The sequence below is a fragment of the Heloderma suspectum genome, chromosome 10, assembly GCF_057233095.1.
Source record: "Heloderma suspectum isolate Gila_16-S chromosome 10, 16-S_ref, whole genome shotgun sequence".
NCBI lineage: Eukaryota > Metazoa > Chordata > Lepidosauria > Squamata > Helodermatidae > Heloderma > Heloderma suspectum.
Window position 1 is genome coordinate 28,329,574 of NC_139467.1, and position 115,896 is coordinate 28,445,469.

A 115,896-nucleotide genomic window follows, 5' to 3' on the forward strand; every position below is an offset into this window, starting at 1 on the left:
TCTCACACACACATTCCGGGGGGGGGGGAGGGCAGATGTGCTCTGTGTTGTGTGATACTAAAATTTACCATGGCAAGGTTATAGCAATTTTTTGGAAATAGCAATGGAACAGGCTGAGAGAGATGGAGGAGTGCAAGAGCATTTTTAACAGATTCAGGTCCCCAGACACTACACCGCAGCATGTTTGCAATGGAAAGGATAAATATAGTGTCTCACTCACTTCATCACACAATGATGGGAAGACTTGGGGTGGCCTGCTTTGGATTTCAAACATATTGGCTGAAAGGAGGGCGGGTTGAAATAACTTAAGTTTAATAGTTTAAGGTAAACATATGTAGGGCAGGTCCTGGTAGAGGAATCTGACAGGCAGGGGCAGGACACAGTCTGGCCTGGAAGGACTGGTAGAGCCAAGACAGAATCTGGACTCTCTGGCTTCTCAGACCCTGGTCCTGGTCACATGATGAAGCATGGTTCTTTTGGACTGAATTTCAATCAAAGGAATGGTGGGGGGGTTGGCCAGAAATATGCCTAAAGCCACCCCCTTCCAGTGCATGGGTACCCCAAAACTGGGCTCGGACACCCTTAGTTTCTGCAGTGCCCTTTGTGTGAAGCCCTTTCCAGTCACTGCACATTTTCTGCTGTGCTTGTTGTGTAAAGGCTGCACTACAAGCAAAAACAATGCTGGCTAGGGATGATGGGAAATTGTAGAATAACTCGTCTGGGAACACCAGGTTGGAAAAGATTGCGGGGGAGGAGGGGCATCTGCGTGCCCTTTTCAGCAGGAGTAGGCAACGTGGTGCCCTCAGATGTTTCAGACTACAATTCCATAAGATGGCCATTGGCCATTTCGGCTAGTGCTTATGGGAGCTATTGTCCAAAACTTCTGAAGGGCACTGAGTGGCCTACCCCTGTCCCACAGCAATGCATGCATTATTTTTTTTATTTATTTACAACATTTGTATACCGCTCCACATCTAAAACAGATTCTGGAGCAGTGAACATAAAAGGTAAACTAATAAAAAGAGAAAAAGAATTAAAACACCATATTAATGTTTTTCTTTTGAAAACAGAATACCAATAAAAACCATGGCTGGCCAGTTAAGGAATGCTTTGTTTTCAGGAGGCGCCGGAAGCAACACAGTGCCTGCTTGACTTCCAGGGGCAGGGAGTTCCAAAGAATGGGGGCCACCACACTGCACGTATGCCCACTACTACTATCTTAGAGGTATTTTCCCCCAGCCTGAAGGAGGTGACAACCAGACGTGGGGCAGGGCAAGGCTATGACTTAGGCTAGCCCTAGCTGAGTCATGATATTATTTCTTGGAGGAAGCAATCCTATGGCCACTAGTCAGCGGCTAGATGGCCATAGGATATGTGGTTTTCTGGGAACCGACCTTCCCCCCCTTCTGCACTGCCTCAGAAGAGGAGCACAGAGCAGCCAAAACGGGGCGTTACCGGGGGGTGGGGGGGCAGACATGCTGATACAACACATCCTATGTGTCATCCGGCAGCCTCCTCCCCCGCTCTGCCTTCCTGCGGCTAGACAGCCAAAATCGGCTGTCTAGCTGCAAATATAGAGAAGGAGAAGCACGAAGGGGATGATCCTCTCCATACTTCTCTTGCCCTACATTGGATAGGCAGTCGCCTCCAAGTTCGGAGGCGGCCGCCTATCCCCATAGGGTTGCACCCTAAAAGCTTTAATTATTATGGAACAGTCATTTACCAGCTGTGCTGTTTGGGTAGGGGCAAACACTTTGAATTCATACTCTGTCCTGTGTTTTTCCTGGTGAAACCAATGGTTTGGTTTCTTTTCCCCAACTGAGACTTCTCAGTCACTTGCTGTGTCTAAGCTTGCATGTTGGCCCATGCTGGGAAGGAGTGTGCCTTTAAAATGTTGCCCGCATCAAAGAAATGAATGAGGAACTGTTTGAAATAATGTGTTATCAAAAGCAACTAAGAGTCTTCCTGTTATCAAAGGCAGTTTCTTGCCCATGGACACAAGAATCCACATATTTGGGCAGGCCAATTGTAGATAGCACAGATTACATCCCTTGATGTAGTTGTGTTCCTTGGGTGTGGACTGAAGACAGTGAAAAAATACCTACTACACTATCCAGAAAAAAATGTGAAGAGGTTGATTCTAGGCTCTGCCTTCTGATCTGGACCTTGAGTGACCACCTAGAGTGGAAATCCAACAGGTGAGGCTGGTTTTCTGGTAGTGATGGGGAATACCTGTTGAATTGCTACTCATTGGCAACTGTAGCAATAATTCCCTGCATTGCTTTTAGCATACTGTGACCCAAGGTGAAAGCAAAGTCAGTGAAACCTGGTCAGGTCACATTTAGATCACATTCCTAGGTGTTGTTAAAAGCAAAAAGTGTTATAACTTGCGACCAAACACAAGCTTAGATTTTAACTTACAAGGCTCAACAGCAATTTAGGGAGGTGACAGAACCAGCCCTTACACGTGAAAGAAATGTTAGAGGAGGTCCAATATGCCATGTACCTCAGCAGATGCAAGGGTGATAACCTTTGTATCACTTCTGTTTTTGCTCCTATGTGAATGTTAATTAATGCTGAAAAAAAAATAAATTGTGAAAATGTGACACAGTGAAGTGACTTGACTGAAGGGCCAGTAAGGCTACAGTCCTGCCCATGCTGGGATTGACCACCAAACATAGTGGGATTTACTTCCAAGTAAATATGCTGCAAGTCACCCATTTGTTCTAATCCAAAGGTTTGGCTCTGTTCTTCCAGGAGCAGGTTTCCCTAACTTGGCACTCTCCAGATGTTTTATACCAACTCCCAGCATTACTGTTCATTGGCTATGCTGGCGGGGCTGATGGGAATTGAAGTCCCAAACATCTAGAGAGCATTTGAAGAAGGATGTCCTAGGAAGGGGGGGAAAAAAGGGCGTTCAGGTGGCCAAATGCAAAAGAGACAGGGCTCCTGCACCTTTAACTATTGCGTAGAAGTTCAGCTGCTGTGACGACACCTGCTCAAATTCTTTGTTCCACACAACTGTTAAAAGAGGCAAGAGCCCTCTCCCCTAATTCCCTCTTCTATGCCATAATTAAAAAGGCAGGAGGAGCCCTTCCTCTCTTGGCATTTGGCCACAATTTGATATGTTCTAGTGAAAGAAGGATGTTTCCCCATTAGAGCTCTCAGAAGGTTTTGCTTATTCTGATAAGCAAATATTTTGCCACAATAAAACAGAAACAGTGCTGCTGTGGAATGTAGGTGAAATGTGTTTTCTCGGAGGCTGGCTTCCCCTTCCATAAACACTGCACATTCTCTGGGTGGGGCAGAACAGGGTGAGTGTGCTCATGCAGCCTGGCTCAGTTGCTGCTTGCCCGAACTTGGAATGATACAGCACGCAGCCACGAGGGTGTCAGCGCAAACAGCCTGCATTCACTTTCAGCAAGCCTCGACCAGCTTTCTACTTCTGCTAGAACTCTAGCAGCTTCCTCTACTCGCTGCGGCTGGATGAACCTTGATTTGGGGAGGGGGGTTGTTTGCATCTGGTGCCACTGTGAGCTTCACCCCCCGCCTCCGAATGGCAGTGGATTCTCTCTGGCACTACCAGTTCCGGATTATCATGCTGGGTGACTCCACCGTGGGCAAATCCTCTCTCCTGAAACGCTATGCCGAGGGGGTCTTTCTTGAGTCCATGAACCAAACTGTGGGGGTGGATTTCTATGTTCACTTTATGGAGATTGGGCCTGACCTGCGAATCAAGCTGCAGTTTTGGGATACAGCTGGGCAAGAGCGATTCAGGTGAGTGCTGAACAGAAGTGAGATGAGCGGAGCGATCAGCAGCCCGGGGCCTCTTCAGACCCCCACTCCCACTGTTCTGGAGGGTGCAGAACTGAGGGGGTGAGGCTACAGGATGTGGTCTATTTTTTTTTTACTTTTACATTTTTACCCAGCCCTTTCTTTGACAAGTTCAAAGAAGTTCATTCAAAAGTAGTTTGGAATAACTACAAAGTACCTTCTTTCCCTCACAACAACAGACAGAGGGATACTGGCACTGGCCTGAGATTACCCAGTGAGTTTCATGGCTGAGGAGGGATTTGAACTCAGGGCCTCCCTGGCCTTAATTTTGACACTCTAACCCAGGGGTGGGGAATCTCTGTCAGCCAGAGGGCTGAATTCAGTTTTCCAAGGCGCTCCTGAGGGCTGCATTCCAGTGGTGGACAACTGCAAAGGAGGCTAAAAATACAAAAACAAATGAGCACCCCATAACATAAAGTGCTTACTGCCAGTACCTAAGCTTTAGGAGAGGTGTTTTAACCTTTTAGAATGGGGGAAAACCGCACAAAAGCCAGGAAACCACCAAACAATGGATGGCTGGGAGAAAAGGATGGGGCCAGGCCATCTGGGGAATCTCTGAGTGCTGCATTTGGCCTCAGGCCTGAGCTTCCCAACCCCTGTTCAAACCACTGCACCATATTGGGCTTTGACTTGCTGTGAACCTCCAACTTGTACTTTATTTCTGTATTGATAGGCTGCCTTTTAGGGTTTACCCCCTCAAGGGGGCTCAGAATCTATCTAAACAGTCTAGAATACTGCATTGTAAACCATACAATCATAATCTAAAACACACCAACACATCTAAAATAATTGCAGCAGCAGAAAATGAAACAATGTTGGCAGAGTAAAACAATATAAAAACATATAAACTGAGTTGGCAAAATAAGTTGGTAAACTAGCACCAGCAGTTAAAACCTAGAAACAATTAAATACCAAGCCTAAATATCATTTAAAAGTAGTTTGGAATAACTACATTTTCAAAACTCTTTAAAAAGTCAATCCAGGAGCCATACATACTTGTTTAGAGGGGGAATTCCAAAGGTATGGGGCCACCACTGAAAAGGCCTGTCTCTGATGCCTGTCAGTCTAATAATTCAGTTGTGTAAATAACTCCTGGAAAGGGCATGAGCGTTAGAGTCATGGACAGGAAGCCTAAGGCCTGTTCTACACACATGCAGCAGAATGAGGGCTTCATGGTATTGGCAGAATCTGTGATGCATTCAGGGTAGAGCTTTGGGGGGAGACGTCCAGGCTCCTACCTAGCAGAATGAGGGGGGACTCTAGAGCTGTGAAGGCCTAGAGAAAGACCAGAAAAATTTGGAAAACACCGTTTGTTCCCACAAGGATCTCCCCCCCCCTAATTGAACAGTTTAGGATTATGAAATGTTTTCTTTTAGAATTTAAGACAAGATGTTTATATACTGTTACCAAGTCTTCACTCCCCTCCAATGATTTCTAAAACTATGTAATAAGACTTTTACAGAAAGACTAGAGAAGTCAAATGTCTGGAAATAATGAAGCCATGGGGAAAACTGTTTTTAATCCCCTCTGTAAGATTCTCAGCATAGTTATTTCTTTCACTTCTTATTAAAATTATTGATCCAATATCTTTTACAGATAGACATTTGCAGATGCTCCAAGTCATGTTTAGTTTCCCAACATGTGAACAGAGTCACCATATCATAATATGGAAGCAAGTGTACATTCTTGATGGTTTGGGTTTTGTTCTACAGAGTCCTGGGTTTCTAGACTTATCTTCCTCTGCTTCCAGTTCTTCCTGTTTCTTCTGGCTTCCAGGATGATTCAGATGTTTCAGGGAGTACTTGCTGAAGTCCCCTCTGGCCAGACATAAACTAGGAATCTGCAATTTGGTTTGCTCATAAAATTAAGTATGTTTTGTATATTAAATTTTAAAAGTATAGTTTATTCAGACAATAATTACAAATTTACTGAGTTCAGTTTTTAAAGTTTTCAAATAAGATAATTTTATGACCACACCATGTTATACATAACTTTACAAACATAAAGGCTGCTTTACATTTTTAACGCAGCCGTCCTCAACTTGGTGCCCTACAGATGTTTTGGACCTCAATGGCCAGCATTCCTGACCACTGGCCATCCTGTCTGAGGCTGATAGGAGCTGAAGTCCAAAATATCTGGAGGGCACCAGGTTGGGGAAGGCTGTCCTAAAACAACAAAGTCTCTTCAGATCTGTAAAAAGTGCTTAAAAAATAAGTATTTTAAATTTTTCCAAAAATTTACTCCCCCCCCCCCAAAAAAAAAAAAAAAGAACAGGGAAAAAACATTTTTTTTCTCATGGCTTCAACATTTCCAGAAATCCTACATCTCTAAGGGCCCCTAAATGTAACAGGCTAGCTTACCACTTTTTGAAGAAAGTGAAGTAATACACATTTACCATCTAAAGGGATGGGGGTGGGGTCCTATAAAACTATTAATTCCAGAGTTTAAAATTACCTAATTGTGCTACTGAGCAGAATGGAGCAGGCAAACAAGGCAGGTTGGAGGCTAGAGAACTGGGATGCTGTGTATGCATCAGTGCTCAACTTATGGCGGAAAAGGTGAAAACCCACAAGAGTTGAATTTCAAGTATTGATTAGAACAGACTATGTAACTCTTTGGTTGCACTTGTCTAGCATCTTATATTAACAACTGTTTCTTCTAAAGGATAGGATAATTTACCTAAATTCTCACCGCTTTCTAGACAAGCCTGAAAGACTATAGCCTGCGTGCTTTGCAATCCTATGCAAATTTATTTGGAAGTAAGTCCCACTGTGTTAAAAATTAAGTGTTTCAGACTGCAGACTTTGAGTTCATGAGTTGCCATGAAAATTAATACCACCTCTCCCACCCCCTGCAGAATTGTTTTGAGGAAAAGCATGCTGGGAATGCTGGCTGGGAAGGCTGAGAGTTGCAGTCCAACACATCTAGAGAACAACAAGTTAGGGGAGGCTACTGTAAAGGCCTCTGTATACTCCCAGGACACAGAATACAGGAAAGTAGGTGGCTGGGTAGGATGAGTCGATTGCACAATGGTCCAGACATACATCTGTTGCTTGTATGAACAACTCATTCCATTGACTCAAAACTGATTAAACAGGAGGGGTTCCTCCCTCTTCAGGAGGTTAGCTGATAAGAACTTGGATCTGGGCTTTTCCAGTAAGGGCATCAACCTTGCCCAGAAAGGTCTGGCTAACTACATCTACATATTTCCTTCTGCTGCCTTGTAAAAGCTTGGCTGTTTGTTGAGAGCCTTTCCCATAATAATAGCTATTTATAATAGCTATTTATTTAGGCTGTAATCCTAAAATTTCTGGGAGGTTGTCCCAGGGGCCATAGGCTTCAGGGGAGAGTGAGGCCCACACTCACACGCCTCCCCAGTGCAGACACAAAAACCTCTTCTGTTCCTGCTGCTCTGGCAGTGGTAATGGGAAAAAGGGGTGTTCTGGGGATAGACAGTCTGTTCCCCTAACAATGGAATAAAAGTATGTGTATTGGCCCCAGGAGCGTAACCAAGTCACCTGTAGTGTTAGAGGGGCCTAGAGATCCATAATGCCTTGCTTAAATTCATTATGGGTGCAATTTACTTGCTAGGAAGCTTCTGAGCATGTGAAGATGAGTCAAAGGGCCGATAGCTCAGCCTAGCATATTCCATACTAATGAGTGAATCAAGATGTGCCTGGGAAGTGAAGGTTTTCTTAAAGCTGCAGGTGGCTGTGCTGAGAATCAAGCACAGCTAGTCTATGCTGGGAATGAACGCTAGGGGGAGCTTGCTGCTGTCATGCTGCCTCATTGCTAACATGTATGGTATAAAACCCATTGTACCCCATGGCTCTGGGTTCAGAGAAGCTCTCTGATCCAACCATTGGGTACGCCTGTGTGCTGTAAGTTACTCAATAAAGTATTCCTTGTAAGTAAACCTAGATCTGATTTATCACTATCTTGGCACCTCTAAATTAAGAGTTTGAAGCCTATGGCTGGGGCAATACAGTAGGCCAGACCTGCCACTGGTATACTTCTTTCCTCTCCAGCCCCCCGCCCTCCCCCATGCCAGCACAAGCCCAGCAGGGCTTTGGGTTTGGCAGTTCCTCTACCCAGGATTCTCCCTGTCCACAGTCAAAGGATTTCTGTTAAACAGTTTACAGCAGCATCCTGTATGTTTGCTCAGAAGTAAGTCCCACTGAGGTCAACGGAACTTACTTTCAAGAATACACAGGATTGCACTGCTAGTCCCATTTCCCACCAGCAAATCCAAAGCAACATACAACCATACCAATAAACGTTAATATTATACATTCATAAATGGATAGCTTTAATGCTTAGCTCAGCCTTCCCCGATCTACTGCCAACCAGATTGCATTCGAATCTGCATTCAATTTGCATTCAATTGGATTGAATTGGATTGCATTCAATTGGATTGCAGTCCAATCTGCCTGCAGCTCCCATCACCCCAATGGCTGGGAATGATGACAGTTGTAGTCCAACATCTCTGGAGGGTGCCAAGTGGGGAAGGCTGGCTTACATTAAGCCAGGCTTCTCCAACCTGGTGCCCACCGGAAGTTTTGGAGCTCACCTCCCAGCAGTCCTGCCAATTAGCCATGCTGGTTACGGTTGATGGGAGTTGGTCTGGAGGACGCCAGGCTAGGGCAGGCTGGCGTAATCCGTGTATGTATCTAGCTGCTTCTAATGCCTCCATGCTTCAGGATCATTGATTTTTATGAAGGTGACCCAAGGGAGAACGGATATCCTTCATCGGCTTTCCTTTCTTAGGTCAGTGACACGTTCCTATTACCGCAACTCAGCAGGGGGAGTGCTGATGTTTGACCTAACCAACCGCACATCCTTCGAGAGCATCAGGAATTGGCACCGGGAAGTGATCGACACGGTGAAACCTCACCACATGGTCTTTGTGCTAGTCGGGCACAAGAGTGACCTGGAGGCAGAACGGAAGGTTGGGCAAAAGGAGGCAGAGAAACTGGCTGCTTCACTAGAGGCAAAGTACATTGAAACATCAGCTAAGAGCAACAGTAACGTGGAGGAGGCTTTCCAGATGCTAACTTTAGGAATCTATGAGTCACTAAAAAGTGGGAAAATGAGATCCAGCGAACAATGGGATGGGGTGAAAAGCAAACTGCCGCCCATCGCGGAGCCTACAGTCCAGGCAGAGGAAAGAAAAAAGAAATGCTCATGTTAGCAAAAGACATGTTTCTCTGGGAAACTGTAGAGACCCTGTTGCGGAAGAACACTGTTGTGTAGTCCCACTCCAAATTCATAATAAAAGCAACGAAGGTTGTGGCAGCCTTTTAAAGGCTGTTGTATAAAACAGAGGTTCCCCTTTCTTTATTGCTAATCCAACATTCAGAAGGGCAAAACCCCTACGGGGTCCTTCCAACCGAGAATGAAAGCAGACTATTGACCTAAGGTTCAACAGCAAGTTCACTGACAATTGGTGCAATGTACATTTTTCATTTCTATGTATACCACACCTCTGGAAACTTTTGTTATATAAGGCAAGTCTGTGCCTGCTTCACATGACATTTCAACCCTGTACTAGTCATCCATTGCTTTTACTTCACTTACCAAAATCTTGTCATATCCTACCTCAGCTGCTTCTGCTACGGAGAGACTTGGCTTGAAACATGCAGAGCTGTTACAGGTATCTCTCTAGAAGCATATACCCTGCCCAACACTCTAAGCATGGGTTGGTCTCCATTAGCCTGCTACCAAATTTGTGAACATCTGACTTAATCCACCCTCATTGACTGAGAGATTTGAGAACTATAATGCACTCTATCATCTCAGTGTTTAGGAATAAATAATATTGGTTCTAATCTTCTACAGAAGATCTGCTGATAAAGATCAATATCATTTAATATTAACTCTCTACCTCTGTTGTTGTAAGTCTCCCCACATGCCTTGTTTCCCAGCAGAATCACTGCAAATGCAGCTGTGTGGTCACTTCTGGTTATGGTTAAGCAGGGGATGGGTGCAGTCCTCAGAAGGTTCCAGGGGATCCAATACAGCCCCCCAACCCTTGGAAGTTGTCCACCCCAAATTTAAGGAGATGTTCTTTTAATGCCAAACTGGGTGATGAATGAAAATGACAAGGATGATTAAGTAGCACTGCAAGCAACATACCCAGGGAATAAACGAGCTTTCGAGTTTGTCAGAACTTTTCTTCAGGCTGGAACAAACAAACAAAGAAGGCACAACCTGCAATTTATAACACTTTTGAGATAGAATGGAAGAAATGTTTTGTGTACTTAACTAAGTTAGATTATGCCAGGTGCAAAAACATGTTGTAGCAAATGCCATGATGGGGTAAAGACCAAAGACAGCAGTTATTCAGGTCTGTCTCAAGCATTAACTGGATCATGTAGGAGATCAGAAATAAAGAAAACACAGTATTACTTACATTAGCCAGGTTTTAGTGGTGCACTAGATAAAGCAGCCTTCTCCAACCTGATGCCCTCCAACTTTTGGATTACAACTCCTAGGATTCCTGCCCATTGGCCATGCTGGCTGGGGCTGACGGGAGTTTGAGTTCAAGAAATCTGGAGGGCATCAGGCTGGGGAAAGCTGAGGTAAAGCATAAAAAGAAGCAAGGTTGGTTAGTATTAACTAGTGGTTGCTGGGTATGTTCCTCATGAAGGCAAAAGGTAATCTTCTAGGATGCCCCTGCTGCACAGCAAAATTCAGCATTCTCCAGAGCAGAAAATAATAGCAGGTATGTTGGTTCATTAGAAAAAAAAATCTACAAGCAACAGAAATGTAATAGCTTTAATGGGCATTATTTAATATTTGTTATGCTACTTTTGCTTTTGGATTATTTTTCTAGTGGACCAATAGTTACTGTAATTTTTAAAAAACCATAATCAGGAACCACTTTTGCCTATTGCCTGCCAAGCTGATCTTAAAGATCTTTCTCACAGAATGACAAGAGAAGTGTCAAGCTTCTGGAGAGATCACCATCAATATTAAAATAACAGCTTCTAAACAAAGTCTTTAGAATTATAGGCTGGTACGTGCCTACTTTTAGAGCAGATATTTCCCCACCTGTTGTTTTTTTAAATTCCTAGGCTGTTGGGACACCTCATCCACAAGATAACTTAAAAACAGGGAATGAAAACTACCATTTCGGAACCATAGCAGCACTGTCAGATCAATAGTGCGGAAAAAAGTGGGGAGGAGATGACACCCAAAGCTGGAGAACAATCAGTTGCATGGAAATTATCTTTCTGAAACTAAGCTCACAGGCCTATTCATGCACACTTGGGAGTAGGCACCTCCAGACCTACATCTGAATAAACATGCATATACTCAGGTGCATGCCATATCAACTAGGCTTAGAGCTGCATTGTTGTTGTTCGGTCGTTAAGTCGTGTCTGACTCTTCGTGACCCCATGGACCATAGCACGCCAGGCTTTCCTGTCCTCCGCTCTTTCCTGGAGTGTGCTCAAATTCATATTCATTGCATCGGTGAAGCTATCTAGCCATCTCATCCTCTGCCGTCCCCTTCTCCTGTTGCCTTCAATCTTTCCCAGCATCAGGGTCTTTTCCAGGGAGTTTTCTCTTCGCATTAGGTGGTCAAAATATTTGAGCTTCAGCTTCAGTATCTGTCCTTCCAATGAGCAGTCAGGGTTGATTTCCTTTAGGATTGACTGATTTGACTTCCTTGCAGTCCAGGGGACTCGTAAGAGTCTTCACCAGCACCACAGTTCAAAGGCATCAATTCTTCGGCGCTCGGCCTTCCTTATAGTCCAGCTCTCACAGCCATACGGTGCTACTGGGAAAACCATTGCTTTGATGATACAAATCTTTGTCGGCAAGGTGATGTCTCTGCTTCTTACTATGCTGTCTAGGTTTGCCATAACTTTCCTCCCAAGGAGCAAGTGTCTTTTAATTTCATGGCTACAGTCACCGTCTGCGGTGATCTTGGAGCCCAAGAAAATAAAATCTGTCACTGCTTACATTTCTTCCCCTTCTATATGCCAGGAAGTGATGGGGCCAGATGCCATGATCTTCGTTTTTTTAATGTTGAGTTTCAGATCAGCTTTTGCACTCTCCACTTTCACCTTCAACAAGAGGCTCTTTAGATCCTCTTTGCTTTCTGCCATTAGGGTGGTATCATCTGCGTATCTGAGGTTGTTGATAATTCTCCCAGCAATCTTAATTCCGACCTGTGATTCATCCAACCCAGTGTTTCTCATGATGTACTCTGCATATAAATTAAATAAGCAGGGCGACAATACACAGCCTTGTCGTACTCCTTTCCCAATTTTGAACCAATCGCAGTTGTTCCATGTCTGGTTCTTACTGTTGCTTCTTGACCCTCGTACAGGTTTCTCAGGAGACAGGTAAGGTGGTCTGGTGCTCCCATCACCTTAAGAATTTGCCACAGTTTGTTGTGATCCACACAATCAAAGGCTTTAGCATAGTCAATGAAGCAGAAATAGACATTTTTCTGGAATTCTCTTGCTTTCTCCATGAATGTTGGCGATTTGATCTCTAGTTCCTCTGCCTCTTCGAAACCCAGCTTATACTTCCAGTAGTTCTCGGTCCACATACTGCTGAAGCCTAGCTTGTAGGATTTTGAGCATAACCTTGCTGGCATGTGAAATGAGCACAATTATACAGTAGCTTGAACACTCTTTGGCATTGCCCTTCTTTGGAATTGGAATGTAAACTGACCTTTTCCAGTCTTGTGGCCACTGCTGAGTGTTCCAAATTTGTTGGCATATTGAGTGCAGCACTTTAACAGCATCATCTTTTAGGATTTTAAATAGCTCAGCTGGAATACTGTCATCTCCGCCAGCTTTGTTGTTACTAATGCTTCCTAAGGCCCACTTGACTTCACTCTCTAGGATGTCCGGCTCAAGTTCAGTGACTGCACTATCATGGCTATCAGAGACATTCAGATCTTTCCTGTATAGTTCTTCTGTGTATTCTTGCCACCTCTTCTTAATCTCATCTGCTTCTGTTAGGTCCCTGCCTTCTTTGTCCTTTATCATGCCGGTCTTTGCACAAAACATTCCCTTGCGATCTTCGATTTTCTTGAAAAGATCTCTAGTCTTTCCCATTCTGTTGTTTTCCTCGATTTCTTTGCATTGTTCATTTAAGAAGGCCTTCTTGTCTCTCCTTACTATTCTCTGGAACTCTGCATTCAGTTGGATATATCTTCCCCTTTCTCCCTTGCTTTTTGCTTCCCTTCTTTCCTCAGCTACTTGTAAAGCCTCATCAGACAGCCACTTTGCTTTCTTGCATTTCTTTTTCTTTGGGATGGATTGAGTTGCTGCCTCCTGAACAATGTTACGGACCTCCGTCCATAGTTCATCAGGCATTCTGTCTATCAGGTCAAATCCCTTAAATCTATTTGTCACCTCCACTGTATATTCATAAGGGATATGATTTAGGTCATACCTGAATGGTTTAGTGGTTTTCCCTACGTTCTTCAATTTAAGCTGAAATTTTGCAAGCAGCAGCTCATGATCTGAGCCACAGTCAGCTCCAGGTCTTGTTTTTACTGACTGTATGGAGCTTCTCCATCTTTGGCTGCAAAGGACATAATCAATCTGATTTCAATATTGACCATCTGGTGATGTCCATGTGTAGAGTCGTCTCTTGTGCTGTTGGAAAAGAGTGTTTGCTATGATCAGCATGTTCTCTTGGCAAAACTCTATTAGCCTTTGTCCTGCTTAATTTTGTACACCAAGGCCATGCTTGCCTGTTATCCCGGTGATTTCTTGACTTCCTACTTTAGCATTCCAATCCCCTATGATGAAGAGGACATCTTTTTTTGGTGTTAATTCTAGAAGGTATTGCAGGTCTTCATAGAACCGATCAACCTCAGCTTCTTCAGCCTCAGTGGTTGGGGCATAGACTTGAATTACTGTGATGTTGAATGGTTTGCCTTGGATTCGTACCGAGATCATTCTGTCGTTTTTGAGATTGTACCCCAGTACTGCTTTTCCCACCCTTTTATTGATTATGAGTGCTACTCCATTTCTTCTAAGGGATTCTTGCCCACAGTAGTAGATATGATGGTCACCTGAATTAAATTCGCCCATGCTTGTCCATTTTAGTTCGCTGATTCCCAAGATGTCGATGTTCAGTCTTGCCATCTCATGTTTGACCACCTCCAGCTTACCTTGATTCATTGATCTTACATTCCAGGTTCCTAAACAATATTATTCTTTACAGCATCGGACTTTCTTTTCACCACCAGACACATCCACAGCTGAGTGTCGTTTCGGCTTTGGCCCAGCCGCTTCACTCTTTCTGGAGCTACTTGGAAATTCCCTCTGCTCTTCCCCAGTAGTATATTGGACACCTTCCGACCTGAGGGGCTCATCTTCCAGCGTCATATCTTTTAGCGCTGTGATACGTTCCATGGTGTTTTCTTGGCAAGAATACTGGAGTGGGTTGCTTATGGCTTCACTGAGTTACGCAAGCTCCATCGCCACAACAAGGCAGTGATCCATGAAGGGGTTAGAGCTGCATACATTCTGCTAAAAAATAAAAATTGTGCAACAGAAAGCGCTGAATTCTATAACCTGCACAAATCTCTATTAAATCCCCCTGTTTCTGCAATTCCTGAGTAACTGATAAAGACATACGCAAGGCACTGAAGCCTCAAATCTTCACCCACTGGAAATTGGGCCCTGAAATTTCACCACTGCCCACACACAAGCCTACGGTCACCTTCTTAAGGGCCAGTAACTTGATTTAAAACAAACAAAACAAAGCCAAGATTGCCGGGATGCTGTATTTTGCACTTGAATGTCACAGCTACAGAATATTTACAGGCTAGGCTAGGGCAAGTGTCATGTTCAATTTGGTAGGGGAAAAGCCTTTCAAGAAACCTTTAACACACATTACTCCAGGCTTTAACTACAAAATGGTGTGGGTGCTCGAGTGCTCAACACAATGCTCGTGGACACTAGTGTGCCCACAAAGACCTATCTGGATGCTCGCCAAGCCATGCACTCTTCTGTCGTATTAAAAATGGCAATGGTCATGAAATTTGTTTCTCTTCACTCTCCCTCAGGTTATCTGCTCAGGCCCTGCTGACTGGACAGGAGACTCAGAAAAGTGGGAGGAGCTTTAATTGCTCTCTCTCTGTTGGTGGCGTCCAAACAGAACTGTTGTCTCAGAAAACATGAGAACTGTTCTAATTAGACACTACCAGCAGAGAGAAAACAATTCTAATTGGATACTACCAGCAGGTAGATAACTGAACTCTGATGAGAGCAAACTCACAGCCCCACAGCAGCCATTTTGGGAGGGACTGCCCACAGCCCTTTTTCAAAATGCCAGATATGCCCACTGACTCAAAAGCTCTGGAGACCCACAAGACATTTCTAATTGTTGACAACATTCAAATCCTTAGTTCCAAATGTTTGTGGATCAACATTATATTGGGTGTGGCAATAGTTTGATATCGAGAAGGTTGGGCAGAATAAGCTCTGAAGCATCAGGTTTTGATTTGTCAATGCTATTTATGCCTTTAGCACACGCTACTGCATCCACAGGCCTGTATTTCTCATTTCCATCCCAAATAACATCGCAGGTGCATTCAACATGGTGGTATTTGGAGTAATTTTGACTCTGCCCCTTTTGCCTTTGGCCCTACCCAGCACTGGAAGCCCAGCAAGCTTCTCTGAACTTGAATTCAGCCCTTGGGTTCAACACCCACAATGTATGTCATATGAAGGCACCTTTACCAGTAAACAACTTGTAATCAGGGCAATGGGTGGGATTCAGTCTGGCTGCTGAACCCATCGTGAAACAGAAGGGCTGTTTCCCTAAATCGGATTTACTGCTTTAAAATGAGAATTTGGTAGAACAGAAGTTATATGGTGGAATATTCATAGTTGCGCACAAAGACAAGCATTGTGGTCTTATTGGTTCACTTATGGCAGCTTCTAAATTAAAGCATTAAGTTATCCTGGATGTTATCTTGGTAAAATTATTAAAAACAGATAGTACGTTAGTATGCTTATTTATTTCTGTAGTTTAAACCAATGGAGCACTTGGATAAAGAATGGGAGTATTTTTTAGCCACCACTGAATGGTTTAATGCAGCCTTCCCCAACTTGGTTCCCTCCAGATGTATTGGACTACAACTCCCATCATATCCAAGAATGGCCACTGTTAACTGGGGTTGCAGTCCCACACATCTGGAGGGCACCAGGTTGGGGAAGGCTGGCTTACATGTAAAGAGCACACACACACTGGCTCATTTGAACTTCAGATGCAGAACACAAGAGATAGAGAATGGGAAATCAATTAAGGGTGCAATCCTATACATCTTTAGACAGAAAAAAAACTCCTAGAATTCTCAGCATGCTGGGAATTGTAGAACATCTTTGTGTCTAAACATGTATAGGCTTGCACCCTAACTGGCTCTTTCATTACTTCAGATCATGGATAAAGTCAACCATTGCTACTACAGTTCATCCAACCAAGGCTGAAGAGGGAAAGAAAGGCAGTTTTTCAGCTACTGGGTGTTTGAAAAACAGGAAAAAGGTAAAAAAACAACAACCCTAAAGTAACAAACAGCTTTCATAACACATCAAGATCTGAGGCAACACTCAGTTTTGCACCAATTTAACCCTGATTTTAAGTTCAAGTGTGTTTTTGGATTGTAGAACACTCATGGAAGCAGATAGCTGGTGACTACTGCGAAGAATATTTTCCATCTGATTAAAGGAGAGATGAGCAAACCAGAAATTTTATAACTCCAGCCATATATATCAACCCTAGGTGCTGAGGGCTGGGCTCTCCCATCCCTTATCCATTAAGCAGCAGTTGCCAGTTTCTTAAAAAAAATCTTTCTGTGTTGGGAACTGCATCAATACTTTCAAGCTGAACCACCATCTTCACAGAACTTTTGCTCTGGCCCTAGCTCAAGTGGTTTTCTATTGCATTCACAGAGCAAAAATGGCCTGCAATATGAAAAGAATTCACTTTTTCCTGCTATATATTGACAACTGAAAAAGAAGAAAAAAAAAGATGTTTGCTTTGGGCATCTTGTAGCTCAGGATGCAAAAAGCCAAGAGCATCAGAGTGGAACCAGTGCCAATACTGTGATCAAGTTTTTCAGTCATAATTCTTTTACTCGTAAAACAAATCCAAATATCTATAAACAGCAACATTACAAATAGTAAAATGGAAATGAAAAACATCTACAGCCGTTTCTAATACTGTTCCCAAAAATACCAAAATATTCTGTCCCTTGGACAATCACGTACACCATAAATCACTTTGAAGGCAGAAAATAAAGTCTATGTTCCAAGATACATTGTGTTCTTTTGGAGAAATAGATGTGGGGGAGGGCAGGGGCTAATGACTTTTGGCAGATCTCCTCTGAAAGTCAGATACTGCTGCACTGTTGAAATATATGCTTCTCTGCAAAACATTAAAAAGCAATCCCATAGATGACATCATGGATACTTCGCAGCTTAAGAGGCAGATTTTTTTCCCCAGAAGAGCCATTTTTATTTCCCTGCCATTCCCAGGCATTATTTCTTGGTAGTTTTGCGGATCAGTGCCATCCTCTGAAAAAAGAGAGGGGGGACAGTCAGAGTCAAGAACAGTACGAGTCAGGAACATGGTCTTTCAGTAAGCTGTATGTTAATTATTGGGACCCAGAAAGGTACTTCCACAAACCTCAGCACCATAGTATCCTAAAATCTTGAAGGCCCTGACTCATCTCAAGGTCAAACTAGACAAGACATGCATGACTGCATTTCTATCTTGTACCAGGTTTTTGAAAAGAAAAAACCCAGTGGCCAGGGGGCTTCAGTCTGGATTGGGACCATGTTTCAGAATTTTTTTAATCCTTTCCCCTGCCATTTCCAAACAAATATCGCTCCCCCACTACAAAGCTGCCATTTGTCTCAGAAGGACAGATGTATGGGTATGTATGTTTGTTTCCTCCTTGTTTGTTTCAACTTTGGGGGAGGGAGCAGGGCAGGCCCTAGCATTAGACAGAGTGACTTGGTTCACACAACACGACAAGCCATGCCAGCAGGTGGGGAGCGTCAACACTGTGTTGAAGGGTACAGATCTGTATGCCACGAAGCATACAGATCTGCCTTTCATCCCCTAAGTTAGCCTGCTGTACTTGGGTAATGGAGGATGCTGTCCCATAACCAGCGCTGAAGTACAATTCAGCTGCCAGTCTGGTTGGCTTCTGTATGTGGAAGGAAGGGCGCCATCTTTTCCTTCACCTCAGGTAGCAAAATAACGTGGACTGGCCCTGGGATAGGGATCTATTTTTGCTGGGAAGATGTACAGGAAAAGGGTTAACCCCCATCCAACAGGGCACAGTCCTGACTTGGATCAGGGGCCTTCAAAACTGCTGTGTGTTTTTTTTGAAGTTGAGATGGAAATGCAATCATGCTTTGGACCCAAAGAGGACAGAAACAGTGTGGTATGGGAGGGATGCTGTTATTACCTATTTATATGCACACAGATTAGGGAAGGGGAGTGTGGAACATTAAACATTTTAGGGAATTAAGTTTGTTGCATCCTTGCCAGGATCAGGAACCCTCCTCTTGCACCCATGCAAGATTATACACAGTGGTAACTCAAAGCAGAAGACTAATGTCGGTGCAGAGACCCACAAGAAAACAGTACACACTCCCGTACATACACACACTAGTGGCAACACAAAAACCAGAAAACGTATCCCTGAAATGCCTGCTGAGATCATCTCACAGATTGAACCCCTCACACAGAGCTGCCCCCACCACACAAACTTATATTCCACAAACTTGCCCTCTGCCAAATACAGGAGGGGCCAGCCTGTGAGTCCTCATTAGGGAATCACAAAAGGATAGACCTGCATCAGTGCAAAGGGGCAATAGGATGACAAGATACCAACTAGCCTGCCACAGGAACAAAGAGCAGTGCTGTGGCTGCCATCCAGCCACAAATCTCCTAAAGCCCCTCTATAGCTGGTGCGGTATGAAAGTGCTACCGTGACCCCTTTACAAAGAGAAAATTTGGGGACACACCAGGGAAGGCTATCCCTTCTGTGCCCTGCTTCCCAGAGGCATTTGATTGGCTCCTAGTAGAAAGAGAATTTTGTTCCAGGTGGACCTCGGTCTGATCCAGCAAAGCAATTCTTATATTCACCACCCATCCTACTTACCCAGTAGCATATAATGAACTACTAAATGATGCATCAGTGGTGCTATTCACACCACATATTACAAATGGAGAAAGGAAGTAGTTCCTAAATTGCACCAAACTTCAAGCAATCGGAATGAACAAGAACTAGTCTGGCATACTGCTGATATAATGACCCAGTTCACACATCATGGTGGTAAATTGTGGGCTAACCAAACCCATGGTTTATTGTTGGTTAACCACTGGGTTGTTCAGCCTCTAAATAACCCATCGGTCTGGGTTCACAAGTCATGCTCACGACCCCCGATAGGTGGTTGTTTACAGAAAATAAAAGCAGCTTGGGCACAGCATGCATCCCAGCGAATTGTGGTTTAATTGACCCATTATTTGCCCCATCATGTGCAAACTGACCAACTTTGTCTAGATCATACGTTGCACCACAAAATATTCGAACTTTTATCATATAAGTCTTCATGAGTTTAAAGGCAGGGCTTTAAACAGGATTTCCCGCTGAGTGGCATAGTCACATGGTGACTTTATAAAAACCTCATATGTAATAAATGCAATAAATGGTTCAATCACATACTCAGATGTTTGTTTTTAATTGACCGATTCATTTGTTTATTTGCTAGTTTTTAATTGACCAATTCATTTGTTTATTTGCTAGTTGAATAGTTTTTATGCCTCTTGAAATTTTATTATATTGTACTTCTGAAATTTTATTATATTGTACTTCTTTGTATAATCTTATGTACACCATTCTGGGATACCTTGTGAATGAAGAGTGGGTTACCATTTAAATAAATGAATTAAGGGCCAATTGTGAAACTCACAAGTACTTGGGTACACTCCTTCTTCAGAACCAAACACTTTTAACAAAGGGGCTTTGAAACCAAATGTTTTCCCCTAATGTATGGATCTGTGACTGGCCCAAAGTCACCCAGTGAGCTTCCATGGCCAAGTGGAGACTAGAACCCGGATCTCCCAACTCCCAGTCCAACACTCTAGCCACTACACCACACTGGCTCTCAAGGTATCCCAGGATGGTGTACATATGATTTCTTGCATGTACCTATTCCAGAAAACCTTCAATCTGATTAGTTAGCAAACTTTGCTTTTCATCTGGTGCTCTCTCCTGTTGGCCATTTAAATATCTGAAGCCATCTGGTTTAAGTTTTAGATTGCATCACTTTTCTTAGGCAAGTTTGCTACTCTGCTGAAAGAAACCCATACCTGTTTGTGAGCTTCTGTAGTGCAAGCTTTTTTATAAGGCCTGATTTCTTCAGAGCCAAAACCTGGGATCCACATATTCCACTGACGCTCTATAGCAAAGAACAGGGTGTGGAGGGTGGGGGAAGAGACAAAAAGCAGCAGTAAACAGATGAAGAGTTAAGTTGGCAGTAAATGGGTAAGAAACATTCCAGAAGTCAGCTATGTAGAAAGGAATGAACAAAGCACATCCTGGTACCTGGTTTACAAGAACTGTATCAAAATGACAAACTGAAAAAAGATCTTGTTTTGGGTGGTGTTTCCCTGCATTTTAGGGAATTTTTTTTGCATTAGAACAAATTTCTAAGAAATCAAGGTTCTTAAGTCACTCGCAACAAATAGTAGTACCATCTGGGTTGGAGACTGGGCATCAGAAGGTGTGGTTACACATAAGCACAGGAAAGATGACTATGGTGACCTTTATATGCTTCAGCTACAATGTGGAAGCCACTTTTCTGTGGCTTCAGCCCACATGTTAAAGGCCTGGTATCACATGGGTTAGGACCAATCTTGCAGGTCACTCCCAGATGACTGCTGTTCAGCTGGGTCACACACTGACAGCAGAGAAATACAGTGAGCTACAGCAACCTTAATGACACAACCACAATTCATGCACTGGCGCTCACCAAGATGCAACTGGACATCTTTCACTTCCAAAGTGTTGGACTTGCGATGCCGTGCAAGCTGGCAGGCAGCCGTCACCACGCTTTCAATGAAGTCGTCAGCAATCTGCAACAGCATCTGTCAAAAACAGGGAAGCACCAACCGCATTCATGGTGAGTTTCAGCTTAAAGGTTGATGAAATGGAATTTAGCTTCACAAGCTTCTCATGTGCCCAACAAGTGAGACTCTCCCAGGCCATCCTTAGGAGCATCTCACTGATATCTCACCAAGCGAAGGATAGGGTACTGTGGATCCATTCATGTGTAGCCATCTTGTGTACCCCATCTGATCAGAATGAACCAATGGCACACTTCAGCCAAGGATGGGCTTGGGCAAATACCAAGGGGTATTTGCCTGATGCTACTCAGGATTGGATACTCATGCAGTTCGTTTTACTAAAGGCCTACCTCCTCCACATCTTCATCCAGTTGCTCGTTTGGATCTACCTCTCTGACAAGATCCTGCAGTTTCTTCTTGGTTAAGATCTGGGGGAGGGGTGGATGGGAAGAAATCAACCAACATTAGCATGGATGTATGAATTACATTACTCTGCATTCTGCACCACAAAACCAAAAAAAAGGCACAGCTTATGTATACCTCCAACAAAGAATGTGTGAGAATGCTCAGATATGCTCTTATAATCTTAGCATCTAAAGACATTTGCACAGTCAAGGAGAGAAATACATTTGTTTTATTTGAAATCATATTTGCAGCTGCGTATGCAAGTACGTTCTATTCATTAAGGCAGCAATGTACACACACAGAGGGAAAAAGAAATTACTGTTCAAGGACAGCAACATTTTCAGTAATAACATTATTGTACAATGGAACCACCAACAGAGACCCAAGAAACAGCACCTACCTCCACCAATTAACTCATTCCTTAATTCTTGAGGCTGGCAGCCCCTGGCTGATTGGTGCTTTCAGGCATCTTTAAGCTAGCAAGTTGAGACACTCACATTAATGAAGTGGGATTTGGGGGCACAAGGATCAGACTAGGGGACCAGAGGCATCACTCAAGGTCGTAACGGAAATGTATAAGTCATGATTACCATGCCACAACTAGAGAGTTAGATCCTTTACGTATTTCTCGTGCCACATTAGAAGAAGCAGTTCTTAAATAATTATCTCTCTCTCTCTGCAGTGTTCTAACTGGCAATCTATACTGACAGGATTTACTCACAAATATGTCAGACAGTTCTTCTATTTAGTATTTTCCTGTAAAACACAACATTCCAGCAGCCACTTGCTGGCATATAACATCTGCCATACAGCAGATCAATGAATGTAGTCTGTTGCTGGGCTTTACTATTCCCGGACAAAGGATCAGTTGATAACACTATCAGCCTTTAAAGTAAATAAAGATTTCATTTTCTTTAACACTTTTCCACATGAGACATGTCAACATCTTAAAACTAAAAGGAAGGTGAAGATCAACAGGAAAAAGGGCGAAGCACCTAGCTGCTGCCACTTCAGATCTACCTGGTAGCCAACCCAACACAACTATTACGAAAGCAGACAGTTGTCAGAGGGGGGCTTTTGGCTGTCACACTGCTCTGCCATCTACCCCCTCCATAGGCCAACTGATACCAGGGTGTAAGGATAAATGCTATGTTAGAGAGAGTCACTGGCCTATTCTGCCCATTCTCCAAACTGGTAAGCAGTGGATCTGGTGAAGGAATGCAGGTGGTGGGAAAATATTTACCGCTTATTGTATGTTATCATTATGGACAAACTCAGTGTTTCAGACATTAATACAAGAGACTAATATTTTATGTTTATGTTCTGGTAAAATCAGCACAGAGAAGTCTCCACAGACGCAGGGCCTTATGATTCAGTACATGCTGTACATCTGGTGCTATACAAAGACATACAAGATGTTGCTGAACCAAAGGCTCAGACTTTATTCATTTTCAGTTTCAAGACATAAAGGGCTGTGAGTGCAGGGGGAGAGGTTTGGCAGTAAGCATCAAGCACACGCAAAAGCAGCCAATGTTATTTTCAGCCCACACCCCACCAGCATTTCCAGCATCAAGTGGAATTACCTGGTTGCTTTCAGGACTGAGCCGTCCCCCACTGCTAGCGGTCCCTGGCATCTTTGCCACAGTGGTGTTGTTTGCCATGGAGCTATGAGGAGGAGTATTGGCTGGTTCTGGCTTGACCGAGGAGAAGTTGGATAGATTGATCAAGGTAGACGGGCCGAACTGGTTCATAATCTGCTGCGCTTTAGCCTTCAGGTCATAGAGCTTGTCAAGATCTTGCTTCTTTTTCGGATTATGTGGGCCCAAACCAATCAGCTGGAGGAAGAAGCAAACCCCAATATTAAAATAATAAGGAAGGAGGTATAGGTTTAGAAGATGAAGGGTTTGTGTTTTTTTTTTTAAGTTACCTATCCTACGATTGCCCCCAGCAGGTTGGACCCCAGATATTCCAATCTTTCAGTATGCATTTGGAGAAAGAAGCTTTCAGCAACCATTGGAAAAACACCTTACGTTACTACATCACTTTTATGCCATTTCATGAGAGGGTAGAGGTAAGCTTATCAAGGCCTGCTTTCTGTGAATGCTTTAATGCAGGGGTGGGCAACTTGTGGCCCTCCAGATGTTGACAGACCGTAACTGCCATCATCCCTCACCACTGGCTATGCTAGCTGGGGCTGACAGGAGTTGCAGTCCATCACCACTGGAGGGTCACAAGTCACCCACCACCATTTTAATTTGAGATTGCCAATTGGAAATATGAACATTTCTCCCAGGAACACATTTGTGGGTCTCGGAAGCACATCCTCAGCCACTCTCCAATACCCACAGAGCTGACCACTGGTAACACAGTTAACACAGACCTTTGTAATCTTTGGACAACTTTTGATTAAGTAAAGGGTCATCCCCCCATGCCCCCATATTACAGTTTTAAGAGAAGGGAGCTAAAGGGAAAGCTGCTCAGGTTACAGCCGGCTTTCCATGAACATCACTACTCTAGTTTAGGATGTTCTAAATTTGTTTCAAATTTGACCTTTGGCTGTCCTAGAGCATGACATCTTTCTGCAAAGGAAACAGATCACAACGGTTCTTACAGTGCTAAGTTGTATTTTCGTTACAGACCGTGCTACAGAAACACTACTCCAGAAATGGATCTGGTTTCCCAATTCACCCATTAACATTTAATGTTCACGTTCTTAAGCCCACCATTTCCCTCTCTTATGAATATACCCTTGACCCACAGTTCCACAGCAGGACATGTCTCTTTGGTTTCCTCAGCAGCAAAAAATAAAAAAACCTGTTCCCAATAGTTCCAACACACTCAATAAATATAGAATTTCAAAGAGCTGTTTCAAAAGCTTGTTACCAACCAAATCAATTCATCAGCGAAACTATACAAAGTATTTTAAAGTTCTCAGAAATTGCATCTCTTTTTCCTGAACCTTAATTTACAAGTGGGTCACATGTGATTTTACTATCTTAATACCTCTTATGTTACTGTCAGTTTTCCTTGAAATTCAATCCAACACACCCATAACATTACATTAAGACCCAAACCATGCTGAACATGTACTAGCCAAGTAGTAAAGAAGTGGATATGAAATTACTAAAAAAAGAAAAGAAAAAAGAGAGCAAGTTCTCTGTTAGTATCAATCCACACAAGAATGCTGCAATTTTAAGTGTTTCATTCCACCTCAGAATCATGCATTACTCTACTCAACACACTGTGGCATTAAGACAATGTAACTAAGCATGGGCCAGGGGGGCGAGGGGAGGGATTAGAATTGCTTTCAAACTGAGCCAAATTCTTAACCTTGTACAACACGTTTGCCATTAAAACTAGCATACTCTGAAGAAGAGAGGGGACATGTCTGGGTAAGGCAATGTTATGGAGCTCCCTGTGCTAACACTGGGTAAAGTTGCACCACCAGCTGCTACAGCATGTGGTCATAGATGGCAGCTGCTAAACCAGTGGTTCATTTGTAAGTACTCTGGCTGACATTGTTGTAGTTACTCTGTAGTGACAGAAAGAATCCAGACTTGGTTTGTCCTGCTTTAGTCCCATTGAAATCAATGGGACTTGAGTTAGTCATGACTATCTCACCCCACTCATTTCAATAAGAGTTGTGATTATCTTATGCTGGATACAGTCCACTATATACATGCTTAGCAGTAGTTTCCTCATCAAACAATTAGAAGGTGCAGATAAAGACAGTCCTAACAAATGCATGATACGGGAGACTCATGTCAAGCACTGAAGCAGATTCTTCTACTGTCCTAGCTACAGAAGAAACTTAGCATTTTGTTCTTACTCTCAACTGTCATTCTCTCCTACTTATCCTGTCTTATATCTTTCTTCATTCCTTCCCATTCCCTTAATAGTTCTGGCTCTAATCTTGACAAACTCTGTCTTCATTTTGATCTTTCCTAAACCCAGCAGTTCTCTACTGTAATGCTTTACTTCTCGAATTCTGTTCTGTGCTACTCCATCCATCTCCAGTTTCAAAAAAGTCACCCTTTCTTTCATGCTTTTGCTAATGAGATCCTCCCCATCTCACACACACTTTCTTCGCCACCCTCGTCTATGGTCAATTTCCCTCATGACCAAAAGAAGGCAAGCATAATAAATGAGGAAAAGTAAGCCTTCCAGCAGGGATTGTGCCTAGTTTACTTGTTCTGTGTACAGCACTGACCACTGTCTTAAAACCAGCTGAACGATGCACTACATTTATCTCGACAGGGGCCATCTGTAAGCCATTCGACATTCCTATGCATCTCTGTACAGTGGACTAGTACTGTCAGGTATAAGGTGCTAGAAAACTAGGCTTATATTTCCCAATAGAGGAGGAGAGCATGCCTAAATGCCAGGGCTAGCAGTGACTCCAAAGAGAGATTCCATGACTCACTTCTACTGATCACCGTCTTAAGCTTTAGGGAGACCATATTCCCCAACCAACCATGGAAGCCAGATGACCTTCTGCAGAATTTTCTTTACTATCGCCACCACACTTCAGTCTTGGCACATGATGAAACTTAACAAGACACAAGCCAGTATGCAGCTTCTCACCATGATGCCAGCATGCCATGTCATGGTGAGTTCAAGCCAACTTACTTACAGCTATCTGAGTGTCTAGATCTTTAATGACATCAGAAACTGCTGTGGGACCATTGAATGGAGTAGCCATTTTCCAAAAATGTTCCTGCAAGTAAACAGTCAGGGTTAACCTACATACCTGTTCTTCCCCCATTGCAAATGCTTCTAAAATTTCCCGCAAAGCATTTTGCATTATTGCCTCCACACAGGAAGATTAGATCAGCCTTCCCCACTCTGTAGTCCAACACATTTAGAGGGCATCAGTTATGTGGGTTATAGTCCAACACATCAACCAATCTGGGGAAGGCTGGATTAAAGGCTTTGACAGACAGAAAGCCAGTGCAACCCAGGACACCCTCTTATCTGTTTAAAAAGGATACGCGTAGGCAATTCTACATATATGTGTGTGGAGAGAGAGAGAATTAGGAGGTTGCCATTGCACATACTTGCCTTAAGAGAACATCTCCCCACCAAGGCCACACCATCTGCACCAGCAGAACATTCCAGGTATATTACTGCACTAGTGCAATACCTCAGTTAGCAACTTGAACCCTGGCACATAACCCCATCCACTTGTTTATGGTGAGGCCTAGTGGTTAAGGGCACAATCATATGCATGTTTACACAGGAAAAAAAGACCTACAACTGCCAGTGTTCCCCAGTCAGCCATACTGAGTTGTAGGACCTTTTCCTATCTAAACATGCATAGAATTGTGCCCTAAGGGGATAATCCTATGACTCATAATCATAGGATTATGATCATAGATGCTCATAAGCCCCCGAACCTGGAGGCTTACAAGCATCCAGGGCAGAGAGGGAGGAGCAGCAGAGACACTTGTTGTCGACCCACTCTGCAATTTCACTAGATGGGCTTTTCTGCCTGTCTAGCTGGGGCGCGTGAGAGGGGGAGGAAAGGAGGCTGGAGAGGCCTCAGTGCAGCTCATATCCTCGACTCTCCAGTCCCCTCCCTGCCCACCAGAACACCCCCTTGACCTGCTCTCTGAGTTTGAGTTCCCAACCTCAGAGGGGCAGCTGGTATGGTTCTTACCGTGCCAGCGGGAAGGGGGACTGGGAGTGGGTGGGGATGGAGCATCGACTCCTGTATCTGAGGTCAGAATACTATCTCCAACCTCGGATCGAGGAATCCGAAGTAACCTATGGCCCCCCAGTTGCTGTCTAGGGGCCATAGGATTGCTCCCTAAGAGTGTTAGCTATGGATAGTAGCCTCAGTTACAAACGGAGCCACTGTTCTCTCACCTCCCCCCCCCACATCTGCAATACCAGCTTTCTCTATGAGACTCCATAAGAATTGAGATCATATGTGAACCTCTTGGATAATGGTGTGCATTTTAATTACAAAAAGTTGCAGGAGAGACAGGTTATAAGATGGTGGTGGTGATGGGGCTACAGCAGAAACATGCCCCAGAGTAAATAATTAAAATACTGGGTGTAAGTATGGAAGCAGTGCATAAGAAATTAAAATTGTATTTTAAAATGTTTGAGAACCTGATGGCTAGAAACCCATTTTTGTGTGTTTTTCTACACATTGTCACTAATGGAAGCACTCTAAATGCTATAAGTGTTATTACTACTATTATTGCAGTGAATAATATTTTCAAAAATAGCAATGGTGGGTGTGTTCTCCAGAAAACTGCAGGAGAAAATAGGACCATGCCATGGGAAGAGAGAGGATCCAGAAGCAGGTTGAATCTGAGTTCTAGATCACTTGTCAAATCTTACTAAGCTGTCAGGTATACAGATCTTTTAGATAAACAGCAATAAGTATGCCATGCCATTCATGCAGATCCAACTCCTCTTCTCCCCATTTGAGCCCTGCCTGATTTTTAAGCTGAGCTTCATCGCAACAACTTCCCAGCCAACCTACCTGACATCGTTACTGAAGACCGCTCAGTTTCAGGGGGGGGAACACAAAACGCAACAAAATCAGTTTCAAAAATACAACATCACTGGTTCCTCCTTTCATGTATCGGTTGGCCCCATTCTGTATTTTCCCTGCCGCTTTTAAGGAACTGTTCCGGCATTACGCGGTATTGTTATTACTGGCCTTTCGTAGCCGTGATGTTATTGTTATCACTGCGCTGCATACGGTGCAGTATGTACTCTTTGAATACACACACACACACACACACACACAAAGAGACAGACGCGTCCACTTCGCTGACCACCTCGACGTGCTTCGTCGGGGCAGGAGGGGAAGACGAAACACGAGTGTTTTACGGCAGAGCAAATTACCAGCGAGATGTGACAAGCGTCGGGGGGCCCGTTGCCAGGCGGACAGGAGGGCGGAAAAGAGGCTTAGGCAGACTTTCGGTAGATAGGCGCCACGCAGGCAGCCCCCTCTCCGCTTCTCCTCCTCCGCGGGTGGCCCGAGCCTTGCCCTACGGTAAGCGGGGCTACGCCACAGCAACTGCTCGGCCACCCCAGCCCCGTCCCGTCCCCGCTCCCTCCTCCGCCAGCTCGAGCCACCGACTGACTCACTCACTCACCGGCGCCTCAGCCGCCTATCCCGCCATGTCTTCTGCGCTGCCTCCGCCTGACTGCCGCCTTTCCCCTCACTGGGTCTCCGCGACACAGCACTTCCGGGGGTCACGACCCTTGGAACGGCGGCGGGGCCCGGAAATACACGCGCCGGCCGCCCGCGCGCCGGCCAATCACGGCGCCTCTTTCTCCCAACGCTCCGTTCGCGCTCCTGGTTTTGACGGCGCAAGCGCGGAGGCGCGTTGTTTGGTCGTCCCGAGACTGGGTGGGGAAGCGAACCTCAGCGCGCCCGCCCGCCCGCCCTTAAATCTGCTCGGCGCCGCTCTGCGCAGGCGCAGTATGCCTAGGGAGGGTTGGACGCGAGGCGCGCCGATTTGGGGTTTATAACATAGTCGTAGCAAGTCCCTTGCTGGCATTTCCCCGAGCGATCAAGCCGGCCCTTCCGAACCCGGATGCCAGACGAATGGTTTAGAGACTACAGCCCCCATCAGCCCCAACCAGCGTATCTAATAACCCCGGTCGTGGGAGTTGTAGTCCGGGACATCGGGCGGGGTCTTGCATCCTGTTTCCTTTTTCTTGAGGATGGATGGAAAGACACAGGCCGCTGGGAAGCTTCCGGACTCGTACACCAATATCAGCTTGGTCCAGCCTAAAACAAGAAGGCGCCTGCCTCGCACCCCTGGAGCAGCGCGATCCTCTTGAGCAGCGCGGGGCAGTGGCTAAGGGCGCAATCCCACGCGCGTTTAGGCAGCGGAGGCCGGTGGCTCCGATTTCGGTGGGGCCGAGAATCCATTTTGGGGTTCCGTTAGAACCAGCCAGAGCTCTGAAGGAGCTCTCCAGAGTGCTGGACCCTCCCCCCCCCCCCAGGTTCAGGACCTCGGGTTGCTCCTTTAGGGTTCTGGCCGGCTCTGACTGAAACCTGGCATGGATCCACAGCTCCGCCGAAATCGGAGCTACCAGCCTCTGCTGATTGTCGTTGTTGTTATCACCTTGAGAGCCACCAACCGGTTGCTGTTGTTCAGTCGTGTCCGACTCTTCGTGACCCCACGGACCAGAGCACGCCAGGCCTCCCTGTCCTGCGCTCTCTCCCGGAGTGTGCTCAAGTCCATATTCATTGCATCGGTGATGCTATCCAGCCATCTCATCCTCTGCCGTCCCCTTCTCCTTTGGCCTTCAGTCTTTCCCAGCATCAGGGTCTTTTCCAGGGAGTTTTCTCTTCGCATTAGGTGGCCAAAATATTGGAGCTTCAGCTTCAGTATCTGTCCTTCCAATGAGCACTCAGGCTTGATTTCCTTTAGGATGGACTGATTTGACCTCCTTGCAGTCCAGGGCACTCGTAAGAGTCTTCTCCAGCACCACAGTTCGAAGGCATCAATTCTTCGGCGCTCAGCCTTCCTTATAGTCCAGCTCTCACAGCCATACATTACGGAGCCAGGTGCAAAATAGTGGCGCAGGCAGGCAGACATGTCCTATTATGGAGCAGGGTGCCTCTGAGGACGTATTCAAGGAATTCCTGATCGCCCACAAAGTCCTTTCACGCACAAAAACAATGGTGTGTGCGTGCCCCCCCCCCCCCGCCAGCAGCGAAGCTTTTTAAGGCTCAAGCCTATGCATGTTTAACATGCATACGATGGCACCCTTAGTGGTTGGTCTCTTTAGGAGTCAGAGATGCTTCCCGATTTACTGGCTACCGCAAATCATCCAGAGATTCACCGAGTAGATCCTGATCTATCTTCTGCTCTACCGGGCTGTTTCTCTCCTTCAGGGACTGCCCGAATTAATGACTCGAGAGTAAGCCCCGTGGAACTGACTCCCGCGTAAGGAAGCAGAGAGGTTCCTAATGCGCTATTGGGATTTCCCTTTGCACCGGCTAGGACATAAGAGTGTAACTTTTCGCGTGCTACTTCCTGACGGTGCAACCCTATACATGTCTACTCAGAAGTAAGTCCATCGAGTTCAATGCGCCTTAATCCCAGGGAAGTATATAAAAGGTTGCAGCCTTAGCGGCTCTTACGGACTGTCCGCACCCCGCCCTTCTCTTCTACGGAAAACTTGGTCTGCTACCCAGAATGCCATGCGCGTAATTTGCATGTCGGCTTGGGAAGGAGAAATGTGGAGATCTTTCTATAGAACGCTGCTGGGGGCAAAAAAAAATCCAAGCGAACTTTAGGCTGCGGTGGCATCAAGCTTGTTATACATTTTGCAAACGGTATTCACGGCCCCGCGGGCCTCTCGCCCTGACTTGCACGGGCGTCGCACGCAGTTTACCAAAGCGTCCGCCGCCTTTCTGGTTAAAAAGGGCTTCTGCTATGATTAGCACATGGAGAGAGGTGGCTGCGGCTCTGCCTTTTTTCCGTGCGGAATCGCTATCAAGAGATTTCGGAAGCATAATTTTTGCGCTCGGGGTAGCTGGTAATCGCTTGTTCCGGCTCCCCACTCAAAAGCTTGTGAATAGTAATGTTAATAAATGAGAAAGGCTAACTTTGTGTCGCTGTGATTCACAGCATATAGCCGTGCTTATGTTTTTGCTAATTTCAAAACTGCGATACGAGGAATGTGCCCCTGTCTAGCACAACCCGGTATGTTGACCACGACGATCAGTTTAAAATTTCCTGAATATACTTAGACCGCAATCCTATCCGTGTCTAGACAGCAAAAAATTCCTACGACTCCCAGCATCCACCATGGCTGGCTGGGGATTGATGGGATTTGGACTACTGTTTTCTGTCTAAACATGCATAGGGTTGTGCCCTAAAGCAGTTTTATGGAACGTTCTGTTGAAGAAGGAAACTGTATGATACAACAAGTATTCATGCTATTCCTCTTATTATATCTTGATCGTATTTGTTTTATTCATTTAGTTATTCAACTTGACTTTTCACTGTTTACTTATTTAGGGTACACTCCGATGCATGTTTAGACAGAAAAAAAGTCCTACAATTCACAGCATGCTCTGGTCAGCTTGGCTGGCTGGAAGAATGCTGGGAGTTGTAGGACTTTTTGCTGTCCTACATGCATAGGATTGCATCCTTAATGTGCTAATTAATATATGTTTAAAGATATTGTCAATCATTCTGGTTTGATATAATGTGGAATCTGTTAATGTAATTAATGCAATTCTGTTGCAGCTTAGTTAACTAAGGGCGCAATCTTATGGGAACTCTGAACTTGGAGGTGACCACCTATCCAGCGCAGGGCAGGAGAAGCACGGAGGGGATTGTTCCTCCGCGCTTCTCCTGCCCTGCATTTGCAGCCAGACAGCTGTTTTGGCCACTCCGCGCTCCTCTTCCAAGCGCAGAGCACGGGGCTGTTCCGTGCTGCCTGCGAGGCAGCACAGAAGGGGGGGAAGGTCGGTTCCCAGAAAACCACATATCCTATGGCTGTTTAGCCACTGACTAGCGGCCATAGGATTGCTCCCCCCAAGTGCAATCCTATCCAGGTTTAGACAGTCCTACAACTCCCAGCATTCTAGCTGGGGAATGCTGGGAGTTGCAGGACTTTTTCCTTTCTAAACCTGCATAGGATTGAACCCTAAATGTCAACTCTATTTAATGGGTTGGATCCCGATTTAGTCATACATAGTCATGAGTTACTTGTCTCATTGATTTCAATGGGCCTCTTCTAAGGATGATTAAATGCTGATCCAACCCATTTTATCTATGTATAGATACATTAATCTGATTATATGTTACTTAGATTCCTCTGATAAATTGCAGAAAAACAACATGAACCAACATGACCTCTCTATACACCTCTAACTGGAAAGGCGTGCTCACTGACCTCACCCCTGTCCATCATAGCTGAAGGTGAAAATGAGGCTTCTTTGTGCATTCAGCTGCATATAGGGTACCTACATGCATTGAACTATAGCCCATCCAATCTCCCAACCTGACTGCATGGGAGTCTATGTGCAAACAGCTGGATGGGGGAAGACACCTCATTCTCCAATGTGGCTGTTCTTGCAGGGGTTGGAGGAGAGGTGACGCTAGGGAGGCTGGAGAAATTTGCAATGGATTCAAATGAGTTTGGATTTCTATGAATTGGACCTGCAGATTCCACAGAGGACTGGATTTTTCCAAGTTGTGCAGACTTGCACAGCATTTTTTTTACTTCGGTTGGGGATTTGCACAAATCCGCACTTGTGCTAATGTGCATTTGCGCAAGTGCACATTAGCGCTGATGCGCATTAACAGAACAAAATCCTCAGACATCCCTACAAAAAACCGGATTCCATTAATGAATGGATGACAGAATGAGAGACACCTGACAATCCATGAAACACAGACTGAATGAATTTAATAAAATCCATACATCCCTAAGTGATGTCAGTGGGTACAACCCTGCTCTCCCTCTATGTGTTTAGTATATGCATGTAGAAGTAAGAACAGGGGTGAGGTGCTGAGGGCCACAGGTGGCCCTTGGCAAGCACCACCCATTTTGGCTCCCGCCTCGCCCACCTTTGGATCTGGCCACGTCCAATGCTGAAATGCAAACCCTGACAGGTTTCAACTGAGCTAATGCTGCCCCTGTTCTAGGGCAGGGGTGTAAAAGTGTTGACAGTGACAAGCTGGTGCCTAATGTTATTCTCTTTAAAGTCATCAACAAGATTTTATATTGTTTATAAAAAACACACACCAACATTTCCAAGAGATTCCAACATTCTAAAAGTGTTATTTCGATTTGGCGACATTGCTGAATTTAGAGTGTGGTCCTTCACTGGGCTTCTTCATATTGCATGGAGAGTTTCTGCACTAATGCTGTATGCTCCCTCAGTTCAAATCATCTTCATCATATATATGTATACTAATATCAGAGTCGTTGAGCACTGATCCTTATGTAGCCAAAGCAGCAGCATCTACACACAAGATGGAGGCATGTGCCTGTTTGGGGAAACCCCAAGGTTATCAGGTGATAATGATGATTAATTAATCATGCAAAACAACAACCCCAGAACAGTTCATCAGGAGTGAGTCTGCTCAGTGGACATGAAATACTGACTGGGGGAGAAACCGGAAAAGTGGTGGTGGTGGGGAATGGGATGGAGTGGCTGGAACTCTGAACAGAAGCAGTGTGCGCTGCAACATTCTATTCTAGTATGACCCAAAGGAGTATTGCAGGAAAGAGTGCTCCTCCCTCTGCCCCAAATGTTTCACATTTTGTGTTACAGCACATGTGGCCAACCCACAGTCTGGATGCCATAAGTGGCAGAGGCAGTGTGATTTTGTGTTACTCAACCCAGACTGGAACATGAGAGCTTCAGTCCTGGATGTGGGGCGAGGCCTCATTTCTAACTGCTTCTCCAATGCTATGCTGCTGTCCGCTCCTTGGCCTGGTAAACTAGAGGGAAACCCAAACTAAGACACAGGAACTGCTGCGGGTTGCGTGCTGCTGCCTCATATTCTGAGCTGCTGGGGTTACGGGCTGCTGCATCCCCTGGGCTCTGGAGTGACTCCACCCACTCAGGCTACCACTGGCTGCCCTTGACTGGGAAGGAGTATAAAGCCACCTAGGCCAAGCAAGTCAACGAATTCCTTGGTTTGTTCTCTAATAAGCTTTATAAAATTCATAACTTTGAACATATAATCCAGCCCAGGTGGCCCATATAAGCAAAGAAGTAAAGATCGATTTGTGCCAGTTTCATGCACATTCTTTTTTACACTCCTGGTAGAGCTAATCTGGCCATGGAAACTTTATTTCAGTACATAGGCAGCATAACGTTGGTGTTAACTTTGACAGTGGAGGCTGGTGGCTCCAATGTCAGTGGAGTGATGAATCCGCTCTGGCATTCAGCCAGAACTCTCAAGGAGCTATCCAAGGTGCTTCCACCCAGCACCTTGATCCTGCAGAGCCATGCTGGCAATACGGGCGGCCGCCATCACCATGCCGTATCGCTGTGCTAAGTCTGGATGCAAATGGAGTCCACTACGTCATTTGCGTCCCTGTTTTCATGTGATAGGCTACGCAAATTATATTTATGTAGATATTTGCGTAGCTTATTGCGTGAAAAAACATAGTGGATGCCATTTGCGTCTGGACGTAGCAGTGATACGGCATGGCAATGGCGGCTGGCCATATTGCCAGCACTGCAGAGCTGGTGGCCAGCTCTGCAGGATCACCACATGGAAGAGCTGGCCTGGATGGATTCTGGAGGGGCGCGGAGGTGACTGCTCTGTTCCACCACGGACCTCAGTGGGGCTGGATTCCACGAATCTGGCCTCACTGGGGTCCATGGTGGAATTCTCCAACATCCCTATCTTTGGGAAATATGAAGATCTTGAACCTAAACCCTTTTCTTTCCCCCCGTTCTGCACAGACAGTGTCTTGGCTCAGTCCTGTCCCCTTAGGTAATTGGCATCCCCAAAGTGGATGCACCAGCGCTGTGTTCAATTATCTCTCTCTCCCAGTCTTGTTCAAGTGTTGGCACCATGAACACAGCTCCAGGGACAGTTCCAGGCAGCGGTGTAGTTGTGCACTGTGCAGTGCAGGAGCTCATCACGATAGCCCCCACAGCCACACCAAAAGAAGCATCCCTAGCCATACCCCCGCAAAGAGTCCAAAAGGCTCAGGCAGCTGGGTTGATCCAAAGGCAGCTCTATGCATAGCTATATGGCTGAGGAGACCTGGGTGCACATCCCTGATCAGCCCTGAAGCTTATGTAAGCCAGAGCGGCTGACATGCAATCAGTAAAAAAAAGACCGTCCCTGCCCACAGGCTTACAATCTGAAAAAGACACGACACACAAGGAAAAAGGGAGGAGGAGGGAAGAGGAGAAAATTAAGTAGGCTTTCAGCAGGGCTAGTGGAACAACCCTGCTTCCCTTCTCATTGGGTGATCTTGGGCCAGTCACTGTCTGAGCCTAGCACACCTAACAAAAGGATCATGGACTAGACCGGACCTGTCCTCTAACCCTGCCCCCCAACTCCCAACAAAGCTTACAACACCAGCAACTACTGCTCGGGTAGATGACATCATCGGTCCTGCTGTGAAAAAAGCACCAGAGCTATGCATTCTCCCATGTTCCTGCTCCACTACACCACTGGTTCTAGTTCTGAGGCAGTCTGGGACAAAGTGTCCTCTGGTGGGCTTCTTTGGACACCGGTGGGTGCTCCTGGTAGGAATACCCGGTGGCAGCTGCAGGGGGCGCTCTGAGACTATGAGTGCCTGGTCAGGTCCCAGGGAGCTGCAACTTTGATTCCCACAACGTCTCTGACATACTGTCACCCCAGAGGATTGTGGGAAATGTAAAGTAGCAGCTGCCCTTTTGATTTCCCACAATGCCCCCAAAGGACGCTGTGTCTAGGATGGCCATGTGTTTTCTTCTACAGGGAATAGTCCTTTTTTGAAGGGCTGTCCTGTCCAATTCTGGTTTAAAGACAACAAACCCTAAGAATGGTTGCCCATCCAGAGTTAGCACCTGGACAGCAGACTAGACAGGCTGGCACACCAGTCGCGGTCTTCCACACTATGGTGAGACGTACTGCATTTAAATTCTAATAATAATAATAATAACTTCTAAGTTTGCACCCATACACATGTACATTTTATGCAAATCCCTGCCCTCTTTTCTGGCGATTCAGAAGTGGCCACCACCCTATGTCAGAGGCAGAGCTGGAACCAGTGGAGGCTGGTGGCTCTGATTTTGGTGGGGCTGAGAATCCATTCTGGATTTCAGAACTCTAAAGCAGCTATCCAAGGTGCCACACCTGTTTTTTGGGGGTGTTCAGCACCTTGGATAGCTTCTTTAGCGTTCTGGCTGGTTCTGACTGAACCCCAGACCCAGCTGCACATCCATTGTCACTGGAGCACCAGGGATAAATGCAGGGAGGGCTCCAGAGCAGGCAGACATCAGCACTGGGCTATACCGTGGAGCTCGGACTGATGCCCATTGGATAGCTCCCTCTGGCATGTTAAGTTCTTAATCCAGCAAGGGACGTACCTGCTTCTCCACACCCATCACCCTTCCTGGAACAGGGAGACTGTAGTTAAGTTCATGATGTATTCAAGAGCCCCAGCTACCCTAGCAGACTGGTATTGCCCCGATGCAAATGTGGGGAATTGTCTCGCTCGTGTCTCTGCCTCGCTTCCCATAACATTACCGTAACCTAACAGGAGCCAACAAAGAGTCTTGTGGCACCTTAAAGACGGACAAATTTATTATGGCATAAGCGTTCGTAGATCAGTCCACAAAAGGTTATTCCATAATAACGGTGTTGTCTTTCAGGTGCCGCAAAATTCTCTGTTGTTTCTTCCTGTAGCAGAAGGAGCAGTGCAGCCCCTCTGGAAATCCTAACTGAACAAAAGCATTCTGGAGAGCTTCTTTAATTACAGCAATCGTGTCGTATCCTTTTCGCTCCCACAAGGTTGAGGAAGGGCATGGGAGCAACCCTTTTTCTTTATGCGGTCGAGAAACCTTTTGACCCTTTGCAAGGTGGGAATGTTGTGCAGACAAGGAACAGTTACAGTAAGGAGGAGGAGGAGAAGCAGCAGCAGCAGGACCAAGTGGATTTGTCAGCAACGGATGGAGAGGGAAAGAAAGCAAAAGATTTTGGTTTGGTTTACAAAATGCTTTCAAGTTTTTAATAAAGGAATGTGTGTGGGGTTGGATTAGTGATCTCCACTGGATGAGGCCTGGCTCTTATTCCATCTAGAAATCTCATGACACAATATCTATTATGTATAATAGATACATTTGTTATTAATAAAAATAATTATTATGGCAATGTAGCGTGAAGAAATCATAGGATATCCAGCCTTCTCCAACCCGGTGCCTTCCAAATACATCAGACTGCAACTCCCATCATTCCCAGGCAGCATGACCATGCTGCCTGGGAATGATGGGAGTTGCAGTCCAACACATCTGGAATGTGTCAGCTTGGAGAAGGCGGAATGTATATGCATATACATATGCATGCAATTCCTTATCCCCATCACCATCTCACCATCTCATGGGTGCCTTCAAGTCCTAATGATGACCCAGAGATCATTGTTAAATTAGGGGGGGGAGGACACCCCGGTCAAACCTCTCTGGAGTGGAAAGGCTCCCCAGAAGGTGAACATGGACAAAATGAGCCCTTTCCCTCCTCTTGGTGGGAGAACCGCCTGCGTGCTTTTGGGGAAGGGACCATAGCTCAGGAGCCAAGCACCTGCATTGGATATTGGGGATCTCAGATTTAATCCTGGGCACCTCCAGTTTGAAAAGGATCAGGGAGCAGGTGATGGCAAAGAGACCCTGGTGGGTGGCTGCCAGTCAGGGCAGACAACTGTGGGCTAGATGAAAAGCTGGACTTGGTATAAGGCAGCTTTCTGTGCCCTTGAACTATGACCCTGACCCAAGCAACTTCTGTTCCTCAGCACAGTCCATCTTTTCCCGAGCAGCCTGGGCACGAGACCTTGTCCTGCAAGGCTCACAAGGGCTCATGATAGACATGTGCAAGGGGGCAGTCTCTGTGCTGGAAGCCGTGACCCTGCAGCGAGGTAGCTGGTTGCACGGCGGGGGATCCATTTCTCTGGCTCGGAGTCCGATCATCCCGAGGTTCCGTGTAGCTGGCCCCACCAGCTCGGATGGATTCTCCCCCCGGGCTGATGAGCTCGCCTGGGTTGCCATCCGGCTTCTCCATCAGCCGCTGAGCAGGGAAGTCGTACTGCATCTGGGCCTCCGGTGAAACCAGGGAGCTGGCCTGGCTTTGGGAAGAGGGGACCACTTTGATGATGCAGACGTTCTTCTGGCAGGCGCCTCCCTCCGGCTCTGCGGGCTGCTCTAGGAAGGGGGTGGCGTACTCGGGCTCCGGCGGCAAAGGCTCAGCATACTCGTGGTATTTGGCTGGCACGTCATAGTGGCTCATCACCAGGGGGAGCGTGTAGCCCTCATCCACAGCAGGCTTGAAGGTGGATGGGGCCGTTTGGCTACTGGGGCTGACCTGGACCACGTCTGGCTCTGCATATTCTGTGAAGGAGGGGAAAGGAGTCTCCAGAAAATGATATAACCATTTCCGGAGGGGTAGCTGCATTAGTCTGCATTGCGGCAAAAACAACAAAGAACCTTGTGGCACCTTCAAGGCTAAAGAAAACTAAGAAATCAGGGAAGAACTGCAAATTTTACACAGGAAATCAGTACCATACTATTAAAATAATTTAGGGTGCAATCTTATGCATGATTAGACATAAAAAGTCCTACAGCTCCCAGCATGTCCTAGTTGGCCATGCTGGTTGGAGAATTCTAGAGCTGTCAGACTTTTTTCTGTCTAAACATGCAAAGGATTTCACCTTTAGAAAACATAGCTAAAATTCAGAACAAAAGTACAAACACAGGTGAACTGGAGAACATAAAATTCACAATAATATATAAAAGGTGTTGAAAGACAGATGAAGCATATCATAACCCTGTTACAAATTTTCAGATATCAAGTTACAAGGGCAATCTATTAAAGTTAATATTGTTTGCCAAATGCATTTTGACTGCACAGACTTCTTCAGGAGCAGATTTACAAAACTTCAAATGACTGCTTCAGCATGGGTCCAGAGAACACAATATCTTAAATAATACCACTCAGGATATATGCTTTTTTGGGAATAAAGTAAAATAAAAATAATAATATTGATTTTACATCTTACTAGTCCTTCCCCATTATTTCCAGAGATCCTGTCAACTTTACTTCAAATACAGCTCACCATATAGTTTGCGTGGTTGCTGTGAAATACTCCAGATTTCTTATTTTTCTTCAGTTTTAATTGGCCAGGAAATTATCTCTTCTGTTTGACTTTGATCTTCAAGACTAACACATTTATGCTGGCATAAGCTGTCATGGACTATAGTCATGCATTGGCAACCTCTCGTCTGGATTACTGCAATGCATATATGTAGGTCTGCCTTTCAAAATGGTCTGGAAACTTCAGCTGGTCCAAAATAGGGCAGTGCGATTGTTAATGGGGGTGGTTGATATGAAAGCAAAAGCAAGAAGGAGGAGAGCCCTCAAGGAAGAGCACCGAACAAATCAACAGACCCTCAATATAACAAGGAAACTTGAGATGAGAATATATTTGATATATATAAAAAGTAGATGCAGGCACACCAAACAGGACTAGCTGAAGCAGGTAGAAATACAAGGTCTCAAAGAGATAATGGACCAACGTATCTGAAAAATACAGCCTGGTGTGGTAACAATACGATTAATTGCAAAAAAACCTCTGTGTAGCAAGAATGTAGATATGACAAAACTGCAAACACAGAGTCAAAATAGATGACGATAAATAAACTTGGGAAATAAACTTGGTGTGACATCTACCATGGAAAAATAAGTGATTTAAACAATTGGTGATAATGAATAATATACATTTACTTTGCAAGTAATTACAATTTGAAAATATCTCTTAGTATTAACAAAGGTAAATATACTCATACAAAAGTTAATCTACTTGTGCAGAAATGAATTTAGTACTTGAGTATTACTGTTAAACAAGTAGTAAACCTAGTAAACAGCGACGACAGCTCTGGAATTTGATGTCGTTTCTGTACTTCATCAGTTTCTGTACTTTTGTTAATGAGTAATCGCCATCAAATAAAGTGAGGCAGGTGGCTACTAAGGAGAGGGCCTTTTTGGTGGTAGCACCCCAGTTGTGGGATGAGCTTCCCAGAGAGGCTCACTTGGCACCTAAATTGTGGTCTTTTCGGTGCCAGGTTAAGACCTTCATATTCTCTCAGGCATTTTGGTCTTTCAGTTTTTGTTGTTTTTAAACCTGTTACTGTATTTTTAAATCTTTACACTCCTGCTGGTTTTTACTTTGGATTTATACTGTAGTTTCAAATTTTTAACAGTTTTATATTATGGTCTATCATGCTGTATTTTACAGTTTTAATTGTTGTGAACTGCCCAGAGAACTTCCTATAGAGGGAGGGAGAGAGGGAGAGGGAGAGAGACAGAGTCCACCTCATCAAATGCATGGAGTATTATGGGGAGTTTCAGGTTTATATACAGTACACCTCTGGGACACCACCTAAACTTGAATTTCCAGGTTTGCTAAAATAAAGACTACATGTTTTTCTTTACTTTTGACCTGAAATCTGAACATAAAGGCTGTCACATTCCTCCTACTCGCTGCCTCACAGAGGCATTTCAGCCAGTGTGGAAACAGATCCAAGAAACTGCTAGATTTTGTATTTTTAAAAAGTGTGTGTGTGGGCGGGGGGGGGGGGGAGAGATGTCATTATACTTTTTTCCTGCAGGTGGCAGCAGTCCTCGGTGCAACCTGAAATCTGCTTTGCAGACCTAGCAGAGAGGCTCGGTGGAAGCCTGGAAGGAAGTCTGCCTCTCAACTCTTGTGCTCCATCTTAAGGGCCAAACTGTGGCATGATGTGACATTCAATGCGTTGTTGCATTCAATGTGCTCTTAAAAAAAAAACGGAAACACCGCTGAGGAGGTGGGCCGAGCAAGATCCAGACCGTGGCAGTGAGGGGGGCAGTTCAACTCTCCACCTGCTGCAATCCGATGAAAACTGATCCCTCCTTCCTAGCGTTGGGATGTTCCCTGGATTCAGACCAGATACTGCCTGCGTGTAAAACATAAACTGATCTGCCAGACCGGGGGTTCGATCCACGATCTTCCTTCCACGAGAGGAAGATCCCTACGCCAGTTTCCTGCTGAAAATCACCCCCTCCCTGGCTGCTGCTTCCTCCAGGAGGGGCTGTTGGCAGGGAACTGGCTCTTTGCAGGGGATTTTCTGCAGGAAACAGGCCTGGGACCCACAATCCAGTCTGGGAATATCTCCCCACTTAGGGCCCTGTGGCTGATTTTTCTTCAAAGCAAAAGAGAGTAATGTAACGCAGGGGTGCAGAACTTCTGGCCCAGGGGGACAAATCCAGCCCACGTGGGGTCCCCATCCAGCACTCCAGGGTTCCCCAGGTGGTCCTGCCCCTCTCCCCCCAGCCCCACCCTCTTTCCCCCAACCACCAATCGTTTGGTGGTTCCCCAGCTTTTGTGCATTTTTTCCCCATTCTAAAAGGTTGAAATGCCTGTCCTAAGGCTTAGTTGGCCGCGGTGGCTTAGTGGTTAAGACGCTGAACTGCAGACCGGAAGGTCGACAGCAGTTCGAGACCCAAGTGCCGCATGACGTCTTCAGTCCCAGCTCCTGCCAACCTAGCAGTTCGAAAGCAAGAAATTGCAAGTAGATAAATAGGCACCGCCTCGGCGGGAAAGGTAACAGCGTTCCGTGTACCTCGGTGTTCAGTCATGCCGGCCACATGACCACGGAAGCGTCTTCGGACAGCGCTGGCTCTTCGGCTTAGAAACGGGGATGAGCACCGCACCCTAGAGTCGGACACGACTGGTTGGGGACACCTTTACCTTTTACCTTTAAGGCTTAGTTACTGGCAGTAGGAGCTTTAAACTAACATAGGCTGACATTTTTTGCCCCACCCCTTTGCCTTTGGCCCCGCCCCCCACTGGAATGCAGCCCCCAAGAGCTCCTCCAAAATGGAATGCAGCCCTTGGGTTGAAGGAGAGTCAACACCCCTGATGTAATGTGTAGTTTGGCCCTCACCGTTCGCAAGCCTAAACAGACATGCACATGCCCATGCCCGAGAGACAAGGCACCTCGACTCCTCACTCCACGGTTTAATTTCTAGAGCAGCCTCCCTCTCTAGAATGGGGTTGCAGTCCAACGTTACTCTAGCAACTCACATTAAGGGTGCAATCCTATGCATGTTTAGACAGAAACACCCCCCCCCCACAACTCCACAGAATAGCTGGCTGGGGAGTGCTAGGAGTTGTAGGACCTTTGTCTAAACATGCATAGGATTGCATCTTAAAACACTTTTAACATCTCCCCCAACCCTGATCCTGCCAAGACTTTACTTTTCTTGGCCCTGACCCTGCAAACACTGCTCAGCCCCCACGCACTTCTTGCGCACTTGTTCCAACAGGCGTTGTGCGCGAGTAACAGACAGGTTGGGCTCAGATGCACTCTTGTCCCCCACATGGGTTCAGCCCTTTGGATAGCTCCTTTAGAGTTCTGGCTGGTTCAGACTGAAACCCAGCATGGATTCTCGGCCCCACCGAAATCGGAGCCACCAGCCTCCACTGGTTGTGGTGCACATTCCCCTGTAGCCTCCCGTTTCCTGCTTCCTTGCTGCCGGCCTGCGTGTCACAGGAACGGCGCTGCTGCAGGAGGCAGAGGTTTGTGGATGGCCTCCAGCCCAATTTTCCCCCCATCCCAACCCCACCCCACCCTGCTCAGCCTCCTGGAAAAGGAGATCAGGGGACATCTCAATGGGCTGAATGTTCGGGCCCATCTGGGTAGGGTGAGTGGCGCAAAGCTGCAATTAAGATGGCAATTAAGAGACAACCAACCTCGCTAGTGTTGCTTCTGGACAATGGGCCGCACTGGCCTGGGGCTAATTTATGTGCAAACAAACCCGGTCCCTTCGAACTAAGCCTTTGTTTGCTCCATTCAAGAGGAACAAGCAAGTCATTCAGGAAAGGTATTCAGGGTCATAACTGCCCTTCCCCCCGCCACCACCAGTGTTTGGGGGAAAACGACGGGCAGAGGCAGAAAGACCACAGGAATGCCTATGGCTGCTCTCAGGACACGCTGTTCATACATAACGGGCTGGTTCACATGATCACCACAGCCCACCCTGGCTTATTTACACCATGCTGGGTTGTGGTATGTGCCGGCATATACCACTTTGAATATTTAACCCCCAGCGGGGGGTTGCCACGGTTTGCGATGTGCTCCAAATCTGGGGTTGGAGGGGGAAACATCTCTCAAATATGAGGTTATTTAAGGGTTGTTTCCCCCTCCAGCAACCCCTGCTGCCCAAGCTCGGAGGACACGGCAATCCATGGCAAGTGTCTGCCAGGGGTTGAATATTCAAAATGGCTGCCAGCATGCACCGTGGTGTAAATAAGCCATGGTGGGGTGCACTGGTCATGCGAACTGGTCAATTCACCCCACTTCTCCCCAGGGTGAGAAAGTCCAGGGGTGCAGCACTTACCCAGTTTTGGTTTCCTTCATAATGTCATCACCAGAGGCTAATTTGTATTTTGTAACATGTGAGTTTCAGGCTAGGCAAAGTAGGAGGCACAGCTTAAATATGCCAACAGCCAGCCAGAGACCACTGTGCCCACATCAGGTCTCCAGAGGGAGGCAGCCAGCACCCCATAACAATGTTAGATTACAGAGCCCAAACACAACCTTCTGTCTTAGTTTCATGTGACAACTACAGTCTATAGTTCTTTTCTTTTTTTTTCCCCACACACAGATTACATCATCCTTAGCCAGGAGTGTGTGTGTGTGTGAGAGAGAGACAGAGAGAGAGACAGAGAGACATAACTTTCCAGTATTTCCTAGATGTTCTGAAGGAAGATGGTCTAACAATTACAGATCCCTGGAATATTTGGGTTACTAACACACCTTTGTTCAATCCAAGTCACTGGCTAGGTATTGCCTCAAGGTGACCCACCTTGGACAGGACCAGCCCTGTCATGAGGCAGGGTGAACCCTCTGCCTCAGGTGGTGCAGTGGTGAACTGCGCCTCTCCCCACACTGCCCATGCCAGGAGGGCCCACTGCCTTCTCCAGCGGGTGCTCCAGAGAGCCTCGCAAGCTGTTCTCCCACTGTGGCATTTGCTGCAGTGGGAGAGCAGGGCTCTCTGGAGCAGCCGCCCACTTGGCAGCACTAGCAGGTGCTCCGGAGAGCCCTGCCAGTCCCACTCTCCTGCTGTGGCAAATGACGCAGTGACGGAGCGGCTGGTGGGGCTCTCCAGAGCATCCCCCTGCCCTCTGTTTCACTCAGAGCGAACCAGAGGCTCGACAGCTGTTCTCAGCCACCTGCCCTCTGGCTCGCACTGAGAATCCTCCCAGGTCAGCCAGAGGGTGGGCAGGCTTGCTGGAGAGCCACATCAGCTGGAGGAAGTGGCCAGTGCAGCTCTTCAGAGAGCTGGCCAGGTCTAACTGCCTGGCTCTGAGGGGGTCCTGGGACACCCCTCCCACACCTGGCTCTGAGCATGGACTCCCACAGAGCCAGGCATTTTGGCCAGCTCTTTGAAGAGCCAGGCATTTTAGCCAATCCTCCTGCCAATACAGCTCTCCTGAGAGCCTGCTTGCCCTCTGGCTCACATGGCGTGGTGGTGGTAAGGGGGTGAGAGTGATGGCGATGCAGCACTGCGTGTGCTCTCCCGCCTGAGGCAGCAGGAGGGCTTGTGCCAAGGCTGGTGAGGGGTGATGGGAGTTGTAGGCCAAAACATCTGGAGGGCCACAAGCTGCCCACCCCTGCAATAGAGGATGGCTCCTGATATCCCTTCAAATAAAAGACTGGAAAGTGCGACACATTTTCACCCCATGTACAAGGGGGTTTGCTGGGCTGACTGGACGGTTACACATCAGGGGTTCTGAGCAAAAGGGAAAAGGGGGTGGGCCAAATTCCCCAAATACCCGCAATTCCAGCACACTGTAGCTCAAAGCTCTTGCCGCCAGCATCTAAGCCAGGGGAGGCTGGTGGCTCTGACTTTGGTGGGGCTGTGAATCCATTCTGGGTTTTAGTCAGAACCAGCCAGAACTCTAAGAGAGCTGTCCAATGTGCTGAGCCAACTTGGGGGATGGGGTTCAGTGCCTTGGATAGTTCCTTTAGAGTTCTGGCTGGTTCTGACTAAAACCCAGAATGGATTTACAGCCCCACCGAAATCAGAGCCACCGCCCCGCACTGATCTAAGCCTTAGGAGAGAAATGTCAGCCTTTTAGAATGGGGACAAAAACATGCAAAAGTCAGGAAGCCACCAAATGATTGGTGAGCAGGGGAAAGCAGGTGGGGCCAGGTGAAGGGGGTGGGGCCATCTGGAGAACCCCAGAGGTCTGGATTTGGCCTACGGGCACGAGGATTAACATGACACGATGGTGGGCCATTCTCTCATCCTAAAACAGATGCAACATACCTAGTGTCTCAACAATTACAAAAACTTGAATGCGATTTGGAGCTGTTTGATATGAAATGAAAATAAGGACAAACTAAAACCACCGACAACACATGACATGTTGGGCTGAAAGAAATACAGCAACACGAGGAGGCATGTTTTCAAATAATAAGGAATTCACTCATTGTAGCACAGACTGAACACATTATCCATCTGATCAAATGTTGGATTTGTTGTTTTTTGTATGTTTTGATAAGTTTAAAAGAAATAAAAATATCTTTAAAAACATACCTGGCAATTGAACTCTGCTGAAATCTACTGGCATTCCTGCCCCGGTGAATGAGGTTATTTCAGAGGTGGACAGTTGCAGGGTTCCTCTGGAACACACCTGGCTGGCCTTAGGTGCTGGATAACCTAAAGGGAAAGTAAACACAAAAGCTCGAAGCAACTGTGCACACTGCAGTTGAACAGCCTATTTTTCTTCCAATTTGGTGAAAGAACTGAATGATTTGGCAGACATTGCTTTTTATTGCAATGTTCTTCCTGGTTTCAGGCTACTGGTAATCCTTTCTACTCATTATAAACTTATTCTCCAACAGCCTATCTTATCCTATCCTATCGTATGCACAAGATGGAGGGATCAGTATGCTCAGGGAAACCCCAAGGTTGCAGAAGTACTCCCCCCATAAAAAGTTAGGGGAAAGCAAAACCCTAAGGAGGGGAGAGACCCAAAAAAACAACTCAGAGGGGCATGGAATGCAGACTGACTGGTGGGGGAGGGGGGACCGGAGGGAAGGAGGAATGGAATGGAATATCCTGAAAGAAGGCATGGCAAGCTGGCCAGCAGGAATCCCGAGTAAGAGCACTGCATACTGCAACGTTTTGCTGCAGGTCCCATTTGTAAGTTTGACAGTCTTCCCCAAATGACAGAGGAAATGAGGGATAGTTAGTGGAGGCTGGTGCCTCTGATTTCAGTGGGGCTGTGAATCGATTCTGGGTTTCAGTCAGAACCAGCCAGAACTCTAAAGGAGCTATCAAAGGTGTTGAACCTGTTTTGTGGCTAATCCAAAACCAAGGAGTTATCCAAAGCATGGAACCTATTTTGGGGATAGGGTTCAGCACCTTGGATAGCTTCTTTAGAGTTCTGTCTGGTTCTGACTGAAACCCAGAATGGATTTACAGCCCCACTGAAGTCGGAGCCACCAGCCTCCACTGGGGATACTTTGACTCTGAGTGCAGAGCAGTATAGCGTCATCATCACAGAGAAATGCCATTAGTGTTAAGGGCCAAACTGGATGTGAGGCAGGAGACCCAGGATCAGGACCTTGTTTTGTCGTTTTGCTTGCATAGCTGTTTTGACATACAGACATCCATATGGTAAGAGAAATTGTTTCAAGGAGGACATCAAAGATGCTTTTAAGAAATGACTCCATCTCCCCCAAATTAACAATAAAACAACCTGAAACACAGGAACATCCAATAAGCCAGGATGAACCATAAAGCAGCAATTAAAATCAACGATTCAACGTGCTGAAATGCACATTGGACACATTAAAAAAAAGTCTGCCTGGCGCTGAAAAGAAACCAGAGTAGGTGCAAGATGAGCTTCTCTGGAAAGAGCATTCCAAATGTGAGGTGCCACAACTGTGATTTGATAATAACGCATATTCCGGTTGCTTCTAAAAAAGGGGGGGGGCTATTTTGAAACTGGTGAAAAGCAGAGGATGATCTAATCCTTCTGCCTAATGCCCCATATTCCCAGTAGGGATGTTCAAGAAATCCACAACGGAGCCAAATGGGTTCAGTTTTTCATGAATCCGACCCACGGATTCTGCAGTGGACTGGCTTTTCCCCATCAGGCAGATTCCATGGACTTGAACCAATGTTCTAACTTTCCTGAATGTTGCACAAATTTAATCATAGAAAAATATGTAAAATAAAAAAACCTGGCCAAAAATACACATGTCCCTCATAAGCAAAAGCTTGAAAATGCGCATTTCAGAGGAATTTGTGCATTTTCGCACCTGTGAAACTGTGCAAATGTGAATTTGCGCAAATTCAGAAAGAAAAAATATCTGTTTCCGTGGATGGGCGGAGGATGAAATGAAAAGAGCCTGACAATCCATGAAACACAGACGGAATGGATTTTATAGAATTCATACTTCCCTAATCCCCGATGTGTCAGATGGGTACGGTGATCTCACTAGCTCCCAAATATGACTAGTTTTTCTCTCATTTCTGCTACCTCTATGCACTGTTGGGCGGTTTACCTTTTATGAGGCCGCAACCATGATCCCCTGCTGTCTTCCTGCCAAAGGGAGAGAGTAGAGAAGATATCAGGTGGGCTTGACAACAATTTGTGCAGCTGGCACTAGAATCTCTGCATGTGCCACAAGAGCACTCTTTAGGGTGGCCAGGTGTCCTACTTTCATAGAATCATAGAATAGTAGGGTTGGAAGGGGCCTATTTTTTTTATTTATTTATTTATTTATTTATTTATTTATTTATTTATTTATTTATTTATTTATTTCATTTCTATACCGCCCAATAGCCGAAGCTCTCTGGGCGGTTCACAAAATTAAGTAAGACCTATAAGACCATTGCGTCCAACCCCCTGCTCAATGCAGGAATTTAAGTCAGAGCATCCCTGACAGATGGCTGTCTAGCTTTATCTTGAATGCCTCCAGTGTGGGAGAGCCCACCACCTCCCTAGGTAGTTGGTTCCATTCTTGTATTGCTCTAACAGTCAGGAAGTTTTTCCTGATGTTCAGCTGGAATCTGGCATCCTGTAACTTTACAGAGGACTGTCCTCTATTTTAAGGGCTGTTAGAGGACAATCCTCTATTTGAAGTCATCCACTATTTGAAGGACAGTCAGAGGACAGTCCTCTATTTAAAGATGCCTGAAGGGCTGTCCAATCCAAATACAGTTTAAAGTTAAACAACTATATGAATGGAAGGCAGGGGCCTTGAAGTTCCCCATCCAAGGTTACCACTGGACAGCACCCTGAGCAGCAGGCACACAACTCACCTGGTCACCGTCTTCCATACTAGGGTGAGATATATTGTATAATAGTAATTCTTTCTAAATTTTCAGCCCCACCTACAAATTAGCAGGTGCCAATTTTATGCAAATCGGTGCCCTCTTTTGTCCTCTGTTTTGGTGATGCATTTACTCTTTCCTTCTAAATGGCAAGCTCCAGAAGCACCCAGCGTAAGAGAATGACACCCAAACAGACTTTAGATCAGTGCTGTAACAATGCAAGCAACCCAACCCTCTGCACATCCTCTGCACTTTATCCTTTGGTTGTTGCCTGACAGTTGCGCACTTGTTAGAGTGTTGGAGTAGGAGTGGGGAGACCCAGGATCCAATCCCCACTCAGTCATGAGTGATCTTGGGCCAGTCACTGTCTCTCAACCTAACCTACCTTGTGGGGTTCTTGTGAGGATAAAAGTGGGGGAGGAGGGGAGGTCTGTGTAAGTCAGCTACTTGGAGGAATGGAGGAGTTCAACATTCAATTATTAATCATCACTGATCTCTAAAACAGCTACAAACCTCTCTCTAATCAGCATCTCAAGGCAATCCATTAGTGATAAGGTAGAGGGTAACTGTAGCCTCTTGCTAGTGTAACATGGTATCAGCAAGTAACCACCCCATATTGGTTTGTCTGGTGCCAACCTTGTATTCCTTCCAGCACCAGGTTAAGGTGTTTGTTTTTTCTCCCATCAGGACTTGTAAATCTTTCAGATCTTTCCTACTTTAATTTCATTGCCTGGGACATTTTCTGTGTAGTTTGCACTCCTGTATTTGTTAACTGGTTTAAGCTCTTCATTCTGTTTTGTATTTTATCCTGCTGGCTGTATCCTGTATCATTTATCCTGTATCAATTTTACTGTGCTGAATTGCACTTTACATTAGTTTCCTTTGATGTTTGTTGAATTTTAGATTTTCAGTTATGTTTTTCCATGATATTGCTTTGTTTCAAACTGCATGAAAACCTATTTGAGAGGTGCCTCATAAGTATAAATGAATGAAACAAACCATCCAATAAAACAGAAAGCCAGAAAATTATACTCCAAACTGTCTCCAACTGGCACCCTCCAGATGTGTTAGTCAGGGATGATGGGAGTTTGTAGTCCAACACCTCTGGAGGGTGTCAGGTTGGGGAAGGCTGCTATAACCCTGTGTTTCTGTCCAAGCTTGTAGCAAGGCTACACCACAACAGTTGCGACTGTGACATCTCCTGCCCTACCGGGGTTGGGTTCAGAGGAGCTCTCGCAATTGCAGGGCTAAGGGAAGAGAAGGAGTGAAGGCCTTACTCACCTCTTCTTACGACAGAAGAAAACCAGCAGCAAGAGAGTCGAGGAGATGAGGACAAACCCTCCAATCAGCAGCATCACCAGTAACGGGGGACCTAGGTCAAGAGGGAGTGAAGTCAGCCAAGAGTGGTTCTCCTCCAGCATTAACACCGTTCATGTCTCCAAAGTTACCAACAAAAGAGCAGTGGGTTGATAAAATTTGGGAGACTATGACTATGTATAAACTTACTCAGCAAGTGCAGCAAGCAAAGAATCCTAACTTTAAGAAAGATATCATGGCACCGTGGTTTCCATTTATTTCCTATACTGAAGCCCTTTAAACCTTTGATCAAATTCCAACCAAGTACAGTTGCCTAAATTATTTTTTCTGACTAATACACACATACACAGAAAATACTACACACTCACACACACTCCTTTTATATGCTGTATAAAGGCACAATCCTATGTATGTTTAGGCAGAAAAAAAGTCCTACAACTCCCAGCATTCTTCAGCCAGAATGGCTGGCTGGGGAATGCTGGGAGTGTAGGACTTTGTTATGTCTAAACATGCATAGGATTGCACCCTAAATTGTATTTTCATTCTTTCATTAGATACTGAGATCCTACTTAGGCTGTTCTACAGTAGATGTTCCATTAGCAAATTGGTTATAGATCAAGAATTATAATGAGTGAATTCCTTTGTTTCTTTAGTGATCTTGTTTTATTATTGTGCATGTTCTTCTTATTGTTGTTGCCTTTATTTTGTTAACTTTATTTAAAAATAAAATAAAATTTCATGATTAAAAAAAGAGAGAGTGGTGATTTCCTTCCAGCAGCACCCACTGATCACTGTGGATGGACTAACTATTGTGCTATGTAAGTCAGAATAGGACCCACTAGTGATACTACTACAGAGATAGACTGGGTTTGCACAACATGCTAACCCACACTCTGGTTGAGTGTGGGTTGTTGTTGAACTGTGGCTTGTTTGTTGAACCATGGGTTAGTGTGTTTTCTGAACCCAGGACATTTTCCACCAAGTGGCTTGTTGACTATGTACTATGGCTTATTTTTCTCAAATAAGCCACCTTGAACCAAGCCACCCTGCAGAAAATGTCCTGGGTTCAGACCACACTAACCCACGGTCCAACAAACAACCCATGGTTCAATAACAACCCACGCTCAACCACTGAGTGTGGATTAATATGTTGTGTGAACAGCCCCATAGTGTGATGTTCTGGCTCTATATCAAGATGATGAACAGGGCCACCTCACACGTAATTCCCTCCCTATCCTTTTGTATTGTGTCTATTCAGTTGTAAACCATCTCTGTAAACCCTCCTGATGCTGTTGGACTACAACTCCCATTATCCCTGAATGAGGCTGACAGTAATCCAATGACATCTGGAGGGCCATATCCCCACTACCTCAAATGGAGCTAATAACTGTTATTGGGGTGGTGGATACATCTTGGAAAAAATGCAAAGGGAAGTATTACAGGAAGCATTATACCACTCCTCCCATCAAAATCAGGGTCTCCCTCAGGTGCTTTTAATGTTTGGCGGGGGAGGGGGAAGCTGGATCACAGATCTCCAGTATCGCATTTTTTGACCCAGGGCCACCCACTGTACCCACAATCACAGCCAACAAAGGTCATCAAGGAACGAGGGGGGAGGAAGCTGTGAGAAACAGCAACTAGGCAGGAATGGGCAGGGCAAGCAAGCCAGCATAGCTGGCTACATTTCATCTTGTTCCTCCTAGACAGAGGAAACGGCTGATGGGAAACCTATGCAGGAACTGCCAAACAGGAAAGGCAAGTTCATTAGTGTGTTTGAGCGTGTGTGTTTGACTAGACAGAGGAGATTGGGCTGCCTTTCCAAGCAGGATGCTAGGAGTTGCTTCTGTGTCAGTTGCCAGCAGACAGCAGAAGCTGGTGGCTCCGATTTCGGTGGGGCTCTGCATTCATTCTGGGTTTCAGTCAGAACATCCAGAACTCTAAAGGAGCTATCCAAGGTGCCAAACCTATGTTGGAGATAGGGTTCAGTACCTTGGATAGCTCCTTTAGTGTTCTGGCTGGCTTTGACTGAAACCCAGGATGGCTTCACAGCCCCACTGAAATCGGAGCCACCAGCCTCCACTGCCAGCAGAGTAGCTTTGTCTAAAATGTGACCGTGAACTCTTGGCAACTTGCTGACACGACGCTTTCATACAGGAACACAGGAAGCCGCCATATACTGAGTCCGACCATTGGTCTGTCTAGCCACTGTTGTCTACACCAGCCTTCCCAACCTGGTGCCCTCCAGACGTAGTGTTGTATGAACCCCCCACTTTCCAGTCCGGGGGGGGGGGTTCGCAGAGGGGCCATTCGTTCCACTCACAGCCCCTTGAAACCCTCTGGAGTGGCTCTGTGTCCAGAGGATTCGCAGAGCAGAACTCCGGTTCCCTATACCAGGCAATACGGTAATGGCGGCTGCCATTACCCTATCACTGGCTGTCGCCGTCCCTCTTCCATGCGCTGGCTGTCAAAGGCCGGCGCAGGGAAGAGGGGCCTCGGTGCAGCCATGCCCCAGCACTCTTGCCTGGCCTAGGGAGCACTACTCCCTAGACCAGGCGATACGGTAATGACAGCTGCCGTTAGCCTATCGCTGGGAGAAATACGGACGCAAATGGCGTATTGTATGCCACTTGTGGCTATAAAGCACTGTTTTTGACCTAAATACAGCCATAACGGCTGCAATTAGGTCAAAGTCTGGGCTTTACGGCTGCAAGTAGCATCCAATACGCTATTTACTTCTGTATTTCTCCCAGCGATAGGCTAATGGCAGCCGCCATTAGTGTATCGCCTGGTCTAGGGAGCCGGGGAGCCACTCCGTGTGAAATCCTCTGGAGCTGGAGGTAAGTGGAGCCATTCCGCTGCGGATTCTGGAGGTCGGATTCTTTGGAATCCAGCTTCATTGGAGTCCATGGAGGATTTCTCTGCCATCCCTATCCAGATGTGTTGGACTTCAATGATCACCATCCCTAGATAGCATGCTTGGGATGATGACAGTGGTAGTTGCATGCAAATCATGTGCCCTGCCATTGAGCTATGGCCCTTTCCCATATATGTGTGCATGGGTGGGCAGACAGGTGAACATGCAGGCAAGGCAGGCACATGTAGGCAATGCAGCAAGCACACTCACAACCCCTCCAGTGGCAGAGGTGAAGGTGAAAACCCCTTCTGCACCCTGACCACTAAGCCAAGTCATTCCTTGAAGTTCAAAGCCGGTAAGTGCTTACCCGTTTTTTCGGAATGGATCACTATTCCTGGGATGGTGGTGAAAACGGCAGGGCTGCTACTCGTCAGGATGGGGAGCACCTTGGGGCCACGGTGGACTACAAAAGAGAGAGTTTCAGGGGGATCCTTAACACATCAGGCCTCGGGCACTGCCCACAAATTGCATTTGTCACCCCAAAGGGTAAAGAGCAGGGGTGCGGAACCTCTTTTAGCCTGAGGGCCGAATTCTGCTTCAGAGAAGCTCTTGGGGGCCGCATTCCAAGAGTGGGCAGGGCCAAAGGCAAAAGGTGTGGGGCCAAATGTACCAGCATATTGTAGCATAAAGCTCTCACTGCAAGTAATTCGGACTTAGGAGAGGCATTTCAACCTTTTGGAATGAGGAAGGAAACATACAAAAGACAGGCAACCATCAAACGATTGGCAGTTGGGGGGAAAGGAGTGGGGCCAGGGCAAGGGGGTGTGGCCATATGGAGACCCTGGGTGGGCTGGATTGGGACCCCGGGGGGGCCAGAATGGGACCCCGGGTGGGCCAGATCTGGCCTGTGGGCCTGAGGTTCCACACCCCTGATACAGAGAGCACCCACTGCCCCCAGTTAGCCCAGTACTGTCTACCTTGATGGGCTGTAGCTCTCGAAGGTCTCAGACAGCAGGAGTCTTTCCCACCACCTGCTACCTGGTCCTTTTAACTGGAAATGCCAAGGATTGAACCTGCGGCCTTCTGCGTGCAATGCAGGTGCTGAGCCATGGAGCTCGGGGCTGTCCCCACCAGGCTGAGGCTGCCTCTACCAGCTGCTCAGGCTACATTCGGGAATGCAGCCTCATGAAAGGTTTCAACTGAAGGGGAGGAGCAAGCGTCCATAAACCCATGCAGCCCACCTGGCCCCGTACTTTCGCCGTTGCTGTAGGGGCGCAGAGTCTTCAGGCGAGGGGCTTGGCATCCCAACAGCGCCACTTTCAGAGCGGCCCTCTGGTTCCAGCTCTGGGGTACGATGCGCAGGTAGCGGGCCAGGATGGGTGGGATGAAGGCGTTGGAGACTTCTTGATGGCTGTCACTGTTTCCTTCAAAGATCTGGGAGGAGGGTTACGGAGTGGGGAGGAGGGAAAGAGGTCAGCCTGGAGAGGGTCACGGGTTCAAACAAGGCATGATTTAACGTCTTTCTTTGGTTTCTTGTCATTGCTTACAGACCGTGCAGGAGTCAGTCTGAAGATGCTCTCCTTAGCAACCGATGCTGAACTCAGCTATATTGATCACACCAGACTAACCCTGCTGAAACCATGTTTCGCACCAGTGGGATACAGGAGGATGCAGGTCATCATCTCAGTCCATCTTCACAGGCAGTTTTCCCCAACTTGGCACCAGCCAAATGAATGGGACTGCAATTCCCATCATCCCCAGCCAGCACGCCCAACAAGGCAAGGGGCTCAAGTGGCAGTACCTGACAGCAGCAATGTAAAGCAGGGGCCTGATGGTGGTGGGGGCCCCAGGTTGGCACCGGGGGGGGCATCAGCAGCACCATATTGAGGGCGCACTCAAGCCTGGTGCCTGCCCTGCGCTGTCCTGCTTCAACACCAAACCAGTCCCACCCGCTTGCACATAGAAAACCAGAATTTCAGTGAGAATATTAGGTAAGGTGAGAAGTCTTCTTTCTTAGGTGCTAGCGTTCTAGAGGAAAGGACGTGGTGACATAACGGAGCCTTCGAGCATTTGATCCCCAACCTGATGCTCTATAGCAGGTGTGGGCAACCTGGTGCCCTCTAGATGTTTTGGATTACAACTCCCATAATCCCTGATCATTGGCCTGTTGACTCGGGATTATGGGGATCATAGTTCAAAACATCTGGACAGTAATCAGGTTGCCTACCCCTATTGTACAGTCTCAGGTGGTCTGTGCCATGTGATTTTTTAAAAAGTGAACTTTGATTCTTAGAGGTGGGTCTCCAGTTATCAAGGGTGATGCTTCGTCTCTTTGGTCAATGCCTGATTTGTTAGGAGCCCCCGGAAACTGAATGTTCAGTTTCAAATGCTCTTTTGGCACGTCACTTGGCACTTTGATTAAGTGTTCCACACTTGAGCTCTCATGGGCCTAAATGTACTGTTTAACAACCGGATATTTACTCTCGGTTGTCCTGGATTTCAACTCTACTCTGCTTCTAACACTGTTCCAGAGCTGTGTGTTTTGAGATGCCTGCAATATGGCCTTGTTTTCATTCAGATTCAGCTTTCTCTAAACTTGACAGTGCATTATTTTATAGAATCGTAGAGTTGGAAGGGACCTTAAAGATCATCTAGTCCAATCCCCTGCTCAATACAGCCTCTGCACTGTAGAGTACAGCTCCCAACATCCCTGAAAAATGATCATCCAGGCTCTGCTGAAATATCTCCAGTGACAGAGAACCCATCACCTCCAGTGGCAGTTTATCCCACTGCTGAACAGCTCTCACTGCTAGGAAGTAGGGATGTCGGAGAAATCTTCAACAGAATCAAATGAATTTGGATTTCTATGAATCCAGCCTGTAGATTCCTCAGTGGACCGGCTTTTCATAAGAACATAACAAGAGCCATACTGGATCAGACCAAGAGTCCATCTAGTCCAGCATTCTGTTCACACAGTGGCCAACCAGCTGTTGACTGGGAACCCACAAACAGGGCATGAGTGCAACAGCACCCTCCCACCCATGTTCCCCAGCAACTGGTGTACATAGGTTCAGTGCTTTGTGTGTTTTTTTTTACTTTCTGGAATTGTATGCAAATTTAGTCATAGAAAAATATGTAAAATAAAAAAACACCAGCCAAAAATGTGCATTTTCCCCATAGCCTATTGCAAGACAAAATACATCTTGCGGGGATTTGTGCATTTCCACAAGTGCAAATTTACACAAATGTGAATTTCCACAAATTCGGGAAATGGGAAAAAATCTGATTCTGTCAATGAGCGGACAATGGAATGAAAAGCTCTTGACATTCCACAAAATGCAGACGGAATGGATTTTACAAAATCCATACATCTCTATTAGGAAGTTACTTCTAATGTTAATCCAGAATCTGCTTCTCTGCAATTTCCACCCATTGGTTCTAGTCCTGCCCTTGGGAGCCACATGGAACAACACTGTCCCACCTTCTGCAGGACAGCTCTAGATGGACTCTTAAATTTGATTCCCCATTGTGTATTTGGCTTTTGTTGTCCCTGGAGTTTTACTAACGTCCGCATGTCCCTTGCCTGGGTCTTAGATCACATGTTTCCGATCTCACAGATCTAGGCAGCCTTCAACCACATTGAAATGGTGGAAGCTTGGCTGCCACTGATCTCCGTCCCAGCAATAACCACTCCCTGGTTCCAGTCAGTCTCACCTTATCCTCATTGCCACTGTTGGATTTGTAAACCTTCCAGTTCTTGCCATTTTTGCTGGAGAGAACCTGGTAGGATTTCACATAGTAGTTGTGTTTCTGAGAAGATCCCTTGGTTATAATGCCTGAAACAGATATGGTTAAAACTGGTACCCAAAATTTGGCCATGCATTATTTAAGCTCTAGGTGGCCTCCTGAAATTGACTCCCTATTTTGTGAACAGGGTCAAGCACTCAACGAGAACCACAGAGCTGTAGTGGCCTTGAGAAAATGGAAGGAAGAATCACAAGGTAGATTATACCTGTCCAGATCAGGAGTTGGGTGAGGTCAAAAGAATCCCATTTTGACACAACCCCAGCATGGTGCAGGCAACATCACAGGGAGTACTCCTATTTGCAGAGAGTGTATCTTGGGCTAATGCACATTATGCTTTTCTCTACCCTCCTCTGCTTGACGCAAATGTGTTATTTGAATCTTTCACTGTGAGTCGAACTTGCTATTCTGGACACCTTCTCAACAGAAGTTGCTCAAGCAGCAGATGAGCATAAGAATGGGTAAAATCCAACATAAGTCCTACTTAGAGTAGGCCCAATGAAATGAATGAGACTTACATTAGTCATGACTAATTTAAGGCTCATTCATTTCTATAGGTCTACTCTAAATAGGACTGATGTTGGATTTTATCCAAGAAGAGCCTGATTGAATCAGACCAATGGTCTACCTAATTCAGCATCCCTGTTTCCCCACAGTGGTCAACCAGATGCCTCTGAAATGCCCACAAACAGGATATGAGGGCAAACTAGCACTCTCTCATTGGTGCTCCCAAAAAAGAGATCTTAACAGAGGGGATCATGATTCATGGCAGGGTTCGAAGGACAGCTCCGCCAACATAGATAGCTGCCTTATGTCAGGTGAGATCATTTGTCTATCTTGCCCAGTATTGTCCACTCTGTCTGGCAGCAGCTCTCCAGCAATTCAGGCAAAGGCCTTCCCCATCACTTGCTACCTGGTCCTTTCAGCTGGAGATGCTGGGATTGAACCTGCGATCTTCTGTATGCAAAACATGCGCTCTACCATAAAGCTACGGTCTGTCCCCAAAATAATAATGATGATGCCATCTGTGAAAGGTTGAGGCCTACAGAGGCAAGGAAAAGAAAAATGTCAGGCCTAGAGGCCTGGAGGTTTTTTTTTTGTTGGGAGGGCATAACCTTGAGAGGAGTAGTTTCATTTCCCCAGTTAAGTTTCAGTTTCATTTCCCCAGTTAAGTTTCATTTTCATTTCCCCAATTAAGTTTCATTTCTTCAGGTTTGAAATAGTGCTTTTGGTTTTGAGGGAGGAGGCTATATAAAGAGAGTGAGAGAGCCAGGAAGGGTGGAATCAGGGAGACCAGAGCCTGAAGAGGGAGCCGGAAGAAGCAGCCTGGAGAAGTCTAAGTACAGCTAGGGTAAAGGAACTTGTGTTTTGCAACTTTTATTTTTTCTTAATACCTTTTGTATCACTCATCTCTATTGTGTAAATACCTTTAGTTGTGATTTGCTTGCTTTAATTTACCAATAAACTGTCGTGATTAAACCCTGTGTCTACAGTGTCAATCATCCCACGCCTACAGCCTAAACCCTACGTTACTGGAAAGGGGAAGGTAAAAGAAGGAAGGTAGGACTCTGAAGGAGGCAGAAGTTCTTTAAGGAGTTGCTCTGGGGGTCCAGGTCATAAGGGTGGAACCCTGACACCATCATAGGGACATGGGAAGAGTCCTTATTCCAAGCTAGACTATTCGCCCATGTGGACCTAAATTGTCTACTCCAGTGGTGGGCAGAAGGTAGATCTCCAGATATTTTGGACTTCAACTCCCAGAAGCCCCTGCCAGCATGGCCAATGGTCAGGATGCTGGGAGTTGAAGTCCCCATAATCTGGAGATCTACTTTTGGCCCACCCCAGTCTACCTCAGCCAGTAGTGCCTGGCACTCACCTCTGTCTTTCCTATCCATCTGTTCTCTGATCCATTTTCAAAACTGGAGATGCTAGGGATTGAACCTCAGACCTTCTGCATGCAAAGCAGGTGCTGTATCACTGAGCTACAGCCCTCTCTCCCATTTGCAAAGAAGATGCTCCAAGACTTAAAAGAATCATTAGTTGCTTCTTTGAGATGTTTGGCCAGCAGGAATTTAGCAAGAACTTTTCAGGAGCCCACAAAAAGAGCCCTGCTGGATCAGAACAACAGTCCATATAATGCAGCCTCCTGTTACCCCACAGTGGCCAACCAGATGCCTCCAGGAAGCCCACAAGTAGGACATGGAGGCAACAGTCTTTCACCTTAATCTTGCTCTCTAGAAACTGATATTCAGAAGTAAACTGCCCCCAAACATGGAGGTTCTATTTAGCCATCTTGGCTAATAGTCATAGATAGATCTGTCTTCCAAGAATCTGTTTTCAGGCCAATCAGCTTGAATGTTTAGCCCTATTGTAGCCTTCCCCAAACCTGGCACCACTGGCTGTGCTGGCTGGGGATGATGGAAGTTGTAGTCCAACACATTTGCAGGGGGGAAGGCTGCCCTCTCTCCTTGTTCTGCCAACCACCAGTCGGAGAGGCAATCGAATAACCCCAGTCTCTTCCGCTCCTTCGTTCCTTTCCTGCATTCCTCTCGGCCTCCAGCTCCCTCAGCCTCACAATGCCTCTTTTTTTCCCCCCCTAACAGGCGTCATTCTGGGTTTGCAGCACAAAAACCTCCATTTGTTCTCAGGGCTTTGGGAAACAGAGTGAATTTGCCGGGACATAATGTGAAACTTGTTCAGTGCAAGGGTGCCCTGGCCTGGCCCTATGCCTGAGGTAACAGGGACACAGAGAGGAAGGAATGAGGGAAGGCGAAAGGAAAAGGAAGGAAGGATTCAGGGATGAAAGAGATACAAGTAGAAGGGGGGAGGGGAAGTACAAGTAGGAGGGGGGGAAGAGCAGTCTTCCCCAACTGGTGCCCTCCAGATGTGTTGGACTACATCTCCCACAATCCTTAGCCAGCATGGTCCAACACATCTGGAGGGCACTGGATTGAGGAAGGCTTGATGCACAGGAACATTATGAGCTTTGACTCTGTCATGCACAGGATAGAAATTCTCAACAACGTAGGCTAAAGTTCTGCAAGATGGGTTGAAGTGTGTCTGGGGTATGTGAAACTCAGCAATGCAATCCTATGCAACTTTACTCAGAAATAAGTCTCATTGTGTTTGGGAGGCTTTATTTACTCAACTAGTGTTTAGGATGGCTGCCTTATTGTGTTGCAGACATGTGTAACAAATTATCCGTGGGCTGTGTCCCCTGGAGTCTGGTTTGTCTCCACAATCTGCCTCCAGCCTCCCACGGCTTAGGAGAAGACCTGCTGCAGGCCCATGCTCAGAGCCCTGCCACAGAGCTGTAAAGAGCCCCACTGAATACACTGGTTGCATTAATGATGCTTACATGGAGTTCTGAATTCCACAGCCACACTTCAACAGACGACGTAAGTCACCACACTGGAAACATCTACCGCTCTAATGCCCCTTGGATTGGGGAGGATCAGCTAGTGTTGGTTTCCCCCTACCACTGATTCCCCAGCTGAGTCTCTTCCTTGAAAAGAAGGACCTGAACACTGCATTGCATACTCAGGTAATCTGTCATCTGGACTACTGTAATGTGAGGCTGACCTTGAAGGCTGTCTGGAAACAATGACTAATCCCAAATGCGGCAGCCAGATTATTACTTGGCATTAGCCACAGAGACTGTATACCACCTGCTCTTTCTGAGTTCCACCACATGCCAATTTGTTTCCCAGCTAAATTCAAGGGGATGACGTTCACCTTTATATAGCCCTTAACAGTCTGGGTCTAGGATACTTGAGGCAGTTCATAAGAGTACAAGAAAAGCTTTCCAGGATCAGAGACCAAAGACCTGTTTAGTCTATCATCCCGCTTGCCACAACGGCCATCCTGATACCTCCAGGAAGCCCTCAATCACAGCATGAAGCCAATCACCCTTCCCCACTGCGGCCTTCCCCAGCAAACTGGTAATTCATTGGCATACTGCCTGAGCTTTAATGTTCCATTGTGCCACCCATTGATAGATCTATCCAGGTCCAGCATCAAAGGTAGGCATGGTTGGGCACCTGCCAGGGGCCCACAGCCTAGGAGGGGCAGACTGTCAAGAGCCTGTTGGACTTGCTCCTCCTCTTCACCATTGCAACCTGCTTGTTCAAACTGCATCTCGCTCTGTCCTGGACAATGGTGAGGGTGAGGAGGAGCAGTAGATGCCAATGCCTACTTGCTCACTGACTCTCTGCCTGTCAAGCAAGCAAGTAGTAGCAATGATGAGAAAGAGGATAAGGAGCAATAACAGCTAGTTGCAATGGTGGTTAGAAAGTAGAGGGGGCCCATTGTGGGTGTCTTGCCCAAGGGCACTCAAAAAAACTAGAATCAGCATTGGTCTATCCTCCTTGAATTTGTCTCATCCCCATTTAAAGTCATCTAAGCCAGTGGCCATCCTAAACTCTTGTGGCAGTGAGTGCCACAGAAGAATTATGTGTTGTGTGAATACGTACTTTGTTTGGTCTGTCCTGTATCTACTATCAATCAAATTCATGGGGTGACTCAAAATTCTAGTACGTCTCTCCCCACTTTTCTCACACTGTACGTGATGTTATAAGCCTCTGTCATAACCCTCCCCACCCACCCATCTGGTCCCTTTTAGGCAAAGAAAAAGGCTGCTGATACTTACTGACCTGTGATGTTCCTCCTTCCACCCAAGTCTATTTCCAGCCACTCATCCGCAGAGCTTTGATCCGCCGCCCAGGAGGTACTATCAGCATTGAAAGAGGCTTGCTCGGCTGTCCAGGTTTTCTTCTCTCCCATGACATTCTGTTCATGCCAGTAGGATGAAGCGTTGAAGCTGGCTACTTCCAAGGCACCAGCACAAGCTGCAATATGTATGTACATATGTATGTGTGTATGTATGTATGTACTACATTTCTATACTTCTCAATAGCCAAAGCTCTCTGAGAGGGTCACAAAAGTTAACCCCCCCAAATGCATCATAATGAAATATAAAGCCTTAAAAAGATTAAAACAGAATGAAAGCAAAGTAAAAACCAGAGTACAGTCCAGCAGCAGTGTAACAATATAAAAACATAGTAACAATTTTAAAAACAAAATTGAAGAACTCAATTGGGAAAATAAAAAAAGGGTTTCATTAATAAAACCATTAAAAGGGTAACACACCACAGGCTCGGTTAAAGAGAAGTGTAACACCCTTCAACACCCTTACAGAAAGCCCAAGAGAGTGGGGGCTAGTCATAATTGTGAAGGGAGTAGGTCTTACAGTTTGGGAGTCTCACAGAAGATGGAGAGAAAAGTGGGGTACAGAGTCCCCCAAAGAAACAAACAAATGGGTACTGTGGATGACATACCTTTGTGAAAGATGAGGCGTTTTTCAGATAGAGATCCCCTATTTAAAATGAAACAAACAAAAGAGGAAGAGGATTAAGGTCCTTGGGACTCAGTCATTCTCTTGGTGCTAAAACAGAAGTGACACAGGCTGCACTCCTTTACACTCTGACATAGGAGTAAGTCCCATTGAACTCACTAGGTCTTACTTCTGAGTAGACATATATAGGGTTGTGCTGTTAGCCTAGGATTTAGCGCTGCGTTGCCATTATGGATGGTCTAGCCATTACATTAAGCTTATCAGTGAGGGACATGGGATATTTATTTGTTTATTACATTTCTATATTGCCCAATAGCAGAACCTCTTGAGGCACTTCAGAACAATTAAAAGGGGCTTACAGCGATACCAAAGGGAGTTATTGCGACTAAGAATGGGTATCTACAATTTGTCACCTTAATGTAGGGATTGTGTAACACCTATTCCATCTGTGTTTTGTGGATTGTCAGGCGCCTTTCTTCCCATTGTCCACCCATGGATGGAATCAGATTTTTTGTTTCCAAATTTGTGCAAATTCGCATGTGCACAAATGTGCAAATTCCCCCCAAATGTGATTTTTACACTTCAGCCTATGGGAGCAAATGCTCATTATTGGCCAGGGCTTTTTTTGTGTCTGCGTATGTTCTACTAATTGTGCAAAATTCAGGAAAGTTGGAAAACCAGTCCACAAATCTGCAGAATCTGCCCAACAGGGGAGAAGCCGGTCTGCTGCGGAATCCGCAGGTCGGATTCATGAACATCTGAGCTCACGGGGTTCCATTGCAGATTTCTCCAACATCCCTACTTTAATTATTATATATGGAGCTGGAATACAGGTCGTCAATGCTGAGCTGTCTTTATAGACCTTTTCCCCCTTTCAGCTACCTCTGCATGGAAGGGATGTGACGATATTGTCAATGCAGGTTGTGCTATGTCAATAGAGGGCATGGATTAATTCAATCTATCAGAGGGGTGAGTACTATGGGTTGGATCCAGACTTAATTCATACTTAGAGTAGACTCACTGAAAGCAATGGGACTTAAGGCAGTCATGATCAACTTAAATCCTATTGATTTCAATGGCTCTGCTCGAAGTATGACTAAGTCTTGGCCCATCCCATTAGCTGTAGTTCATAATTCATGCAGAATTTACTGTGCTGTTGACTGGGATTTTCTTTCTTATTTTAAAGAACTGAAGACAACATCTACTCATCAGAGGCAGAGTTCCCAAACGACAGAAATGATGATCAGGTTGCTATCCTAGTTTAGCTGGATCCAGAGGTTGCTTAAACAACCGGGTTGGCTACTCACCTTTTTGAGTAGAGTCCATTGGCAAAGGCTGACTCATAGAGCGTGACCCCCTTTTCTCGCAACACCATCACCTCTCCCCCCTGCTCATCTAAGATCACACCAGCATGGACAGCAGCTTTGCAGAGCACGGATGTCTGCAGGGAACATATATGAGACAGCAAATAAAAGGAGACAGTTGTGACAAATCTCCAGGCAACAGAAATTCAATGAGAAGAGTCTGGACAGCAGATACAAGAAAACTCTTATCTTCATTTCAGTTTCTTAGGCTCAATTAGTTTAACACGTATGAAGTAGCTGAAGGGTTGATCATATCTCACTAACTGTATAAGGGTGCAATCCTATGCATGTTTAGACAGAAAAAAGTCCTAGAACTCCCAGCATTCCCCAGCCTGGCTGGGGAATGCTGGGAATTGTAGGATTTTTTCCATCTAAACATGCATAGGATTGCACCCTAAATGACCAGTCTCCTTTGGTTCCAATATGTGGGCAATGGGTACCCAGAATAGGGACTTTGGGGGAAATGTAAAAAATTATTTAAGCATGCTTTTATAGGATCCTGATTTTATTTATTTATTATTTTAATTTATTAATCAGATGTATATACCACTTTCCACAAAGTTTCAAAGTGGTGAACATGCAAAATCATACCATCAAAAGAGTAAAATATAACAATAAAACTACACAATAATAAAAATACTAATCAAGCATAAAACTGCACACTTGATTTTATCACACGTTCTGCTGCTATTTTAACATTCTCTGCGCTATAATTTATTGTGGTTTTAGGTGGCATTTACCTTGTTTTGTATTGTGCTTGTAGTTGTGTAAGCTGCCCTGTTTGCTCTGGCAAAAGGGTGGGTGGGTATAATAACAATAATTTATTTTATTTAAGGCCGGGGTACAGAACCTCTTTCAGCCAGAGGGTCAAATTCCATTTCAGAGATGCTATGGGGGGCCACATTCCAGTGGTGGGCAAGGCTGAAGGCAAAACAGGCAGTGCCACCCCCACCCCCCGAATGCCAGCATATTTTATCTTAAAGTTCTTACTTCTGGTAACTAAGCTTAGAAGAGGCATTTCAACTTTTTAGAATAGGGGAAAAACTGCATGAAAGCTGGGAAACCACCGAACTATCAGTGGAGATAGTTTGGACAAAGTGGGTGGAGCCTGAGGAAGGGGGCGTGGCCTTCTGGGGAACACCAGAGGGCCAGTTTAGGACCCCAGGCCTGAAGTTTTGCACCCCTTATTTAAGGAACTTGTTTTTTAGATCATTGTTAAGGGCCATACCTTCACAAGGCAGCTTCCAATATATAAGCAGCTTCCATCATGCAGTATCGAAATCAAAAACATGGTAAAATGTCATAAAATATCATTACACCATCAAACAGCGTCTGAGAACAAAAAATGATCTCTAACATAGCAACACAGCACAATAACCTTAAAAGTAGTTAAAACTATCTGCAGGTAATTTAAAATCAGTGTAAAACATCAGTGCCCGATATCTGTTTTAGTGGAAAACTATATAAAACAAATGAGTTCCCAGAACATCTTGTGGGCACCAGTTTGCCCACCCTTGGCTTACACAGATGTAAAGCAGGATAGCTTCACAGAAGCAAAAAGGAATTAGGAAATTGACTTTTTCCCCCCACAAAAGGGACCACCCCATGTCACACTTGAAAAACATCTATATAAAAACCCTCCCTCATGTCACAGTTTGCAACCTTTTAATCAATACCCCTCTCTCTTTTATCACACAGTATCCTGTTTGAGGTTGGGGGCTACAGGAGAAGCTGCTGAAGGTCAGGACCACGGGAAGCTCCCCGTGGGGCTAGTTACAAAGAGGCAAATAGCTTCTGCAGTATTGCTTCAGCAACAGCTTGTAGCCAACTGCGAACTTCAGTAGGCCTGCCGTAAAGCAAGTGTTCCAAATTTTTAAGGACTCTATCTGCTGTATTAGTAATTTAAAATTTTGTCTCATTCTGCCCTGAAATCCAGATGGGATGGAAGGAGGGTATATCAATGTTTTAATAAATAATAATAATAATAATAATAATAAGGCGTGCCCTCCTTTCTAAAGCCACCACATAGTGAGCAAGGACCCACTTGAAAGCACAATTTGACACTGTGGACTCACATCTCGGTAGCCTTGGTTCACGTTGCCCCAGATGTCTCCTGTTACTCCCTTGCAGCCTGCAGGACAATATGCTCTACCACAGAATAAAAGAGAACATAGTGTTAGGGCTAGGGATGCTGGAGAAATTTGAGACAGAATAAAATGAGCTCAGATTTCTAAGGATTTGACTTGCAGAATCCACTGTGGAACAACCCCCTCAGGCTGCGTGGAGTCTGTGGACTTATGGGTGATTTTTTTATTTTCCCAAAATTTACACATATAAATTCGTAGGAAAATACATACGTTTCTGGTGAGGAACTGTTGAACAGAATAAGGGACAATATGCTAAATGTTACGTACTAATGTAAATTAAGTAAATACTTACGTAAATACTTACATAATTATTTGCGTATTTTTCCATATGACGAAAAAAGAATATTCACACCTGTCTGTGGGCGGATGACAGAACAAAAGGCACCTGACAATCCGCAAAACACAGACAGAGCAGATTTCACACAGTCCGTACATCCCTAATTGGGTCCTTATCTCTCTATGAAATAGAAACAGGCCTGTATGCTAAGCAGAAGAGTTATCTCAATATTTACAGGCAACTAGGGCAGATTCTCATAGGAAACACTCACCGGATTAGTTCCTTGCGATAATGGGTTCCCTTCTGCAAACATGAGATCAAATCTAAAAGACAGAAAGGGAGAGTCCAACTGGATAAGAGACTGTAGTTTAAACCTGGATCCCAGGAACATAGGAACCTGCATATACTGAGTCAGATCACTGGCCTATCTACTCCAGTATTGTCAACAAAATGCCTAATCAGTGGGTCACCACTTTGGGGTCTGCCTTTCATGTCTATGGATCTTAGGTTGTGCCTTATTCAGCAAAAACTTGTTTTGTGTGTATTGGACACTGTAACGTCTCTTTAATAAGGGATTGTCTAATTTGGCTAATTGCTGGTGGTGCAATACAGCTAATGCTTCTTTGAAACATATGTTTTGGCAGTGTCCAGCAGTTCCTTCTTTTTGTGGGGAGGTTATTACAATTTTTGTACTGGAACAGCCTTTAATACTCACTGATGTACATGTTCTTTTAAATTATTTACCTGCTTCATGGAAATTAACAAATGGTCAGTGTCAATGGATTCTCTGCACCCTTTTGACAGCTAAAAGCCCAATATTACAATATTGGAAGGATAAACACTCCCCTCCTATAATGCCATGGATTGAGGACCTTGCAACACTTTCAATATTTGAACGGGTGGCATATAGATGCTGCCTTCAAATGGATACCTATTTGGATATTTGGTCCCCTTTTGTTGCAGCCGATGTATAATTGCTAGAAAGTTGTACGCAGTTCAAACAAATCCATGTATGCATATTTAAAAATAAATAAAAAATAAAACAATATTTTCGGGTGCCCACAGGTACCACGTTGGGGACCTCGGTACTAGGTCAATGGCCATACTGGATGGGAACAGTGGGAGTTATAGTACAATATCCCCTTCATGGATCACTGCCCTGTTGTGGCGAAGGGGCTTGCATAACTCAGTGAAGCCATAAGCTATGCCGTGCAGGGCCACCCAAGATGGACAGGTCATGGCGGAGAGTTCTGACAAAATGTGGTCCACTGGAGAAGGAAATGGCAACCCACTCCAGTATTCCTGCCAAGAAAACCCCGTGGAACATATCACAAGGCTAAAAGAGATGACGCCGGAATATGAGCCCCTCAGGTTGGAAGGTGTCCAATATATTACTGGGGAAGAGCAGAGGGAATTTCCAAGTAGCGCCAGAAAGAGTGAAGCGGCTGGGCCAAAGCCGAAAGGACTCTCAGCTGTAGATGTGTCTGGTGGTGAAAAGAAAATCCGATGCTGTGAAGAACAATATTGTTTAGGAACCTGGAATGTAAGATCAATGAATCAAGGTAAGCTGGAGGTGGTCAAACATGAGATGGCAAGATTGAACATTGACATCTTGGGAATCAGCGAACTAAAATGGACAAGCATGGGCGAATTTAATTCAGGTGACCATTGTATCTACTACTGTGGGCAAGAATCCCTTAGAAGAAATGGAGTAGCACTCATAATCAATAAAAGGGTGAGAAAAGCAGTACTGGGGTACAATCTCAAAAATGATAGAATGATCTCAGTACGAATCCAAGGCAAACCATTCAACATCACAGTAATTCAAGTCTATGCCCCACAACACCTTCTAGAACTAACAACAAAAAAAGATGTCCTCTTCATCATAGGGGATTGGAATGCTAAAGTAGGAAGTCAAGAAATCACCGGGATAACAGGCAAGCATGGCCTTGGTGTACAAAATGAAGCAGGACAAAGGCTAATAGAGTTTTGCCAAGAGAACATGCTGATCATAGCAAACACTCTTTTCCAACAGCACAAGAGGTGACTCTACACGTGGACATCACCAGATGTTCAATATCGAAATCAGATTGATTATGTCCTTTGCAGCCAAAGATGGAGAAGCTCTATTTGTCAGTAAAAACAAGACCTGGAGTTGACTGTGGCTCAGATCATGACTTCTTATCGCAAAATTTCAGCTTAAATTGAAGAACGTAGGGAAAACCACTAAACCATTCAGGTATGACCTCAATCATATCCCTTATGAATATACAGTGGAGGTGACAAATAGATTTAAGGGATTAGACCTGATAGACAGAGCGCCTGAGGAACTATGGACGGAGGTCCGTAACATTGTTCAGGAGGCAGCAACTCAATCTATCCCAAAGAAAAAGAAATGCAAGAAAGCAAAGTGGCTGTCTGATGAGGCTTTACAAGTAGCTGAGGAAAGAAGGGAAGTGAAAAGCAAGGGAGAAAGGGGAAGATATATCCAACTGAATGCAGAGTTCCAGAGAACAGCAAGGAGAGACAAGAAGGCCTTCTTAAATAAACAATGCAAAGAAATCGAGGGAAACAATAGAATGGGAAAGACTAGAGATCTCTTCAAGAAAATTGGAGATCTCAAGGGAACGTTTTGTGCAAAGACGGGCATGATAAAGGACAAAGAAGGCAGGGACCTAACAGAAGCAGATGAGATTAAGAAGAGGTGGAAAGAATACACAGAAGAACTATACAGGAAAGATCTGAATGCCCCTGATAGCCATGATAGTGCGGTCACTGAACTTGAGCCGGACATCCTCGAGAGTGAAGTCAAGTGGGCCTTAGGAAGCATTACTAACAACAAAGCTGGCGGAGATGACAGTATTCCAGCTGAGCTATTTAAGATCCTAAAGACGATGGAAATTTGGAACACTCGACAGTGGTCACAAGGCTGGAAAAGGTCAGTTTACATTCCAATTCCAAAGAAGGGCAATGCCACAAGAGTGTTCGAACTACCATACAATTGCGCTCATTTCACATGCCAGCAAGGTGATGCTCAAAATCCTACAAGCTAGGCTTCAGCAGTATGTGAACCAAGAACTACCAGAAGTACAAGCTGGGTTTCGAAGAGGCAGAGGAACTAGAGATCAAATTGCCAACTTTCGCTGCATCATGGAGAAAGCAAGAGAATTCCAGAAAAACGTCTATTTCTGCTTCATTGACTACACTAAAGCCTTTGATTGTGTGGATCACAACAAACTCTGGCAAATTCTTAAAGAGATGGGAGTACCAGACCACTTTACCTGTCTCCTGAGAAACCTGTATGAGGGTCAATAAGCAACAGTAAGAACCGGACATGGAATAACTGATTGGTTCAAAATTAGGAAAGGAGTACGACAAGGCTGTATATTGTCGCCCTGCTTATTTAACTTATATGCAGAGTACATCATGAGAAACGCCGGGTTAGATGAATCACAGGTCGGAATTAAGATTGCCGGGAGAATTATCAACAATCTCAGATATGCAGACGATACCACCCTAGTGGCAGAAAGCGAAGAGGATCTCAAGAGCCTCTTGTTGAGGGTGAAAGCAGAGAGTGCAAAAGCTGGTCTGAAACTCAACATTAAAAAAACTAAGATCATGGCATCTGGCCCCACCACTTCCTGGCATATAGAAGGGGAAGAAATGGAAGCAGTGACAGATTTTATTTTATTGGGCTCCAAGATCACCGCAGACGGTGACTTTAGCCATGAAATTAAAAGACACTTGCTCCTTGGGAGGAAAGTTATGGCAAACCTAGACAGCATAGTAAGAAGCAGAGACATCACCTTGCCGACAAAGGTCCGTCTAATCAAAGCTATGGTTTTCCCAGTAGTAACGTATGGCTGTGAGAGCTGGACTATAAGGAAGACTGAGTGCCGAAGAATTGATGCGATCCAACTGTGGTGCTGGAGAAGACTCTTACGAGTCCCCTGGACTGCAAGTAGGTCAAATCAGTCAATCCTAAAGGAAATCAACCCTGACTGTTCATTGGAAGGACAGATACTGAAGCTGAAGCGCAAATATTTTGGCCACCTAATGTGAAGAGAAAACTCTCTGGAAAAGACCCTGATGCTGGGAAAGACTGAAGGCAAAAGGAGAAGGGTATGGCAGAGGATGAGATGGCTAGATAGCATCACCGATGCAATGAATATGAACTTGAGCAAACTCTGGGAGAGATCGGAGGACAGGAAGGCCTGGTGTCCATGGGGTCACGAAGAGTCAGACGCGACTTAACGACTGAACAACAACAACAATAGTCCAATATATCTGGAGTGCACCAAATTGGGGGAGGCTGTCATGAGAGAAAGCGCACCAAGCGATCTGATGTCCAACCTTCTCATCAGCGCTGGCCAGACTACCCCCTCTCACGATTCCTCCCAACAAACCACAAAGTGTGGAGAAAATGGTGACTTATAAACGTTTGTGGAATATAAATCCCCAATGACTGTCTACTGTGTGAACCCTTCAAAGGGAAATCCCCAGCTGCAGATGTTCCCCTTGGAACTCTGCCTTCCAGCCTCTGTGTACAAGGACCAATTCTCATGCACACAATGGCTCATTTACACCTCTTCGAGCCTGTGTAGCTCTTGTCCCTTCAGCATGCCATTCAATGGGCAAAGGTGCAGAGAGGGGCGACTGACATGATCGGTGGGTGAAGCATCTTCCTTATGAGGAAGGTTGACAGCCCTTGGGGGCTTTTTGGTTTGGAGGGGGAAGGCAACGAAGTGGAGGGGAGGGGAGGGGAGGGGGAAGGCATGGCAGCTGTTTATAAAATGATGCATGGAATGGAGAAAATAGATCACTATTTTTCTCCCTCTCTCATTCTAGAACCTCATTTATGAAAGATAACAATTCTCCTGGTTTAGCTGTTCTCACTGGGTGCAATGTGGACATTTTCCATACCTGGCTGGTTGCCGCTGGCATAAGAAAGGAGGAAGCCACGCCCCGAGCGATGTGTCATGCTGTTGAACAAGACAGTTACTGAGGTGGAGTTCAGCACCAAGACTGTGCGTGATGGATTTGAGTTGCTACAGTATGGGCCTGGATTGAGAAAGAGAGAATTTAGATGCTCATTATGTCAAGAAACACATTGGTCAAATTAACTTCAGCAGCAGATCAGCACAGTCCGGCCTGCTCCCTGCTGTGCCAGTCTTCTACTTGAAGGGAACTCTGAAAGTAGAGGAACAGTCAAAATGGTGCCTCCCCCCATCTGCAGTTTGAAGTGGCACATTCCTTTCCGCATCCTTAGGATGTTTTCAACTCACTCTGTTGTCTGTGTCAATCCAGCTTAAGTCTATGGCCCTATGCACTCTTACTTGGGAGTAAACTCTTGCAGGATTCACGAGGATTTATTTCTGAGTCAGCTTGTTTAGGTTTGTGCTGTAAAGTCTCACCTAAAGATAGATAGCCATTTCGCCTGGAAGAGCGGGTATACTGGAGCAGTGGTCTCCAAAGTGGGGTGCACAAGCCGCCTGATAATTGAGCAACCTCCTGCTGCCCTGAGCTGCTGTTGTCAATGATGGTGGTGGCAGAGGCAGCAGGACGGGATGGGACTTCCTCATCAGTCTGCTCATGTGCTGAGATGATCACCTGAGGCCCTCTTACATGTGCCCTCGCCAGTAAAAGTGAGGGTCTTCTCAGTAGTGGCATCCTCTTTATGGAATTCTCCCCACAGGGAGGCTTGCCTGGCACTTACATTGCTACCCTATCATTATCATCCTCATGATTTATTACATTTCTAATCCACTCAAGCTGAGAGGGAAGCTCCACGGCATTTCTCTCTTGGCTCCAGTCCTATCCTGCCTGTGCCACGGCCACTGAGAGCAACTGTGCCAGTCTCTGCCAGGCATGGCAGAGGAAGGTGCAGTTGCTTGCTCAGCCACGGCACCGAAGCAGCTGCTATCCTGCCAAAGGAGAGCAAATCTGTCCCAAATTTGCTGACCTTTTCTGTGATGACAAGCGGCTGTGAGTAGTATGCTACCTAGCAGACATTTTTGAAAAAATAAACACACTTAATCTGTCCCTTCAAGGTAAAGGTGACGTTTTAACAACAAGTGACAAAGTAACCGCTTTTCTAAAGAAACCTGTGCTATGGAGAGAACATTTTGAAAATGGCTGTTTGGAAATGTTTCCATTGGTAGGTGACTTTGTTGCCGAAAATGATGTAAGTGCGTCACCTATAAAAACGCTCATGTCTGCATACTTTAAAAACTTGGAAAGGGGATTTTCTAACCTGTTTAAAAACCTCCCAAATGAAGATTTTCAGTGAGTTTTGAACCCATTTGTTAAAAATATAAAAATGCAGCACCTTCTGATTAGTTTGCAAGAACAACTGATTGACAACAGTGAAAATGGAAGTTTACTAACTGAACTTCAACAAAAATCTTTGATAATTGGTGGACTGGACTGAAAAATGCATATCACAATTTAGTAAGCACAGCCAACAACGCATTTCTTCCATTTGGGTCGACGTATCTTTGGGAAGTGTCTTTTTCAGCTATGACAGCCATTTAACCACGTATCGAAATAAACTGAACTTAGAACCAGACCTTCAAATCGCTGTATCACGAAGTGTTAAACCAAGATTTTCAAAAATAATGAAGCATATTCAATCACATTGCTCTTACTAAAAATATAATTATTAATAATTATTTTAGTGAGAGCAAAAAGTTTTTTTATACCATTAATAAAATAATTAATTTTTAAATATCATTTATTTCATCTTTATCTCATCCTTTTTTAATTTTTATTTTGTGTATGTTGGATAATGTACATAACATATTAGTACACTAGTACATGTCTATCATTTATAAATAAATATACATCTATTGGGGGGTGCTCAATTTTGTTTTTACTAATAGTGGTGCGCGATCAAAAAAGTTTGGAGACCGCTGTTTTAGACAACAAAATGCACTCAAGAACATTTTCTGTCTCAAGTGACCCGGACTTCAGCCGTCAGTCAGAACAAAGTGGAAACGTTTGCACTATAAGCTACCTTCAAGTTCCTATTTTCTCTCTGCTCCAAACTACTCAGAAAATAAATACCTCATGCTTTCAGTTGTTTAATCCAAATTAATTTTGCAATCTCCCTCTGCCTATTAAGACCCCAGCTTAACAAACCGCCAGTTTGCTTGGCACTTTCTGGGGAGGGTCTGATCAGTAAGCTCTTTAAAAAAAAATAGGGGACAAATTTGCACACTGAAGTCTCCCCTTCCCCCAAGCCCCAGCTGTCATTTCAGCAGAGAGGCCAAGAACAGCAGGGCCTGTTTTAATCTATGCCATTTCTTTCATGGCTTTGACTTCACTTTTCTACATCCTTTCAGTCTGTGATGTATTGAAGCAGGGCTGGCATCAAAGGTTGGCATCTTTGGGCCTTTGCCAAGGCTCCTGCCCAGTAAGTGCCAGGCGCTCTGGAGCCGTCCTCCTTGCTGTTGCTGCAAGCTCACCTGTGCTCTCCAAGGAAATTCTGATGATGAGTTCTTTAAACTGTCTGCACCAAATCACCCTTTAATAATATTGTACTTGGAATGGATTCCTATCATTTTTCTGATCCACAATTACACAAACTATATTAACTGGTTCAGCTGGCCCTGTATCAACTTTAGGAACAGAGTGGAGCACACAATCATGTTTGCAAAACTTTACTCTAGGTTAGAGGCTAGAGCAGCCTTCCCCAAACTGAGGCCCTCCAGGTGTTTTGGACTTCAACTCCCATCAGCCCCAGTCAGCACGACCAATAGTGAGGAATGCTGGGAGCTGTCAACCAAAACATCTGGAGAGCACCAAGTTGGGGAAGACTGGGCTATTGGAACTAGTTCCAGCAAAACATAGGAGAATCAAGGTCATCATAGTTGCACATGTGGCAATGAAGCATTTGCAGCCTGTTCACGCAGCTTATGTCATTAGGTTTTGTGGGCAATTTGCATGAACCTGACATAAAAGCATAGAGGTGCCACTCAGTAAGTTTTCTGTAACTCTTCAGAAGAATAGGTGCAGTGGTTGGTGTGTTACGATGACTTAAAAATAGTATTTGAGACTTTGTGTTGGACTGCAACTCCCATCACCCTCAGCCAGCATGGCCCATCACCAACAACTTCACAAGCAAAACACAACCACCAACAACTTCACTAATCCCTTCAGTGTTGTTGCTCCCAAGACAGGCGACTTGCACTGCTCTCTGAAAACGTTGGAATGTCTGATGTGTTGCTTTGACATCCTGCCCAAAAGCGCTGGGATTGGAGAGCCCTGCTAATGTCATTCCCTGATTGGAAGCCAGAGATGTTGGTCACTAAATTAGATCTGCCCCACATCTCTCCTCTCCTCCTCCACCCCCCACCCCTGGCATGGCCTATGGAGACTTTGCATATGGGAGGTGAAAACTGTATCAACATTGGGCTTACACCAAACTGAAACCAACCACCCTCTCAAGTGGGTCCGAAGCAGCCTGTGGGTCCGAAGCAGTCGGGCAAGAGCTCCCTTGCTTCAGAGGTGGTCCGAACACCTTCAGTGTGGACCACTTTGGTCTAGTAAGTGGTATTCAGGTTTTGCCTGAAGCAGATGTATGCTGTTCCCTCAATGGCGAATGGTATTCAGTTGCTGGTAGACACATACATTGAAAGAAATAAAGAAAGGTTGCTGGTGGGGCAGAAAGGGGGCATTCCAGAACAAGCCAGTTCTTTGATGCTCTTGGTCTTTCATGCTCCCAATGAATCATCACAGATGGATCATTAATGACTGCATGGATGAGCTTCCTTCCAGTAAACACTTGAATTTGGCAAGGGGATGTACTGGGGGAGGGGCGGAGAGAGTGCACTCATGCACACAGGAGAACATGCATTTGGAGACGCTCCTTGCTCGGCCTTCCATTCTTTGTCTGGTCTTGCTTTATAGGCGGCTGGTGGCCTATGACACATCTTGCTTGCACACCAGATGTTACACAAGCGTTACTGACAATTCTGGTATGTGCCATTCCAAGCCAGGCTGTGGGAGGATGGGTGGAAATCTGGTGTCCCAGAGCCAAAACTCTGCACTCAGTCAAGGCAACAAAATAAGCAAAGTACCCCTGGAGATAATATATTATTCCATCCTGCTGTAGTGTGTATGTGTGTGTATTACAGATAAGGTCCCTGTTAGGATTTGGTAAGCTGGAGCTACAACACTTAACTCAGCCTTCCCCAATCTAATGCCCTCCAGATGTTTTGGACGACAGCTTCCATCATCCCCTTCAGCATATAATTTAAAAATCCTGTATCCTTTTTCATATAATATGCAAGTTCTCTAAGTTCTTTCTAATACCGAACTTTAAAAATGCATTTATATTGGATGCACCATGGGATGGAATGCAAACAGATGGATTGAAAGGGAGGCATGTAGTCCGAGCAATGGCAGATTAATTATTTCGGTGACAGCAGAATTCTGCAGAAACATGAGAGAACGGAGGCATTGCAAGGGACGGACACAAAGAAGAATGTTTGCAGAAGTCAAGACTGACCAGAGCATGAATAACAGTTTAGCTAAGGAACTGAGTGTGCTTGTGGGGGCAAATCTGCAGACCAGTTTTTCACTTTGGGGAGGGATTGGCGCTGATGTGCATTAACTAATGTGTTAGGGGCCATAGCTCAGTGTGACAGAGCACATGCTTTGTATGCAGAAGGTCCCAGGTTCAATCCCAGGCTTCTCCAGCTACAGCAAGGAAAGAATCCTGCCTGAAATCCACTGCCAGTCAGTGTTGACAGTACAGGGCTAGAAGGGCCGATGGCCTGATTCAGCGTAAGGCAGCTTCCGATGTTCCTAGCATGGATGCACATTTTGTGCATCTTTTTTACCAGAACAAAATTCTGGTAAAAAAGATGCAGTTCTGTCAATGAGGGGACAACGGAAGACCCTTTTAAAAAAGGAAATTCTCAAGGCACAGTTACAAACAATTCCAACAAGAAGAAAAGGTGGAAGGCAACAGAAGAAGCCAATGTGGCTTCACAAAAAGCTTAGGGATGACCTGAAAACAAAAAAGGACACATAGAGGAAGTGGAGAGAAGGCCAAGTAACAAAGGAAGAGTACAGGCAGGTAGCATAGAATTGCAGGGATGGTATCAGGAAGGCTAAAGCTGAGAACGAGCTGAGGTTAGTGAGGGATGCTAAAAACAACAGAAAGGCTTTCTTCAGCTACGTGCATAGTAAAAGGCAGAGGAAAGAAATGGTTGTTCAGCTATTCAATAAGGATGGCAAAATGATAACAGATGACAAAGAAAAGGCAGAGGTGCTCAATTCCTACTTTGGCTCAGTCTTCTCCCAAAAGAGGGTCTATGACCCCCCTGGCAAAGGCGAAGTGCAGGCTGAAGGGGCAGGATTGCAGCTTGAGATCGACAGGCATATGGTCAAGGAACACCTAATTACTTTGAATGAGTTCAAATCTCCAGGGCCAGATGAACTGCACCCTAGAGTAATAAAGGAACTGGCAGAAGAACTCTCAGAACCGCTGTCTATTTTCTTTGAGAAATCATGGAGGAGGGGTGAAGTGCCAGATGACTGGAGGAGGGCTAATGTTGTCCCTATCTTCAAAAAGGGTAAAAAGGAGGAACCTGGGAACTACAGACCAGTCAGTCTGACATCAGTCCCTGGGAAAATTCTGGAGCAGTTGATAAAGCAATCCATCCGGAAGCACCTTGAAAACAATGCAGTGATGACTCGAAGCCAACATGGATTTGTCAAGAACAAATCCTGCCAGACGAATCTGATCTCATTTTTTGAACAGGTAACCTCGCTAGTGGACCGTGGGAATGCTGTGGACATCATATACCTCGACTTCAGCAAAGCTTTCGACAAAGTGCCCCATGATCTCCTGATGAGCAAACTAGCTCAAAGTGGGCTAGATGAAACAACGATCTGGTGGATCCACAGTTGGCTACAGAATCAGACTCAAAGAGTGCTCATCAATGGGACCTTCTCCAACTGGGGAGAGGTAACGAGTGGGGTACCGCAGGGCTCAGTCCTGGGCCCAGTGCTCTTCAACATTTTTATTAATGTCTTGGAGGAGGAGGTGCAGGGAATGCTGATCAAATTTGCAGATGACACAAAATTGGGTGGGATAGCTAATACTTTGGAAGACAGAAACAAAATTCAAAGTGATCTGGATAGACTGGAGCGCTGGGCAGAAAACAACAGAATGACATTTAACAGGGATAAATGCCAAGTTCTGCACCTAGGAAAAAGAAACCAAATGCACAGTTACAAGATGGGGGATACGTGGTTCAACAACACTACAAGCGAGAAGGATCTTGGAATTGTTGTCAATCACAAGCTGAATATGAGTCAACAATGTGATGTGGCTGCAAAAAAGGCTAATGCTATTTTGGGCTGCATTAATAGAAGTATAGCTTCCAAATCCTGGGAAGTACTAGTTCCCCTCTACTCAGCACTGGTTAGGCCTCATCTAGAGTACTGTGTCCAGTTCTGGGCACCACACTTTAAGGATGCAGACAAACTGGAGAGGGTTCAGACACAGAGGAGGGCAACAAAGATGATCAGGGGACTGGAAACAAAGCCCTATGAAGAGAGACTGAAAGAACTGGGCATGTTTAGCCTTGAGAAGAGAAGACTGAGGGGAGATATGATAGCGCTCTTCAAGCACCTGAAAGGTTGCCACAGAGAGGAAGGCCAGGATCTCTTCTCGATCATCCCAGAGTGCAGGACACGGAATAATGGGCTCAAGTTACAGGAAGCCAGATTCTGGCTGAACATCAGGAAAAACTTCCTGTTAGAGCAATATGACAATGGAACCAATTCCCTAGGGAGATGGTGGGCTCTCCCACACTGGAGTCATTCAAGACGAGGCTGGACAGCCATCTGTCAGGGATGCTCTGTCTTGGATTCCTGCATTGAGCAAGGGGTTGGACTCGATGGCCTTGTAGGCCCCTTCCAACCCTACCATTCTATGATTCTATGACACCTAATAGTCCACGAAACGCAGATGGAATGAGGGCAAATATAAAGAACCTCTGTGATTTGATCACACACTAATTATGGGAAGCTAAGGAGAGAGCGGAACCAAAAATGAAATCAAAGCTGTGTGCCTAATCATAAGGATGGATCGCAATGCTGCTGGCAGTGGTTATGCAAAGTAACTGAGAAGTGGCTGATGGGAGTTGTAGTCCAAAACATCTGGAGTGTACCAGGTTGGGAAAGGCTGACTTAACCCTTCATCTGCCAGACAAGCTAATAGCTGTAGTATATGCCCATCATGGGCCTGATTCTCCACTATTTGGGTGAAATATGTTGCTGAAATATTCCAGGTTCAGAGCCTAGTTGAGTTCCAGGAGGGCAGCAGGGAGAGTAGAACAGGGTTAGCACCAGCCTTGGGACTTGGCAGTAGGGAAGCCATGTGTCCTCTTTTGCAGAGGACAGTCCTCTATTTGAGTGCTCTCAAAGTCCAGTTAAAAAATTAAGAATCCTAGGAACTGTTGCCCATCAACTGTAAGCACCTGAGCAGCAGACTGAACAGGCAGGCACACATGCCACCTAGTCACAGTCAGGGATGTTCAGATTTTGTTAAATCCATTCCCTCTGCATTTTGTGGACTGTTGGGTGTCTTTCGTTCCATTGTCCGCTCATTGGTGGAATTGGATCTTTTAAAATCAGAATTTCATTCTACTTGCGCAAAATTCGCATCAGTGCTAATGCGCATCACTGGATCGTCACCTTGCTGTGGTGAGTGGGCTTGTGTGTTCCAATGAACCTTGTGAGCGAAGCCATCGGGAGTTATGTACTCCCAGCAGGGTTACCCATGGCAGCAAGGTCAAGGGGGAGGAACCAGGCAAAGAACGATCCAAGAAAGTCCTCAACGGCAGAACAGGTGGAAGATAACAAGGTGAATGTTAGAACGGCTGAGAAGGCAGATGAAGGCTGCAGCAGATAAAAGACCACCAATTTTCATGATATTCACGCCATTGGATTAGAGCCTTTTCTGTGAAGACTGTGTGTTGATCATTGTGCACTGATCTCCACAGATAAAACAAATTAATGCACAGGCATCTTCCAATCTAAATAGACTCTGTCTTTGGAAGACAATCTTACTCGGTCATGAGTGATCGCCATGATGATGCACAATAGCACTAACCCTGACCAAAATGAAGAACTTGTCCACAAGTCCACAGAATCTGTGTGACTCAGGGAAAGCCAGTTCGCTACAGAATCCATAGGTCGGATTCATAGAAATCTTTGGAATCCATAGCAGATTTCTCTGACATCCCTAGGCACAGTCTCCCGCACCATGGCTCCCTGAGTATGTTCAATCCTTATTATACAGAGTGGCCCAAAAGTAGGTATACAGTTGTTTAGAACGTTGATGGGAGGGGGAGAGAATGTGTGAGTAGAAGATGTGTGGGTGGTGTCAGAATGACAGCTGGGAAGAGTGAGTGACAGGGAGTGACAGTTAAATCAGTTAATGGAATACATTTCGAGCACTTACGAGATTAAACAGTGTTAAACAAATGTAAATGTAATAAACAATGTAATAAAATGCAAATAAACTATACTGTATACCTACTTTGGGACCACTCTGTATTGTTCTTTTTGGGCAGGGTGCCTTCTTTTGGTACTTGCTTTGTTTTTAAAAACGTTTTAAAAAAACCTCTTCAAACCATGCTGCTTCCCTCTTGTTTCTTCGTGGCTCAGTTCTGGCCCCCTTTCTGTCAGCATGGGAGCACTGTGTTTGATATTAGAGGGAGTGATGACTAAGTGGGACTGTTCAGAGGTGGCATGCTGCCAAGTGCCAGTGGACGGGGGGAAACAAACAAAAGGGGAGGGCTTTTGCCTTCATGCTCTGCCTGGCATCCTGGAAGCATGTGGGTAGTCGTTATGGGAAACAGGATGCTGGCCCAGATGGACCATTGGGTTGATCCAGGAGGGCTCTTCTTACATTCTTACAAGCCTGCCCAATTAAGTTCTCAGTCTGGAAATACTAGAGCGGCCCCCAGGGAATGTACTTTCTTTGTTTATATATCACATCTTTCCTTCAAGGAACTCAGAGCAGTACATACATCCATTCCCCCCCCCTTTATCTTCACAACAACCTTGGGAGGCAGGTTAGGCTACGAGGTGGCCATTGACCCAAGTCAATGAAGCCATACCATTCACTCCAAAACCTTAAATTCTGCACTGGCAGTGCCATTTCCTTACATCCTTGCTTTCAGTGATTACCTGCAGGTCCACAGGCTAATTCAAGCCAACAGAGGGCACCTGGCCCGCCCCCCGTAACCACTTGAGGCATAAACCAAACCTCCTGTGCCGGAATGTGTAATGTAGACACATCACTCTGATTAAGCAGCCACAAAATACAGCTGAGTCTGAGTGAGCGTTTCCCACATCCTCATCTTACTCAAACACAGCACGGCGAAGGGCTTCAGCTTCCTGTCACCCGCCCGGCCACCCAGGATGATTGCTGGAGGATCCCTTCCCTGTGCCAAAAAGGGCCACTCCTGTCCACAGACAAACACGCACATACCCTCCTTAAGCTGACCTGGGTGTCTCCATGCTCCTCAGCCATTTGACATGGCCCAGCAAACTGTTTATACCAGTAGCCAATGCACAGGAGCAATGAGCTGGTCTGATCCTGAAGATTAAGCACAATGAGTCTGAAATAGAGTGGGGAGGGACCAGCAGTGAGGCTGCCCCCCTCTGCCCTTCCTAAATTCTACTTTTATTATTAAGTAGTAGTTTAAGTAGCTGGTTCATAAGCTGATGGTCACTGGTGTACTTTCAGACCATGATGAAAATAATAGCAAGTTCCAAAGAGCCAAAGGTTTCTGTCTTGCCAATGCCAAGGGTTCTTTTTGGATTCAGGCGGCATGTAGCACTCAAGAGATTAAGGTATAAAAAAGCCTGGCAGTTCTGCCCAAGGGGAGCTTCGATGCAGCCCTGACCGGGAAGGTGCTGCATATCGGCTGCAGACTGGGGTCTTCTCGTTGTTGTCCACTGGGGCTTCTGATAACTGACTGAGGAAAGCTCACTTGGTATTGTATTTTCTTCATATCCTTTTGCCTGTTTTAAATCAAATCCTTTGACTTCAACTCACTTGTGTGCTTATTGCTCCTGAATCAAAAAAGAACCCTTGCTATTGGCAAGACAGTTTCTTAGACTTTTCTGCTCTGCATTGAAGAGGTAAGCCACTTTTCCATTAGGCAAGAAGTATTTCGAGCATCCTTCCATGCAGCTATGTGCTGAAGACGCAAGCCACTGTTATGTTGGGCAAGGAATCTTTCAAGCATCCTCACATGCTTATGGCAAATTCCAAAGGGCCAGGGGTTCTTAGACACTTCTGCTATGTGTTGAAGAGGCAGGCCTCTCAAGCATCTTCCTTGCTTATAGCCACAAGGTAATAAAATACAGTGGTACACAATGAACACGCAAATCAAAATAGTGGTTCTCAATGCAACAAAGCTTAAGAACCACTGTGCTAAGTAAACACCCCATCTATATGCCAGTGTTAAGTTGTATATTGAACAATACTGAGGCAAAAGAAAGAAAGAAAGAAAGAAAGAAAGAAAGAAAGAAAGAAAGACAGACCCCGGCAAGGGAACCGAATGGCTAACCAACATTGAAACCAATCAGATAATAAGCATAGGCTGCAGATGTGACCAAGGTGAAATGTTTCCCAGGTCTCTTTGTTTGTAGGCCTCGTAGGCCTCTTTGCCACAGCACTGTGGCGTGAAATCCTTCATTCCACACTGCTCATCTCAGCCCTGAGGCATCTGCCAGCAGCTGTATCATTTCCCACAGCAAGCGGAACAAAACAGCCAGCAAGAGCTGCAGCCAGAAGCTTCTCTCTCCCTTTCCTGCCGTATGCACAGTGCGCTGCTCCAAGGTCATGCTTGTTCAGGACTTCCGTTCGAGAGAACTTCCCAAAACCACCAGCTTTAATAAAGGCTGTATCGGACAGGAAGGCCTCCACTTTGGAGAGAGAATATGCTGTCAGGACCCCTGCCAGAAGCAGGAACAGGCCAATTGCAGGGAAGTGGAGGGGATGGGAAGGAAAAATTCCAGCAAATGCTCACGTTCCTGTAACTGGAAATGTGCTTTCACTATCAGCATATAACCTCCCACGTTACAGAAGCCTTCTCCAACCCAGTGCTCTCCAGATGTGTTGGACTGCGACTCCTATAATTCCCCCAGCCAGCATGGCCAATGGCCGCACTAGCTGGGGATGATGGGAATTGTAGTCCAACACATCTGGAGGGTGCCAGGTTGGAGACGCCTGCATTACAGATAGTTAAACCTATGTAGAAAATGTAGATAGTCAAATCTATGTCGAAAATACGAAGCTGCCTTATACTGAGTCAAACTATCTGTCCATCTGGCTCAGTATTATTTACACTGACTGGCAGCCACTCTCTGGGGCTTTATGTAGGGTTTTTCCCCCCACCTCCAGCCCTGCCTGCAGATGCCAGGGACTGAACCAGGGATCTGTGCTCCTCCACCACCAAGCTACAGCCCATCCTGGGTTTGCCATCGAGTTCTCCATCAGCAGGGACCTGCAACCGATCCCTTCACCCGGGCACGTGTACTTGCATGATACACCGGTTTACAGACATGTATTTGTTGCACTTCACTCTATCTGTTGCTACTATGTTGTATAAAAAGGAACAGCCACAATAAATGATCTTAAAAATACATGGCTTCTTATTGCAATTTTATCACAAGTAGATCTAAAAGTGGGCCTTTGAAGCTCACCATAGCTCCCTCTCTGTTGTCCTTCCATCAGCAGGCAAAGACATTTTTATTCAGTCTGTTACTGAATGGTGTCTTTAATTGGTTGGATGCTGTTTATTTCTTCTTTAGGGTTGTGTTTTTAATTGTGCCTCTAATTTATTTGTTTCTAAGGTCGTTTTAATTACTTTCTGTTTTCATCTTGGTCTTATTATGGTTAGCTGCCTTGAGTGCCGTTTTTGGGTACAAAAATAAATTATTTATTTGGGTACATCAAATAAATAAATAAATGGCCATCCCACACCGAAATCTGAAATTATGAACCTGAGAACCTCACTGCGCTCCTATTTAGGCTGATAAATTCCCGCTCAGAGTACATCTGCTGCAGAATTGCAGGTAGGGCCACCCCCTCCCCACAGTTTCTTTCCTTACCTAAAGCAGTAATCTGAGCTACAATGTTTAATGGGAGACTACTGGGGGTGAGGGAAGGTGGAGGTTCTTAACACCCTCTCCTCTCTGCCAGTTTCCGAGCAGCAAAGTATCTCTCCTCCCCTACCCCTGTCACAACCCCCTGCTTTAGCTCCATAGGAGGGAGAAGAAATTTTACTCATTGGGTTCCCTGGCCCCATGGAGCTAAAAGCAGCTTGTGAAGGGCAATCTGGAAGTGAAAAAGTTGCAAAGAGGGAAAGCTTAAGGTGCTCCAGTCTCCACACTGATTGATTACGGACTGCAGCTGGGGCAGCTGGTTGAATTTTTTTTAAAAAATATACAATATGGTGCATAGGATGGAAGACCACATGTGACTAACATCAAGTATGACTATCATCAAGGGTGACTAAAATCATGTGTAGTTTGAGCCTTACTGACAATATTCCAAAAGAGAAAGGGCTCCCCTCCCTTTAAGAATTCTGAAGGAAGGCAACATTTAGGGATGGGTGAACAAGCAATATGCATGTTCACTCAGATTGTCTGAGCATCAGCTTGATGCTCATCTCTCCTTCCATTTCGGCAAGCGCTTGTGATAGCTGTTCGATCTGTGCAAATATGAAAATTGTGCACATTGAACAAGAACAGGAAAATTGTGCAAACATTTCAGTATTTTCAAGGTTGTGCAACTTTCCCCTATAGACTAAAGCATGACATTGAGCATTTTGAAGAACTGTGCAATTCTGAACTGCTTTGTCTCTGAAATTTGTGCAATTCTTGAACACAAGCGCATGTTTGTGAATTTGCAAACATTTTCGGAGAACACGTTCTCCTGCTCATGCTCACATTCGAGGTTGCGAATGGGGCATGCTCAACTGTTTTGTGAGCACAAACTTCTCATGAATCCCTACTAAGCACGTGCAGTCTTCCCATTATGGTGTAGCATTGTGATGTGAGAAGCTGCACCTGTGGAATTTGTTTTCCTCAATGCTCTGAAAGGAGAGAACTCTGCCTATTTGGGGCTGTGGTCACTTTTAGGTGATTAAAGGTGCAATCCTACACTTGTTTAGACAGAAAAAAGTCCTACAACTCCCAGCATGCCCCAGCCAGTATGGCTGGCTGGAGAATGCTGGAAATTGTAGGACTTTTTTCTGTCTAAACAGGCATAGGATTGCACCCTAATTTTTTTTTTTTTTAAGTCTAAGGGTGCAATCTTTTTGGGATAGGTGGCCACCTCTGAACTTGGAGGTGACTGCCTATCCAATGCAGGGCAGGACAAGCCCTGATCATCCCCTCCATGGGCAGGAGAAGCCCTGATCATCCCCTCAGATGATGCCCCTCCATGATCAGGCATGGATGGAGGGGATGATCATGCAGGGCAGGAGAGGATCATCCCCTCCATGCTTCAGCTGCCCTGCATTCATGGCTAGACAGCTGATTTAGGCTGTATAGCCGTGGGAAGGCGGAGCAGGGGTGGGGGCGGATGCCGGCCCATGCATAGGAAGCATCAGAACAGCTCTTCCACCCTCCCCACCCTGGCATGCCCCCAGGAACGCCCTGTTTTCTCTGCTCTGTACTCCTCCTCCAAGTGAGGAGCGTGGGGTCGTTCCCCGTTGCTTACAAGGCAGCATGGGAGGGGGTGGAGGTTGGTCACCAGGAACTGACCTATCCTATGGCTGTCTAGCCGCTGACTAGCGGCCATAGGATTGCACCCTTAGTAGCTCAATTCTAAGCTGTATACCAGCTCTCCATAATACATTCTTCACATACAACAACAATAATGTGGGACCTGCAACAAAATGTTGCAGTGTGGAGTGCTGCTCTTCAGGATTCCAGCAATTGTGTTCCACCCTGCCTCCCTCCAGTTCCACCCCCTGCCCCCCACCAGTCTTTCAGGATTCTGTGGCTACTTCTTATTGGGCTATTTTGGGGGTCTTTCCCCAACTTAATTTTTTTTCCTAAAGACTTTTTGTACTACTGAAGACCTTGGAGCTTCCCATGCCTGCTGATACGATACCTTCCTCTTGTGGATGGTTGGTGCTTTTTGGCTACGTAAGGAACAGCATACACAGGAACAGCACACACAGCTTGAACATCAGAAATAGAGGGAATCATCAACAACATCAATTTACATTTATATCCCACCCCTCCTCCAACGAGCTAAAGATGGCTTAAAAAGTTCAGGTTAGTGTTCCCCACAAACTGAAATGGGGTGGTGGGAGTGTTTGAATTTCCAGAGGGATAAAGGTGGATTCAGTGATGAAAAAGAACACTGAAATGTAGTTGTTGTGTTTGGAAGTAGCCAGAGATGAATTCCAACTTGTTTCATTCCATGAATTGTAGCACCAAGTTCGGTTCAAAATAATTTGGTTTTCTCAAACTAGAAAATGACAGCATTGCACCTGGCAAGCTGATCTCAGATGGCTGTGTGGGGATGTTCAAAGAAATCAGGGCAGGGGGTTGTAGGGAATTCCCTGGTAGGAATTCAAAATCCATGTCTACTTTAAAAACAGCCATAATTGCAAGGCTTCTTCTCACACATATATGCGCATCTTTGTAGCCTGGGGAATTGCAATGCAATGTCCTAGATAATGACAGGATCAAGAAAAATCTGGCACTTTGTTGTTGTTGTTTCTGCCTGGGAAATGGGCCACATGGAGGGAACTTACACAAGGAGCAGATGTGTGTGTGCCAGTTCATTAAAGTCCCATCCCCCCTGCCTGTGGAGCAGTGCCCCAAACATTTTCAGGATTTCCAGGGAGAGATTGAATGGATTTAAGAGAGATTTGACAGACCTAAACAGACTGTCAGCAGCCGGGGGGGGGGGGGGGCTCAAAGAGGAAGCAAGCAAGCAAGCAAGCAAGCAAGCAAGCAAGGAAGAAAGAAAGAAAGAAAGAAAGAAAGAAAGAAAGAAAGAGAGATGACCTTTGGAAATGTCTGCCAAAAAGAGTCTTCCAGAGAATCATGAATCAGACTGTGCCAGGAATGGGAAGTGATGTAGGCGGAGAAGAAAGGGGGTGATGAGCCCCCCATGCCAAGAGAAAACAGACTAAATATAGGATACAGGCAGGAAAAGAACTTCAAGCCAAGGAACCAGTGAAGAGTCCAGGATCCAAGAACGCCAGAGTACTGCAAAAAGAAGGACCCTTTGTGCTCTGGCAAAGCAATACATGAAAGGGCTTGCAGGGAGATTGTTTATCTCTTTTCCATCTGAACAGCCACAGAAATCAGAGGTGATACAGAGCCATGTGTTCATTGACCACCTGTCTTTCCATTTCAAAAATAATGAGGAAAGGCGGTGGGATCCTACAGTCAACTCTAGAGCAGGGTTGAGAATGTGATTTGGTTCCTTTTTTTAAAAGCACTTACCTAAATTCATAAAGTTCTTCATAAAATGGGACAGAAAGAACTAGAGATTTAAAAAAAAAATGGTGGGAGAAAGCAAAACTGACAGATCTGCCCATCCTGGCAGAGGACTTTGCGTGCTTCACTCTCAAAATTCTCGCTTTGAATCCCTGTGTATTCAACCACATTTGTGGAACTGAATTAGGGTAGCTACGTCTTTTTTTCCTGACAGGCTCCTGATCTTTTAACAGCTACATGGCAGGCAGGTACAACATGGTTCTCTCTGTGCTGGGATTAGCTCTACTTAAAGAATTTAGCTGGTGCAGACGGATGAGAATTTCTTGTGGTTTGTTTTTTTTTTAATAACTTTTATTGCTTTTATGTTTTTAACATTTTTAATATTTTAACTGTTTTTGTCATTTTCATTATTCTAAGCCACCTTGGGAGGACTTCTGCTCTGAAAGGCGGCCAAGAAATAGTTTAAATTAAATAAATAAATAAATAAATAAATAAGAACTTGAGTGTCATTTTCTGGTAGAATGATGGGGTACAAGTCAAATCAATCAATAAATAACAACATAACAAAATTTGCAAATTTCTTCATAAACAGGAGAGAAAGAACTTGAGATTTCAAAAAGTAAAAATAAAAATAAAATGTAGGAGAAAACCAAACTGACAGATTTGCTCATCTGTACTCTAGAGAAGTTGTTCCCTTGGCCGACTTTCACAGGGTGTGTGCATCTTGTTTGACAGCCATAGGGAGTCTAGAGGAGTAGGCCACCTTTTAGGGATTGTGGGCATGTTGGGCAATTTGAGAAACTGTCATGGTCACCACTACAAAACAGCTGCCAGGGGAGCTTGCCCCAAAGACTGAGTATAAGGTCGAGAGGAGATCTGAGTCCCAATGACTGGAGGTTGGTGGCTCCTATTTTGGTGGGGCAGTGAATCCACTCTGGGTTTCAGTCAGAACTCTAAAAAAAGCTATCCAAAGTGCTGAACCCTATCCCCAAAATGGGTTCAGCATCATGGATAGCTCCTTTAGAGTTCTGACTGGTTCTGACTGAAACCCAGAGCAGGTTCCCCGTCCCTCTGAAATAGGAGCCACCAGCCTCCACTGGCCCCAACACACTAAACAACACCTTTGAATGTACACTTTTCAGCACCAAGAGAATTAATTTAATTTGTTAAAGAAAGTGGGAGGGATAGGGCACCTTGCCAAGAAAGATGTACGGGGGCACCTTTGTGCCCATGGGCTTCACGTTGCCAAGCCCTGGTTTAGAGCAGCCTTGCCCAACCTGGCACCTTCCCTGTGTGGTGGACTACAAGACCCATAATCCCCAGCCAGCATGGCCACTGTCCAATGCATCTGGAGGCCATCAGCTTGGTGAAGGTTGGTCCAGAGTGTTAGGATCCATATTTAACAGTCGGTCAGCTGGACTCTTGAAAAAAAATTGATGGTTGACATAAAAAGCAACATAGTTCCACAGCTGGAGCTGACACCAGACAAACTAAAGGCTAAATGCTACATTATGTTAAACATGTAGTGTGAAGCTGATGTGAACTTTTTTACTTTAGTGTAAGTGCACAGGTCCCTGATCTGGATCGGGACAACACATGCAGATAGAGTGGGTTAAAAATTTCCACCCAGCTTCTTCCCCCCACCTACATTTGCCACCCCCCCACACACATATATGGGGGCTAAAGAAAGACAAAAAATCTCAGCTGGCGCTAGTGGAGTTAGGGTGAGGCAGGAACCCCATCAAACAAAGGAAAGACGTATCCAGCTTTTGCTTGACTATTTTCTTCATTCTGACTTTCTCTATACTAATCTGTCCCAAACAACAGAAAAACTTGAAATCCTCATTAGCATCTGCAGGAAAGGGCAACTAAAATGATCAAGGGACTGGAGCTCAGCCTTCCTTAGAGTCCAGCTCTCACAGCCATATGTTGCTACTGGGAAAACTACAGCTTTGCTTATACGAATCTTTGTCAGCAAGGTGATGTCTCTGCTTCTTACTATGCTGTCTAGGTTTGCCATAGCTTTCCTCCCAAGGAGCAAGCGTCTTTTAATTTCATGGCTAAAGTCACCATCTGCGGTGATCTTGGAGTCCAAGAAAATAAAATCTGTCACTGCTTCCATTTCTTCCCCTTCTATATGCCAGGGAGTGATGGGGCCAGATGCCATGATCTTCGTTTTTTTAATGTTGAGTTTCAAACCAGCTTTTGCACTCTCCACTTTCACCCTCAACAAGAGGCTCTTTAGATCCTCTTCACTTTCTGCCATTAGGATAGTATCTTCTTTCACCTTCATCATGAGGTTCCTCAGCTCCTCCTCACTTTCAGCCATCAAAGTGGTATCATCTGCATATTGGAGATTGTTAATGTTTCTTCCAGCGATTTTAACTCCAGCCTTGGCTTCATCAAGCCCAGCACGTCGCATGATGTGTTCTGTGTACAGGTTGAATAGGTAGGGTGAGAGTATATAGCTCTGCCGTACTCCTTTCCCAATCTTAAACCAGTCCATTGATCCGTGGTCTGTTCTTACCGTTGCTACTTGGTCATTATACAGATTCCTCAGGAGGCAGACAAGATGACTTGGTATCTCCATACCACCAAGAACTTGCCACAATTTGTGATGATCCACACAGTCAAAGGCTTTAGAATAGTCAATAAAACAGAAATAGATGTTTTTCTGAAACTCCCTGGTTTTCTCCATTATCCAGCGGATATTGGCAATTTGGTCTCTAGTTCCTCTGCCTTTTCTAAACCCAGCTTGTACATCTGGCAATTGTCGTTCCATGAATTGCTGGAGTCTACCTTGCAAGATCTTGAGCATTACCTTACTGGCATGTGAAATAAGTGCCACTGTTCGATAGTTTGAACATTCTATTAGGGTCATCCAATTTAAGCTGATTGGTGGGAGATTAAGAACAGATAAAAGGAAGGACTTCTTCACACAGCACATAGTCAAACTATGGAATTCACTACCGCAAGATGTGGTGATGGCCACCAATTTGGATGGCTTTAAAAGGGGATTGGACAAATTGAGAAGGCTATCAATGGCTACTAGTCCTGATGGCTATACACTACCTCCAGTCTCAAAGACACAATGCCTATGTACACCAGTTGCTGTGAAACATGGGTGGGAGGGTGCCGTTGCATTTGTGTCCTGCTTGTGGGTTTCCTGGTTGACAGCTGGTTGGCCACTGTGTGAACAGAATGCTGGACTAGATGGAGCCTTGGTCTGATCCAGCAGGGCTCTTATGTTCTTAATGTTTTAAAATAATATAAGGGTTTCAACCTGATGGGGCAGAGATGTGGCAACACAAATACAGTGGGGAAAGAAGGCCACAAAACAGCAATGGGGGGTGCACACAGCCTATGGGCCACATGTTGCCCATTCCTGGGCTGGATGGACCAATGATCTGACTATGTATCAGGTGGGGGATGCAGGAGAACTCAGCACTAAGACTCCTTTCAGAGCCTGGGCAAGGATATCATCTGCTGGCTTTCCCACAGGCAGCTGGCTGGCCACTGTGTTGACAAAATGCTGGACTGGATGGATCCTTGAGCTGATCCAGCAGGGCTCGTGTTATGTTCTTATCACCTCATTCACTTGCCAGAACAAGCAGAGCCCATCGATTATCCTGGTGCTCCAGCAGGTGACATCTTCACTCAACCTCTGAAAAGAGTCTGGAAAGAGTCTCCTGCATCCCCCCACCCTCGCCACTTCATTACACCACTGATGCATGGTTAGACCACTGGTCTATCTTAGCCTGGGGGTGGGCAACACATTGCATGCCTTTTTTGCAGGTGGATTCGCACTCCTGGAAGCCTCCCGCACCCCTTCTTTTCTTTTAGAACTGCTGCTTTTTTGCCATGGTGGCTAATTCAGCAACAATTTTAACAGCTGCAGGGGTGGAGTGTGTTGCCCCTGGTGGGTTCAAAGGGGACCATGTGGCCCCCTGACCCACAGAAGTTGCCCACTCCTTATCTAGTCCATCCAGTCCATCAGTGCCTGTACTGACTGACAGCAGCTCTCTAGAACTGCAGGCAGGAGACTTTCCCAGCCCTACCTGGAATCAAGGGTTTCTTGATTTCTGGCTGGATTCATGTTGCCATGTCTCTGCCCCAGCAGTTTGAAACCCATACATTACAAAATATTAAAACGGACAGGCTGCTGTTTTGCCAAAAGGGCCCTCAAAGGTGCATCCAGAACCATGCCCCCGCCCCCCTCAAATATAAGATAATCAGAGCAACAACAACCCAAACTGTAGCCATTACTTTGTCCTAATACAGCTTTCCCCAAGCTGGTGTCCTCCAGATGTTTTGAACTACAACTCTCATTATCCCCAATCTGCACAGCCATTAATCAGTGGAGGCTGATGGCTCCGATGTCAGTGGGGCAGTGAATCCGCTCCAGGTTTCAGTCAGAACCAGTCAGAACTCTAAAGGAGCTACCCAGGTGCTGACTGGCTCTGACTGAAACCCAGAGCGGATTCACCACCCCACTGACATTGGAGCCACCAGTCTCCACTGCCATTAATTCATTCACTTCATCCCACTTTGCCATGCTTGCCTCCAGCTCACGTTGCTCCAGCCCTGCCTGGATTGGCACTCAAGGTTACATGACTTCAGAACCTTCTGACCCAGAACCTTCTGAGCCAGATGCCCTCAGCTTCAGCACCTTGGATAGCTCCTTAGAGTTCTGACTGGTTCTGTCAGAAATGGATCGTCCTTCCTCCTTTGCAATCAACACTACAAAGAGACAAAGCTTCAGGCTAATACTACTTAATTTTGCTAGAGACTAGCTTCTTTACAAATGCAGATTCCAGGAAACTCTCAGACTGCCTCAGGCCCCTAATTAGAAGAGACGGACAAGAGGGTAGTGAAGTTGCCACCAGTTCGGGTGTGAACCTCATGGCCAGACTGGCTTTGCAGTGAATGCCCCCCCCCTTAGGGTGGCTCCTTCCTATGTTAGTTTCCAAGAGTGGCTATCCTGGAGGAGTGTCTGAGCCCTGCCCCTAACTTTTCCCACTTTGCTTTGTGACATGCCCTAGTGTCTCTCAAGTCACATACCCTTTTCCTCTTCCTCCTTGGAAACTTGAGCTCTAACGGCAGAGGAAGGCGGCAGGGACCCAGCCTGGGCTATCTGTTTGTCAAGGTCTTCGGAAGGACCTCTCTCGGCATCTTGGCTCACTAGAGAGGGTCCCTCCCCTGGCCTGTGATCTAGCTACTCCAACTCTGATTCAGAATCAGAGCTGTCAGACATCTCAAGGTGCTTGGACTCATTCTTGACAGGTTCTGACTGAAAACCTGGAGTGGATTCACTGCCCCATTGACATCAGAGCCACCAGCCTCCACTGTCAGGGCTTCTAAGAAATCAAGGGTGCCCTTACCAGAGCTGGAACCATCTGATGGAGAAGAAAGCAACAAGAAGCCAGATTTGCACCGTTCCGAGGCTTCAATGTCCATGTCTCCAAAAGCCAGGCTGAGGTGGCTCCCTGTAGCCCCATGAATCCTCCACGTGCAGGAGGTGAAGTTTGGGTATGTGCCAGGATAGTTCTTGGAGGCCAACGTCCCGCTGTAAGGCGTCAGCAGCGAGTGACCACAACCATCTCCTGGAAGGCAAGACGATAAGATGAGGTGATTGAGCCACACTTAGGACTGAGCAGTATGAAAGAAGCTCCCTTCTGCAGGTCAGGTTATTCATCTATCGAGCCCAATATTGTCTTCTTTGATTGGCAGTGACTCTCCAGGGTCACCTGCTACCTGATTCTGTTCAGCAGAGTTGGCAAGGACTCAACTGGGACCTTCTTGGTGCAAACCATGTATGCTGCACCCTTCCCATCTCAAGAAGGAGAAAGGAAGTCCATTGACATGAGATAAAGGCAATGTTAAAATATCTGATTTTCATACAACATGCCACATTTTATTTCATATAGAAATCAATGACATCTGCAGTAATATCTGAGGAAAAAGCTTTTCCTCAGATTATGGAAAAGAGACTAAATATAATTTTGGTATTATGAAGAACCATAAAGAAAACCTGCAAGCAGCCAATGGATTCCACCCATATGTTTGCTTGTAAAATGAAAGGAGAAAAATATGTTAAATGTACTGTCCCTTGTCAACATCAAGACGTAAACTTCATGTAATTTTCTACTCTTTTCTTCTTGTTTGTTTGTCTTCTGTACTTGGAAACTTAATAAATTTGGGGCAGAGATGGGGGTGGGGAGAAAGGAAGCAGAAATGAGCAAGGTGCAGATCAAAACCGGGTCTACACAGTCATGCAGCTAGATAACTTTAGAATCTTGATATAATGGTCCAATGGGGGGTGGAGAAGGCCTTTAGACCACCATGTGTATGACTTCAGAAACATTTCTCTTCTCCTCCCACTCCCACACTGCCATTCCGTTCCATTCCATTCCGTTCCATTCCATTCCATGCTTTGCAACTGCTTCTATATTCCTGATATGTTAGAGCACCCCACCCCCCAATTCAGACCCTTCAGTCATCCTCAGGGGCCCTCCTCTGGGTGCCCCCGCCAAAGAAAGCTGGCAGGTGACTACAAGAGAGAGGGCCCTTCCAGTAATGGCACCCCATTTATGGAATAAGCTGCCCAAAGAGGTTTGCCTGGCACCTATATTGTTATCTTTTCGGCACTAGGCAAAGACCTTTCTTTTCTGCCAGGCATTTTAGAGACCTAGTTCTAGGTTATTATGGCTGTTTTATCAATTCCTGTGCTGTTTATTGTCTATTATATTGCATTTTATTCTTTTCAGTATTTGTGTTGTATTTTATACGTTGAACTATGTTTTAAACTGGCATTTTAGTTTTTTAACTGGCTGTAATCTGCCCAGTGAGCATCAGTTATTGAGCGGATTAGAAATGTACTAAATAAACAAATAAAATGTAAAGCAGAAATAATGAAATGAGCACCTCTAACCATGTGCATGCCCAGCCAACTTCCCCTGACTATAACATAAATGTCTTAAAAAATAAGAAGAAAGGATGCTGCAGCAACCAGTGGCAGCCCATGCTGGATCAGGTGCTGACACCAAATGTGATTACCACTGCCCCTGTCACCAGCTGTTCTTTGGCTGGTCATTTGGGGGCCTCCTGGGACCCATGTGTTACCCAGCCCTGTGTTAAATAAATACTCCCCCCTACACACACACACACAGCCCTGCAGTCTGAAGTGGTACAGTCCACCCAGCCAGCTCATTTTGCTGCATGGCTGGACCAGGCCTCCCCCGTCAACTTGATCAAAGATCTGGAAAAGATTAATTTCTATGCAGAAATTCCATCAAATCCAATGGGGTTTATTCCCAAATGAAGTGTGCTATGGTCTGCAGCTTTGGAAACCACCTCATCATTCTCCCACGTTGGGTGGTTTATAAAAAGTGGATAATGGTTGTGTGTGTGTGTGTGTGTGTGTGTGTGTGTATGTATGTAGGTTTCCCTTTCAATTACCATTCTTTTAACTGTGTTAGTGGTAGGGTATCCACTTACACATCACCAAAAAAGAAGACAAGAGAGGACACATATTTGCATAACATTTGCATGTGCTCATTTATAGGTAGGGTTGCAGAGTTAGAAATAAGTACTATAATTTAAACAGAAATACAATACATGTCACCATAGTGAGTAGGGAAAACTGGGACCAGGTGACCTGTGTGAATGCTCTATCTGCTGGCCAGGTGCTAAGAACTGATGGGCAATTCCAAGGTCCCTATTGCTCTCTCTTCTTCTGGTTCTTTATCTCTGAAACTTGACATCAGCCCTTCAAATAGAGGACTGTCCTCTGCCATGTAAGAAGTATGGCCACCCTAGTCAGTGGTTGTGAATATGGAACAAAGCAGTAGCAATTATTCTGGGTTAGTTAATATGACCCTGTATATGAAGCATCAGATTCTATGAATAATACACAGGTGTGATGCAGCGGAGGCCCACTCCAATATCAGTGGGGTGGTGAATCTGCTCCAGGTTTCAGTCAGAACTGCCAAGCACCTTGGATCACTCCTGTAGAGTTCTGACTGAAACCCGGAGCGGATTAACTGCCCCACTGACATCAGAGCCACCAGCCTCCTCTGGTGTGATGTGCTACACTTTGGCCTTTATGAATCAAAGGCATCTTTTTATGCTGCCTCAGCTTTCAGTTTTCAAGAAAATATATTCTTTTAATGTGGGACTGTAATGTTAGCATGTTTGGGGATACAAAAGATTGAATTAATGAGGATGCCTTTGACAGAGAAGAGCCTTTGGTTTACTCTCAGTTCTCTAAGCTATCTGGTCAGTCCATCTATTTCATTTTTAGCAAAAGGCGGCAGGGTGGGGGAATCAGTGTAAGTTTCTTTGGTTGGGGAGTAGGGTATTTATGGGATTTGGTTTTAGACTATGAGCCGCTCTCCTGATTGAAGATGCAGATGAATGCGATTATGTCCCAGGGTTAGAGTTTAATCAGGTGTCTGGGAGAGGGAAAGTGTAATCTGCTTGGCCAAAGTGGTACCCAGAGATTGCCAATGACTCTACAAGTTGCAGGCTTTCCTGGTTTATCTGCTTCCTTCTTAATACAGCACGTGGGCTATCTGGTTGGTTCCACTCTGCCAGTGAGTCTGATATAGAGGTTAAAGTGCTGGACTAGGGCTGGAAAGGGAGAGATGCAGATTTGAATGCTCAGCCATGAAGCTCATCAGTTGACCCTGGGCCAGTAACACACTCTCAGCCAAACCTACCTTACTGGGTTGTTGTGAGGATAAAATGTGGAGACTATGTATGTGAAATTCACCTCACCCCACTCCCCCGTACATGCACAAACCTTCCTTAAATTCCCAGTACCAAAGATAGCTTTTTCTGTATTATGCATCATCATCGTTTAGAAAAAAATCAACATTTCTGCTAAGATAGATAAGATACTGTGTCCTGCATAAACGATGCAAATTAGGCAAAGTGACATATTTATCTCCGCTGATGTGATTGCTTTTGTTAGCACTTAAGAGGGGCAACTGGCTATGCAGGGCAGAGAAGTCCCTAGAAATCCTACTGAGCCTAGCTTTGGGGATTTCACCATTTTATGAGTCGTCCTGAAAAGTGAAGTCCAGTTTTATTCTATCACAGGTAGATCCTGCAACAAAGTGTTGCAGCATGAAGTGCTCCTGTTCAGGTTTCTAGCCAGCCAGCTGCGTCCTTTTCCAGGATAATATTCCATTCCATTCCCTCCTCTTCTGCTCCAGTTTTCCACCCCACCCCCAACTGACTCGGCATTATGGGATCACTGAGCATACTCAGTACTCGTTAGACTGTTTTGGGGGTCCCCCCCTTAGGGTTTTTTTTAGTGTGTACTTCTGCAAACCTTAGCATTCCCCCAAGCCTGCTGCTAACACCCTCTTATGCATGGATGGTACACTTTTGGCTACATATGGATTAGCACTCAGATAATAAGTTCGCTATTGGTATACAAGAGAGGGTAGGCAAGCTGTGGTCTTCCAGATGCTGTTGGATTCCATCTGCCATCAGCCCCTGGCAGCATGGCCAATGGTTGAGGGTAATGGGAGTTGTAGTGCAGCAACATCTGGAGGCTCCAAGGTTCCCCACCCCAATATAGGATATAATTGAAGACACTTGGGCCTCACTTGCTCAGGTATCAAATTTATCAAAGTACGTTGACAACAAAATTTATGAGAACCTTCTCATTCAAACACTGCTCCAACCTGATGCCCTCCAGATGTGCTGCACTACAGCTCCCGTCATCCCCAGCCAGCATAGCCAAGGGGCCCTGTGACTGGGAATCATCCTGACCTAGCCTTTGTCCCTGATGTCTTCTGCAGTGGTCCCGAGTTGGATGCGGTTCCCACCCCCACAGCTCTGCTAGGTCTGCTTCTATATAAGGCTGCCCAAATCCTCAGTCTGATACTGAAAGCACTTTTTAAAAATAAAAATCCAAACTACATTATGGAGGGCTGGTGGTTAGCAGTGGGAAATGTCCCAGTTAGTATATGAAACCACATTTCCCAAGGCTTAGCAATGGCTACATCTACCCACCTACCCGTCCTTTCAAAGAAATTACATACAACTCAGTTTAAATGTTTCCAGAGGACAAGTCATTGCATTTTTTCTGGGCTCATTCAGCAGGAAGACACTGCCAGGTTGGTCAGCAAATCCTAGCCGATATATTTTTCAACAGGATGTGGAAAAGACAAAACAGAACAGATGCTACGGAAGAAACACTCCCTTTTGGTCTTTAAGACCTAAAACCTCAAAACTATTTTTTTTTTAAAAGGGAGAATAATTTCCCTTAGGCCACTATGTTTGTTACTTCTGTAGATTTGAGTATGGATGAGTTCATTGGTAGTTTATTTATTTCACTTCCCAGAAATGATGTTTGAAGCCCTGTTTGCAGATCACCTCTGTACTGGTTCAAGGTGGGGAACGAGGACTGGACAGATGTACCTATTTGCAGTGTCTATTTTCTTCCTATGTGTGCAGACTGCTGTTGTCTACTGAAGGTATGATTTAGTAACTAATCATTATAATCTATTTCTAGTAACCATTGGAGAAACACAAACATCAATATAAAATAGTCGTATTTGCATTAACATCAACTCCAGCACAATCCAGAATTTTCAGGGATCAATCCCACCCGCCTCCTCACTGGGTTCAATAGGGCTTAGCATTTGATTGCAACTGTACCCATTTTATGGCACTAGCAGATAGGGTGGCCACTTATGAATCACAAAAAAAGAGAGGCAATGCATTATCCAAGAACAAAAGAGGATGTAGATTTGCATAAAATGTGCATATGCTAATATATACATATAGATGCAAATTTAAAAATAATTATTATAATTTAAATGGAAATGCAGTGCATCTCACCATAGTGTGGAAGACTGTGACCAGGTGACCTGTGTACCTGCCCGCTCAGTCTGCTGCCCAGGTGCTCCCCAGGTTGATGGGCAACTTCAAAGTCCAGCTCTTCCTTCAGATGTGCTTTATCTTTAAACAGTAAAGGCTGGGGGCTCCGATTTCGGTGGAGCTGTAATTTCATTCTGGGTTTTAGTCAGAATCAGCCAGAACTAAAAGCTCTAAAGGAGCTATCCAAGGAGCTGAACCCTGTCCTAAAACTGGGTTCAGCACCTTGGATAGTTTCTTTAGAGTTTTGGCTGGTTCTGACTGAAACCCATAAAGGAATTACAGCCCCACTGAAATCGTAGCCACCAGCCTCCACTGTCTTTAAATCAGACTTGGACTGGACGGCCTTTTAAATACAGGACGGCTTCAAAATAGAGGACACTCCTCTGTAAAGGAGGGCACATGGCCAGCCTACGCAGAGCAATCGTGTGTGTGTGTGTGTGTGTGTGTGTGTGTATGTGTGAGCGGGGAGTCTGTGGGGGTGGTGGAAAACCTGCACCTTACCAAGCCTTGTTGGCACACTCCCACCAGGGCAGGAGGAGAGGGTCTTTTTCATTTTTTTTCCCTGGACAATTTTATTTATTTATTTATTTATTTTATTTCATTTCATTTCTATACCGCCCAATAGCCGAAGCTCTCTGGGCGGTTCACAAAAACTAAAACCAAACAACACACAATAAAACAATTTAAAATATATAGAACATTAAAACCACAATATAACAATACAACCACAATAAAACCTAGCAGCAGTACAGGAGTTTAAAATACAGATTTAAAACAGCAAAGATAAAAATTTAGAAAGCTAAAATGCCTGGGAAAATAAAAAGGTCTTCACCTGGCGCCGAAAGGAGTACAATGTAGGCGCCAGGCGAACCTCACTAGGGAGCTCATTCCAGAGCCGGGGTGCCACAGCAGAAAAAGCCCTTATTACTATTACTACTACTACTACTACTACTACTACTACTACTACTATTACCCATTCTATTGAAATCAGTGGGAGGGAAGATACTTCCAATAGTTCAGGCTGGCATAGATGAGAGGCCAGGGGAAAGAGGGAGGGGTAGCAAGTTTCACAGCAAGTTCCAAAAGCTTGCTTTTCATTGGATTCAACATTACATTGCAGGAAAACAGTGTACTTATTCGAGTGGGTTATTTCAAAAGCCAGAAAACGTATGTGTTTCTGAAGAATAATCACATGCAACCAGAAACATACAAAGGGTATGACTACATGCCAGATAGTGTGATGTTAAATGCCTTAATCATACCTGTGTCATTTAATTTACTTTCTTCCTATGTATTTCTTAAAAAAAAAATCCTATATTGCTTTTTAGTAAAAAAAAAAAATCAAAGTGGAATTTTACAACAAAACAAAATCTATTAAATGTTTCAGATAGGAGACCAAAACAGTTGTCAGAATCATATGCATTTCAATTTCATTAATTTGTAAGTTAGTTCTCTAGTTCTCATGATTTTGGAGATTTTGCTGTTGCTGAGGTTGGTGCCCCAACGAGTGACATTTTTTAAAGAGAGCTACTGTACTTTCATGTGACCACTAGGAGATGCTCCGGTGATAATAGTGCGATGTGCCAGTACCGCAGGTATGTTAGAGTAGATCTCAGAGGTAAATCACATCCACATTTAGGCCTGCTTCTGACTAAACAAACATGCACTGCATTGTGCAGTTTTCTGCATTATAAAATCATGCTAATAGCAAACTCATTCTCTGAGTGTGGATCCTTATGTAGCCAAAACCAGTGGTGTAGTGGAGGCAGGGCTCGCAGGGACGCAGCCCTGGCACTTTTTCATTAGAAGGGACTCTGATGTCATCTGCCACCCCTCTCAGAATTCCCTGTTCCCTCTGAGCTTAGCTGCAATCCTCACTATAGCTGTGAGGGGAATGAATTCTACAAGCAACAATATATTGTTCCATGTTGGAATGCAAAGTATTTGGGATGCCTTGGTCTGGAATGGGCAATTAAGACCCATTCGCTTTACCAAAGATGTGCTCCTGGTGGAGATGAAAACTCCTAAACCTGGTTTGTTGATATGAATTGACACAGCGGGCTTAAATTTTTGGACTGCCCTTGGAGACTGTCACAATGAGCTTCCGCATTTCCAAATTTACCACTACACCACTGTGTGTGTGTGTGTGTGTGTGTGTGTGTGTGTGTGTAGTTCAATCCAACTGGGTGTATAGACATTTCTGTTGGAGGGGGAGAGGTGAGTTATAATGAAGGAGCTTAGGGAAGGCTAATGGGTAATGTTGGGACGCTATGGGAGAGTGCAAGGGGGCTGTTTAAATGAGAAGGGATCTGTCCATGAGGGCTGAGTTGAGAGGGTGAAGCTTCCATAGAGTATCATATTTTGAAAACCTAAAATGTTTGTGTTTGAGTGAGTGGGTGAAAAAGATTTTAATACCCCTGCATTTTTTCTCAGACATCCAATTGAAATACCATTCCCGTACTCTCAGCTATGCTGTTTTTGGATCCCAGTTGAAGGCTGTGTATCTTACAAGGTAGAAGAGGGCATGGCTGTGACTGGCATGAAGGGACCCTGCACTTCTGAATTTGCCACTACATTACCAGCCAAAATAGCACCATCCACATAAAAGAGGGAGAGTTCAGGAGGCTTGTGGGGTCCCAAAGGTTTGCAAAAGTGGGCAAAATCCCTAAAAAACATGCTTGGTGACCACAGAGTGCTGATTCTCTAAATCAAATCACAATCTTTAAAAATGTCAGAAAGCAGGCAGGTGACAGCAGATAACATAAAATCAAGCAATCATTAAAAATGTCCCCAAGAACTTAGGAAGCTGCATTATATCGATATTTATTTGTGTATTGTAACTGGCAGCAGCTCTTTGACAGAGGCCTTTCCACTTACCTGCTACCTAATCCCTTTTAATTGGAAATGCCAGGAATTGAACCCGGGACCTTCTGCTTGCAAAGTGCATGGTCTACCACTGAGCTATGGCCCACTTTCAGCTCAATGGCCCAAAAGGCCACCAGAAGAGAAACAACTTAATGAAAGGGATGGCCATGGGTTCTACTTTGCAGAGGATAGACCTCTTATCTGGGCTGTCAGAAGAAGGCATCCTTTATTTGAGGGGCTGTCCAATCCAAGTCAGTTTAAAGCTAAAGACCCATAAGAAAGGAGAGCAGCAGGGCCTTTAAAGTTGCCCATCAACAATTAGCATCTGGGCAGCAGGCTGAGCAGGCAGAAAGGTTGCCTGGTCACACACTTCTCCACTATGGTGAGAACTATTGGATCGCTATTTAGCTTATCGTAATTATTTCTAAGTTTGTGTGTGTGTGATTAGAATATGCAAATTGTATGCAAATCAGTCCTCTTTTCGGAAGGGTGATGCCTAAGTAGCCACATCAGAACCTAAGTAGAGCCCTGCTGGATCAGACCAAGGGTCCATCTAGTCCAGCATTCTGTTCACACAGTGACCAACCAGTTGCCCAAGGAAAACCCACAAGCAGGACATGAGGGCAACAGCACCCTCCCACCCATGTTCCCCAGCAACTGGTGAATATAGGCATAATGCCTGTGATACTGAAGGTAGCACATAGTTAACAGGACTAGTAGCCATTGATAGCCTTCTCCTCCATGAATCTGTCCAATCTAAACAATCCGAAAGGGGACAAGGCAACCCTCCCTAGGTAGGGTGTTCCACATCGATCCTATCATGTGAGATGTGATTATACCTGAGAAAATTATCTGGGTTGTATCCAATGTTAGTGTAACTTATGTTCCATTCATTTAAATGGGTCTGCTCTGAGTAGGACTAACACTGGATTCAACCCAGTGTCATTAGCTGATCTGTACAGCCCTGTAAATGAGCCTACTTGCTCCAAAGCAGACAGGAACAAGGAAAGCTACAAATGCAGACCTCTAAAATCTGGCCAGCTGTTAACCCAAAGTTCTATAGACTCTCTTAGTGCTGCCATCCAGAAGGAGAGCCTAGGAGATTATCATGCCATGCTCATGGCTCCGCATCAAGAGCTGCAAGGTCCACATCATACACTTTCCCATGGTGGTTATGGGGGTGGTTTGCTCAGGGATGCTAAAACTTTAATGTGGGATATTCATGTGCCATGCTGCAAAACACAGATCTGAGGCCAGGGTGGAGATGGGAACACTGTTGAACATTTGCAAACCGGGGTATAGTGCTCAAATTGCAAAGGGGTTCTAGCCCCCTTACCTATTTTGATGGCTCCCTTAGCTACTGTTTTGAGGAGGCTACAGGAGGACACAATTCAACTAAAACTGGGGTGGGGGAGCAGAGTTAGGGTAGGGCTTGAAGATTTCACTCACGGCCACATAATTCAAGGTACAATCTGAGGTTTAACATTCATACAGTGCAATCCTACACATGTCAACTCAGACGTAAGCCACATTGAGTTCAATGGGACTTACTCCCAGGTAAGTGTGTGTAGGATTGAAGCCTTAGTGGCTCTTAAGGGACATCTGCCCCTGTCCCGTCCCATCTCCCCCTCCTTTGCTTGGTCTGCTACCCAGAATATATAGTGGGAGAGACAACCCTGATCTGGACTGAGTCCTAAACAAAGTGAACTGAAGTTGCTAAAGCCAAATCTAGTTCAGAAGTTTCATGCTGGTATATCAGGGCTTCCATATCTTTAACAGTTTTGTTGAAGGGGGATCAGCAGCCAGTGGAGCTTGTCATGCCACAGTGGTTAAGCAGTAAGAAAACCTACATCTGCCAAAGTTCTCACTTCTGCCCAGGTAATAAAAGATATAGAAACCTAGAGTTCTTTTGCATGGCAGTCACTCTACTTAGCACCATTTGTCTAAAACCCTCTGGACTTCTATCCCCTTGTATTTTTATTTTATTTATTTATTCAGTCAATTATAAACCACCTTTCAGGGTAAAACTGCCCTCTCAAGGTGATGCACAAAATTTCATAAAAACATATATCATCATAAAATATATTCATCCAATTAAAACCACAATACACAAACTGAGGAAAAGCAATTCAATAATCCCAGCAATTAGAAAAATGTGGACTGGAATAAAGACGTTTTTAACTTCTATTCTAGTCTTCAAAGGATGGGCCCCCACATATTTCCTGGAAGAGAGTATTCCACTGGTCAAAGGCCACCACCATAAAAGCCCTGTTCGTGGTACACGTCAACCTAACATTTCTTATCAATGGGCTAGAGAGCAGGGCCTTGGTAACTGACTGTAAAAACTGGGCAGATTCATACGGGTGTAGATGGTCTTTCAGATAACCTGATCCCAATTAAGAATAGGCAGCCAGTGTAAAAGGCACAGACTTCATGTAATATGTTCCGAATGCATTCTTGCTGCTGCATTTTGTACCAAGTGGAAGTTTCTGAACTATCTTTAAAGGCAGCCCCATGTAGAGCATATTACAATAATAGTGTCTGGAGGGAACCACAGCAAGTGTCACTGTGGTGAGGCCCACTCAGCCTTGCTGCAAACTCTCTCACCGCTGCATCATGTCCCTCCCCCATTCCCCAACAGCAGCAAACATAAGGGGAAGGGGGGCACATGATGAGGGAATCAGGTGGCGGGTGGCTGCTCCAGAGAGCCCTGCTGGCTGCTGTCTTGCTGCAGCAAATGCCATGGTGGGAGAGCAGCTGGCGGGGCTCTCCAGACCAACTGCTGGAGGTCATGGGGCAGCGCCGCTCCTCCTACTCTGCCACCTGATACAGGCACTTCATCCTGCTGCATGGGAGGGCCGGCCCTAGGTCCACTTCCTTCAGAGTGGGAACTACTGGTGGACTAGGCAAAGCTGGTAGAAGGCACTCCTGGCTGCTGATGTCACCTGTGCCTCCACTGAAAGCATCAAATCAAAGGACACCCCCAAAGTGCACACCTGACTTTTCAGGAGTAATGCAACCTCATCTAACTAGGGTGGACATGTGCCCTACTTTACATAGGACAGTCCTGTATTTGACGGGTAGTCGACTCCAAGTCCAGTTTAAAGCTAAATAACCATAAGAAAGGAAAGCTGGGGCTTTGAGGTTGCCCATCAACAGTTAGCACCTAGAGAGCAGATAAAGCAGGCACACAGGTCACAGCAGTGATGCCGTGGTACATTTTGATGTGCAGGCGTTCATCATGACATTCCCCACAGCCACACCACCAAGGAGAGACAAAAATGCAAGGAGCTGTGTTGAGCCTTATCAACAAACCAGTTCTAGTAGTTTTCATCTCCACCAGGAGCTGGGCTTTTGTAAAGCTAATGGGTCTTAATTGCCCACTCAAGACCAGGACACCCACCAAAATACTTCTCCGTGAGCCCCTGCCAAAGGAAGTGAGGTGGGTGGCTACTAGGAGGAAGGCTTTTTCTGCTGTAGCACCCTGGCTGTGGAATGAGCTTCCTAGTGAGGTTCACCTGGCACCTACATTGTATTCCTTTCGGTGCCAGGTGAAGACCTTTTTATTTTCCCAGGCATTTTAGCATTTTAGCTTTCTAGACTTTTAGCTTTGCTGTTTTAAATCAGTATTTTAAATTCCTGCACTGTTGCTAGGTTTTATTGTGGTTGTATTGTTATATTGTGGTTTTAATGTTCTATATATTTTAAATTGTTTTATTGTGTGCTGTTTGGTTTTCATTTTTGTGAACTGCCCAGAGAGCTTCGGCTATTGGGCGGTATAGAAATAAATAAATAAATAAAATAAAATAAAATACTTTGCATGACAACAGGGAACAATATATTGTTGCTGGGAAAATGAATTTCCCCCCAGCTACTGCGAGACTTGCTACTAAGCTCAGAAGCAGCAGGGAATTCTGAACAGCGGGGAGGTGACAGAAGATTTCAGTGTCCCTGCTAACAAAAAAGTGTTGGTGCTGCATCCCTGGGAGCCCTAACTTAAGTCACACTGATTTCAGTGAGTCTGTTTTAGGTGTGACCAAGTCTGGATATGGCCCATAATGTTTTAGGATGGGAGTGCTAGTGTGAAATGGACCATTATTTCTCCTTTCAGATATTAAACATGTGGGACAAAACTCCCCTTTCCCCTGAAATGCACTTTGCCTCATCTCTGCTCTTCCTCAAATTATTTATTTATTTATCATCATCAGGAGACTAACTTAAGTCCCATTGGTTTCAGTGAGCCTGCTCTAAGCATGACTAAGTCCGGATCCAGCCATAATAAGTCTGTCCTAATGATTTGGCGTGCATTCACTTTCAAGTAAGCGCACTTAGGATGGCAGCCTTCTTCTAAGGTCTATTTAAAAAACACACTACGCAGTTTTAATGTGGTGTAGTGGTTAAAGTGTTGGAGAAGGACCTGGGAGATCTGGGTTCTAGTCTCCTCTCAGCCATGAAGCTCACTGGGTGACTTTGGGCCAGTCACTAGCTCTCCGCATAACCTACCTCATAGGGTTGTTTTGAGGTTGAAATGGAGAGAAGGAGGGCCATATACACTGCCTTGGGCTCCCTGGAGGACATAGTTGTTACAGATAAATAAGAAATAAAATGTAGAGTGTCTTTCCTTTCCTTCAAGTAGCCACAGGGCTCCAACAATTTTGTGTGTGGGAGGAGCTACTCTTCTGCAGTGGAGGCTGGTGGCTCCAATGTCAGTGGGGCTGTACATCCGCTCTGGGTTTCAGTCAGAACTCCAAAGGAGCTATCCAAGGTGCTGACCTAGCCTGGGGCTAGGGTTCAGTACCTTGGAAAGTTCCTCTAGAGTTCTGACTGAAACTCAGAGTGGATCCACAGCCCCACTGACATTGGAGCCACCAGCCTCCACTGCTTTTCTGTGCAAGGGGTTCTCCCTCCTCCTCCTGGAACCAACTCCCTAGGGAGGCGGTGGGCTCTCCCACAGTGGAGGCGTTCAAGGCGAGGCTGGACAGCCATCTGTCGGGGATGCTCTGACTTGGATTCCGGCACTGAGCAGGGGGTTGGGCTCGATGGTCTTGCAGGCCCCTTCCAACCCTACTATTCCATGATTCCGTGATCCTCCTCCTCCCTGCCACTCCGCACTCCCGGCGGCACTCCTCAGGAACTCAACTTCTCCCAGATCCCATCCGCGCGAGTTTCCCAGCCCGGATCTCGCTGCTGCCGCTGCTGCTCCTTGACCACTTACCCGTCTGGCCACTGGCAGGCAAGAAATCCAGGTGTCGCAGCAGCTGGAACAGCTGGAGCAGCAGCCCAGGCGCGCGGAGCCCGGGGCGCATCGTCGAGGCGGCGGCGCCCGCGAGCTCGGCTGCCTCGGCCCGCCGCTCGCGCGCCAACGCGAGGCAGGAGCGCGCAACCTCCGCGCACGCCCTGCCGCTGGCGGCGGCTCCCGCAGCGCCAGTCCCCGCCGCGTCCCGATTGGCCCAAGTCGCCGAGCCTCCCTCGGCCGCTGGCCCCGCGGAGGAGCCAATCGCCAGGCAAGGGACTTCCCCACCCCGAAGATCGCCCCCTCCCGCGGTTGCCGCCGGCTGCCCTATTATGGAAGAGGGGACCGGACTGCAGGGCTCGGGGCTGCGTCCAGCCAGCCGCCGCCCGCCCGAACAGCTCGGATAAATAACATGAAACAAAACGCGGTGGCGGCTAAGGGGTCCCCCGCCGCCCTCCCTCCTCCGAAACCGTTGAGGGGTGGGAGCGAAAAGGGAAGGAGGTGACTGTTTGGAGGTCTGTGCGCGAAACTTATGTCCGTCCATCTGTCTCTCACACATACAACCACCCACACACGTACACATACTCTCTTTCTCACACACTTTCTCTTTCTCATAAACAATTTCTTTCCCTTTCTCACCCCCCCCTCTCTCACACACACACACTTTCTCCCTCACTCTTTCACACTCTCTCTCTCTCTCTCTCTCTCACACACACACACACTCTCCCTCCCTCCCACATACATACACTGAATTATTGAACTCAAAATGGGATGGATGCCAAATTTCAGGCTACTATCTATCTAGCTCATTGGTGGGGGAATCTGTGGCTCTCCTGATTTTGTTGGACGCCAAGTCCCATCATCCCCAACCCATTGCTGGCTGGTGTTGGTGGGCGATGGAGTCCAACCACATCTGGAGGGCCACACAGGCCCCCCACCCCTGCTCTAGCTAGCCTTAATCATATGGATTTGGATGGATGGATGTCTTCGGGCACTTCCAGAGGAGGCTTTTATCACACCACCATCCTGCCTCCTGCACGGAATTTTACAGGGGATCCAGACAATGTCATTGTCTTCCATTTGTAACCTTCCCATGTTTTCTCACTGCTTCATCTTTTTCTTTACAATAGAAAACCCATAAAAGAGAAAAAGATGGAATAGCTGCACAATACCTTCTAATGGGTAGCACTAGGAGTCCTCCATCTGGAAGCACCCCCCCCCCCCGTGGATTTCCAGTGCAAACCCCAGTATGCTTACTTGGAAGTAAGTCCCACTGAGTTCAGCAGAACTTACTCCTGAGTAAGTATGCCTACACAGGATTACATTTTGAATCAACTAAAGCTCAAGCAGCTACACAGTTTTTCTTTCTTTCCAATTAAGATTTGTTTAATAGGTGAACACAATGGGATTTATTTCTGAATAGGCATGCATAGTATTGCAGTTAGGTTGACTTATTATATCCTGCTCTTGGTTTTACACTTGCCATGGATTTTAGCCATTTAGCCAGCATTAGGAGGTGACGGATTTTGTGCCAGCGTAGCAAAGGTGTATCTGCAACCTGGCATAATTGTGAGTACAGAATTACTCTGTAACATCCCCGCCACCACCTACTGATCAATAAAGCAAGGTCACCTTTGAGGGTTATTTTTAACCTATCAGTATAACTGACTAATCAATTAAATATTGCAGCACTAGTTACAATGATAGTTTGGATTTTGTTTTCTGCATTTGTAAATACTTGAACTCTGTGTGCAAAGAGCACCCAATGCAATGCAGTGGTTAAGAGCATTGAACACAAATGGAGATTCCATTTCCTGAACACTGGAAGACCTTCTGCCACTCAGTATTTCTCAGCCTAACCAGCATCACAGGGTTGTTGTGAAGAAACAAACGGATGGGGGACCATGGATGGTATTCTTGGGAGAGGAGGAAGGATAAACACATAATAAATCAATGTTTTTGGATATTAAATCTTCAGTGTCCAAAATTCATGAACAATGGGGTTCTTCAACTCAGTAATACTTCACAGTTGTAGAGCAGCACTGTGGAGTCTTGTTTTTAGGATCTACTTTTTTACTACAACCCCCAAGATCCACCAACTAAAGCAGCTTTCCCCAATATGGGGCTCTCCAGACGTTTTGGACTCCAACTTCTATCAGCCCCAGCCGCCATGGCTAATGGTGAGGAATTCTGGACATTGTAGTCCAAAACATCTGGAGGGCACCAGGTTGGCAAAGGCTGAACGAGAACCAAGTTCAAAATAGTGTCTGGGTGTGCTAGTGGTAGACATAATCTTCAGATTTACCCCCCCCCCCGATGCCTCTGAGCACATGCTCAGCCCAGAAATTTGTTTTCAATACCAGAACTGAGCTCACAGTCCCATTGAACAAAAAACCAGTCCTTGCTTTCCTTCAGACTGTCTTATTGCAGCAGCAGCCCAATTTAAGGCAGAATCCTATCCATGTTTAGACAGAAAAAAAAGGCCTACAACTCACAGTATGCCCCAGCCAGTTTTAGGCCTTTCCCCCCCTGTCTAAACATGCATAGGATGGTGCCCTTATTTATTTTAATAAGCCTTTTAGTAGTTGACATGGTTAAATCACTGGGAGTCAGAAATGCTTGCTAATCTTCTGCAAACCACTCGATGACTGACAGAGCCTGATCTACCTTCTGCCTACCCCTGTTCTAGAGCACTTTCAAGCATTCAAAGAATATCATGTTACATTTAATTATAATCCTTACAAGAAGGCTTCTCTAACCTGGTGTCTTCCAAATGTACTTGACTACAACTCCCATCATCCTTGGCCACCGTGGCCATTGAAGATCTTACTGCTGGTGTGGTGTGGTATGTTATCGGGGTAGATACACTACTGGACATCTGTGCTACTGGTGATGATGGAGGGTTGTCCCAAAGCTTCCCAAGGGCACCAGGTTGGGGAAAGCTACTGTATGGTAAAACCAGTATTATTTCAGATGGGGGAACTGAGACAGAGAGAGTGGCTTGCCTAAGACCCCCTAGAGAATTAATGACAGAGGGAATGCAGGGAGTTGTAGGACTTTTTTTCTGTCTAAACATGCATAAGATTGCACTCTTAGCCACTATGCAACACCTGCTCTTTCACAGTAAGCACAAAGATATAGGTTAAGCCGGCCTTTCCCGCCCTGGTGCTCTCCAGATGTTTTGGACTACAACTCCCATCATCTCATCACATGACCACTGGACATGCTGGCTGGGGGTGTTGGGAGTTGCGGTCATCTGGAGGGCACCAGATTAGAAAAGACTGCATAACTGGAAGAACAGCAGTCCGTGCCCCCGCCCCCCAGAAATGAAATTGTGTGTGTGTGAAATTTTCAGGGGAGTGAGGTCTGAGGGCTGAAGCCCTTGGTGACTGTGCACTCAGGCTGTATGGCACCATAGTAAAAAAAAAAAAAATGTGGTAGGGAGGGAGTTTCATGGTCATAATAATTTCATTAGACATTAACAGGTTTTAATTCAAGTTAGCTTGAATTAAGACAAGAAGGATGTGTCTACAACCTGGTGTGACTGTGAGTATAGGATTGCTCTATAACACCCCCCCTCCCAAAAAACCCTCCCGCTGTCCAGTTAATCAGGGCACCATAGTGGCTTTAAAATAATAATAATCTAATAACCTTGTTTTCTTGTTGCTATTTGTCACAATTCTGTTCATAAACTTCTTGAATGCATCTGTCACTAGATTTGACCCATCATCAGTCACTAGATTTAACTCCCTTCTCATGCATTTGGTAGTTCCAATCCTTCAAGCAAGAAACGTATTAGTTCACATTCACATGTTTTGGCAGAAGGCAACTTCCTTTGGAACATAAAATTCTAATCTGGGATGGAAAAGAACACTGAACCATAGCTGATGCATTTGGAAGTAGCCAGAGATGAATACCAACTTTGTTCATTAGGAACATATAGTGCCAAGATCAGGTCAGAATAAAAGGGCGGGGGGGGAGGGGGGAACCAACTAGAAAATGACAATGCATCTGATAAGCTGATCTCTCGGGGTGCAGCTCAGAACATTCAAGAGTACATGGTAGGGTAGGGGTGGGCAACCTGTGGCCACCAAGGTGCTCTTGGACCACAACTCCCATCATCCCTGACCACTGGCCATGCTGACTGGGCCTGATGGGAGTTGCAGTCCAACAACATGTGGAAGACCTCATTCTTGCCCATCTCTGGTGTAGGGTGTCCCCTGAGGAGCTGGAATCCAGTGCCACTTTATCCAGTGACTTAGGAGTGATTTTGTGTATTTGCTCTCTTATCCAGCTCTGTAGCTGTTTCCAGTAGGACATCTTTAGATATCATTCTGCACTAGTAAGAAGAGCAACCATGCTTCTGGATGCCTTATTGAAGTTGCATTCACGGATGTGTTATTCATGAAAATCACTGCAACTGAAAACGTTGCGCTTGCCTCTGAATGAATGGCAAGTGCACATTACTGTGCTTTAGTGCAAGTGTGCATTTGCGCTAATGTGCATTAGTGCAAAGGTGCATTAGTGCTGATGCAGATTTACCCATGAATGAAATTGTGAAAATCTCCCCCCAAAAGTTAAAAAAAAGAAAAAAATGAGAAAAAAAAGGCCACAAGTCCATGGAATCCATGCAGCTCGAAAAAAGCCTGTCCACTGCAGCATCCACAGGCTGGATTCATAGAAATCCACACTCATTTGAATCCGTTGCAGATTTCTCCGACATCCCTAGTCTAGCCAAGCCACAGTGGTATCTTTGGAGAAACAGAAGACATTAAAGCGCCATGTGTCAATGACCCTTGCAGCTTCCTCCCATATATGAGGTGTGTAGTTGTCCATTGGCGAAGTGGTCTCCATTGTGTCTGGAAAAGCCTTTAGGATGGTGTGAGGGCTAATCATCCACACCCCTGCCTATGTCTGATGCAGGCATTTCCAGTGGTGCAGTGGTAAGTTTTGAAGTGCAGGCACTCATCATGACAGTCCCCATAGCCACTTCCACAAGAAGACTCCAAAATGCAGGCAGTTGTGTTGACCCATATCAACAAATCAATTCTAGCAGTTTCCCACACCATCAAGAGCAGGTCTTTTGTAAAGCTAATGGGCCCAGTCAAGACCAAGCCATCCAAACTACTTTGCATTACAATGGGGAACAATGTATTGCCGCAGGGAGAATTCATTTCACCCCAGATCCTGTGAGAATTGCAGCTGGGCTCAGAGGGAATAGGGAACTCTGAGGGCGGGGTGGGGCTGGCAGATGACTTCAGCGTCCCTGCTAATAAAAATGTGCCAGTGTTGCGTCCCTAAGAGCCCTGGCTCCACTACATTTCTGCACATTTCCACACAATGTAAACTGAGCTGGGGATGGAAGGGTGGCACCAAAATATTTAAAATAAAGAATGGAAGAAATATGCATCGACTGCCTCGTTTGTATCTTATCCTGAAGGCCCAGGGCACTGATCACAAATGGAAAAACAACACCCCTGCTAAAAGCAACCTCAGACAAACTCTCACAGCCTGAAAAACGTGAGCCTGTTAGCCAAAAGGCAGACGACATTTCAAAGGTGGGGCAACATACTTCCAGAAGTGCAAAAGTCATCTTTCTTCTCCTTTCTTCAGAGGGACTATGAGGCTTCCTGGGATGCATGTGAACAGGCTTGATTCCACGTCTGACTTGGCCCTGTGCAAAATATCTTCTGCGGGCCATGGTGGGCTTTCCTAGCTGCAGTGGCAGCATTTCAAGCAGTGCTGGACAGTGGGGTCTAGTAACCTGTTCAGTTTCCCAAAATGCTTCGGAGCAGGGGTGGCTAACACATGGCCTGTGGGCCACATGGCCCCCCCAGCCCCCAAATTTGGTAAGAAACAAACAAGGGGGGGGGGAATGGCGCATTAGCGGTTATGCAGTGCCCAAAGGGTCAAAACTAGGTTGCAAACAGGCTAACTTTGACCCTTTTGGCACTTTGTAGCCATTACAAATTCCAGCGTCCACAGGGAGGCAGTGTGGCCTTCAGGATTGGGAGTGGGGGCAAAAATGGACCTCTCACAGTTGCCTACCCCTGCTCCAGAGGGACAACAGCTTGGGAGCACTGTGAGAAACGAAAAGAGAGGCTAAATGCAGCTGCCTGTCACAACTCCAAGTGCCAGGCCAGGAAAAAAAAAGGGTGCAGCAATTGCAGGCATCAGCAGTGGGTCCTGCAAGGGCACTGGCAGCTGCCCATGGATGCCAGGTATTGGTGCTGGTCCTGCATCTGGTTAGTCCCAACAGGAAAGAGAAGAAGAGGATGCTTCTAAAACACATCACCATATAGGGGTCTGTAGATAAAAAAAAGCATCCTAAACTGTGCCCCAAAGACTACAGAAAGTCAATACAGCCACCCGTGTCTCCTTTTAACACCCCTCTGCCTCTCTGAAAATCAAAGCAAATGGGAAGGATGCAGACAGGGGAACAATAAACCATCAAGATTCAGGCATCTTAGCATTGTAAAATAAAGAGACTTGCTTCCAGAAATTCCTCTTTGAACCACCACGTTTAAGAACTTGGCATTCACTTATTTTTTGTGTAAACAGATGTTACTTCATGCTTCTGACATCCAGCACACCCGTTGGCCTTTTGGCGCCATCAGGTGGTCAAGAAATGTTAAACTCCGTTAAGGGCACAGTCCTGTGGGTTGTGCTCCCAAGTTTGGAGCCCTCTGCCTATTCTATGCCCTACTGGCAAGAGCAAATTTAAAAGGCAAAAAGCAGCTAGGTGGGCATCTGAGCCCATGTAGCTGACTCACCTTTCTGTGGTTGGGGAGGGGACTAGAGGGCCCATAGGATATTGCATATGGCAGCTTCTCCTCTCCTCTCCCCACCCACTCCCCCTTTTCTCTCTCTCCGATTTCTATTATGAAGTCACAGTTGCGGATCTCCTCCTTGGTGCTCATAGTTCTGTCTATGGATGTAAGGTGAATCGCAGCTTCCTATGGCACCCCAGACTTTATCTAAGGGACCATAGGATTGCTCTCCCAAGACTTATGGCACCTTAAAGCAAGGCTGGGTAGAAAGGTAGATCTGGATCTACTGGTAGATCTCTGGGCAATTTGCAGTAGACAGGCAAGAATATCTGCCCCCAATTGTTTAACAAGATTACATTGCTGACACAAAGAACATCTTGAGTAACCTGGAGAGGATTTTTTGTATGTGGTTGAACTGTGAGCTCCATTTAGTTCTGGTAGGCGTATGCTTCAGAACTGGCCTAATCCCAAACCAAATTGGGCTGATTTGGACAGGTTTGGGAAATGTACGATTCCAGCGGGACTCCTCCAAAACGGACTGAATCCATATCTGAACATTCCTACAGATTTGGGATTTGGAGGGATACGGAAACACAGATGGTGTCGTCGTCCCCCCCCCCCCCCCACTGGTACATTTCTCCTCAAGCTCTCCACAGAAACCGGCCCTCTCTGTGGTGGTGCCTGGTATTCAGGAGGAGCCAACTGCAGCATGCTTTAGGAGCCAATAAAAGACCGATTTCTTTACCAAGGCCTTCCTTGAGTAAGTGTGCTTCCCAATTTTTTTGTAATTATGGTATTGTATTCGTTTTAATGTTTTTATTAATGTTTTATATAAACGTTTTAGCAAGTATTATGCATTCTAATGTACAGTATATATAATGTATTTTAATGTAATAAATTTTCTTGTAAACCATTCAGAGATATGTTTAAATATATTCAGTAGCATATAAATCTATTAAATAAATAATGTAATAAAACGAGAAAAAAATGTAACAACATGAAAACAAGGAGGGGAGAGGGAAAAGAGGGGTGTAGTTTTGCAACTGGCAGCTGCAGCTTCTAATCATAGTGAGTGGTTTTACCGGGGCTGTCCAATCCCTGGTTTGTGGGAGGCATGTTCGAATAATACATTACAAGACTGATCCAGTGTCAGGGGTCTTTGCTAGTTCTCTCTCCCGGGGCTGCACCGAGAACAGCCGAGGGCTGCATACAGACCATGGGTTGCTTACCTGTGCTCTAGGCCTATGTATATATGTATTATATCTGCCAATTGATGTGTCTGCTGAAGTGGGCTCTACCTCACAATAGCTTATGCCATGGTGCAATCCTTATTTTCAGTTTAGGCTGGCTGTGGGTCCATACAATTTGGGGGGAAACCCCAGTATATCAGTGGAATGCTAGATACACCACCATGACAGATATGGTGGTGGGACACCTCAGATATGCATAACAGCTGAAATGAGGCAGAGTTGTGGGTGGGACATGGGCAGCACAGACTTGTAGGCAGGAGCTCCCTCATGCCATATCATTGTCTGAAATGTATTGCTTTAATACTCTTGCCACTCCCTCCGGAACAGCAGAGCAACGTCTCCCATACACAGGGGAGACACGCATCCCCACATGGAGCTAAGCTACCTGTAGGCAAAGGCTTGGCAATCCAATGAATATATGTTAGAAAGACAAGTATAGTTGCTAAAAATAAATAATCGGACTTCATATGAATGCATAATAAAATTCATTATTATTCTCTTATCAAACTTTCAAAAATGACACATGAATCATTAATTTACCTGACCCTGTAATCTAGAAGGGGCTGTTGACTAACACTGTTGCTGAAAAGGTGCATGAGTAGGGATGTATGAAAAGACTTACCTGTTTCGTTTCGTGACATCCGCGGTGGGGGAAGGCGCTCCGTCCCTCCCCCCGAAATCCTTGCTGGCCGGCTCCGCTCCGTGGCGACTCTGTGGAGCTGCCGGCCGGGGCCGCCCGCAGCAACATCACGGCCGCTACTGGGCTGTGCAGGGACGCAAATTGCAGCCGCCATAGCCGCCACCATCTGCGTCCCTTTTTTTCGCCATGATAGGCTACGTAAATATTTATGTAGCCTATCACGGTGAAAAAAAGGGAATGCAAATGGCAGCGGCTATGGCGGCCGCCATTTGCGTTCCCTTTTTTGCCATGATAGGCTATGTAAATATTTACGTAGCCTATCACAGTGAAAAAAAGGGACGTTCCTTTTTTCCGCCGTGATAGGCCACATAAATATTTACATAGCCTATCACGGCCTCCACAGGAGCGCAAATGGTGTCCCTGCGTTAGCTGTGATAGGCTACGTATTTACTTCACAGGAAAAATTGTGAAGCAAATGGCAGCCGCAGATGTGGCCGCCATTCGCAAAGCAGCGCGAACGGCACCACGTAGGTGCTCCGTTTCACGCGCCTTTCATGGGGTGGGGGGGGAGGGGATTTGTTCCGCCACGGATTTCGGGGGGCCGAATGCACTGGCATTTGGCCTCACCAAGATCTGTGGCAGAATTCTCCGCCATCCCTATGCATGAGTAGGACTGATGGAACAGGCCATCAGCTGGCATCCCACTGAGCCAAACAGCTGAGGAGACAGGCAAGATTTGGCTCACATAATGTCAAGGGGCATCCAACATTCGTACAGACCTATGTGACCTTGGACAAGCTGGACTGTATTCATTAATGACAAATGTGTTCTTTGTTTTTATGTCCATTTGCAGGCAGAACCCACTCTGCTGGGTTTGGATGTAACGACAAGCCACCCTGAAAACAAGCCACCCTGAACAACCCACCAACAAGCCATGGGTTCTCAGGGTAGCTGGTGCATGAAAAATAAGCCACCTTGTGGAAACTGCGCCAGGTTTCGACATCATGACAAGTCACCATGGGTTGTTGTGTTGTGTAAACCAGGTCTGTCTCTGATTTTAATTGAACACTGGTTTGGAAGCCTATATTGGCTGAATTAATTAACCCATCCCATGGAGTTCAGTGAGACTTTCTCTAAGGTAAGTGTGCCTACGAAACAGCCATTCAGCCCAATCCTATGTATATTTTAGAAGAAGTAAGCCTCACTGTGTTCAGTGGAGATTTACTTCCAAGTAAGCATGCATAGGATTATAGCAGTGCTACCTGGACCTCTGCATATTTACTCAGAAGTAAGCTCCAATGTTTGCCTAGGAATGTAGCCCCTCCCTATGCATATCTACTAGGGAATGAATGCAGTTGAGTTTAACAGGCTTTTGCTCTCAAGGAAGCCCTGCACTGGATTGCAGCCATACAGTGCAAGTCTGTACACATCTACTTAGAATTAAATCCTATTCAATAGGCCTATTGAGTTCAATGGAGCTTACGTTCAGGTAAGAGGATATAGGAATGAGGCCTTAACGGGTTAACTGATGCATGCAATTAATATGGTTTCATGAATTCTGTATTATGTTTTCACTTGCTGATTTACAGAATAAAAATATTTACAAAAATATTAATATTTCTGAATTTCACTTCCTTTTGACCTCACCTTTTACAATCCCCCTGAAGCCATGTGTGTCTATATACTTGTAGGATAATACTTAATGTAGGTGGCCATTTACTTATCTTCCCCAAAGAGGAAATTTATCACCAAAAAACAGATGAAAGAGAACACAGATTTGTATAAACAGTGCATATGCTAATTTGTATAGATGCAAATTAGAATGAATGACTACAGTATCATAGTGGGGAAGTGAGTGACCTGTGCGCCTGCTCAGTCTGCTGTCCAGGTGCTAACTGAAGCTGGGCGACTTCAGGGCCCCTGCTCTGCTCTCCCTTCTTAGGGTTCTTTATCTTTGAACAGGACTTGGACTGAAAAGGCCTTCAAATAAAGCAGTCTTCCCTGACAAGGTACCCTCTACATGTTTTGGACTTCCAGCATTCATGACCATTGTCTATGCTGGCAGGAACTGATGGGAGTTGAAATCCAAAAGATCTGGAGGGCACCTTGTTGGGGAAGGCTGAACTAGAGGACACCTTCAAATAGAGGGCTGTCCTCTGACAGCCCTTGAAATAGAGGCCTGCCCCTTGTAAAATAGGA

The 115,896-nt window shown here is 45.6% G+C and overlaps 3 protein-coding genes and 1 non-coding gene across 5 annotated transcripts; 2 read left to right on the top strand and 2 right to left on the bottom strand.

The window, feature by feature from the left end:
• Positions 1–3,238: 3,238 nt before the first annotated feature.
• On the top strand, positions 3,239–9,993 carry LOC146338010 (ras-related protein Rab-39B-like). Its single transcript, XM_084815692.1, has 2 exons — positions 3,239–3,777; positions 8,602–9,993. Exons 1-2 carry the CDS (start codon positions 3,557–3,559, stop codon positions 9,023–9,025), a joined length of 645 nt encoding a protein of 214 aa, XP_084671818.1. The 5' UTR covers positions 3,239–3,556; the 3' UTR covers positions 9,026–9,993.
• A 6,930-nt stretch (positions 9,994–16,923) lies between these two features.
• On the bottom strand, positions 16,924–28,567 carry TAF12 (TATA-box binding protein associated factor 12). Of its 2 annotated transcripts, XM_084815693.1 has the most exons (7): positions 28,482–28,567; positions 25,997–26,080; positions 22,947–23,198; positions 21,309–21,386; positions 20,865–20,979; positions 20,203–20,291; positions 16,924–17,390 (listed from the first exon to the last, which is right to left on the bottom strand). In XM_084815693.1, exons 2-7 carry the CDS (start codon positions 26,063–26,065, stop codon positions 17,355–17,357), a joined length of 639 nt encoding a protein of 212 aa, XP_084671819.1. In that variant the 5' UTR covers positions 26,066–26,080; positions 28,482–28,567; the 3' UTR covers positions 16,924–17,354. The 2 variants fall into 2 exon arrangements, with proteins under 2 accessions (XP_084671819.1, XP_084671820.1); XM_084815694.1 differs by lacking the exon at positions 25,997–26,080.
• Positions 28,568–30,766: 2,199 nt separating this feature from the next.
• On the top strand, positions 30,767–30,909 carry LOC146338012 (U11 spliceosomal RNA). Its single transcript, XR_014785247.1, has one exon. It is a non-coding gene; the product is annotated as a U11 spliceosomal RNA (small nuclear RNA).
• Positions 30,910–37,020: 6,111 nt separating this feature from the next.
• LOC146338013 (discoidin, CUB and LCCL domain-containing protein 1-like) lies at positions 37,021–105,581 on the bottom strand. Its single transcript, XM_084816349.1, has 15 exons — positions 105,020–105,581; positions 91,425–91,646; positions 70,459–70,596; positions 65,807–65,858; positions 65,187–65,259; positions 63,055–63,188; positions 61,731–61,768; positions 61,047–61,241; positions 56,305–56,426; positions 53,832–54,024; positions 52,958–53,053; positions 49,701–49,791; positions 47,648–47,685; positions 45,669–45,791; positions 37,021–38,416 (listed from the first exon to the last, which is right to left on the bottom strand). Exons 1-15 carry the CDS (start codon positions 105,579–105,581, stop codon positions 37,878–37,880), a joined length of 2,616 nt encoding a protein of 871 aa, XP_084672475.1. The 3' UTR covers positions 37,021–37,877.
• Between the last annotated feature and the right edge of the window lie 10,315 nt (positions 105,582–115,896).

Coding starts and splice junctions, on each gene's coding strand:
- TAF12 (XM_084815693.1), bottom strand. CDS start 26,065: ATGGCTACTCCATTCAATGGTCCCACAGCAGTTTCTGATGTCATTAAA. Junction 23,199..25,996: donor ATCTAGACACTCAGATAGCT/GTAAGTAAGTTG, acceptor TTCTTCCTCCAG/CTGATTGGTTTGGGCCCACA. Junction 20,292..20,864: donor AGATGTCCAGTTGCATCTTG/GTGAGCGCCAGT, acceptor TCTTTGCTATAG/AGCGTCAGTGGAATATGTGG.
- LOC146338010 (XM_084815692.1), top strand. CDS start 3,557: ATGGCAGTGGATTCTCTCTGGCACTACCAGTTCCGGATTATCATGCTG. Junction 3,778..8,601: donor GCTGGGCAAGAGCGATTCAG/GTGAGTGCTGAA, acceptor TTCCTTTCTTAG/GTCAGTGACACGTTCCTATT.
- LOC146338013 (XM_084816349.1), bottom strand. CDS start 105,581: ATGGACGGACATAAGTTTCGCGCACAGACCTCCAAACAGTCACCTCCT. Junction 65,260..65,806: donor TATCGCAAGGAACTAATCCG/GTGAGTGTTTCC, acceptor ATTCTGTGGTAG/AGCATATTGTCCTGCAGGCT. Junction 63,189..65,186: donor TGAACCAAGGCTACCGAGAT/GTGAGTCCACAG, acceptor TGTTCCCTGCAG/ACATCCGTGCTCTGCAAAGC.